Raw genomic sequence first — 113021 nt, 5'->3', positions numbered from 1 at the left:
CTTAAAATGAAGATTGGAAGAATGTATTAAAAATCATAGAACTAGAAAAGTTGACCCAACAATTCCACTTATCCTTAGGAAATCAGCGACTACCTTCATTTCTGACAATAGACAATCAGTTAAATAAACTATGATCGAATCTTTTATTCTATGAAATTATACTCAACCATTATGTTTTTTTTTAATTTTTATTGTCCTTTAAGTGAAAGTTTACAAATCAAGTCAGACTCTCATACAAAAATTTATATAAACCTTGCTATATATACTCCTTTTTTTTTATACTCCTAGTTGCTCTCCCCATCATGAGACAGCATACTTCTCTCCACCCTCTATTTTCATGTCCATTCAGCCAGCTTCTGACCCCCTCTGCCTTCTCATCTCCCCTCTAGACAGGAGCTGCACACATAGTCTCATGTGTCTACTTGACCCAAAAAAGCTCACTCCTCACTAGTATCATTTTCTATCCTGTAGTCCAGTCCAATCCCTGTCTTAAGAGTTGGCTTTGGGAATGGTTCCTGTCTTGGGCTAACAGAAGGTCTGGAGACCATGACCTCCAGGGTCCTTCTAGTCTCAGTTAGACCATTAAGTCTGGTCTTATGAGAATTTGAGGTCTGCGTCCCACTGCTCTCCTGCTCCCTCAGGGGTTCTCTGTTGTGTTCCCTGTCAGGGCAGTCATCGATTGTAGCCAGGCACCATCTAGTTCTTCTGATCTCAGGCTGATGTAGTCTCTGGTTTATGTGGTCCTTTCTGTCTGTTGGGCTCATAATTACCTTTGTCTTTGGTGTTCTTCATTTTCCTTTGCTCCAGGTGGGTTGAGACCAATCGATGCATTTTTTTTTTGTCTATAAATTTTCTGAAAAATCTCTTATTTTCTTTTTTTTTAAATAATTTTTATTGAGCTTTAAGTGAACGTTTACAAATCAAGTCAGTCTGTCACATATAAGCTTATATACACCTTACTCCATACTCCAACTTACTCTCCCCCTAATGAGTCAGCCCGCTCCCTCCTTCCAGTCTCTCCTTTCTTGACCCTTTTGCCAGTTTCTAACCCTCTCTACCCTCCCATCTCCCCTCCAGACAGGAGATGCCAATACAGTCTCAAGTGTCCACCTGATACAAGTAGCTCACTCTTCAGCATCTCTCTCCAGCCCATTGTCCAGTCCCTTCCATGTCTGATGAGTTGTCTTCGGGACTGGTTCCTGTCCTGGACCAACAGATGTTTTGGGGACCGTGACCGCCAGGATTCCTCTAGTCTCAGTCAGACCATTAAGTCTGGTCTTTTTATGAGAATTTGGGGTCTGCATCCCACTGATCTCCTGCTCCCTCAGGGATCCTCTGTTGTCCTCCCTGTCAGGGCAGTCATCAGTTGTGGCCAGGCACCATCTAGTTCTTCTGGTCTCAGGGTATTTCCAGCTTTTTAAGGAAGCATCAAATCTATTTCCAAAGTGGTTGTACCATTTTACATTCCCACCAACGGTGTATAAATGTTCCAGTCTCTCCACAACCTCTCCAACATTTATTATTTTGTGTTTTTTGAATTAATGCCGGCCTTGTTGGAGTGAGACGGAATCTCACTGTAGTTTTGATTTGCATTTCTATAATGGCTAATAATCGTGAGCATTTCCTCATGTATCTGTTAGCTACCTGAATGTCATCTTTAGTGAAGTGTCTGTTCATATCCTTTGCCCATTTTTTAATTGGGTTATTTGTCTTTTTGTAGTTGAGTTTTTGCAGTATCATGTAGATTTTAGAGATCAGACACTGATCGGAAATGTCATAGCTAAAAGTTTTTTCCCAATCTGTAGGTTATCTTTTTACTCTTTTGGCGAAGTCTTTGGATGAGCATAGGTGTTTGATTTTTAGGAGCTCCCAGCTATCTAGTGCATTGTTAGTAATGTTTTGTATACTGTTTATGCCATGTATTAGGGCTCCTAGCATTGTCCCTATTTTTTCTTCTATGATCTTTATCATTTTGGATTTTATATTTAGGTCTTTGATCCATTTTGAGTTAGTTTTTGTGCATGATGTGAGGTGTCGGTCTTGTTTCATTTTTTTTGCAGATGGATATCCAGTTATGCCAGCACCATTTGTTAAAGGAAACTGTCTTTTTCCCATTTAACTGAGTTTGGGCCTTTGTCAAATATCAGCTGCTCATGTGGATGGATTTATGTCTGGATTCTCAGTTGTGTTCCATTGGTCTATGTATCTGTAGTTGTACCAGGACGAGGCTGTTTTGACTACTGTGGGGTTATAATAGGTTCTAAAATCAGGTAGTATGACGCCTCCCACTTTGTCCTTTTTCAGTAATGCTTTAGTTATCCGGGGCCTCTTTCCCTTCCGTATGAAGTTGGTGATTTGTTTCTCCATCTCATTAAAAAATGTCTTTGGAATTTGGATCGGAATTGCGTTGTATCTATAGATCGTTTTTGGTAGAAGAGACATTCTTACAATGTTAAGTCTTCCTGTCCATGAGCAAGGTATGTTTTTCCATTTATGTAGGTCTCTTTTGGTTTCTTGCAGTAGTGTCTTGTAGTTTTCTTTGTATAAGTCTTTTACATCTCTGGTAAAATTTATTCCTAAGTATTTTATCTTCTTGGGGGCTACTGTAAATAGTATAGATTTGGTAATTTCCTCTTCGATGTTCTTTTTGTTGGTGCAGAGGAATCCAACTGATTTTTGTATTTTTACCTTGTATCCTGATATCTGCTGAACTTTTCTATTAGTTTCAGTAGTTTTCCTGAGGATTCTTTAGGGTTTTCTGTGTATAAGATCATGTCATCTGCAAATAGAGTACTTTTACTTCTTCCTTACCAATCTGGATGCCCTTTATTTCTTTCTCTAGCCTAATTGCTCTGGCTAGGACCTCCAGCACAATGTTGAATAAGAGCAGTGATAAAAGGCATTCTTGTCTGGTTCCCGATCTCAAGGGGAATGCTTTCTCACTCTCTCCATTTAGGATGATGTTGGCTGTTGGCTTTGTATAAATGCCCTTTATTATGTTGTCTCCGAGCCATCTATAAGTTATTGTATTAGTTTATTTTATGTTTGCTTACTGCATCCTAGCTTCTTGCTTTCTTTTGTTTTGATATGCCCTAATAGGCTGCTTGAGTGAGCTATCTTGATTATTTTTCCCTTTGAAGCTCTAACGTCCTGTCACCAGATGGCTAGAGCTGTTATCAGGTATATGAGCCTAGGAGTCCATTTACTTTTGTTGTGTGGATTCAGCTCAGGTGTCTAGGGAGTTGGTCCTTAAGAGTGTGGTACAGGCTCTGTCCTACAGTCTTAGAAGGGCAGGGGTGATTGGTGTAGGTACAGGTATCTGGTTGCAGCAGGGGGTCACGCTCTGAATAAGGCAGGGGTCTGACAACTGTCCCCCCAGTGTGAGGAAAGCACGCCCCCGTTCCCTAGAGCACACAGGTGGGTGGGTTCTGCAGATGAACCATGGGCACCCTGTGTTTTTGGTTGTAAGGACTGGGAGGTACCAGTTATCCTTGAACCCCTGTTGCGGGTGGCTAGGTGATATGGGTGGAGTCACCAGTCCATAGGCCCCTGATGTGGGTAGGTGAGGACTCTGTTTAATAGGCAAAGTGTTTAATAGGCAAAGATCAAACACCCACCTCTCCACTGCACAGCTGAAACAGTTGCAGTCTGCCAACAAGGGCCCATTCTCCTGAAATAGGCCTACACAGGTCCATGCAGTGGGGAAAGATATTCAAAGTCCATGTACCATTTATGCTTGGACAGGAGCCACTTCCGTCGTGAGCTCCCTAGCATAGTGGAGATGGCAGATTATCTTTTCCCCCAGTTGTGAATTTATTCCTTCTTCAAGGCTGGGAGAATGGCTCAGGGCACTCAGCAGCACCTCTGTCAAGCCCAGGGAGATCAACAGCCACTGAAGCTGGCTTGGGGGCTGGGGGTGCAGTAAAATACACGCAATACTTAGCTTTTGTGGAGAGCACCATTTTTCTCTGGTTCCAGACATATGAGTAGGCTGTGTGGCTGGCTGTCTCTCCCTGAAGAAACTGCATCTGGAACGCTATCGCCAGCCCTGCCATGGTAGCTCCAGGGAATGGTGCCTGAGCGTTTCCAGTGATTTAGGTCCGGCAACTCCTCACTGCTTCTGAAGCGTCTCTCCCTCCCCTTGCTGCTCAGTCCATTTTCTAACCTTGCCTTTGATGTTCAGGGCTCCTAGCTTGTCATAAATATAATCATTTCACTTGTTTTTTTGGTCTTTTTTGTAAGAGGGCTCACCGGAAGCCATCTTGGCCCCACCTCTGAACCATTATGTTTTCAAAGAATATTTAATGAGGTGTAAAAATGTTTATTATATGTTAAGTGGAAAAAAAGTATTCCAAAACTGTGAGAAATATGACCCTAATTTATAAAATATGTATTCCTATAATCATGTTTGCTTCTCCTCCTTTTGTCCTTCCTGCTGTAAAGAAGGCTGCTGCAGCTCCAGGCATCACATCCTCACACTGGTGACCCAAACAGAAAGGAAAGGGCAATGAGGGCTTTCTTTTGATACTTCAGTGTCTAGGTGACTTCCTCTTACATCTTGTTGATTAGAGCTGGGTCACGGAGCCACCATGAGTTGCAAGGGAAGCGGGGACAGTGAGTTTCCGGCAAAGAGGATCATGGTTAATCCCTTGGGGCTGACACACTGCACCATGAATGCGTTGGAATTCTGTAAGTAGGGAAAAAGGAGCCCTGGCTGTGCAGTGGTTAAGTGCTTGGCTAACCAAAAGGTCAGTAGTTCAAACCCACCAGCTGCTCCACAGCAGAAATGTGGCAGTCTGCTTCTGTAAAGATACGCAGCCTTGAAATCCCTACAGGGCAGTGCTACTCTGTCCTCTAGGTTGCTTTCAGTCAGAATCGACTTGACAGTACACAATAACAAAGTTGGAGCAAAGTAGGGAAGGGGGGAAATGGCTGTTGGGTAGATAATTGTGTTGCTATACTCAATTTACTGCAGCACATTGTTTGTTCCAGTAAAGCCACATTCCAAGAGGGTAGTGTTTGCGAACCTAAGTGACGATGTACCATATCAGTTGCAGTTGTACCTGCCTTTCTCTGGAAAAGGAAGCCATCATGTATGTGTCAGTGTTGAAGGTTAACTGTTTTAAGAAATAGCAGAAGTGTATCCATTTAATTCCTGTGATTAATGACCACTGTTTCTTTTTATATAAATAAGTGCAACCATGTACTGATTTGTGTTTCATCTTGTATTTAATGTATAGAACAACACCTCCTCCCTTATGTATCCTGAACTTGAAAAGATTGGGAAGAGAAGGAACCCTTCTGGGATGGGAGAATTTGTACCAGGCACTCTAGTTTTCTGGAAATGTAATTATCTGAAATGGTGAACTAAGTCAAGAGTGATTCTTAAAACCACACATTACAAGGTCCCTCTGTTATGTTATTTGAAGCCAGCTGGAACAACAGGCCTTGGCCTACACACCCTGTGTCTAATCATTAGGCAAGAGACCTTAGAAATGAAGTTCCTCTATTTCGTGTTGCCCGCCCCCCAAGATCCTTGGGGGCAATTAATGACTGATGACTGCCCTGACAGGGAACACAACAGAGAACCCCTGATGGAGCAGCAGAACAGTGGGATGCAGACCTCAAATTCTCATAAAAATACCAGACTTAACGGTCTGACTGAGACTAGAGGGACCCCAGAGGTCATGGTCCCCAGACCCTCTGTTAGCCCAAGATTGGAACCATTCCTGAAGCCAACTCTTCAAACAGGGATTGGACTGGACTATAAGACAGAAAATGATACTGGTGAGGAGTGAGCTTCTTAGCTCAAGTAGACACATGAGGCTATGTGGGCAGCTCCTGTCTGGAGGGGAGATGAGAAGGCAGATGTGGACAGGAGCTGGTTGAAGGGTGGAGAGGAGTGTGTCTCATTAGGGGGTGAGTAGCTAGGAGTACACAGCAAGGTGTGTGTAAGCTTTTGTATGAGAGACTGACTTGATTTGTAAACTTTCACTTAAAACCCAACCCACTGCTGTCGAGTCGATTCCAACTCATAGCGACCCTATAGAACAGAGTAGAACTGCCCCATAATTTCCAAAGAGCACTTGGAGGATTCGAACTGCCAACCTCTTGGTTAGCAGCCGTAGCACTTAACCACTACGTCACCAGGGTTTCCTTCACTTAAAGCACAGTAAATAAAAAAAAAAAAAAGAAAGAAAAATCGGAGCTGAATTATTGGAAGTGTGGGGTTTAAATTGTTTTTGCTAATAAACTGAATTTTGACAGCTCCATATGGAACTGCAGTTAGTTCTTTCCCCTGAGCCTTCCCTTTCCTCCCGGTTGGCAGGATCCTAAGGTTTATATTCTTCCAGTGAAGATGATAAAGCCCCCTTTTATATGATAAAGCAGTGAATGCTTCAATATGGCTTTTGTAGCCATAGTCTTGTGACTCCCACAAAATGAGGTGGGTGTAGGGCTATGGAAATAAGCTGCTTGTGGCCCACCAAGGGGGTTGGATAGCCTGCTAATAATGCAAATAAGGTGCATGGGACGGCTATGAAATAAACCTCCAACTTCCTATTCCAGTCATCCTGTTTTCATAGTTGACTCTCCTTTTGTTTTGTAGGTAGAAGTGATGGAGCACAGCTTCTATAGCTTGCATTCCAGGAACAGTCTTGAAAGGAGCAGAGTTAAAGGTGGGCAGATCTGAATGGGTATAAACTATTTCTCATTGAGCTGCCTGCTGGGTGGGCCTGGAGCCCTTGTGGATGTGGCTGAGCATGGCCTGATGGCACTGACACACTGAGTTTGTGCTGTGGCACCAGGATTCCAGGTTTGCCAGTTCTAGGAATCCTTTCCCTAGAAAACCCATGAGACCCAGGTGAGCTGGATGAATAACAGACTTCACTGTGACTGGAAATGATTTTCACTTGAAACTCAACAGCAGGTGCTTCACGCAGGCCCCTCAACGATCCTAAGTGGAATCTACATTCTTGGTGGCTACACCCAGTAGGATCTGGCCACTAATTAAATTGACATGATTCACTACCACTGAGTTTAATAAAGAATTTTGACTGTTGGAATAAACACTTGGGTTTATTGATAAGTAGGTTGGACTCCCTGTCCTTAAGTAAAAGAGCCATAGCTGGTTTGAGTATAATGTTTAATGTAAAATACAGTGGATTGACAGAGTTGGTGCAAAATTAAAAGTATCAGATCCTGTTCTTGTCAGTAAGTTAACAGCCTAGGCACTTGAACAAAAAATTGGCCCTGCTGTCCCGAGTGTTCCTGAATCCAAGTGTTCCTGATTCCCGAAGTGAATCAAGAGACTGGCCCCAGCCATCAAGGCTGGTGTCATTTTCGGGACAGGCTTGAGGAGAGTGGGGATAGAACTTGATACGGGACCTGGGTTGCTTTCCATTCATCACATGCAGTAGTCCAGGAAGCTCACGGTCTGCCCACCTTCCCATCCATGTTTACTCTACCTGCCTTCTCACAGTAGGGAAGGCGATCATCCAGTTAAACAAGAAAGAGATCTTTCCAAAAGCTGTATTTGGCATAAGCTGATGCCACTGCTAGTGCTGCCAGTGGCCAGGCACAGGTACAGAAGGCCCTGGGGAGTTGGGAGGAAAGGAGAACAATGTGCAGGCAGAGCAGGAAATAGCCAGCTCAGGTCCCTGCCCCAGAGCCCAGAAGGATAAAGGCCATGCAGTAAACGGTACTACATGGTCCTTGTCTTTGGTCAGGCAAAAGCCCTAGTATGGGCCTGGGAGGTGAGGGAGCTGATGGGGTGCAGCTCTGCCCTTGGGCCCTAGCTTTGGGCTCATTACTTTGAGGAAGTGATGCAGCAAGAGGCAAGGCAAAGAAGAGGCAGGGCAGAGTCAGGCTGGTAATCCCAGCTCCTAAGAAGTGCCCTTGTCCTTGTCATCCATGAGGTCATACCTGTGGAAACATGGAGAGAAGCCTCAGGTAGAAATATGACTCTTGTACTCTACTATAAATGAGACACCATCCAAGGACTTCTGTAGTTCATAGAAATCAATGCTGCTCACTTCAGATTGCATCCTTTTTTTCCCTTCCTGTAACTGAAATTTCTCCCACTCTATATCCAGACCCTTCCCACCCCATCCAGACACTCACCACTGGGCAGCACCCTGGGAAAGATCTATCTCAGCTAGGTCCAACTGCACCTGCATTAGAGTATGGCAAGGGCAAAGTGTTACTTTGATATCTCCAAAGAACATGTCCTAATATCATACACTTCTGGTCCCAAACCACTGAGAGGTGATAGGGTCCCCTCTAGAATATCACCTGGGATGCTTCCTCCCTAATAGAGACTACAGCCTTGGTACTGACAGCTTCTTACTCTCACCTTTGCCCTGCCCAGCCCTCTTACCTTCCCCAGCAGCTCACGCTCTCTTGACATAAAAGAGGAATTGGACTTCACAGAGACATCCAGCTTCCGCCTGAGGGTCTCATCCAGGGGCAGTTCCCACTCAAACCTGGGGAGGAGCTAGGTATTAGCAGCAAGGGGTTCCCCCAGCCTACCATCTCTCCACCTTAGTGCCCACTGACCGTTCATTGAATTCTGGATTCAGGGTCCTCTTCTTCTGCGAGGTCTTCCTCTTGGTGCCTCGGTTTTTGTCTGGCAGTAGCAACAGTGATACATAGGGATCAGGGGGGTCTCGCCCATTTTGTCGAAGGGCCCTGCAGCAGAAGGATGAAAGTGGATAAGGCAATCCAAGCGAAGGGTTGGAGGGCGCTGGGATGACAGGAGGGACGGTGTCTCACCGACAGCTATGGATGATGCTGACCAGCTTTCGTCCCTCACTGTAGTACCATACAGTCAGTTTCACCTGGCCCAGAGGCCCAGCAGGGGCCTCCAGGGGACTGTGGAGAGATGGAGAGAAGTCTGAAAGAAGGTAGAGCTGAGGGAAGCTGTAACTCATACTTCATATTCCTGGCTACATCCCATCTTTCTGTCTTAGCCCCTTACCTGTCACCATGTGTTAGGCGCTGCCGGAGCTCTGGGGCTGAGGAGGTGACGTGAGGGAGACCTCCCCAGAGCTCTGGCTCTTCACTCAGAGATGAGGAGCTATGGCTGTAGCTGTGGCTATGAACCTCCACTCCTGAGTGCTGCGACACCAGGATCTAGGTAGGCAAGAGAGCTGTGAGGTTGGCAGAGCTCTGTAAGGATACCACCCTCTGTTCCCACCCTCCTGGGAGGCCCATCAGCTGTGGAGGCCCTCCCTCTGCCTACCCACCACCTCTTGGCACTCACCCCTAGCTGTGCTCTCAGGAGCACCTGCCCTTGACCATTGTTGAGCGTAAACCAGCGATCCAAGCAGAGCTGGTCAGCCACAAGGAGCTCTGAGAGGGGCAGTGATAATGAGCCCAGTGTGCCAGCCCCCTCACCCCGAACCTGTGGAGCAACAATACTGTGATCAAGAGGTAAATGCAGTGACAAATTATTTAATCCTGGTGTTGAGGTCCACATGCTTGCATTGGATGGCTTTGGTGGGAGACTCCCCTTTGTGAAGGGCAGGGAAGCTATGGTAACAGTTGCTAATCCCACTTTCCTTCCTTTCTTAACCCAAGGAGATTGTAGTCATCTTTACTTCCTAATCTTTCTCAAATTATACAAGTAATACCTGCATGGGGTAGAGAAAAGAACAGTAAAAACAGAATTAAAGTAAAAGTAAATGTTTCCTTACAATGAGATTACATCTCACTCCAACAAGGCTGGCATTAATCCAAAGAACACAAAATAATAAATGTTGGAGAGGTTGTGGAGAGATTGGAACACTTCTACACTGCTGGTGGGAATGTTAAATGGTACAACGACTTTGGAAATCAATTTGGCACTTCCTTAAAAAAGCTAGAAATAGAACTACCATATGATCCAGCAATCTCACTCCTTGGAATATATCCTAGAGAAGTAAGAGCCGTCACACGAACAGATATATGCACAACCATGTTCATTGCATCACTGTTTACAATAGCAAAAAGATGGAAGCAACCCAGGTGCCCATCAATGGATGAATGGATAAATAAATTATGGTATATTCACACAATGGAATACTATGCAACAATTAAGAATGACGACGAATCTGTGAAACATGTCATAACATAGAAGAATCTGGAAGACATTATGCCGAGTGAAATTAGTCAGGTGCAAAAGGACAAATATTGTATGAGACCACTATTATAAGAACTCAAGAAATAGTTTAAACAGAGAAGAAAATATTCTTTGATGGTTACAAGAGTGGGCAGGGAGGGAGGGAGAGGGGTATTCACTAATTAGATGATAGACAAGAACTATTTTAGGTGACAAGAGAACACACAATACAGGAGAGGTCAGCACAACTGGACTAAACCAAAAGCTTAGAAGTTTCCTGAAACTGAATGCTTTAAAGGCCAGTGTACCAGGAGCAGGGGTTTGGGGATCATGGTTTCAGGAGACATCTAGGTCAAATGGCATAATAAAATCTATTAAGAAAACATTCTGCATCCCACTTTGGAGAGCGGGGCCTGGGGTCTTATACACTAGCAAGCAGCCATCTAAGATGCATCAACTGGTCTCAGCCCACATAGAGCAAGGGAGAATGAAGAAGACCAAATACACGAGGTAAGTATGAGCCCAAGAGTCAGAATGGGCTATATAAATCAGAGACTTCATCAGCCTGAGACCAGAAGAACTAGATGGTGTCTGGCTACAACTGATGACTGCCATGACAGGGAAAACAACAGAGAACCCCTGAGGGAGCAGGAGAGCAGTGGATGCAGACCTTAAATTCTCTTAAAAAGACCAGACTTAATGGTCTGACTCAGACTAGAAGAACCCCGGAGGTCATGGTCCCCAGACCTTCTGTAAGCCCAAGACAGGAACCATTCCCAAAGCCAACTCTTCAGATAGTGATTGGACTGGACTGTAAGACAGAAAATGATACTGGTGAGGAGTGAGCTTCTTGGATCAAGTAGACACATGAGACTACCTGTGCAGCTCCTGTCTGGAGGGGAGATGTGAAGGTTGAAGGGGACAGAAACTGGCTGAATGGACACGGAAACTCAGGGTGGAGAGGAGTGTGCTGTCTCACTAGGGATGAGCAACTAGGAGTATATATATTTAAAAAAATATATATATATATATATATAGCAAGGTTTATATAAGGTTTTGTATGAGAGACTGACTTGATTTGTAAACTTTCACTTAAAGCACAATAAAAGTTTAAAAAAAAAGTAAATGTTTCATGCCCATCCTACCCCCATTTCCATACTCCAAATGTGACTACTTTTAAGCCTCTATCCCCCCCCCCGCCCCATTTTGGCATATTCTAAATAATATGCCTATGTCTCTAGTTCTTTATTTACCAACTTTAGAGAGTATCTACTGATTCTCTGCTACGAAAGATGGGGAACTGAGCTCATTTATACCCCCTCTCTACCTCTGCTAGTGTTAATAATATTTTTAATTCTCTTGGTTTCTATTATAATTCATGTGGTGGATTCTCTACTTATTGTTCTATCAACTCCAGAAGGCATTTCTTGACCCCCCACTCCATAAGAAGAGGAAATCAGTACCGCTACATTACCTTCCACTTCTCCTCTCCTTCCCTCCCATACTTCTGCATTTTTTGCTCACCCTTCAGCGCACCAAAATGTAGCTTCTACTCCATTCATGCCACTGAAGTTGCTCCAATAATCAATGATTTCCTAGTTGCCAAAGTCAGTGAATAGTGTTCAGTCACCTTATTTTACCTTTTGGCAACATTTGGCCACCTCCTCTTTTTTGAAACACTCTTGGTTTCTGTCACCCACTTTTCCCTGATGAGTGTCCTTCCACTCTGGTTGCACTTCAGTCCCCTGAAAGGGCTTTCTTCCTCTGTCTGCCCTTTAATTGTTGGGGTACCACACATGTCCACCCTTTGTCTTCTTTTCACTCTATGCACGCCCTAAGAGACCTTGTTCACACCCATGACTACAATCACTACCTGTTGCATGCTCATGGTGCTCAAACAGGGAGATGGAAAAACACCATTATGGGCTATAGATCTATCTTGTGGATGTCTCCCCTTGGATGTCTCTTAGCGACAGCAAATTTAAAAAATCCTGTCTTCATGTATTCCCTGTGTTGGCAATGGCACCTTTTTCCATCTGGCCACCCATGCCAAAAATTGAGGAGTCATCTAGGCTGTTCCTTGTTCCTCCTCCCCCTCCATGTCAAAACAACAGCCAAATGCCATCAGGTTTTTGTCATTTCTTCCTTGGATTACTCTAATCATCTCTTAACTGATCTACCTGCCTCCAGTGTTGTCCTTCTTCAGTCCATTCTTTACCTTGCTATCAGCATGATCTTCCTAAAAGGCAAATCTGGATATGTCATCCCTCATTCCTTCAAATATGCCTCCTGTGCCTTTAGGATAAAATACAAAATTCTTAGCATAATATTCAAGAGCCCCTGTGATCTTGCTCCTGCTTACCTCTCTTATCTATAATAAACTTTCCCCTTCATTCTTCTCCATTCTTTTCTCAGCCTGGAGTTTTCTTGCCCTTCTTTTCTTGGTCACAGTCTGTTTACCCTTAAGCTCAGAAGTCATCTAAGAACGCCCTTCTTACTACCCCTACCTTTTCCCCTAGTCTGAGTTAGAACCTCTCCATTTTCTCCTACAGTGCTTTATACCTCAGCAGTTATCAGTCTGGAAGTATTCTCTGGTTGTTTTTCTCCCAAAAGAGAGTGTGAACCCCATAAAGATAAAAATAGATTTTTTGACCCAGATTCAAGATGGCAGCCTGGTCAGACATACCACACCATCCCTCTAAAGCAAAGACCCTAGAAACAAAGTTTAACAGGTACACATGACAACCATGGAACCCTGAGCATCAAATGAAAGGATATAGAATTACACCAAACACCGACTGGAAAAAGAAACTGAACGACAACAGAAAACGGGCAGAGATATGCAGCAGAGGTGCCCTGCCAGCTGGTCTGGCACAGTGGGGCCATTTTGAGACAAAGCCAGCAGCGACCCTGCAAAGACATACCCAGAGTGAAGCAAGGTGAGTAGGACATGAACTGGAGCTAAAGAGGGAAAGTATAAGAATGAGGATGAGAGCTTCAGGGATCCTGACATACACACAGCAGGGAGGAAATCAGGACCCATATAGAAGGCAGCTCTCTAGCAGTGGTACCTGAATGGTAGGGCAAGTGGTGAACACAGAATAGGGAAGCCCCCATTCCATTTTTTTTTCTCTTTCCCCTCCCTGGCCACCTGCCGAGCTGCTTTCCCCCTGGAGACAGCATCTGCACACCTCCCAGCCGCCCACCCTGTCACTCCCCCACCAGAGAGAGCACCTGCGGGTGATTCCTGTCCTGGTAGTCCACCCACTCTTTCCCCCCGCCCCCCGCTGGAGAGAGTGCCTGCACAACCACTTCACTCCCTGGCTGCCCGCCCTGCCCCCCCCCATTAGAGAGAGTGCCTGTACAGCCTTCTGCCACCCACCCCACCCCTCTACTGCCAGAGAGAGTGCCTGTGCAACCCTCGGCCACCAACTCTGACCCTCCCTTGCTGCACAGAGTGCCTGCATTATCCCTGGCTGCCCACCCATCCCTTCTCTGCTGGAGAGAGCACTTGCTCTGATATATCAAAACAAAATCATAAATAAATAAAATAACACCTTAATGCCTCAAAGACAGCAGACAATATCAAATCATATAAAGAAATAAGATGGCTCAACCAAGTGACCAAAATAAAGGGGCAGAAAACCTTCCTGAGGATGAAATGGTAATGGTACTGCCTGATAAGGAATTCAAAAGGCTTATATAGAAGGTCCTCAGAGAGATGGTGCTGGACCAGGCAGTGTTTCATTCTGTTGTACAAAGTGTCGCTATGAGTCGGAACTGACTTGACAGCACCTAACAACAACAACAGCAACAAAGAGATCAAAGAAAACACAGACAAAACCTTAGAAGAATTCAGGAAAACAAAACAAGAACAAAATGACAAACAAACAATTAGAAATTATGCAAAAACAGCAACTGGAAATCCAGATTAACAATAAAATATCAGAAATAGATAATTCAATCAAAGGACACAGAAGTAGAATTGAAAAATGGAAGAAAGAATTAGTGAGATAGAGGACAAATCCCTTGATAACAATTTGTCCAAAGAACAATCAGAAAAAAGAAAAAACCCTAAGAATTACGTGGGACACCATGAAGAGGAATAATTTATGTGTGATTGGAATCCCAGAGCAGGAGCAGACAATAAAAAAAGCACATAGAGAATTTTTGAAGATCTGCTGGAAGAAAGCTTCCCCAATATTATGAAAGATGAGAAGATTTCCATCTAAGAAGCTCGACGAACCCAATACAGATAGAACCCAAAAGAAAGTCACCAGGACATATCATCGTCAAGTCACCAAGTCCGAAGATAAAAAGAATTCTGACAGCAGCTCAAGAAAAGCGAAATATCATCTACAAAGGGACTCCAATAAGACCAAGCTCTGATTTCTCAGCAGAAACCATGCAGGCAAGAAGGCAATGGGATGACATAAACAAAACCTTGAAAGAAGAGACTTGCCCACCAAGAATCACATACCCTGCAAAACCGTTTCTCAAGTATGATGGTGAAATTAGGACATTCTCAGATAAACAAAAATTAAGGGAATTTGTAAAAACCAGATCATCCTTACAAGAAATATTAAAGGGAGTCCTTTGGATAGAGAACCAATGACATCAGACAACAACCTGGGAATAAGCCACACGACAGCACCACCAAGATGCCAAACCAGATGGAGAAATCTCAAAAGTAAAATAAAGCTACAGAACCGAAAACAGGGAACCAGATGTTAATCTGTAAGTGATGACAACTTCAAAACAAAAAGGGGGAATAAATGGTGTCATGGATTGAATTATGTCCCCCCGAAAATGTGTGTATCAATTTGACTGGGCCATGATTCCCAGTATTGTGTGGTTGTTCTCCATTTTGATTGTAGTTTTATGTTAAAGAGGATTAGGGTAGAATTGTAACTCCCTAACTGAGGCCACATCCCTGCTCCAATGTAAAGGGAATTTCCTGGGGTTTTTTTCTTTTATGACCTACACTACCTTTTATCTTACAAGAGATAAAAGGAAAGGGAAGCAGGCGGGGGGCGGGGACCTCATACCACCAAGAAAGCAGTGCCAGGAGCAGAGCCCATCCTTTGGACCCAGTGTCCCTGCTCAGAGGAGCTCCTAGTCCAGGGGAAGATTGATGAGAAGGCTGACAGAGAGAGAAAGCCTTCCCCTGGAGCTGATGCCCTGAATTTGGACTTCTAGGCTACTTTACTGTGAAGAAATAAATTTTTCTTTGTTAAAGCCATCCACTTGTGGTATTTCTGTTATAGCAGCACTAGATGACCAAGACAAATGGTGTAGACATAGGACTTCCATATGAAGAGGAAATCGTGGCAATATCAAGAGACAATAGGCTGTTTTAAACTTAGAAAAATAAAGGTAAACGTCAGAGCAACCACAAAGAAAGTTAATAAACCTACTCACCAAGGTAAAGAAGAAAACCATACTCAGTAAACACAAAATCAGCAATGAAGGAAAATTAAAAGAAAATATATAAACAAAAAGAACTCAGCACAGAAAATTAAGAGGAACAAAGAAAACGGCAACACCACCACAAAAAGCATAAGAAAATGACAGCAGTAAATTCATACCTATTGATAATCACAATGAGTGTAAATGGTTTAAATGCATTAGTCAAGACAGAGTGTGGCAGAATGGATTGAAAAAAGAAAGACTCATCAATATATTGCCTGTAAGAAACACACCTTAGACATAAAGACATAAATAGGTTAAAAATCAAAGGATTGAAAAAATATATATCACGCAAACAGTAACCAAAAAAGAGCAGGAGTGGCAATATTAATCTCAATAAAATAGGCTTTAAATCAAAATCTATCATAAGAGACAAGGAGGGGCATCATATAATGATTAAAGGGACAATCCACCAAGAAGATATAACCATAATAAATATCTACACACCAAAATACATATGACAAGAGCTCAAAAATACATAAAACACACTCTAACAACATTGAAAAGAGAAACTGACAGTTCCATAATAATAGTAGGAGACTTTAACACACCACTTTTGGTGAAGGACAGAACAAATAGAAAGAAACAAAACAATGATACAGAAGACCTAAACAACACAATTAACCAACTTGACCTCACAGACATATACAGAATATTCCACCGAACACCACATAGTATACATTCTTCTCCAATGTATATAGATCATTCTCCAGAATAGACCATATTTTAGGCCACAAAGGAAACCTCAATAAATTAAAAAACATCAAAATAATACAAAGCAAACCCTCTGACCACAATGCTATAAAACTAGAATCAATAACAGGAAGAAGAGGGAAAACAAATCAAATACTTGGAAACCGAAAAGCACCTTGCTGAAAAAACACTGGGTAATAGAAGACATTAAAAATGAAATTAAAAAACTTCTAGAATTAAATGAGAATGAAAAAACAACATACCAAAACTTATGGGTCACAGTAAAAGCAGTGCTTAGAGGTGAATTCATAGCAATAAATGCACAGATCGACAAAGAAGGGCCAAAATCAATAACTTAACCCTACAACCCAAACAAATAGAAAAAGAGCACCAAAAGAAGCCCACAGTCCCCAGAAAAAGGGAAATGACAAAGATTAGAGCAGAAACTACTGAAACAGAAAACAGTAGAAAGAATCAACAAGATTAGAAGTTGGTTCTCTCAGAGGATCAATAAAATAGACAAACCACTGGCCAAATTGACAAAGGAAAAGAATGAGAAGATGCAAATAACTAAAATAACAAATGAGATGGGCAACATTACAACAGAACCAACTAAGAAAGGATCATGACAGAATACTATGAAAAACTATACTCCAACAAACTTGAAAACCTAGAAGAAATGGACAAATTTCTAGAAACACACTACCTACATAAACTAACACAAACTGAAGTCGAAAATTTAACAAAAGAAGAAATTGAAGAGGTCATAAAAAAACTCCTAACCAAAAAAAAGCCCTGGCCCAGACAGCTTCCCTGGAGAATTCTATCAAACATTCAGAGAAGCATTGATACCAATCCTATCCAGAATATAGAAAAGCAAGGAATAATCCTGAATTCATTTTATGAACCCAGTATAACCCAGATACCGAAGCCAGACAAAGACATCACTAAAAAAGAAAATTATAGACCAATATCCCTCATGAATATAGACATAAAAGTTCTCAACAAAATCTTAGCTAACAGAATTCAACACCATATCAAAAAAATAATATACCATGACCAAGTGAGATTCATACCAAGTATGTAAGAATGGTTTAACATTAGAAAATCAATCAATGTAATTCACCACATAAATAAAACAAAGGAAAAGAATCACAGGATCATCTCAATCAATGCAGAAAAGGCATTTGATAAAGTCCAACATCCATTCTTGATAAAAACTCTCACCAAAATAGGAATAGAAGGAAAATTCCTAAACATAATTAAGGGCATCTACACATAACCAAATGGAGCCCTGGTAGCTCAGTGATTAAGAGCTAGGGCAAGCTACGGCTGCTAACCAAAAGGTTAGCAACTTGAATCCACCAGCTGCTCCTTAGAAACTCTATGAGGCAGTTCTACTCTGTCCTATAGGGTTGCTATGAGTTAGAATTGACTCGATGGCAACGGGTTTGGTTTTTTGATTATACATAACCAACGGCCAACATTATTCTCGATGAAGACAGACTGAAAACATGCCTCTTGAGAACAGGAACTAGACAACCCTTTGTCACCACTTTCCTTTTAATATTGTAGTGGAAGTCCTAGCTACAGCAATAAGGCAAGATAGAGAAATAAAAGAAATCCAGATTGATAAGAAAGAAGTAAAACTACCCCTATTTGCAGATGACACGATCCTATACATAGAAAATCCAAGAGAATCCACAAGAAAGCTACTGGAACTAATAAGAGTCAGTGAAGTGAAAGGGTATGAGATTAACATATAAAAATCAGTTGGATTCCTCTACACTAACCAAGAAAACCCCTAAAAGGAAATCAGGAAAATAATACCATTTACAATAGCTCCCCAAAAGATAAAATATTTGGGAATAAACCTAACTAGGGATGTAAAAGACTAATACAAAGAAAACTACAAAACACTACCCCAAGTACAAAACACAACCAAAAGAGACCTGCATAAATGGAAAAAACATGCCATGCTCATGGACAGGAAGACTTAACATTGTGAAAATGACAATACTACCCGAAGTGATCTACAGATATAATGCAATCCTGATTCAAATTGTAACAACAACCTTTAATGAGATGGAAAAACTAATAGCCAACTTTATATTGAAAGGAAAGAGGCCCTAGATAAGTAAAGCATTACTGCAGAACAAAGTAGGAGGTCTCACACTTCCCGGTTTTAGAACCTACTCTAGTAGTCCAAACAGCCTTGTACTGGTACAACAATAGATACATAAACCTATGGAACAGAATTGAGAACTCGGAAATAAAACCATCCATCTATGGACAGTTAATCTTTGATGTACAGTCGAAATCCATTAAATGGGGAAGAGATAGTCTCTTTAACAAATGGTACTGGCAAAGCTGGGTATCCATTTGCAGAAAAATGAGACAGGATCCATACCTCACACCATATACAAAAACTTACTCAGGATGGATCAAAGACTTAAATGTAAAACCAAAAACCATAAAGATCATAGAAAAAAAATAGGGGCAAACCTAGGAACCCTAATTTATGGCATAAATAGACTATTAAACATAACTTAAAAAGCACAAACAGCAGATTGGGACCTCCAAAAATCAAATACTTATGCTCATCAAAAGACTTTTCCAAAAGAGTAAAAAGAGAACCCACAGACTGAGAAAAAAAAAATTGGCTATGACATACCTGACAAGGGTCTAAACTCTAAAATGTATAGAAAACTCCAACAACTCAACAACAAAAGACAAACAAGCCAATTAAAAAATGGGCAAAGGACACGAACAGACATTTCACCAAAGAAGACATCCATTCAGGCAGCCAACAAATACATGAAGAGATGCTCACAATCATTAGCCATTAGAGAGATACAAATCAAAACTACAAAGAGATACAATCTCACGCTGGTAATAATGGCACTGATCAAAAAAACAGAAAACAACAAATGCTGGAGAGGCTATGGGGAGATTGGAACTTTCATACACTGCTGGTGGGAATGTAAAATGGTACAACCATTATGGAAAATGACATGGCGCTTCCTCAAAAAGCTGAAGAAATACTGTATGATCTAGCAATCCCGTTCCTAGGTATATATCCTAGAGAAATAAGAGCCATGACATGAATCCACATATGCACACCCATGCTCATTGCAGCATTATTAACAATAGAAAAAGATGGAAAAAGCCTAAGTGTCCATCAACGGATGAATGGATAAACAAATGGTGGTACATATAGACGTACATATGCAACGTTAAAGAATGATGACAAATCTGTGAAACATCTCACAACAGGGATGAACCTGGAGGATATGACGCTGAATGAAATAAGTCAGTCATAAAAGGACAAATATTGTATGAAACCACTATTACGAAAAATCAAGAAAAGGTTTCCACACAAACAGAAACATTCTTTGACGGTTACCAGGGATTGCGGAGGTGGGGAGCCACTAACTAAATAGTAGACAAGTACTAAGTCTGGTGAAGGGAGAGATAATACACAATATGAGGGAAGTCATCACAACATAATCAAGGTAAAGGAAGACACTGAAAGGTACATAAAAGGCAACAATGGTAAATATTAATACATATACAATCCTGCAACAACGGTAGTAACCAACAGCAATGTACGAGTGGATACATAGGTAGATATGTAAGATGAACAGGGGTGGAAGGGTATATGTGTATATATATGTGTACAAGCTGCAAATATACCCATGTGTGCAATAGTGTGCACAGGGGACACAGACATGAAAGCTTCTTAGCCAGAACCATATACCTCCCAGGACTGAAATACTGGGCTTGAAGGCTAGGGACCATAGTCTCAGGGGACATCTAGGTCAATTGGAATATCAAAATCCATACAGACACTGTTTTACATCCTACCTTGGTGAGCAGTGACTGGGATCTTAAAAGCTTACAACTCCTTTTAACTCAGTTTGAAGTCATTCCTGAGGTTCACCTTTCAGCCAAAGATTAGATAGGTCCATAAAACAAAATGAGACTAAATGGGCACACCAGCCCAGGGACAAGGATGAGAAGGCAGGAGGGGACAGGAAAGCTGGTAATGGGAAACCCAAGGTCGAGAAAGGGAGAGTGTTGACATGTTGTGGGGGGTGGCAACCAATGCTACAAAAAAATATGTTTATTAATTGTGTAATGAGAAACTAATTTGCTCTGTAAACCCTCATCTAAAATACAAAAAAAAAAAAGCTCCCAAGCAGCCATCTAAGATAAAATAATTGGCTTCTTCCTGTCCGAAGCAAAGAAGAGCGAAGAAAACTAAAGACTCAAGGAAACAATCCAAAGGACTAATGGACTAATGAGCCTGAGACCAGAAGAACTACATGGTGTCTGGCTACCACTGTCAACTTCTCTGACTGGGACCACTATAGTAGGTCACGGACAGAGTGGGAGAGAAATGTAGAACAAAATTCAAACTCATAAATATGACCAGACTTAGTGATCTGATAGAGACTGGTGGAACCCCCGAGACTATGGCCCTTAGACGCCCTTCAAACATGGAACTGAAACCACTCCCGAGATCACATTATAACCATACAATAGACAGGCCTGTAAAATGACTAACACCAGTGAGGAATGGACACCTCAGAGCAATCAACCATACGAGACCTACAGGGCAGCATTTGCCCAAAAGCAAAGTTCAGAAGGACGGTAGGGACAGGGAAGCTGAGTGAATGGACAAAGGGAACCCAGAGAAGAAGTGGGGAGAGTGCTAACACATTCAGAGGTCTGCAACCAATGTCACAGAACAAGCTGCGTATAAATTGTTGAATGGGTAACTAATTTGCTCTGTGAACTGTCACCTAAACAAGAAAATGTTAAAAAAAAAAAAAAAACTTACATCTAGAAAAAAGATTGGAAAGCATTTCCCTAAAGCTTGGCAGGGGTCATCCTTTGGTGATTATTGTAATTCACAACTTTATACTTCTGTATAGAAAAGTATAATCATCTAATGATGACTAACATATATTGGACACTTACCATGTGTCAGACATTGTTTTAAGCACTCGTATGAAAATCAAAATTTTCAAAACCAAACCCATTGCGAGTCAATTTCAACTCACAGTGACCCTATGGGACAGAGGGTTTCCAAGGCTATAAATCTTTACAGAAGCAGACTGCCACAGCTTTCTCCCAAGGAGCAGCTGGTGGGTTTGAACCGCTGACCTTTCCGCAAAAAGCCAATAGCTTAACCACTGTAACATATGAGGGAAGTACTAACGACTGATGCTTTACTTGTACGACAGAAGTACAAATGTTTAGCCCCCATTTTGCAGAGGAGGAAATCAAGGCTTAAAGGCATTAAATAGTCAATGTCTGGCGACATAGCAGTAGGCCTGGAATTTCAACACAGAAATGTCTGAATTAAAAGCCTCAAAATGAAAAAAAAAAAAAAAAAAAGAATACATCTATATAGATGTATACAGAAGTATAAAGTTGTGAATTACAATAATCACCAAAGGATGACCCCTGCCAAAAGAATACATCTTTTATATCTGAATGTCCAGTGCTTAGTTTAGTGCCTGGCCTAGGGTGGGAATCTGCTAAAGGCCTGCAGAATTAATTTATAGTACCTGCAACTCCAGGCTCTCAGCGTTTGGTTTCCTGATGAGAAAGGAGGCACTCTCATCCCAAACAGGTGCTGAAGTTTGGGAAACAGTCTGGTGGAGATGAAGGGTTATAATCAGCCGTTGATACTCTCACTTCTACTCCTCTTATCCCACCCATTCTAAGCCCTGCAGCATTTCCTAATACCTTGGTTTTATGAGAAACGTCTCCCACAGTGAGGGTGGCATAAGGGCTGGGAGGCTTGGTACCTTTCCGGAGCTAGAAAGAGAGTATTGTGTTAGTCTTAAATTTGGTGTTTATTAGGCAGATTTCCCCTCTCACAAATTACATCCACAGCCAGCGAACGTGCTTCCATTGTCACTTGACAGCCACCACCCTTGTGGCCTAGGACAGACAGTTCTTCCCACCCCAGCATCACCCTGGGGAAAGAGAGGGGCCATTTACTATTCCAAATGCATCAGGGGCATCCCCACCCGAAGAAGACAGGATGGGGCACGGGAAGCTGATCTCACCGGCAGGTCCTCAGCACGCTCCAGGTAGACAGACAACAGGGCTGCCGCCAGTTCTGCACTCTTATGAGTCTGGATCAGACTGTTCACCTGTAGCACCTGGGGGAGGGTATGGGGTGGCTGGGGAGGGGTAGCTGAGAACTGGGGCCTGCAGCTAGGCCTATGCCCTAAAAACTGATAGAAGAGCTCACCCTGACCACCATCCTCCAGTCTCCTTCCTTACCTCCTCCAACTCTGCAGCAGTGGGACGGGGGGTCAGACGCTCCAGGCGCAAGTGCAGGCGGCCAGATGGGACATCTTCCAGGGTCAGCCACTGTGGAAGTAGACAGGGTTAGGACTTGGGGGCTGTGGGGACAGAGGGACTATGAGAATGAGACTTGGGGTGAGATCAGGAGGGAGTGTCAGTTCCAATACCACGCTCACCTCATCAAGGAAGCCACTGTTTAGGACTGCAGTGAGACTCACTTTACACCTGTAGAGAAGAAAGATTAAGACAGATGTAGACGGTCTGAGCCAAGTCTCTGTCTCCCCTGGGCCACACTCCATGGCTTACAGAGGGCCCACCTGTCTGCCCATCTGAACTCCCACCCTCTCACCTGCCCAGAAAGTCATCCTTGTCCAGATCCTTGTCGAAGACCTCAATCTCTAGCTCTTGGCCTGGAATTGATGTGACAATCACCTAATGGGAGAACACAGAAAAAGGGAATTCCTTCTTTTCTTCCTTCAAATGACTGGACCCCCAATTGACTGGACTCTAGAGGTTTTTTGACCATTGAGCTATGAGAAAGAAAGGGGCATGACGAGTAGAAGTCCCAGCCACTCAATTCCAACCTCAAAAACCTCGTTCCAGCGGGGATTGAGATCCTCTCGAACAACACGGCTCCGGAAGCTTTGTCCTGCCAGCTTTAGTTTGACATAGGGATCTGACTTGCCCTTCACCAGTCCCCCCAAGAAACGGTCTTTGGCAATTAGGTCCTGGGCCTCTAATACATGGATCCGAAGCACTTTCTGCAAAAGGGACAGATGAGAGCACCAGATGGCTGTCAAAGGGAGAGAGACCCGTCAGAAACCAGTCCTGAAATAGACTTTGCACGGTTAGGGTTGGTAAACAGACCCTGATCCTTTCCAGGTATAGACTCACCTCGGTCCCAAAATGGCTGTCAGGAGTCGTGTGACAGGGTCGAGGTAGAGCATCCACACTGCTACCTGTCTGGGGGCTCTCATTGTCCAGGTCCCAGGCTCCAGGAGTCCCAGGCACAGTGGGGAAGCATACTTCTGATGAGTCCAAATACAGGATCTGGGAAGGTAGTGTGATTGCTGAATGAAGAAGTACAGAGAGCACCAGCAAGCAATGTGTATGGGGGCTTAGGGGCAAAGCAAGGATCTGGTAGGGAAACCAGGTCCCTGTCTTGGCTGGACACATCTCTAGAGGGTTCCCTCCACACCCACCCCCAACTCACACCCCACTTCATCCCCTAGTCAGGTCTACAAACATTTTTGCGTGCCTGATTCCACATATACTAACTCATTTAATCTTAGAGGGTTCGTCTTCCTTACTCTTAATACCCCTCAGCATTTCACCCATCTCCATACCCTCATAACCAGTTTCATGTAAAGCCTGGAGTTTGGGCCAGAGTTGCTGAGCTGGAACCACTGGTCCAGGGTAAGTTCAGGAGCAGTCAGCAGGCGAGACAGAGGCAGGGTCAGTGCCCCTAAAGTCAGAGCCCGGGAGTCATCCTTCACCTATAGGTACCAAAGGAAAAAATGTAGTGATTAGGAAAAAGAGGCAGACTGGGGAAATTACAACATGGCTGAAGCCATTCCTCTCTGGGCCAATCACAATTCCTTCACTCTACTTGGGTCCATCTTTTCATGGTCTTCTGCCCATGCCATGGCCCCTTCCACCTTTGCTCACTCTGTTCCCATTACCTGGAAAGTCTTCATTCTTCTCCCCTCTGAGGATTTAAATCCTACTTATCCTTCAGGGCCCAATTAAAATCCTGCTTCCTGGCCAAAACCAAAAACCAAACTTGTTGCCGTCTAGTCAATTCCAACTCATAGTAACCCTACAGGACACGGTAGAACTGCCCCATAGGGTTTCCAAGGAGCACCTGGTGGATTCAAACTGCCAACCTTTTGGTTAGCAGCCATAACTCTTAACCACTATGCCACCAGAGTTTCCATTCTTCTGGCAATCCATGGTATATTTAATATTATTCACCAACACCATAATTCAAAGACATCAATTCTTCTTCAGTTTCCTTATTCATTGCCAGCTTTCACATGCATATGAGGCAACTGAAAACACCATGGCTTGGGTTAGATGCACTTTAGCGACATCTTTGCTTTTCAGCACTCTAAAGAGATCTTTTGCAGCAGATTTGCCCAGTGCAATACAGCGTTTGATTTCTTCACTGCTGCTTCCGTGGGCATTGACTGTGGATCCAAGTAAAATGAAATCCTTGACAACTTCAATCTTTTCTCCATTTATCATGATGTTGCTTATTGGTCCAATTGTGAGGATTTTTGTTCTCTTTATGTTGAGGTGCAGTCTATACTGAAGGCTGTGGTCTTTGATCTTCATCAGTAAGAGCTTCAAGTCTTCCATGCTTACAGCAAGCAAGGTTATTATGTCATCTGTATATCACAGGTTGTTAATGAGTCTTCCACCAATCCTGATGTCATATTCTTCTTCAGTACAGCTTCTCGGATTATTTGCTCAGCGTACAGATTGAATAAGTATGGTGAAAAGATACAACCCTGATGCACATCTTTACTGATTTTAAACCACACAGTATCCCCTTGTTGTGTTCGAATGACTGTCTCTTGGTCTATGTACAGGTTCTGCATGAGCACAATTAAGTGTTCTGAAATTCCCAGTCTTCAGAGTGTTATCCACAACTTGTTCTGACCCACACAGTCTAACAGACACTCAATATGTTCTTTTGTTTGTTTGTTTCAACAATTTTACTGAGGCATAACTTACATACCGTAAAATTCACTTCTTTTAAGTGTACAATTATCACTTAAAAATTACTCTACAGATATAGGTGAGGAACAGTGAGGATATATTGGGAGGAAGTAAGAAGTCTAGGTAGATGAATTGAAAATAGGAACCAAAGGAGAAGACAGATAGAAGAAATCATGCAGATCTGGGAAGACAGAATAGGGTCTTTAGCGGAGGAAGGGGGCTGTATAGATGATTCTCTTACCTGCACATCGAGCTCCTGGCTTCGAGGGTCTTGCAGGAAGAACCGGAAAGCCTCTTCCCACACTGGGGAGTTGGTGTTATAGATAGCCTGGAGAGGTAGAGAATGAGATTAAGGACATATACCACAGTGCCATTCCCCGTAGAAAACTCTTGAATTTACAGGCATTCTGAAAGGGAGACTTCATCCAAGAACAGTCCTCCCCCTCAACACCCCCCACACACACATAACACCTCCCACAGTGATATGATGGCCCTCACCTTGCTCTCCTGGGTCACATCCTGAAGTGACAGTTGTACCATGGGGTTGGGCTCCTTGTTCCCCTTCTTCAGCTGTAGGGAATAGAATTCCGAGGTCATCATCTTGGGTGTTTTTGTTTTGGTGACAGGAGGTGGGGTCTCATCAGCTCCCCTCCTTAGGACCCTTGTGCTACAAGTTGCTGCTTATGGGGCAAAGCAGGCAGAGGCACTGGCAAAAGATGGTGTGGGAATGCTGTGGCTATGTCCAGGGCTCCCCCTTCACCCACCCTCAGGTGCAAACTCACAGGCAGATCCTGGGCCCGATCCAGATAGGCAACTAAGATGGCAGCTGATGGGGGCTCTGGTTGAGAGGAAACTCCCCGATTCCACTGTAGAACCTGGGGAAGTGGTGGTAGCAGTTAGACCTTGGTCCCCCCAGTCTCCTACACTTCCAGCCACCTATTTCCCCTCTGCCAGCTTCCTGTGTCGCATATTGGTTACCTGCTCCAGTTTTTCTGCATCTGCCAAAAGTGACAGCCATTCTAGCCTCAAGTGAACTTGGCCTTGTCCTCCTTGTAAAAGGAACCACTACAGGGAGAGATAGAAGAAAATAAAGTATACCAAAACCAAAAATCCATTGCCATCGAGTAGATTGCAACTCATAGTGACCCTATAGGTCAGAGTAGAACTGCCCCACAGAGTTTCCAAGGAGTACCTAGTGGATTTGAACTGCCAACGTTTTGGTTAGCAGCTGTAGCACTTAACCACTACGCCACCAGGGTAGTAGAGATCAAATACCTACCCAACCACTTCCCCACCAAAGTAGCAACTGTTGTCTGCCCAATGTGTGAGAACACTCCCCACCTTCTTCTTTTCCCCACTTACATCATCCAGTACTCTAGCCTGTAATACCTTCCCTACATCCAGCTTCGTTCTGGTGGGAGAGCGGGTAGTGAGAGGCAGAAAGGGAGAGAGTTGTAATTAGAAGCATGATATTAGCCTTCCACTCACCCATCCAGAAATAAATGACAGAACCCAGACCCCCTTCTCCCTACACTCAGGAAATATTTGCATGTGTGCATATAGGGAGGGAAAATGAAGGCAGAGGCTAGTTGGGAAAGAAAATGATACATGATTCCAAGGCCCAGGAAAGGATTATAATTCTCTACGGGACCTTGGTAGCATTTGGACTTTACAATCCTAACACAGGCAGAGTCTTACCTGCCCAGAAAGTCATCTTTGTCTGGATCCTTGTCAAACACCTCCACCTCTATCTCCTGCCCTGGGACCTCATGTACCATCACCTGGAGAACACAGAGGAATCAGGATCTCATGGGCTGCCACTGTGAGGATCATCCAATCTTGCGTCTTCTCTCTCAACCTCCAGGGCCTCCCCATCTCACACAGCCTCCCTCCTCAGCTCTCCCACCTCATAAGTCTCTCCCCATTGTGGATTGAGTTCCTCATTGATGACACGGCTGCAGAATGTCTGGGTCCCCACACGCACAAGCGCATAGGGGTCTGACTTGCCCTCAATGAGGCCCTTCACATATTTGTCCTTGGAGCCCAGCCCTCGAGCAGCCAGCAGGTGGATACGAACAATGCCCTGGGGGTAGGAATAAGATGGTGAGAAACTAAGGACCCAGCACTGTATTCCTGAGAAAGGGACCTAATGGGGAGAGGCCATACCATACCCTGGGCAGAGGGGAGCGCAACTGAGCCACATCATGGAGGTCAGGCACAAGGGGTACCAATAACCGGTTAGGCAACACGAGAAAGGCAGCGATGGAGTCCATGATCATGGTGTCAGAGAGTGAACTGAATGGGGGGATAAAAAAGGCGCTGAATGTGGCCCTGATGTCCAGTGTCTCCAAACTGCAACTCTGTTTCCCACAGCCAGCAGAGACCTCATGCTAAAGGGAATTCCCTTCTTGAAACTCCTCTTTTACTATTCTTCTGCCTTCAATCCCCACCTACTGTCCCTTCTTCATTGCCATCCCCAGCTTTTCCTCCTCTTTTTTGCCCCTACTGAGCAGTCCTCAGCCTTCTTCATTGTCTACCAAATGCAAGCCACCCCCTTCCCAAAGAAAAAAATCACAGTATAGAACATTCCAAGGGTATTTGTCTTATCTCCTTAACTAGGGGAGAGGCTGCTGGAAGACATAGCTACATCCTTCACTGCTTTGTATCCCTTAAACCACCAACCCAGAGCTGGAGCACTTAGCAGGTGCTCAATAAGTTCTTGATACCTGAGTCCTGGGATATCCAGCAGGTTGGTCATCCCTGTCCAGTTGATGTCTAGGGTCTGGAAGGATAGAGTAGTGGGGTCAAGACGGATCATATGCTGACATGATCATACCTACCCAATTGTTGCCAGACCTCTCAGCTTTCTTGTCAATATCTTTTTCATGGCTGGCTACCCTCATCCTTCCAATCCTCTCTGCTTTCCCTGCCTCCTCATTCCTCTGAATGTCTTCCCTTACCGGCCGCCGGATAAAGAACATTGACACAGCTCCCACGATAGGAAGGTCCCCAATAAGTGGCTCAAGGATCACCCGCAAGACACCGTGTAGCTGGAGCAAAAAGAGAAGATCAAGTCTTTCCCCAGAAAAGGCCCTCTGCCCCTCCCAGACTTTCCCAGCCTTGGTTTCTCAAACCTCCCACTTCCCCATATCCCATGAAACTTAGGGTAAAAGAAAAAAAAAAAGGGTAAAGGCTCCCTATAATGAGGTGCCCCTGACACCTGCCCCACCTGCATGCCCTTGACTCCTGCTTTGCAGAAATATTTCTTCACTTCCACATCAATCTGTATATCACCTACATAGCTGGGGATTAGTGAGGAAGATAATAAGGAGGGTTAGTACCAACCTAAAGTGGGGAATAGGGAAAATGAAGGAGCCAGGAGTGACCAGGACCCTGTTGGAGGGGAAATGGGAAGAGTGGGGAGTGGCATTACCTGATATTCAAATCCAGTAGGATCTGCTCTTTGCTCTGACCTGGGTGAACCTTGACTCCCAAGATGCGCAGTGGCTGGAGAGAGATGAAGTCTTGAGAGAAGGGAGAGGGGAAAGGGAGGAACATCTCAGCCCCTCTGGGCCACCCACCCCATCTCCCGCCTCTCATTACTTTCCCTTCTTCCCACACACATACCTTCTCACCCAGTTCCACTCTTGTAAATGTAAATGTTTGCAAATGGGGATTAGATCCCCGAATAGCTGGGGCCACAGTTTCAGCCAGAAGCTTCTCCAAATACTGGCCCAGAAAGGGCCAGACCTGGGCCACAATCTGAGAAGAAAGGGAGATGTTCATAGGAGAGCCCAGTCTTCCTCAGAAGGTAAGTCCCTTCATAATCCTCCCCACAAAACAGCGGGGTCTAGGCTGGGGCAAGAATTGGAGTATAGCAGGGTCTGGCAGGAGGAACCCACCTCTGTCCCCCCCTCATGAAAAACAAAAATCAGGACAATCAACTCTCTCACCTTGTTTAGCCACTCAGCCTTCTCCACATCTGGGAAGCTGACCTGGGGTGGAGAGGCAGAGACAGTGATGAGCACACCTCCCCCTCTGGTTTCTCACTGAGATGCCAGTCAGATGCCCAGAAGGGAGGAAACACATCAGCTTGGCAGGGCTTCCTCACACTCAGGGACTTGGGAGGAGGTGCTGGGATGTCCCCGGGTTTCATTTAATTCCTCCACAGGGCTTGGGAACCCTGAGGCCTCTTTTATAAGGAGAGCTGACAGGGTGCAGGCCACACAAAGTTGCTCTCAGGATAGTGGAATGACAGCTGCCAGGGCAGAGAGGGAGAGGGAGGAGGAGAAGGGGACATTTTTTCTGGAGGGGGAGGTCCTGTAAAATCAGATTTGAGGAGGGAATCCTGGGATTTTCCAGCCTTCCCTACTCCTCAGGACTGGAGCTTCTATACCAAGGAGGTGAAGAGAGAAATAGCTCTTGAGTCAGGGAGGGACCAGAACTATTCAGGCCCTAGTGGTGGGTGTTTCCCCTCCCCCCTTTTCCTTCTTTTTATCAGTGTGACTCCTTTAATGGGAAAGGAGGACACCTGTGCTTCCTATGGGGGGAGGGGGGAAGAAGGGGTAGTTGTTTTGGGAGGAATATTAGTTTCCATGATGAGGAGGAAGAACAGACAGTTACTGCCTGGCCCACAAGACCCCTAGGACCATTCCTCCCCCTTTCTCCTCCCCAGTCCAGGGCCTGGGAAGCATGGCTGTCCCTGCCTAGTGCCAACTTTGATTCCTCTCTTCTGTCCTCTCCGTAAGACTGGGGCCTCCGCTGGGAGGCGCCGAAGGGAGGGGCAGGGCGGGGCCGGATAACGGGCTCTGCCCCTGCAAGGCCAGGAGAAAGCTTCCGGCCCTTCACCGTAGGAGGGGAGGCGAGAAATGAGGGTCGTTGCCCCAGCCACTGCCTGGGGAAGGGTGGGGCCGGCGGGGGTGCAGTGTGGGCAGCGGGCACTGCAGCAGCCGCACTCCCGTCCTCGACAACCCCGCCCTTTGTCCGGCAGCCGCCTGCGCGGCGCTGCAGCCCGGCCTGAGGCCGCAAGGCGGCGAGGGCCCGAGGTTCCGTCAGGTGCAGGGCTCAGCAGGGCCGAGCTCCTGGGGCTGGGTCCCAGCGGGGATCGGAGAGAGTGGCAAGGGGAGAAGAACCTTATGGCCTTAAGTAGGTAAAAAGTCTCGAGGAGGATAGGAGAGGCGAGGGAACCCTCTGAGCGGCGACGGGAACCAGGATGCCCAGGAGCAGCAGCAGCGCGAGGGGCGCCAGAAGCAAGACGGGCGTCTGGATCGCTTGGCTACGAGGGCGCGACTCGGCTGAGGTGGGGTCCCCAGATGTTAGTACCGCTCTTGCCCAAGAGCGAAGTAAGGTAGAAGTCCTGATTCTGTGGAAGGCTGCGGATCTGGGCGTGCGGAAAGGCGGGGTTGGGGCTCAGAGAGCAGGCAGTTGGTCCCAAGACTGGCGCGTCCCAGTAGGCAGGCAGCAAGCGGGGCCCTCTCTCCCCAGATTGTGCTAACTTTGGGGACAGGGAGGGAGAACCCCGAAACCGAGAGGCTGGAAGTGGACTATGCTGCCCTGGGGGCTAGGGGCGGTGGCTCACCCAGGCAGGTAGCTCGCGATGGCTCATATAGAGTGTTTTCGCTGTGAGCCGCTCCTCGTCGTCCAGCAGCTGCCGCGCGGCCCGGAGACTCCGTTCTTTCTCGTCGCGGAGCCGGCGCCAGCCCAGGTAGAGGGCGAGGCCGAAGAGCACGAAACCCACGCTGAGTCCCATTGCCCCGGCCAGGTAGACCGGCACCAACACCAGCAACCGCCGCCCGAACGAAGTCAGCACCGCAAGGGCCTCGCCCGCTGCTCCTGGTCCGGCAGATTGGCCCCGAGAACCGGGGTCCGACTTTGTGTGAGCAGTGGGGGGCTGGTCAGTGGGGTCGGAAGGAGCAGAGGGCAGGTCCTCGGGGCTGGGGCCCTCTACAGGAGAGCGCTCCATGGTGCCACCTTAGGGAGGACCCGCTCGACCCAGAGCCTGGCGAGAGATTGCCTCGTCCCGCGGCCCGCTCCCCGCTGCAAACCGTGATCCCCAGGATGGGGGAAGGGCCTTCAAGCCACGCCCCCTCCTCTCCGGCGGTTCGGGTTGGTCCGCGCCCCCCTAGACCAAGGTGGAGTCAAAAGGTCGAAACTCCGCCCCTCCTGCTTGGGGAAGGGAAAGGACTTCAGAGAAACGGGGCCTCCTTGATTGGACTAGCGTGCCAAGATGGGCGGTCTGGACGGCGGGAAAAGGAGGAAAGGGCCTAAAGAACCACACTTGATTGGTGAAAAAGTGGGGGAGGCGTGGTACACCATTTAAAGAGCAGAGGCGGGACCAGCAGCTCCCCCCACGTGGGGTTGGAGTGCCTTTGTATGACGTCATGCAGAGCCGCGCAGCCAATTACTCGGTTTTAGAGGGAGCCGGAGATGCGAAGTTGGGGAGTTGTGGAGGATCAAGATTTCCTTTCACCCCATTTGGACGGTTTGGGAGGATTCGCTTCTGGGATTCCTATATGTTCATTTGTCAGCTTTCCCTAGTTTTCATACTCTAAGAACATTCTTTATCCTTCAGTTTTTTCCTGGCTGTCGGAAGAAAAGAGAATTACCCTATTTGGTATGAAAGCGTTCAATGACCGACTTGGCCTATCCGGTCCCCAGCCCCCTTGCTTTGTCTGTGTAGTGTAATGACAGACATTAGAAAAAATTGGATAACCAGAGAATTACAGAGTTGGGATGATCCAGCCTTTTTTCGGTGAGGGGAGAGCAGCAGAGGGGTGACTAGGAAGTGAAGCTTTCTTTTTGGAAATCTCCAAGAGTTAGCCATCTCTCTCTCTCCTGAGGAGGGCAGATTAAAATCAAATCGTCTTAAAAAAAAAGTCATCTCAAAAATGGGGGTTCAACTTCAGAAATGATTACATTTTCCAAGAATTTTCTGATCCTGAGTCAAAATCGACTCGATGGCAAAGGGTTCGGGATTTTTGGTTTGGAGGAACTGCGAGAACACTGAGAAGTCATGAGTAGTGAGATGATTCAGTTTCTCGTTTGCTTGCGTTGGAAGATTTGGAATATTATCAGGTATAGAACTAATGCAGTTCTACATTGCACCAAGTAGGTTCAGTAAAAGAAAAAGTGCAGGGTACATTGATGATGACTATTATTGTTAGTAACTGGCCTTAGAGGTGGGGTGTTTCTCCACCTAGAAAGTAGACTATTTGGAAGCAGAAGAGGTATGCGTTGGGCATAAGATAAACTTTTAATGCAGTATATGTGGTGTTTATTGCGTCATTCTGTCTGACGCAGCCGGGGACTAGGGTTGACTGTTGGGGAGAGACTAGATCTGCAGCTGATAAATGTTATCTGGCTCTGCAGGCATAGATTTCATCAGGCTGTGTTTCATCAAAACTGCTTAAAACTTGTCGCTGCCCAGTCTCTCTCCCTCAGTTCTCTCACTTCCTTTTTTTCTACCTCCTTGCAGCTGGCAGTATGTAGGCTATATTCCGTTTGCAGAACTGTGCAAGGAACAATTTTCTGCCTACCCATATCTTCCATATCCCCAGAGGTGAGCGGGTAGAAAACGGGCCCAAGGAACTTAAATATCATCTGCTTGCCAATTGATGAAGCAGAGCTGTACTAGAAAAAAAAAAAAAAATCCTTAGAGTGAAACCTCTATAAACTGGTGTTTTAGAGCAGAGAAGACAGGGGTGGGGAATTATATTCTTTTCCAAACTTTTCTTCCCCCTATCCAGATCATCAGACCGTCTTACTGAAGATAGTATATGTGGGATGAAAGCTCATCCCCAGGAAGGCATAGTCCTAGCTGGTGCCCAGGAGCCACAGGATCAACAGCTGCAATGCAGGCAGCAGCACAACAGGGTGGGTCCCTGCCCATTGGCAATCCTGTGCCCAGATGCCACCTGGTGGTGATAAATAGTAAGTGGGTGACAGGAAGGGATGGCCCTTTGTCAGAGGAAGTGTCTTAAAGGGAGGGGCCTAAGTGAGGAGTGACAGTACTGAAACTTCCTGGACATATAATCTGCATATATATGTAAAACTATAATTGCCTCCTAGGGGAGACAGAGGGTCAGATGTGGTATTCTAGTCCCAGCCCAGAAAGGGCAACAGAATTTGAGGAAATTTTTTCTGTTATTCCTTGTAAGTTACTACAAAGTAGTAGTCCCCTTGTTGGATATCTATTATTAGAACTTTCTTATGCCAAGTCTGGAGTCAGACTGCCTGAATAGAATCCTGGGCCCATCCCTCACTAGATGTGGAACCCTGGGTAGATTCCTCTAAGGCTGCTTTCTCATCTGCAAAATGCGTACAATAGTACCTGCTGTGTCTATGAGATATTGCCTGTAAAGTGCCTAGCACAATGCCTTGGCTTATATTAAGCACCCAATAAAAGTTAGCTGTTTGAACTCCCTGTTTATTTCCTGAGTAGGAACATAAAACCTTCTCATCCTTTCTTCCATAGGACAGTCTTTCAAATATTTGAAGACATCTATTGGGTCTCCCTTCAGTCCTCTCGGCAATTTTCTTCAGCTACCCCGCTGGTTTGTCGATGACCCTCTTAAAACCTTACATTTAGAAGGGAACACATCAGGAGTGTTTCCACTTAAAAAGAACAAAGTGGAACTGCCGTTTACAACTCACGACCAGAGTTCTACTACCCTTAGGGAGTTCCTAAAAGAGTGCCTAGAACATAGCAGGCTCTTAATAAGTACTGAAATACTAATGAGGACTAAGATTTTAAATTCTGCAGACAACTGGAAGTTCCAAGTTGTTCTCAAGTGAACTATTGCTAATGCAGACCTCTACACTGTTCCTCTGACAAGCTCAAAGTTTTGTTTATCCCTAAGCAATTTTTTTAAGCGGGAATGGGGGGGGGGATAGGGTGTCATGTTTTATAATCAATTGACAGACAATTTGAATATTATCTAGTACTTCCTTGTGTTACTGTTGTTAATGGGTTTTTGCATGTTTATCCAAGTTGGTTTCTTTTTGTTTGTTTGTTTGTTTAAATAAGACATAGCCCTTGGCCGTATCACTGAAGACTTCTCGAACATGAATGCACTAATCAACACTTGCTGGGTAAAATTGTTCTATTTCCACCAAGCTCTACTATTAACTGACCCATAATTTTTTCTTATCTGCAATGACTTAGCAGGTGAGAAAGGAAAGAACTCACTCTTGACATCTGGTGCCTCACATGCTAGGGTCTGAGGTTGTTAGGGGCTGATCTGACTCTCATGGCTAAGCAGTGGTGTTATGTGGGGCACAAATAATCTCAACACTAACATCAAACAAGGTCACTCAGTGACTGTGATGAAGTGAGAAAAAAAAAAGACCACTTCATAGTTTTAAGCACAGACAACAGGTCAGCGTGCAAACCACAAAATACCACATATCCCCTCTCCGAGCTAATGAGTGACAATTGCCTCTTTACCAGTTACAGCTTTAGCCTTGCTCTAGTCTAACCTCCTAGATAAAAGATACCCAATCATAGAATTATCCCAATCCAGAGTGAACCCCCCTCTTCCTTTAACCTTCCCAAAATTACTTAGCCAAAGTTGAAATCCTAAGTCCTCTTAGCATCCTCTTGCTGAGACACACCACTGTTCCCCATGGTGTGTGCTCTCCTCATTGCAATGAGCATTAAACCCAATTCTTTCAACTATAGGTGTATCCTGGTGGTCTTTAGCTGGAGCACATTAACACAGGACATATAACATCTAGTTTCCCACATCTACCTCTTCAGAAATACTTGGAAAAAATAGTTTGTCAGGACTTGACTGGAAGAAATTCATGTTGGTATCTATGATGACATTCTTCTCTAAATGCTCATAAACCATCTTCTTTAATGATCCAGAATTTTGCCAGAAAATCAACATTAAGCTTATCAATGTATCATTTCTATATGCACAAACATTTGACCACTTTTAGTCATCAGCCCCATTCTTTTTTTTTAAGTGACTGGCCTTGACCCAGGCTTCCAACCCCAGGTATAACCTAAGTGATCAACCAGCCAAGACAGCAAGAGGTAGCAGGAGGTATGGGGGAGCACGACGCAAGATCACTTTCTCGACCCCCAAATACACTGTTCCATTAGACTAGACACCTGAGTTGTTTCCCCTACATCAGCCATGAGCTGAGGAGGAACTGAGGTTTGGTTATCGAGGCCCCTGGCCTTTTGATCCTTAAGTGGATTAAAAACCTTCTCTGGTCCTCTGTGCAAGCAGAGGAAAGGGATGAACCCTGAGGTTTGTGTCCCCAGAACTCTCCTTTTCTCAGCACCTCCCAAGGCTTTTAAGGATTAAGGCATTGGCCACTGAGGAAAAGATAGGGTAGGAGAGACATTAACTCCCATCGACAACTCAAGAGAGGCAAGCATCACCTGCTCTGCTCTGTTTGCAAAACTGAAGAATTTATAATCTACATAACATCCCATTCCCATTACATGTACCCTCTTCAGTACCTGCCCCCCTAAGTGACCCTAGGAGCCCTGGTTACCAAGGCAACCTGGGAATGGCATATGCAGAGACTAGAAACAGATGGTGCTATTTTTAGACTAGACCAGGTGGCTGCAATGCTTTTACCCCACAAAGAGCCTTCCCCAAAGCCCCACTTGATCATGTTCTGGGTCTCTATCCTTCACTGGCCTCCATCCAACCTTACCCAAGCTATGTGAGGGTGGGGTCTCTATCCCATTTTAGCATGAGATTTACTTACTGCTCCCATCTCCCCACACAGAATATCTAAGCAAGTTTTCACTGCCTCCATTTGTTAAAAATAATTATTTTTTATTTCTTTGGAAAGTGGTAAGCCCTGTCCTATGGATTTCCAGCCCAAGCTAAGGTAATGAACACTTCCCTAGCCTTTGGGCTGGAGTACTATGGTCCCACCTTCCCAGGGGCCCAGGAGCAATTTCTGTATTGTCCAACTCAACTGGGCCCTATGTTGTCTGAAGGCTCCTATCAGGCCTTCTCTCCTGGCCACCCACTTCCCAATCTTCCCTGGCTTTCCCTCTGAGTAGGGTTTTTCTTTCTTCCAAAGCCAGTGCCGGAACCTGTGCTGTGCTGTGAAGAGAGGACAAGACCAGGGATGTCCTCAACTTCCCAACAGGGGACACACAGCCCCTCAGGCAGTCCTTCCTCTTTGCTGGCTTGAGTCTGCACTCCCATGCAAGCCCCTTCTGTGAGGCTTGAAGAAAGATGGACAAGAGGACCCTCATGAAAGGGAGGTGAGAAAAAACACACCAGCCCAACCCCTTCTCAGAAGCATATTCCTTGTAGTCTCTTGTCCAGTTCTTCAGTAAGCCCTTCAGACAGGGCCTAGGAGGGCTAGGTGAGTAGGTAAGTAAGAGCCCCTCGACCCTAGCCCTAGGAGGCTGTACCAGGGGAGTGTCCGGTTGCCCCATCAGTGTGGCATGGCTGTGATGCGCATGCTCTGGGAAGCGATAGGGTAAGTCACCATGGGGGTGGTGGTGTGGCTCATTGTGATTCCTGCCAAGGGTTGGGCCATTGATACAGCCACAGGGGCCACAGGGGCCACAGATACAGCCACAGGAGCCATGGAGACAGGTGGAGGTGCCATTCCCTGGGCGATTGTTTGAGCCAGAGCAGCTGACAGTGGCGTGATCTCTGGGTTCAAGTGTGGAGGTGGGGGTGGTGGAGCAGCAGGAGGTGCGGCATTTGTTGGGGGAGCAGCTGGAGCCCCAGCGGGGGCCACCAGTTCTTGCTGGGATACAGGGCGGGGCTGCAGAGCCTGGCTGCTAAGAGTAGTGTGAGTCTGAGCAATGCCATGGTTAAAAGTGGCAACAGTGCCCACAGTGGGGGCCAGAGTCTGCTCAGTGGCTGGTGCGGTGGAGCTCAGGGTCATGACCTTGGCCTGATTACGAAACTGGGCATTTTGTTCCAGCAGCACCTCGTTGGTGGCCAGCAGGTTGCTGACCTGCTTCTTTAGCTCCTCTACCCGCTTCCTGAGCATGGCATTCTCCTCCTCTAGTAGTCTGCACTCCACCCCTCGGGAGGGAGCCAAGCTGTAGTCATACGATTCAAAATGGGGGCCATCTGGAGGACAGCATCCACCTCGCCGACGCTTGGGGACTGGCTCATGGTCCTCAAAGCCCCTATCAGGGAGGTCATAGATATCATAGAGATCATGACGTCGTCCTGGCAGGACTGGGCCTGTTGAGCCCCCACCACCAGTTCCTCCTACACCCCGAGCATCAAACTCAAAATCTCGTTGCAGGTGACGGAACTTGCACTTAGCTCCTCTCTGGCAGTCCCCCTTGAGGAAGTCACGGCAAATAGGGACTTCTTCCTTGCCATTCGGTAGGTCAGCTGGTGAAAGGCCCAGGCCAGCTGCCACTTTCTGCCTCAGCCGAGGGGGAAGCTCTCCTGTCTTCTTATAACCATCCTCATCCTCTTTGGAGCCATGGATGAATCGGCAGTTTGGGCGGCTACACTCCTTGTTCTGGAAGTCATGGCAGAAGATGAACTCATTTTTGCTTACCCCCAAGTTGGACACCTCGCTCATGTCTGGATGGCGATAGCGACAACGTTTGCCTCGCTTGCACACATTCCTCAGGAAGTCTCTGCAGATGGCATCTGAGTTGGCCCCAACACTGCCTGCCCCCACCCCACTGGCTTCCTCGCTGCCACCGCCTCCAGGGCCTCCACTGCTGCTCCCTGTGCCGTTGGCATAGCTGTCCCGGTCAGGCATCCTGGTTCCCCCCAACTCAGGGCTTTCTTCCTTTTCTTGCCACCCTTGGTGACAGCTAGGAAAAAGGAAAGCTGTGTCAAACAGGAGTCCTCTAGAAAGGCTACCACTCTTGCAGGGCAGCCCAGCATGAGGCAGGCCAGAGGGGAAACTGCTTTGGAGATAGAGAATCTAAGGGAAGAGAATTCTTGTTTGGACTGGCTGTTTGTCAGACGTCCCTGCCCAGGCCCTTGTGCACCTAGTCTTGGTCAGAATGATTCACACTTGCCTGGCTAACGGAGAAGGGAGGCAATTGGGATGAAGCCACCTCATCTCAATGCTGACAGGCGGTCTGAGGAGGGGGAAGGGAGAGAATAGTGTTGAATTTTATCTCACTTCTGACCTGGCCTTATTAAAGTTGTAGAAGTGAAATTAAAACTACTGTGGGTATCTAAATAAGCTGTGAGGAGACAGGGAACAGTGGTCAAAATAGGCTGGTGAGCTATTAGGGATGACGGGGCACTGGTAACAAAACAACATCCCTTAACCCTTCTTCCATGGCCCCTGTGTCAGATCTCTAAAGCTCAAGAAATCCTGGGTGAAGACTGGTATGACCAGTTTGAGGGCAGTTCCTAAACTTATGTATTGTCTCCTCACCCAGCAACACTCTCAACCCATGAAGACAGCCTCCTTCCACTCCCCTTTAAAGGAAGGAGTGCTATAGCTACAATCTCTACTTCTAGGCCCCAGGACAGATCCACCTGTGAAACGGCCAAGGTGGGAGGAAGGAATTAATTCCACAGGAACAAGTGACCTTTCTTTCCCCATTCTACACCCTCTTCCTGCCCCCCTCCCTATGGGAAGATCCCACTGACATCAAACTACACCATTCCTCACCCCATAAAGACCTGCTTTATATACAGACTCTATAAAAGCTTTTTAAATCTCTTCTTTCTCTAGAGAGCTCAGGAATGTCAGTCCACTGACCCGGTTCTAACACAACCACCACCCTACCACCCCCAAGACTGTGAGACTCTGCTACCACGTGTCTGACCGCCTAAGCTTTTCCTAGGCAGTGTTCAGGCTCCCTCTGGTGTCCAAATAGGAAAACTTCATATTGTTTCCCCATGAGTATATAAGGCTTTCCTGATTTTTTGGGCCTTCGCTCTCCCCAGTTGCCTTGACTTTACCTTCAAATTCCCCTAAAATGAACTGATCAGACCAGAGGCCAGAATTACTAAATAATCTATAAAAGAAGACGAGTTCTTTACCTCCAAAAGGAAGTAACCCCAAAATAAAAGAAACAATCAAGAAAAGGGGTGGTAAAAGAGAAGATAAAACTTTTACTGAAAAGGAAATCACCAAGTGAAGAATAAATTATCATCTTTCCAAGCCTGACCCATGAAGCAAGTTCACCAGAAGCAGATAATCAGATAGGACATTCCTTCCCACCCAATTCTCCCAGGATTATTCAATACCTGAGGTAGCTCAGGTGAAGTCCGGAGCTCCTGTGGGTCTCCACCTCCACATCACTGCTGGGTTCTGAACAGGAAAAAAAAAAAGACACTTGGGTGGGAGAAGGGGTAAGAGTGGAGGACGGTGGTTTGTCACAAGAATAAGTCTGACAAAACGGCAAGAGCTCTGGACACTTCAAAATTTCCTTAGGGTTCAAACTGCACTTCTTCACCTGTCAAAGGGAGATGTCGCCAGCAAGAAGAATAAGCGACAGAACTAATTTGGAGAAGCTGGGACGATGGGATGGAAAACGAAGAATGAGGGATGTGCCCTGCAGGCCTCAAGATGGAGAATGTGGGGATCAAACCCCAGCCTAGAGTTGGGGTTAGGAACACCGAATTCGGAGCTGTAGAAGGGCAGTGACTGACAGTGCAGTGGATGGCAGATTAGATTTGGGGATGGTGATTATGACGCTTGGTAACATCCCAGAGTTTGCCCAAAAAAAAAAAAGTTCTACGAGTTTCCCCACAGCAAGTCTTCCAGCTTGGCAGGTTCCGTGAAGCGCCGCCGGCGCTCAGCCGTGGACCAGCTGGATAGGACACTACGGGAGCCCGAAATGGAGGGGGGGGGGCTCCAGGTGACATCAAGCTGAGGGGATGGGCAAGGTTGTGACGTCACGGAGCTGGCGTTTGCTCGCGAAGCGGGGTCACTCAGAAAAGAGGCTCGGCCTTGGGGTGTGAGAAAGAGACAGCTCGTTCCTGGGGGGCCATGTGCGGACCGCCCGAGACCAACCGCTGGGCCGGCCCGACTCCTCCCCTCCGGGCGCGGCCTCCACCTAACTCTCCCGCCTCCCTCACCTGCCGCCACCGCCGTAGTTGCTGCTGCCGCCTGCCGGTCCTCTAGCTTCGACAAAGAGCCGCCCACCCAATCATCCTTCCGCTTCCTGCGGAAGAAATGACGCTCTAGCCACCAGACCCGGAATTATACTCTATGGCGTGTTAAGTATTTGCGCGAGCCACAGGAAGTTCCCAGCAACCCCTGCGAGTCACCATGGCAACCCGATCAAAACAGCCCTGCATCTCCTCCACATACCGTTGCCCCGAAAAGAGGCGGCAAATTGGAATCGCCATTACTCCCAAACAACCCGGTAACCTATCCCCAGGCGTGTATTACACCCTTTGCCGAAAGGGCTTCTAAGTATTGGCTTTGGGGCCCGGGGCTGCAACCCACGAACAGGGCTCTGTAGCTGATGGAGTTTCTTCACATCTTCCATAGCACGGGTCACTAGTGACACGGCAAACAAAATGTGATAATCCCCAAAAGAACCGTAAAAAAAAAAAAATCACATATAACAGACAAGAAGATTTGGTTCTTCAGCCAAAACAGCAGAAGAGATGATTTATTGTGCACATGTTACACTCAGCCACAACTGAGAACAGAACTAGTCCAGACTGTCATAGGTCCAGGGCAAATATCAAAAGGGTCTGATTTAGTACAAGCAAGGTGGGCCCCTCGAAGGTGTTCGCAGCGATCAAATGGCGATGGAAATTCTAGATCCACTGAGATAAGTTCCAGACAGTAGCATGCAGTCAGCAACTTGTACCAGCGTCCCTGGCCTCCGACATTCCATATTCCTGCTGCTGTGGCTTCCGTGTGTGCACACGCTAGCGTTTACTTGGACCTCTGCCTCATCTTTCTTCTTTTGCGCTTCAGCCTGCAAGTAGATAATGAATACATTAACTCCTGCCTCCAAACCTATGGTCAGTTTCTCTCCCACTTATGTACATAAACAAAACAAAGAAAAAAACCACCCAAACCCGCCGGCGTCGAGTCGATTCCGACTCAAAGCGACCCTCTACTACACCGTAGAACTTCCCCGTAGTTTCCAAAGGGCGCTTGGTGGATTCTAACTGCTGACCTTTTGGTCATACAACACGTGAAATGGTAAAACGAAACAGCAATACGATTTTAGTTTTCACTTCCTGGCTCTAGCAAGTCAGTGCATTCAATTTTTTTACATTCCTAGACCGAATGCCACCCGCCCCCCAAGTTTTACCGAAGGCGTGCTCCCGTCCCGCTTCCAGTACTGACAACGCCTCAACATACCTGCGCATTCGCTTCTTCCTCCACTGCAACCGATCGTAACAGAGGCAGAGAATAAAACAAGAAATCAGTAGTTTCAGTAACAGGTTAGGTAGGGGTATCAAAAGCCCTTTCAGTCAGGTTCTTAAGTAAGAGGGCTTGGTCGCAGCAACTGCCATCAGTTTGGATCCCACGATGTAAACCCGCATCTCACCTGCAGTCTTCTACCCCTGCCATCTCTCCCCAACTCCTCTGCTTCCCACCAAACTATCCTTATCCCAGGAGCTCCTGGGCACTTTTCGAGAACCCAGCGATTTGGGTACCATGGCGGACTTCGCTAGTTTACCCCACTCGCCAATCCCTACCGACTCAGTTCACTGTTCAGGAATCGCTCACCTTGGCTCTCATGGTCCGGAGGTTTCTACGGGGAAAGAGAAAAAAGCTACAGTTAGTTTGCTGAGATGATGGTTACGTGCAGCCGCAAGATGTTAATGGATTCTATGCGGACTCCACACTGTAGAAACACCTACCTAACAAGATGGCGCTAAGGCCGAGAGAGAGCCCGAGTTCCGCCTACAGCTATTTTATGGAGCATCCAGTGTCGTCACTTCCGCCTCCCGCCCCCCCGGGGCGGGGCTGCCTGAGTGAAATAACAATCTCTCAAACAGCAGGTGGTCGAATTATTGAGCTGAAGCGTTGTAGACGCCGTTAGTTCTCTCGTTAAAGAGTATCTGGAATTCAAATTACCAAGCCCCCCTGCCCCACAATTTTCATTACGCCAACACTGCATTATATAAGGTGAGCGTCTCCCAGTATGGTATCAAGGGGTGCGGACAAGAGAGTGACCTCCGCCTCCTTTCTCATTGCCTTATGGGAGTTGCAGTTACCTGGCAAAACCCTCCATTTTATTCTGTATTGGTGCCTACTGTGTGTACAAAATTCATCATTTGCTTTACGGGTTTGCCTTGTTTTCTAAATTAAATTGCTGCAGGGAAGTTCAATATCGTTATTTCCGAAGGTGCTAGATGCCAGAACATTGAAGGATGGGAAATGGAGAGTGGGGAAAAGTCACTATTAAAAATCAACTTCCTAAAACTCCTAGAGAATAAAATAGCCAGCTATTAGGAGCTTTTTCCACAATGCCTGAGGCAGAATGTCATTAGCCATCCCAAACTAAACTGCCAGGAATTTGTTGAGAATAAGTAATTCCCCACCTAGGGATGAAGATAAAACCAACGTACAGAGGGGAACAAGCCAGATTAGCCAAGTCGTAGTGATTAAGAGGAAACCCTGGTGGTGTAGTGGTTAAGTGCTAGGCTCCTAACCAAAAGGTCAGCAGTTCGAATCTGCCAGGCAGTCCTTGGAGACTCTATGGGGCAGTTCTACTCTGTCCTATAGGGTCGCTGAGTCAGAACTGACTCGATGGCACTGGGCATGGGCAGTGATTAAGAGGTTGGCTGTTAAACAAAAGGGGTGGCAATTCGAATCCACCAGGCCCTTCTTGGAAACCCTATGGGGTCGCTATAAATCACAATCGACTTGAAGGCAACTGGTTTCTCCAGAGCAAGAATGACATCTGGTGTTAAGAATTTGCCAGGACCATGGTGTGGTTAGGTCAGAATCATCAGAGATTTGGTTTCAGGAAACTTGAATTACGAAGGATGAAAAAGAACTCAGCATAGATTTTACCTTGTTCAATGTTTAAAATACTGTAAAATCTTGTGCTATAATCCCTCCTCCTCCCTTTTGATGGTTTCCCTTTCGTATTTATAGAATAACATTTCACTTTTTTAACTCGGGGAAATTGAGTTTTTAAAAATTTACAGTCCTTGTTACAAGTGTTTAAGTAGTTCTAGTATTGTCACCATCAGAGTGTGACAAGGTTTTGAAAACATATATATTTAAGAAATTTATATATTAAGTCCATCAAAATTTCCACGGTTAATTGCCTACTAATCTGTTAAGATCTGAGGGGACCTGTGTCCAGTCTTGTTCATTGTAATACCTCCAAGTCACCAGTGCCTCACATGTAGTAAGGTATTCAAATCTAATGAACAAATATTCACTCAAGCTACCTGGCCCTGAAGCAGAGAGCAGTATAAAAAGGCTTGAAGACTATGAATTTCAACGCCTGATTACGGAACATTAAAAACTAAAGCATCCTTCCTGGGTTCCTAAATTAATACTTGTATAGTGTTTTTTTTTTCTTCTTCTTTACAATACACAACATAGTGTCCTAGTCCCAAAGTGTCAACAGCAAGTAGCACATTGCTACTTTAGAAAATTAAATCACCATCAAACTCCCATTTCCTATATGTAATTTACTATGCTGTAATTCAGAGAATCCAGGATTTGTGTCTTCCCCAACTCCAAATATTCTTTGACTAGGAGGTAGATTATGGCACTGTAGAAAAACAGTTCCAACTGATGTTCACTTACTCAACCGGTACTCCCCACCTCTGTTTAAATAAGAGCAACATACAAATGCACATCAATATGACCAAATCCAAATTTATTTTAACGCCATCTCATTCTCAAGGTGTTTAAAAACCTCATAAATTAGTGGGAGCCCTAGTTTCCTGGGGCAGCATGCCAGAGGTACTGAAATTCATCACCTTTCTCTCCAAACCCCCAGCAATTCATCCAATCCAAGTCCACAGCTTCAGAAAGCCAGGAGTTGTTTCTTCAGTCAGTCTGCTCCTCCAGTTCCTGGTCTTTCTTTCAAAGGGGAGAAGTCAAAATATCTCAGACAAGAAACAAAACCTCAGCTGAGCTTCCAGCTCTTGTTTGCGTAAGATGAAACAAGGGAAGATCCCACTGACTCCAAAGAAAAGGACATGGTTGAGATGGATTACTTCTTTACAGCTTTGTGAAAATGAAAAAAAAAAAAAAAAAAAAACCTGCAGAACAAAAATGACTAAAAAGATTTACAAGTGAGAATTCACTTGATAGACAAGAATCCCTTTGTAAATGCAGGCTCCGGCTCCTGAAAATGGGAGAGGCCTGACCAGACAACCTGGACAGTAAGAGGAATCTGCCACATGTGAATAAAAACAATCTGAAGAATAGCTCCTCTATTTTGAGGACAAAATACTTTGGGGGAGTGAGAAAGAGAGGAAAAAGCCCCAAAACAGATGAGAAAATGCTGACATTGGAGTGGCATAAAAAATTTCAGCTGAGTTTTTAGTGGTGGTGGCTAATTTAGCCTCCCTGTTCTGTTGTAGGGCCACAAACTTTGACCAAGCATAGTAGAAAAAGGCTAGAAAGAGGGGCTTGAAGACGATGGATTTTGACTCCTGATTTTATTACTCAATTTCTTTTTTCTATTTAAAGTAGTCTTCAGTGGCTGGGAAGCCTGGCCTCCCAAGACCAGAGTCAGTTGGAGCTGGTTGTTGTTGGAAAGGGATGGGTTGGGGGACTGGGATGGGGGCAGGGAGACCCCGCTCTGCTGGCGGTCCTGGATGGAGAAGACAAACTGCACTTCACAGAGCCTGGGGTGTGGTGGGAAGGGATGAGGCAGGAGCTGCAAGCTGGGGAGATGGGACCCACCTCAGTCCCCAGCTTCATTCTCTTCTAATGTTTCCCCGCTGGTGGCGTTCTCTGCAGTCTTGGAGGCCTATATTCAGGGAAAGGAGAAAGAGAAGACCTGTCAGTTCCCAACTACTTGAAGCAGTGTCTGGAGGACCAAGAACAAAAGTATCTTAATCATCTAGGTCAGGGCTGAGATGGGGGAAAAAAAGGATATACAGAAATATATACTCCACCCACCACCCAGAAAGATGGAATAAAGAGGGATCAGGTTCACCCTGCCAGGAAGGAAAGATCATAACACACCTTCTTTTTTTTCTTTTTCTGAGTTTTCCGGCTTGCAGAACTCTGGAGGAGGGCCTGGAAGATAGGAAGAAGAGGCAACAAATTGTAAGAAATGTGGAGGAAACACTAACACGAAGTGTTACTCCCAGTACTATAGCTCTTTTCAGAGCTTTGCTGACATCTCGCCCTCTCCCAGGACAGATGCCATGTGCTCCTCACTTTCCATCCCACACTAACCTTCAGCTCTGCATCCTGGACCTCCATCTCAGACTTGTAGAGGTCAGGCTCAAAGGGACCACTTGTTATCCGCATGGGACCATTAGGCATGAGTAGAACTGTAAATTTAAACTGGGCAACAAATTCACCTATGGGAAAAATGAAGAAGTGTTTTGACAAAATATTCCTTTTTCATACTTAGCTCTTTACCCTAAGTCATGGGGGTGGGGGTGGGGGCGGGGGGCTGGGTGAGTACCATGTAACCAGGAACTCTAAACTCTCTTTTTAGAACTCACCCTCCTTCTCATAGAGAACATTAAATGGTTGTAGTAGTTCATGTTTGGCACACTCCACCACACCCATCCGGGCCTTCTTCTCATCTTCAAATGCTCTGGGTAGGGGAAGAGGAATTCAGGTATCCTTAACTCCCCATCAAGTCTTACCATCTTACTCATGTTTTTAAATAGCTCCTAACCTCAGGCTTATGCTTAGGATTGCGTTCCTGCTTCAATTAGGTCGAAGGGGAGGGTGTTATGGATTGAACTGTGTCCCCCAAAAATATGTGCTATAAAATCCTAACCTCTGTGCCTGTGGTTGTAATTTAATTTGAGAATGGATTATCTTTGTTATGTTAATGAGACAGGATTAGTATAGGGTATATCTTGAGTCAATCTCTATTGTGACATAAAAGAGACTAAATGCAAACTGAGAAGAAAAGATGGGGCAAGAGAGATGCCAAGCTACATGAAGATCGCCTAGGAGCAAAAGCTCAAAGAGACAAGGACCTTCCTCCAGAACTGGCAGGGAGATAAAGCCTTCCCCTAGAGCCAGCACCCTGCATTCAGACTTCTAGCCTCCTAAACTGTGAGAAAATCAATTTGTTTGTTAAAGCCTTCCACTTGTGGTATTTCTCTTATAGCAACACTGGATAACTAAGACAGAGATGAAGAGAGCATGACTGTGTCTGTACTACAAGTCTAGGCAAAAGGGGAAAAAAGAGGAGGAAGTGGGAGAGGGAAAGGTGTTCCTGGGAGCATGGTCTGTGAGTCAGACTGGTTCCAAGTCCTCTCCTTGCTAAGTGCAGTACCTTAAAGTAAATGGCATGGCATCAAAACGTCTTTCCACCTCACTGAAGAAGGCACGTGAAGTTTTCATTTTCAGGCCATATTGTTTAGAGGGATCTCGTTTATAAATGGTGGTTCTCTGTCCTGCATCTTTGGCCTAAAAGAGTAAGTCAGGTCACATTCGGGCCTGTGTTCTTCAACACACCCTCAGTAAGCCCCCTTAGCTAGCTCAGGTAAACCTCACCTTGCCCTCTCCTGAGCTGACAAGAACGTCCACAGCATATACTTCATGTACTTCAAATTCAGCTTTTTCATGGTCCTTCCTAAAAGGAATAGTGGGAAGGGGAACCATTAAGAGCAATAAGTAGTTCCTAGGAGCATGGAATAGGTGGACAAGGTTAGGCTGAGAGCGTGGAAGAAAAAGTTGATCATATGATGAAAGGTGAGGTGGGGCTGGCACCTACTTCTGCTGGTCTGTGGGATTCTGAATAATGGTTTTCTCTCCATCGATGACATGCTGCTTCAATTGGTGTGACAACATACCTACAGACAGGATAAAGCCTGTGGCACCAGCCATCTGGAATCCCAAAAGGTTTCTAAATCCACCCACCTAAGTAGTTTGATGGGGCAGGCAATGAGAGAAAAGTGCCTGGCTTTGGGAACACAGGGCTCTGAGGTTTCTGGTCTAGACTGAGCTAGAGCCAAGATGGATCCTCAAGGGAGCAAAAGCCTCAATTCTGTTAAACCACTCATCCTTAGACCCTCAACCCTATTATCTGAGGTCTCACCTTCTATTGGAGTGCAATTAAATGAGTGGGCAACTTTGTTCCAGGCTTCTGTCACTTGTGTGTTCTAGAAGTACAAGATCAAATGAAAGGTGAGAAGTATCAGTCCCCTACCATAAGAATAAGAAACAAAGAGCTGAGAGTTCTAATATCCTCTGTCTAGTGTGATCATTCTCTTTGGTTTTTCATTTCATAGCCCTATATTCCTACAACCTAAAAAGTATATTACATTTGTATATAATTTTACAAAGCACTTTCACAAACCTGGTCTAATTAGACAATTCTGGAAGTGAACAGGGCAAATCTGTACCCCAATCTAGAAGATGAATAAACTGAGTCTTAGAAAGGTTAAACGATTTGCCCAGGGTTAAACAAGTATTAAGTGGAAGAACCTGCTCATAAACCCAGGTTTTCTGACTTCAAAACTAGAGTTTATTTTCATTATACCTGGTAGTATAACCTACTGAGAAAGGACAGCAAACTCCTATTTTTCCTTTCTCACTACTTTCAAACATGATCTCATCCTCACCTAAGCAAAGGTTCTTAGACAAAGAGAAAAGTGAATTTAACTAATCACAGGTAATACTTATTGAACAGTTATGTGCCAGATACTGTTCTAAGTACTTTATATCAAGTATCTTAATTGTCACAACCACCGTGTGAGAATAAGGCACAATTTTTTCCCCTCATTTTATAGGTGAGGAAATTTGAGCTCAAATTTATTTTTAAACAGTAAGAGGCAGTAAAGGAGCCCTGGTAGTGCAGTGGTTAAGAGCTAAGCTGCTAATCAAAAGATCAGCAGTTTCTGGCTGGTCCTTGGAAACGCTATTGGTCAGTTCTACTCTGTCCTATACAGTGGCTATAAGTTGGAATTGAATTGACAATGGGTTTGTTTTTTTTGGGGGAGAGGGGCAGTAATAGGGTGTGAACCCAGACAGTCTGATTTTATAGTTATATACAAGCCACTAAAACATCACCTTCCTGTGAAGACATATAATACTATATAAAATAATAAAAATGCAAAATTATGCATGCTTACTATAGCAGGCACTGTTCAAAATACTTTTTAACAGCTCCAGGAAGTAGATTATCATTATAAGGAAACTAAGACACAGAAAGGTTAAGTAAAAACTACGCAATTAAAAATAATGGGGAAAAGTACACAGATTAAAAGCATAGAATGAGGAACAAGACCGCACAGAACAGGAGAGAAAAGAAAGGACGATGGGTCTCTGGAAATTTGCATGCTAGAAATGTCTCCAGTGACAATCTGATATGCTTAATTGTATTAACTATGAGAACTTTATCATCCTAATATGTCCTAAGCACAGGGCTAACTTTTGGCCTATTTCTGGCACTGGTTTACCATTCTCTCTCCTATCCTTTTTATGATGTGACTGTTGTGTTATAAGCTTTTAAAATTAGTTTTGTATCTTTTGTTGTAGGCTACCTAACTAAAATTATTTTAAGAAAAGAAACATACAAAATAGAAAAGATCTCTATAGGCTGCATGAGGAAGGGACCACATATCCCCATATACTTGGCACAGTACTGCCAATGGCAGGTACTCCAAGTTAACTGCTGTTTAGTGTGAAGATCTTTAGCTCCTGCCTCTTTAAGAAATCTTATCCTAAGATGTAGCTATAAAAAGCAGTTTTTGTTTGTTTGTTTGTTTGTTTTAATGATAAGAGGGCTGTGGGGAAGTTGACAGTTCAATATTGAATGGCTGTAGGTGACTAATGCATCTTTGGCTCTATCAAGCTTTTGGAGTTGGACAAAATAGCTTACCTGGTTTCCAGGTTTGACCAGGCGTAGGGCAGCCTCAGCACAAAGGTGAGCAGCCTTAATGACATCTGCTTTCCGTCCTGTTACTGGGGTCCCCTGTAGGTAAGAGGAGGAAATGCAATTAGAGCATTCCAAAGCCCTTCAACTCAACTGATTATTCAGTTAATACCCGTGTGCCCATTTTGCAAGGCCAAAAGCAACCTTTCTCCTTTTGCTTCTCTAGAGACTCAAAACTTCTGTGATTGGGGTGGGTACCCTATACCCCCCTCCCCCCGTTGAACAGAAAGAGTTCAAGGCAGGCCACCTACCTCAGCTACATCAACCACAAAAGTGTGAGCCACATTAGCGATGAAGCCATCCACATGGACCCCAAGGTCTCTGCAAAGCAAGAGTAGAGTACAATGTTAGGAAATTATGAACTTAGGAACTGATACTACATAAATGCTTAGCAGGAAGACAAATGGTCTATATTGGTTTAAGCTTACATTTTTACCAAATCACCTTCCTTGAGAATATAGTCCTGGTCGCTCTTCAAAGGCGAGAAGTGACATACACAGTTATTTACTGAAATGCTGGTGGGAAAGGCAATACCTGTAATGAAAATTTCTATTAGCCTACTGCCCCACTGTCTTGGAGCCCTGTGGTCCCTCAGACAAATGGAAGGATTTTCAAGGTCTTGCTTAAGTTTGCAGTCAGTTTGGGCTCAGTAGAAAATTGCCTATGTCCCACCTGCCATTTGAAATTTCCAAATATCTCAACCAGAGCTGGGGTGGAGGTTGCATCATTAAAATGAAACAAAACATTCAAGACTGGATAAAGGAAATTAATAGAAATTGTTTTGTTTTTACCTTTCTTCATTTCTTTTTCTTTCTTGAAGATTTTCCCTGTCTCTTCCATAATCATGGCATCACCTTTTTCACACAGGCTTAGTACGGACACACCTGAGCTGGAAGCTTCCACCAAAGACCGAAGTACTCCTGGGGACAGAATCCTACCATGTCAACCTTGCATGTTACCACTCAAGAAATAACTAGAAGTTGGATTCAGGATTCCTAATACACCCTGGTGCCACTGCCTTGAGGCTGAAAGAGGGAGCAAATTTTACGTCTTGGAAAGTGTCTACCTATAATCTTTGAATTCTGCCTACCTTTTCTAAAAAAGGTCAACACTGCCTTCCCTCCTTTACATAATGTGACAACTGGGTATACACAATCTGTCTCCCTAGGCAAGGCCTTGGACTTCCTAAAGATGATACCTTTGGTGTGGTAGGACAGGAGTTTATGAACTTCAGGGGGCTCTGGCCAAGGTATCCAACATTCATGCTAAGCAGACTAGAAGAAATTTTATATGCGTCAGCAACAAGAAGGTAGACATAGAGCTGCTGACTCGAAGCTGATTCACTGTTAAATATTACCTTCTTCCCTTCTCAGACAGCCCAATTAGGTGTTAGTAATCTCAATTTATGCAGACTTATTTCCTCATAAACAAGCATATAAGGGCACTTAATCTAAGGTCCCTGGGCTTCAGCAGTCATAACTTACAACTTACAGTTTATAACTTACAGTTGATCTCAGAGGTATGTGACCCAAAAAGTTTCAAAACTGGAATCTGGACCATAAGAGCCTCAAAAGTTACAAACTTCTAGAAAGAACACTTTTTTCTGATCCAAACCATTACTATCAAAATTAAAAAGTACCAAAAATAAGGGTAATATACTAAATGTCCATTGTGTTATGAAACACTATAGTGTTCACTGGATGCCCTCTCTATGGACCATCCTAAACATCGGGTTAGATTTTTGAGATCTAAGTTTTATTAATCCTTTGAAAGTCTGGGGGAAAAAAAAAGCTATTTCAGCCAGAGGACCAAAAGCATCCTAAATACCTCCTCCCCAACTATCTGTCAGTCAAAACCACTTAAAAGCCTAAGGACAAGCAGCTTGTCTCCCTAACTGGCTTTTAAAATGGAAAGGTGAAATGGAGAGAAAATAGAAAGTGAGGCACTTGCCTAGAGTGGCAGGCAGCTACTCAGGAAGTCAGTACAGTCTTTATAACGATGAGTTCTAGCAATTCTGAAATCAGTCTACCCCATCCCCTTTCCAGTACTATTCACAAGCTTGCCTTTCTGGGATTGGAAGGGGGCACCTCAAAACACTCCCAGAGCTGTCAAATCCCTGAGAATAATCAAATGTTTAGGCTAACTAAGGCTATCTGCACAGATTGGAAGGGTAGGAAAACCAAAAACCAAACCCGTTGCTGTCAATTCCGACTCATAACGACCCTACTGGTCAGGGCATAACCGCCCCATAGGATTTCCAGGGAGCGGCTAGAGGATTTAAACTACCGACCTTTTGGCTAGCAGCCGAGCTCTTAACCACTGCGCCACTAGGGCTCTGGAAGGGTAGCAGTAATGAGTAACTTCAAGAAAGCCAAGTAAATGTCCAAAAGTTTTGTTACAAGCTCCAGGGGTGCCCTCCAACGGTCTCCTGAGCTGGCCCAAGGGTAGAAGGGGGCCCCCACCAGGAAAGGAGGTGAAGCAAAGAAGGAAAACTCTAGCAAAGCACGTGTGGAGAAGCTGGTGTCACGGGCCGTAGCAGAGTTAAAAACGGGAACCAGCGATCCGCACGGGGACGAGCAACACGTGCCAGCTCGAGTCCTGACGCCCAGAAGCCGCGACAAAACAGAGGGGCGCTTCCGTCGCCAACAGCTGGGCGCTTCCTTTCGGAGGTGGCCTCGCCAATGCCAGAATCAGAGGAAGCAGGGATCTGGACCGAGGCCCGCCTAGTCCCGGGACCTCTGTTTCCTAGAGGCCCGGAGGACCAAGAGGTGCGAGCCAAGAGGAGACGTGCCTTGTCTCATTACCAAAGGCCTAGGGACCGAGCCGGCTGAAGGCCCGGCTCTCCGCTCTTTCCCGCCGCTAGCCTGCACGTCCAGACTCCAACCCAGGCCTGGCCACTCAGATCCCAGGTGCAGCTCAGGGTCTTCCCACCATGCCGCTCCCCGTGGACCAGCGTGGGCCCCTCGGTAGCTCACTCAGCACGACCACGCCGCTCCAGCCACTCCGGGGCCAGCCGGCATCATCCCCCTTGCCTCGCCCCCTCAGCCTGGAACCCCAGACCCCTGAGGCCGCACTCACGGTTGGCGATGTCGCCCCCCATCTTATACTTGGTCACGACCAGGTCCTCAGCGATAGTTTGCTCCTGCTGCTCGTCCTCGCCCGACATCTTCCCACCACCACCGCAGCCTCGTTTCCCCTGAGCCGCCGCCTCTGCCTCCCTTCCCGGCCGCAGCCTCTGACCACAGACTCCTCGATCCGCGAGGAAAGCGCGAACGAAAGCGCGAGCAAGCAAGGGAGCGGGCGGGCAGCCGAGAACGAGAAGCTGCGAGCGCGCGGGCTGAGGCGCAGGGCACGATGGGACAACGAGTCTTTTTCACCGCCAGCTTCTGGCCGCCCTCGTGGACTCGCGAACTACAATTCCCAGACTGCTTCTCGCGCCCCTAAATCAGGCCCTGGGGCCTTGCCCTCCACGGGCCTCGCACGCTGAAGTCGCCGGGCACGCTGGGAAGGATCAGGCACCGGCGGGAAGGCGGAGCCGTTGGGGAGCGTGAGGGGAAGCATGGTCTCACACGGAAAAACCACATCTACCCGGAGCGCTGAGCGAGAGCCCGTAATAGAGGGGGGCGGGCTGAGTGGAAAGGGGCGGGGCTACGGCGGGGAACTAGGTTTTAAAGCAGAGGGGCAAGGTGGAGCCGAGGCGAATGGGCAGTGTCTACGCCAAGGGCTGGGAGGCGCGCCCGTCTCTGGAATTCTGGGGCGGGTAGTGGGACCGGCCTAGCAGGTCCAGTGCATTTACAGCCTCCCAGTCTGGAGGCTGGACTCTCACTGGAGTGAGATGGCATTATTGTTCCAATAGCTGATGGCTTTGATGGCATCTAAGGGAAGTGTTCAGAAAGAGATTTACGTGACCACATATTTTAAGAGAGAGTTCTGAAGCATCTGGAAGTGTCGGTATTCCGCCCCGCCCCTGACGGAGAGCACATCGCATAAAACCATCCACCAATAAGGCGTTTTCCAGCTTCTTCAAGCGTGTTTTTTTTTTTTTTAATTCCCAGCTAAGAGTTACCTTGTAGAGAGTCCTAGTAAAAATCTTAGGTGAAAAGGACTGTGCACTATGCTTGTCTTAAGGAAAAACAAGGAAAAGTATAGCTGGAGGAAAGCTACGTGGGACGGAAGCAGGGCTGTCAGAAGGCAAAGGCAGCAAGCCCCCGGTTGCTAGCCACTGCTGACCGGCAGAGAAAAAGGGTGGCCTCTTATCTAACACACTGAAGGTTTTCTTCATTTGACAGATAAGAAGCAGAAAAAAACTTTGGCATTTTTATTAAGACATGTATAAAAACAAAACAAAAAACTTCAGTGATAAAACAGACATTTCCCCCCAGTTTCCCATCCAAGGGGAGAGAGGTCTAGAGCTGGGTCCCTTTTCAATGTCAACTGGAGGTGTCTCACTACTGGCTGAGGATAGCTCCTAAAAATGGATCTGGAGGACCCTTGTAAATCCGTCTTTGGGTAAGGAGTGGAGATGATACACAGCGCTTGTGGGTTACGACTTTACACAAAAATGTCCAGTTATTTTTCCTTCTGGCCTCCTCCTCTACTTCCTGAGATGAGGAGTCTGGGTGTGGAAGGAGGCTGTGGTTGTTGGGTTCAGACTTGATTCAGTGCAAAAAACAAGAAAACAATGCCCCTTACAAGGGTGCTGACTTTTATCCATTTTCCTTAACCCCTGTAAGAGCATGCAATGCATTGTAATGCATGTAATGCCTGTAATGCCTGTAAGAGCACATGCATTGAAATCAGGAAGATTTTGAACCTGATCTGCCATCTAAGACATTTACATATTCTCTTTAAAGCTCAGTTTCCTTATTTGTAAAATGAGGATAATACCTACCTTACAGAATTGTAAGGATGAAGTGAGATGATGCAGGTAAAGTTTAGCATGATGATGCCTGACACGCAGTAAAATAGTAATCATTAATATTTACTCCTAATCTCTCTTTGCTCCACAAAATTTTAAGCTTCTCAGATTTTTCAGGGGATTAAGAGTCATAGGCTTAAAATTTTGCTTTCCCCTGCGTGGTTCCTCCCTTTCCTCTTCCTTAGAACAGTCTGGGAAACAAAGGCATAGTCAAGGGCCTAGTCCCAATAAATCAGAACCTGAAAGAAAAGGACATGGGGAGTAATCCTTCATGTCTCGGAGTCTGCCTGAGGAAGCTGGGGAATGAGTTTGGGAAAGCACACAAAATAGGGAAAACCTTTTCTGGGGTTGGGAAAGAGAAGAAAGTGCGCAGCTGGCTACATACCACAACAATTTAGTGTCAGTGTTTAAAAGCCTCCATAGGTTGAATGGAATTGTCTAGGACTGGGGAAATGGGGCTGAGACCTGTGAGGGAGAGGGAGTAGAAGAATGGGGGTACCCTCTAGAGGCACTAGCTGCCATCAAATGCTCCCTGAGTGCCTTGGGAAGCAGAGGTTATGTTCCCTGCGCATTGGTCTTGGGGAAAAGCCTGCTATGCCAGTAATCAGGGTTATCAAAGGCAGAGTCAGTGGCTTCTAAGCTCCGGAGCGTTTTGAGACGGGTATAATGGACATTGGGGGCATGGTATCCAGGCCCCCGAAAAGCTCTCATCTCTTCATACCCTTGCTCAGCTGCCGAACAGGCCCCCATGGATGCATAATCCCCCCCAGGATCTCCTCCACCACGTCGTCGGTTCATATACTCATAGTCTTCATCTGGAGTTGTGCCAGCAGTGGGCATAATAGGCACAGGGTGGAGGGGGCAACTCTGTGTGCTGCCAAGGGAGGCACTGAGGTCTGATCCCAAATCCATGTACTCATAACCCAGCTCCTCGAGGGAACTTGGCCTAGGAGGACGAGGTGGACTATGCTTTCTCCTCCGGTTCATGTATTCATACTCTTCATCTTCATCATCTTCTTCCGTACCCAGGACAGAACTGAGACCCACTGAAGAAAGGGTGCCTTCCCGGGAGGAGGGAGTACCTGGGGGTTGAGAAGACAGTGTGGGTATGTGGAGAATTTCAGGGTAACAGACAGTAGGGAGTGGGAGAAAGTTAGAAAAAACTAATCGGAAGGGATATGATCAGAGAAGACAAAAGGATTGAGAGGACCCTGGAGAAAAAGGATTAGAGGAACATTTGAGGAAAGCCCTAGGAAAAGTCAGGCACCTTTAAGGTGGGTATCTGGCATGACATAACCATTGATATCCTCTTCCTCTAGCCCTGGTGGGGAGAGTGGGGTGACAGGAGTAAGCAGGCTGTGGCGCTGGGAATGGTAGGCACTGTCCCCACAGGGCCGTGGGCTCCGGCTCCGGCTCCGGCTCCGGCTCCTACACATTGATGCCTTCTCCTGGAGCTCAGCCTCAGAGCCTGTCACATGGCCCTCCGATGACTCTGATGTCAGGTGTCGCCATGGCATTGGGTGCAGGGAGGCTGGACGGGGACACCGCTCACTACCCCCACCGACTGCAGATTCCTAAGGAGGAAAATAGAAAACAATACACAGGGACTTACCCAGAGATGAGGAAAAAGAAATATTTGTTTAGAAGGAGATCGGGTTGTTCAGTGTCTTCTTCTTTTGCAGGACACTGATTTAACTCAAAAGTTAATGTCTCCCACACTGACCCTGTCAGTTCTAGGACCCTCTGCCACCCAGCCTTTCATCCGCTCCTTACAGAGGCAGATCTTACCTGGCAAGCCTCCCCAAGATTACCCTGGTTCATGGGCATGTATCCAGATGATGGACTTAGAAGACTCTGGCTCTAGTAAAAAGTAGGAGACAGGTTAATATTAAGAGAGAAACCTACTCTTGTCATGGGGGTCTTTGAGTAGTTACTCGTGTTATCTGTGGGGTTTATGAGGGCTTAGAGGTACAGATGGGCATGTTATACAGTCTTGGGTAATTAGAAGTAGTCTTACTCCACGTGGCCGAGTGAGTGTTCCAACTGGCAGGCTGAGGGCTGAACCCAGTGTGGTTGCCAGGTTGTCCTCCTCTCCTTCCAAGTCCAGGTCCAGGTCTAGCTCTGGCTCTAGCTCTACTTCCTCCAGTTCCTTGTTTGTCAGAGCAGGGGGCTCTGCCCCAGGGGGGATTCCAGGCCCACTCTCTCTCTATTGGAACAGATATTGTTAAGGTGGATCCTGGTTCCAGCCAAGCCCCCTTTTCTCTAAATTTCCTTGACACCTCCTAGTCGCTTCTCACCTTTATGACCAGATACCTGGGTGGGTCACGGGCCATCCTGGTGAACTCATTGGCTAGTTCTTTAAAGGTGGGGCGAATGTTCTCATCAATCATCCAACCTGGGGGTAAGGTGTAGGAGGCAGAGCCATAAGCGGGGAATGGAGTGTGGAGAGAAGTCCAGTTGGAAAATATCTAGGTCACCAGGTAACTCACACTTGACCATGACCATGTAGACATCAATGGTGCAGATCTGGGGCTGTGCCAATCGCTCCCCCTTCTCCAGCAGATCTGGTACTTCAGCCAGTCTCAGCCCTGCATAGGGCTCTGCTCCGAAGGTCATCAGCTCCCAAACTGTCACACCTGGTAGAGGAAGCAATGAACTGGTCAATGGCAGATGGCAGACATGGTTATGAAGGTGAAGGGAAAGCAGAACCTGATCTGATAAAAGGATCTGAAAGGTTTAGAGATTCTAGGAGGGGATCTTAAAAGGCAACTAATGAATCTGAGCCAGCGATGGTATAGGGGGCATCCAGATGCACTGACCATAGCTCCAGACGTCACTCTGGTGCGTGTATTTCCCAAAGTGGATGCTCTCGAGGGCCATCCACTTAATTGGAGTCTGAGGGATTAAAGATAAAGGTGTGAACAGTTGATTTCCAGAGTTTTTTTTTTTTTAATCATTTCCACACCCTGAGGCGCTCTCCATCCTGTTGTTGCTCTCTGAACTAAAATTTCTGCTATCTCCAGGTTCCTCTCCTTGAATTTACTATGCAGCATCTGCTTGCCTCTGTTCCCTAGCTCCATGCTTCACCCCCCACCTTACCCAGCTACCTCACCTTGGCCTCACTGTGTAGTAGCTGTTTATCATCAGGGGGCAGCAGGTCAGCCACCCCAAAATCTGCCACCTGAACTTGACTGGGTGACTTGAGCAGCACGTTTCGGGCGGCCAGGTTCCTATGTACCATACCATGCTCCTCAAGGTAGTACATACCCTATAGGGGAAGGATATGTACTCAGGTTGGGGGAATTAGCCCTTGAGATCCAGAATCACCCCAAACCCTGAAGGCAACTTTCAGAATTTCAGCCTGCCCACCCCTCCCTACCTGTCCCTAGCCAGGCAATTCCCTCATAGAATTCTTCCAGGCTCCTCTCACCTTGGCAATTTGTACTCCCCAGTTAAGCAGCAGTTGTGGCCCCAGGGCCCCCCGGTGTTCTCTCACATAATCCAGCAGGGAACCCAGAGGCAAGTATTGTGTGACAAGCTGCAGCGATGACCCTGGGCACAGTCCCAGCAGCCGTACAATGTGGGCGTGGTCTAGGCTGCCAATGGCCCGCATATGCTAAGAGACATAAGAGGAATTATCCAGAGAACAAACAGGTTCACATACGTTCAAATATGTGCACACAACCTGTATTTACGTAGACCAAGATTCTCAGGTACATCAACATGGCTAACATATTATCTGCTAACACAGGATCATGCTTCTATGCAAATGTATCTAATTATGCTTATACACAAATGTCTCCAACTTTTACAACCCCCTCCTTACATCTGTCACAGCTTGAAAACTCTGCCGTTCACTCTTGTCCTCAATGACTTTTATGCAGACTGGAATCTTGATGGATTCACCCTCAGGGATCCACACACCCTGGAAAGTTTGGGGCAGGAGTCAGCCTAAAGTCATCCTCCCCAGGCCAGTCTTGTCCGTAAATCTTTTTCCCCTTTGCCTTAGATCCTTTCCCCACCTCCCAAGACTTCCTGTGAGCCACCACTCACTTTGTGCACAGTTCCAAAGACGCCTGAACCAAGCACTTTAAGCTTCCTCAGCTCTGTCTCTTTGAAGATTCTGGCCAAGACCTTGTTAGCCTTCTCTCTGGGATCCAGAGGCTCTAAACTCTGAGAAGCAGATGTGGAGGAGGTCATCAGGAAAGCCCACTCCCATGTTCCACTCCCTCCCTATCAGTGGTGCTGAGAGCAGCAGAGCCCAAAAGGTTGGGGTCAGGAAGAGTTTTTAGTCCTGGACAGCATCATAGGCATATCGAGGAATAAGAGACCCTGAAAATTGAGAAAATTGTTTGTGCCATTAGACAAGAATCAAGAGGGTTACGTTTTTCCTTTGATCAGAGGTTGGTAATAACATCACCTTGGGTATTTTAAGCAGTGCTCTATGTTTTTCAAAGCGCTTTCACATACATCATCTTCTTTCACTCTTACTGCCATCTTATAAGGGTGAATGTTATTTCCTTTGTATAGATCCATAAACTGAGGCATAGAGAAGGAAAGTAACTTTCTCCAAGTCATGTGACAAACTAATAGCAAAATCAGGACTGGAATAAATGTCTCCCATCTCTCTGGCCAATGTTCCTTCTATTAGGCCACACTATCTCCTTGAAGATAGGGATCAAATCTCCAGGGAATGAAAAGGCTCTTAAAGTGTGATGGCATAGGGTACCTTTCAAGATTGAGCTAAGTACTCACCTCACCCCGTTCCAAGTAGCGCCTCATGGCCCTTTTATTCTGGATCCGGCGCCCACGCCAATAGAGAAAACTACTGCCCAGGATCAGGAAAATCATAAGCGATCCTACTACCAATGCCAAAGCCATTGCCAGATGGGTTTTGCTATGGGATATAAAGAAGCCCAGCATTATCCCAGAGATATACTTTCCCTACAAATGTCATCTGTACCTATGTTGAAGGTATGGCGCAGATCTGGGGTAATAAGTCAACATTAATATACCTATATATCCTTGAGCCCCGAAGAGGTTAAGCTAGATTTGGACCCCCTTAGAATACAGCAAGTTAATTTTAGGAGGGGAAGGCCAAGATCCTGGATTCTTATCTTCCCCATCCAGTGCTGCTAGTGAACTGTGTATGGAAGACAGAATGAATACAGACCTACACTTCCTAGCAGTTAACTGCCCTCTCCCTAGATTCTCTCACAAATATCCCCAATTTTTTGAATCATCAAGGCCATCATACCTGATCGGCACCTGAGTTTGGTCTAAACAGTCTTGCAGGTCTGGTCCTTTACACCTGGAAAAGAAAGTCACACCCTTAATGGGAGCTCAAACAACAGAGGGTCAATTCCAACAGCCTTAATATACAAAAGCTTGTTCCAGACCCTATCATGCCATACCATCTCAGAGCCCAAAGCATATCCCAAGACATAGCCTATATCCCTACCTTGCCAGCCCTCCCTGAGCCCTCCCCTGAGCTGAGCTTACTCCAGGTTCCCAAAATTGTGGTGCAGTCTTGTGCTGTTAAGAGTTTCCCTTCAGTTAATCTTTTACAACACAGCTGGGCATGATTCTTAAATCAGTCCTTTTCCTCTTTCTGTTCACATCACCCTCTTCCTTTCCCTTCTTCTGTGCTCCTACCCCCCCACCCTTTGACCTCCTCATCATCTCATCACTGACCCTTGGGTGCAGTTCTCATGACAGGGTCGGCATTCATTCTGAACATCCGGATACTTGTAGATGGGACCCTTGGCACCTAGGACTCCATGGGGGCAGCTGCTCACACAGTGGGGCCCATCTCGAAAATGGGCACACTGAGCACAAGCATCAGAGCCCTGGGTGGAAAAGAGAAGGTCAGAAAGAATGGGGTCCCATGGTCAGTCCATACCTTCCAGCAAGGACCAACCCACTCACTGAGGATCTGTATCTATAAGCCCTAGCACTATTTGGCCTTCCTGTATTGGCCTTGGGATTTAGAGACTCTGGTGCTTCTACTGTACCAAGCCATTGCATGTGGCAGCGCCCTCCATGGGTTCGCATTCCGGGTGGCAGGAGAAACATTCAGCCTCATGGGCAAACTCACGAGGCTCCCTGTAGTGGGTAAATGGAGAGGGTCATTTTCAAGTCCTGACCTTTATGCCCCCAACCACAGGGTTTCCTACCTCATTCCCACCAAGGCATATGCAGCAAGTTGTCTAAAGACTTTCAGGTGTCACCCAAACAGCTCCATCCCAGGGCCCCAATCCCACCCCTTCTTGACTCTTTCTTCCCTCACTGTACCCATTCAGAAAGTTGCAGTGTGTCACGCAGACACCTCCTCGGCTGTAGTTTCGGCAGGATAAGCACTGACCAGGGCCTGGGCCCCAACATCCCCCAGAGGAGCACAGTGGGTCGCACACTTTGCCCTCCGCCACTGGAGAGGAAGGGGTAGATTAGGAGAGCAGACTGAGGACTCCTAAAAAGCCGTCTCTTGAATTCCTCCTCATCACTGCTTCTGAACCCCCAAAGCTTCAAATATCCTCCCTCTCCTTGTTCCACCTGCCACCCCTGCTCCCACTTCCAAGGCAGAATAGTCCTCACGCCCCTCTCTTCCCTGACTCCCTCTTCCCACTACCCATGGGCCCTTTCCCTCACCACAATCTCTGCGGGGCCGATTATGCTTGATGTCTAGTCTCTCTTCTGCAGGCCCTCGAAGCAGCTTGGTCCAGTTTAGAGAATGGTGATAGCAGAGCTGCCGATTGGCACTTATGTAGATACGCCCAGCACTAATTTCCCTCAGGGACCGGAGGCCCAGAGATGTGATATTCAAGTTCTTCATGATCAACAAGGAGAAGCCCCGGCTGAGAATAAGGAGACAGAATGAGAGGGGAGACTACAAAGGGAAAATTAACTATGCAGTGGATTCATTCTTATTCAATAAGTTTGTTCTGGGCTAGTAAGGTTCACTGAGAAGGAATTCCTTTTGCCTTTTACCTATCAAACTCTCAGACCCTCTGGGCCTGCTATATGAGACAGTGTCTTTTATTTCACTCAAACACACCTAAGAAACAGAGTTCATTGCATGGTGATGCTCCCGCCTCCACACCCCATACTCACTTGTAGAGGCTTCTGCCCTCAATGGTTGTCAGGTTGGAAAAGACACTGAAGTTGTGCATGTGGGGAGGCCAGGACTGGATGTTTAGGTAACCTGAGGAATTAGAAGAGGAGTATGAGCAGGAAGCCTTCTCCCCTTCCTCTTTCTCAGATTCTCTCTCCCCTGTTGCCTGGGGCATGATTTTCTCAAGTAGTTATGCCCTAATCTGTGTCAGTGATTCATCAGTTCCTCTCAGAAAGCCTAGCCTGTTCTGCTCACCGGTGATCTCCCGTACTGTCCGGAAGACACTGAGTTTCTCAGGGTCCAGGGCAGGTATCTTGTGCCAGGGGTCTCTGGGAAGAACAGTAAAAACAGGTGAACATGGTAGAGGTATACTCCAGTAGCAATGAGCACACCTAGTCTCAGAACTTGGTTTCTAAATATCATTCTCTGCTAAAAAGGCTCAGGGCTTCTTGGAGAAATGGCTGGGGCCTAGAACATCTTGTGCCAAAAAGTAACAAAGTGCTCAAAGAATGAAGGGTACAAACCCAAAGAGCCAGTTTCAAGGGGCTCCCACAGGCCAACTTGGAGACAATCGAACACCAAAATAAATAATTAGAAAGGATTAAAAAAAAAAGTTGCTGTCAAGTAGATTCTGAATCATTGAATAAAATAGGTATCCATCCATCCATCCAACCATCCATACGTATATGTATATATGACATACATACATAAATAAGGGGAGTCTCTTCCTAATACTAGAACGCCAACCAATAAATATAGAAGGAATAATCATAATAACTGATTCAAGCAAATATCTCCCCACAAGATACTTAGTAACTATAAGAGAAAAGTATTAACTTTATAATAGAGAAACCTGGCAGAACACCACCTTAACCACGTGACCAGTAATGGGCCAAATCAGTGGCATGTGCCTCCTTGATATGATGCACTAAGAATACAACATCTGTGGTATTGCTCTCAAAAAAGTATAACCTAATCATAGGGAAACATCAGACAAACCCAAACTGAGGAACATTTTACCTATTACCTGGCCTGTACTCATCAAAACTGTCAACCTCATGTAAGACCAATAAAAATTGAGAAACATTTCCAAATTTAAAAAAACAAACAAACCAAAGCCACTCCCAACTCATAGTGACCCTATAGGACAGAACAGAACTGCCCCATAGGGTTTCCAAGGCTGTAATCTTTACGGACGCAGACTGCCACATCTTTCTCCTGTGGAGTGGCTGGTGGGTTCGAACCACCAACCTTTTGGTCAGCAGCCGAACCACTGCACTACCAAGGCTCCTACTTCTGGATTAAAGGAAACTAATCCATTGCCTTCAGTCGATTCCAACTCATAGCGACCCCATAGGACAGATTAGAACTGCTCCATAGAGTTTCCAAGGAGCGCCTGATGGATTTGAACTGCCGACCTTTGGTTAGCAGCCACAGCTCTTAGCCACTATACCAACCAGGGTTTCCTAAAGGAGAGTAGACAATTTTATATAATCTATGATTCAGGATTTTTTTTTTACTATAAAGGATGTTAGTGGGACAATTGGTAAAATCTGAATACAGTTTATAGGTTAGATAACATTTTGTTTCATGTTAATTTTCTGATTTAAACAATTATACTATACGCAAGAAAATATTCTTGTTTTTAGGGAGTGCACACTGAAATGTAACAGGGGTAAGGTACATCATGTCTGGAAACTTACCCTCAGGCTATTCAGGAAAAAAATAGTTCTATAATATGTATATATTAATGTGTATATGTGAGGGTCCCTTGGTGGTACGAATGGTTTGCACTCCACTATGACCTAAAGCTTGGGGGTGGGAGAAAGGCCTGGTGTTCTGTTTCCATAAAGATCACAGACAAGAAAGCCCTATTCAGCAGTTCTACTCTGTAACACATGGGGTCACCATGAGTCAGAATCAACTCCCTGGTAACGGGTTTTGGTATGTGTATGTGTGTGTAAGGAGAGAGAGGGGAAAAGGAAGAAAGAGAAACAGGGAAAGAGGGAGGAGGGAGGGAAAGAAAGAGAGATGTTAATATATAATATTATTATTTGGAGAACCTGAGAGAAGAGGGAATCTTTATGTCATTCTTGCAAATTTAGCGTAGATCTAAAATTATGTCAAAATAAAAAGTTGAAAGAAAAAAACAACAGGTGGACATAATGTTTCACACACACACACACCTTTAAATGCTGTCCTACGGATTAGAAGCCCTGGTGGTGCAGTGGTTGACAGTTTAGCTGCTAATCAAAAGGTCAGCAGTTCTAATCCACCAGCCACTCCTTGGAAACCTTATGGGCAGTTCTACTTTGTCCTATAGGGTCACTAACAGTTGGAATCAACTCAACAGCAATGGGTTTTTGTTTTTGCTCTTTGTTGCTCCATGGAGCACAGCTTAGGAAAATAGCTGGAAGTCAGATGAGGTAAGATAGATGCCAAGACACATGGAGATCTCCAAGGAACCAGAAAGCGGAAGCTAAAGAGACAACGACCTTTCTCCAGATCTGGCAGAGACCGAAAGCCTTCCCCTAGAACAGGGGCTCTGAATTCGGACTTCTAGCCTCCTAAACAGTGAGAAAAATAAATTTTTGTTTGTTAAAGCCACCCACTTGTGGTATTTTTGTTATAGCAGCGCTAGATAACTAAAACAGAATAGCTGGGAGGCAGATAATGATCTAAATTTAAAAACAAACTTTTTAGAAAACTTTAAGAAAGAGGAAGGAGACCCTGTCCCTTTCATTGGATCCCCTAAGGTTATTCCTGAGGGGATTGAAGGCCTGGGTGGGAAGTTGAGTTAAGCACTGTTTCAAGGTCCTTTGCAACCTCTAAGATTTTTATGACTTCGATTCCTAATCAGCCCAGCATATGAATGGTTAAGCAATGCAGTGAACTGTGAGAGGGTGGATGGGTGGGGGAACAGGGAAGGAAGGCAGGATCTCTGATTTCTAACCCATTGAGGCCAGTGATGAGGAAGTCCAGGTTGCCTAGGATCTTGGTGCAGTTCACAAATCCATCGATGTTGCTCGAGTCCACAGTCTGGAAGCGGCTCCCAGAGCCCGTCCCCTCACAGGCTGCAAACAACAAAGGGGCTCAGGAGAGGTGGCCTGAGTAGCTTTGGAGGAAAAGATGTTCCTTTACTGACTTCCTCCTATCTCCTACTCACCTTTGGGACACAGCCCCCCACAAGGCTCGCACATCTTGAGCCCATTTTTATCTACCTCCATCTTGTCTGGAGGACAGGCCCTGACACAAGAAGCTTGATCCACCACGAAGTTATCTAGGGAAGAGAAGGACACAATCAGAGATGAGGAACACTGCCAACCAAACCCCTCTCCTGGGCCCTTGTTCCCTCCTGCTCCGTATTGGGTTTGCCCATATCCCCACCACCCTAGGTTCTTGGAATGGGACAGGATCTATGGGTCACTCATTGGGGGTGATTAGATGGCTATAACCACTTGCCTTCTAGGCCTCCACTACTTTCCACCCAACTTGACCCCATTGTACCCCTAAAATTCCAACTAAAATCCTGGATCCACTACAGTTGTTCTTTCCCCTCAGACACTTACGGGGACAGCTGGCCACACAAACTCCTCCATACTGATACTTGGTGTGGGGATTGGGTTCCAGCTGGAAAGTTAGCTTGTTGTAGACAAGTGGCTGTGGACACTGACGTACACAGGCTCCACTGTCATTGAAGTGTCGGCAGGCCTGGAACATGGGAGACTCATAAATGTTACATATGCACCCCTACTCCTCCCTGAAGCCCACATCCTCATTTCGGCCCCAGGCAGGTCCCAATACGTACAATGCAATCTGTGTCTTGAGGGCCTGAGCAGCCCCCTGCACACTCATCATGGCAGCACTGGTTGGGGTTTGGCCCAAAGCAGTGACCATTACATTGAGGGGCACAGATGGTCTTGGTCACTATGGAGGGAGAGAAAGCATAGCTGTCAGGGCTATTAGAACTGTATTCTAAGAGTCCTCCAGGCTCATCCTATGCCCAATGTTGACACAGGCTGGGGTAGGCAAGGATATGAAAGTGTATGTGTTTGAAGTTTCTAGGCAGAAAAGAACCCACATGTCTGGCAGTCTTCTGGTCCTGGACCCCAGCATCGTCCTTTGCAGACCTCATGACAGGGGGGACCTGGTTGAGAAAGAAAACAACACAAAAGGCTAAGAAAGTCTTGCTTGAATCAACAGGGTATGATGTCAACACACAGGCACCCCAGTCCCAGGAAGTGAAGATTCAGAGCACTGTCCCTCCTCACCCTTGGAGAGCAGGGCTGGGCTCAAGCGAACCTGTCAACAAGGGGTGGAGCCACGCCTCCACACCACCCACTGGGCAGCTGAAAGGGAGAGGCTGAGGCAAATGCCAACCTCGGCCCCAGTCCCAGCCCAGGAACTTGGTTCCTCCTTGGCAAACTGAACCCAGCAGAAATAAGTGTGTATGAATAGGCAGGAACAAACAGACTATGGTCAGGGGTAGGTAGGTTCCAAAGAGAAAGGACCATGTTGCAGTGAAAAGGGGAATGGATATGGAGTCCAAAGATCTGGCTTCTCCATTTCTACACAGACATTGTTTGCTCTTTTTCTTGACACACTGCTTCTGTGGTTTGGGTTTTAGGGGACTGACCTGGTCCCTCCTGGCAGGCTCCTTGGGTCTAGGGCCTGAGGTGTTTGTTCAATAGAGAAGAGGTGGGTTCAGATTAGAACACAGGGATGTAACGACGGCGGAAAAGGAGTCACTATGGTTTGGTGGGGGCAGAAGAGCAGTCTTAGTTATGGCCACTCACAGCTCTTGCCATTTTCCTTCACCACAATTTCAGCGTCCTGGTGCCTCACGATGTCCCTCCAGTCAATTGTGTCCATGTGACAAAGTTTCTCGTTCCTCTCAATATAAACACCCCCTGACAGAATTTCTGAGGTAGGGAAGAGAAATGACAGGGTTAAGGGCTATAGCAGACCTCCTCTTCCCTACCTTCCCACCAGTCCAAAAAGACACCTAAAACTCAGAAGTAAGGGAAATGGGGCAGACAGATACATCCAATTAAATCCACGCTGCAGAGAAGATTCCCATTATAGAGCAGAGGAGGAGCCAGGCTCAAAGAATTGCAGTCTCCTCAGACACCTGTCTAGATCCGGTTTGACCAGTGGGGGAGGGGAATAAGGAGAAAGATCTCTGACTCAAGCCTGCCTCCCCCCTACACGTACACAGAGAGAAAGAGAGAGAGCCCTGCCTGTGTATTTTCCAACTGACTGGGACATGGAAAAGTGGAAGATGGCCAGGTGATATTTAACTCCTATATCCCTCCAGCCTGTGGGGGCATGGGGACAGAGTAAAGGTAGAATTCCCAGGGAAGAGGGACATGGAGATACACTGTACTCGGAAGTTAGAGGAATAGGTGAACAGATCCAGCTCTAACTCCAGCCTCACAGGACATAGGACCCTCCCTCCAGAACAGATGCCCCCAACTTCCCACTGGGAGGCCCTCTATTGTTTAAGGGGTGGTAGACCAGAGTGGTCAAGGTGGTAGGCACCCTGGAGGGGGCACTTGGAGTGAGCTGTCTTGAGTCATCATCAAGGAGAGGGCTGAGGGGCAAGAGCATCATCAGGAACTGACCAGTGAGCTGAGTAAAGCGGAGCTGCCGCAGAGCATGGCTGGAGTTGGTGTTATAGTTCAACATGACGAAGATGGCAAACTTCCCATCATAGACCTGGGTGCCCCGTACCACTCGCAGGTTGGGCAGTGGCAGTGTAGAGAATTCATTCATGGCCACGAGGACATAACCTGTCACTTCTCGGATCCACTGTGATGCAGGAGATTGTGTCAATGAGATGGACAACAGGGCAAAAAGTCTTAATCCCATTCCCCTCCATAAGGCATTAAGGAATCCTTAGCTCCTCTAATTCTTTCTAATTCCTATTTTGGATAAGGGAGTGGACTATGTCACACTATTGAGAGTGAAAATAGGCAGCAGAAATGATTGGGGAATTCCAGTTTCCTACACTTTTCTTCCCAGGAGGGTCCTTGCTTAGTCACTTCCCCATCTCCCCAGGTGCCTCTTGGTCCTCAGCTGTCTGCATTAGTCCCTGCTTACCCTGCACAACCACAGACCACCACCCTGCCCCTGCCCCCTTCTCATTATGGCCAGCTCCTATGTATCCCCAGCTATGATGACAAGGCCACACGTCCCAGATTCCAGTTCTTGTCCCCATAAATACAGAAGATTACATAAATACAGAAGATTAGATCTTAGAAACTACTGCATCTTAGGAATGCTGAACTCCATCCAGCAGAGGATAGCCCTTAGGAAGGGAGCCAAGTGTCTGTGGGGAGAACAAAGAGGGACAGGTTGAGGGAGGTGGTTGGGCTCTCTAACCTGCAAGAATGAGAGATCTGCATTGTATCCTGTGAGCACAATCTCAAGGTTCCCCATCACCACCTCACACCTATTGTAGAGCTTGTACAGTGTCTGGTATTGGTTCTCGGCATCGCCAGTCACACTCAGGCCATTCAGAGTTCCGGGACATACTGTTCAAAGTAGAGATAAGAGTGGTGGAGGGCTGGACACCAGTTTTCAGCCCCAATCCGTATGTTCTGAGACCACCCTCTTGGTTGCCCTCTTCCAGTTACACTCAATAGGATCAGAAGGCAGTTGCCTCCAGCTCTTCCCTTAGGAATAGGCAAAACCAAACCAAACCCATTGCAGTTGAGTCAATTCTGACATATGGTGACCCCATGTGTTCCAAAGGAGAATAGCTCCCTAATCTTTATGGAAGTAGGTTGCCAGGTCTTTCTTCCTTGGCACTGCTGGGTAGGTTCCAGTCATCAAGTTTTAGGTTAGTAGTGGAGTGTAAACCATTTGTGCCACCCACAGATAGACAGCGAGGCCTATAGTGGACCAAGATCCTGAGCTTCCTCTCTTAGAATCTTCCCAGACAGGAAGGTGAAAAAGTTTTCCTTTTCCACCGGGGGCTCCTCTGTGCCTCCTTTGGGTATGACTTTGGGCACTAAGGGGTTAATCAAGGAGGATGTAGGATTTTTTTTCCCCCTAGAAAGTAGAAAAGGACAGAAATTTCTGTTACTCTCCTTCTCCTCCCCCCCCCCCCCCCCGCCATGGCACTTACTCTCTATCCCCATCCTGTCTCTCTCTAGGTCCCGGAATAAATATCTCTTTGGGGCAAGCACACAGCCCCTATTGTGTCTACTGAGGGTGGGATGGGGGCAGAGGGTGGGGGCAGTGCCTGGGGCCACAGTCTAGCCCACAATGAAGCGATTCTATCCAGGAGGAGGGGGCTGCCCCACCCTGTCCCCAGACTCCTCTTGCTCAGCAGCACCCCCTCGCCACCTTCAAGCCTTGGGTTCAGACAAGTGACCTCACTGGGGGGGGGTCTCTGGTGAGGGGTCAATGGGAGCTTTGTCTTTAAAGCTGGAAGATAAGGAGCTGGTTGCCTACCTCCCTCCCCTTCCTGAACAGCTCTGGCTTCCCTTCTCACTGCTTTCCCCTATCCTGACCCACTTCAACTCCCTCAGCATCACACTTTCCAGCCCTAAAGTATTTTTAGCAAATACACAGAAGCCTGGTGAGAAACAGCAGCAGGCTCCCCCAAGCTACCCACCCAATTTCACTGACAAAGGGGTTCATGAAAAGGCCTTCTCAACATGGCAATCCTCACCCACACTAGGGGAGAGTCTAGAATAGAGGTACGGGAGGCATGTCAGTCTCGGGGTTCCCTTTAACTTGTAAGTATGAAGGATATAGGGGCTCCAGGAAATGGTGGACCTTGAAACCTTGCTCCTGTCTCTTTCACCTGGCTCGGTGCAAGACTCTGTTGTGTGTGTGTTTGAGCGCATGTGCTCGTATGTAGATACCACCTGTTCCAACCACCCTTCCCTGAGGCAGTGTCAGCTTAGTGGGAGGCAGGAGTGGGAATGGAGGGAAAATGGTGAAGCCCCAGCCCCTCCTCTTAGATCTACCCAATTCTGACCTACTGACCTTGGAGGGGCTCCCCTTATCTATCACTCCTGGGGGGGGGGAGAGGTTAGGGGAGCAGTGGGGGGGGGGGGTAGATGTAGGCTCAGAAGAAGGGTAAACAGGCCAGGAACTCCCAAAGGAGCCTGGGTACTTCAGGGTCCTTGGGCTGAAAAGAGACTAGGAAGGTTAGTCATTTCAGCCCCACCCCAACCCCCTTCCTGGCAAGACACCCCCTCTTCCAAGTCAAGGCGCCAATCCTTGTCCCCAGATAAGGGAGGAGCCAAGATCTCTGCATACGGAAGTGGTGTGTGTATGTGTGCACGCACGCACATGTAGGCCCACACATACAAACATGTTTATAGCTCCCCTTCAATCTATATGAGTTCTGCCCTTGGGTTTTCTTATTGGGAAGTATTTCAGGTGTCCCATCCACCGCCAAGTGCGCATATGTGTGTGTGCAGACTCTGTGTCTATGCTTGGAAGGCTAGTTGTTAGAGTTCCATCTCCAGTTCCCTGCCACCCTGAGGGTAAAGTCCATATTACACAAACAGGGAGCAAAGGGCCTGGGCAGGGAGAGGGACGAACAACATCTCTGGGGAGAAGCCAGACAGCTTGAGGAGGGGGACAGGGAGAGAGGAATTTTACAAAAATCCCTAACTGTCCCACAGGGCCAGGGTGATAGGAAGGGTCAGTGTCACAAGCTCTCCTTTGGTAGAGTGAACTGGGTGTGGGGCAGAACAAGAACCTCAAGCCCCTCCTCAACCAAGGGCCTCCCCTCTAACATCCCCCACCCCCATCACAGCCATCATAGCTGGGACAAAGGGGCTATAGAACTGAGACAGGGCCGGATGCCCAGAGGCTGCAGAACCCAGATAAAGGGTAAAGAGACCCAACCATGCTTGCCTCCTGCCTCCCCCAGGGAAGGGGCCAGAATCTGGGACTCCTGGGTTACTGCTTGAAAATTCCAGGGGTCTGGATGGACCAGTGATAGTCACTTCGCTCCTCCCTCCCACTCCAATCCCCAGACCCCCCCCCCCCACCAGCTGGGAGTGTTCATATCTCAAGATCCCAGGGTCTAAATTTAGGCCCAGCAACTGTGGGGGAAGCACAGGTGTTTTCCCACTCCCACCCTGGGGAAGGGGCCCTGGCTGTGCCACACACTGCAAGCTGGTATCTGGGAACAGGAGAGGAGATCAACAGGACTCCTCCAGTTCTGGCACCCCTCAGGTGTCTGCGGTCCCAGAGACACCCCCAAAAAGAGATTAGGTGGCACTGGGGGGAAGGAATAGAGATGAGCAGTCTGGGACTCTTTTCTCCTGGAGTCAAATAAACGAAACTGGGTGAGGAGCTGGGCCTGGGAAGGGCTCTCCAGGGCAGAAGCCTCAGAAGGTGGAAGTAGGGCATTCTTGGCCTCAAGTTGGGGAGAGAAAAGACAAACGGAGAAATAGAGGCTGGAAGCCCTTGTCCCTACAAAGTTCCTGGCCTAGGGTCTAGTATATGGTAGATGCTCGATAAATACTAGTTGAATTGAACTGGGTCTTGCCAAAAAGAAGTTGGCCTCGTAGGGGACCAGCCAGCTTTATTATTTGGAGGGAAAGCGGGCAGCCAGGGTGGGCTGGGCCTCTCACCCTGCTGTCACCTGGACTTGGCCCTCTGGTTAATCTCAGACCTCCCCGGGGCAGGCCACTCACGGAAGAGGAGGTGCAGCTCCTGTTTTCCAACACCAGAGAACAACAACCACCATCACCTCCCCTCCCCACCCCCAATCCTCCCGTAGCTCCGCCCTGTCGGCAAAACAACGAAACTGGAGGTTGCTGAAACTGGGGGGTAGAGACTCCCCCTCCCCCCCGAAGATCTCTACCTCCAATCATCTCCTTACTCTTACGGAATGGAGGTTCCGGCTCCTCTCCCTGAGGGTCCCTCAGAAGTGTGAACTACTGTTTCGCCGTCAGTACCATCAGGGGAACGAATTAGAGGGTCGTTGGCGCGCTAGGGAGAAGGGGGCCCAGGAAGCCGGTCCCTGACCGGACCACGCCGAGAACCCAAGCCACCAAACCTGACCGTCCCCTCCCAGGTGATACCCGCGGAGTCGGGGTCAGAAGCCTCAGCCTCGCACTGTGCGAGACTCGGCGCCTCACACCCTCAGTGGCTCCGCGCACGGTTCGGATCCCGGTTCCGAGTTGGCCAGTGCTTCCCCGCCGCTTACCTGCCTGCGAGCTGCCCACCTCGGAGCCCCGGGCCAGGCTGAGAAGGAAGCCCAGCACCTGCAGAGCCCCGTTCGCCCTCATGACTCCAGCGGAGGGTGAGGGGAGCCCAGCCAAGTCCGGCCCGGGGGCCCCTGGACTAGGACATCGAGGCAGGAGCCACCTGACCCGCCAGCGAAGTGATAGTGGCGGCGGCGGCAGCAAATTACCACCCGAGCCGGAGCCGGAGTCCTGGCGGGTGGCAGAGGAGGGGTGTGTGTCTGTGAGAGGAGGGAGGGAGGGCGCGCAGGGGAGGGGGTGAGTCACGGCCGCGCCCCCTTTCGAGCCGGGCTGGAGGAGTTTGCTGGAGTCTCCGACTGATTGCCCGCCCCGAGCGCGCCCCACACCTCGGCAACTCCGGGACTCCCTCTTCTTCGCCAAGCAGACGAAGAAGGGGTCTCACTCTAACTTTCCTTCCGGAGCTGGGCTACGAAGGCGGAGGTCAAGATTCCAGAAGCCCCCCAAATCCCCGGAAAGGTAATGGGGGCGGGGAGAGAGCGCCAAAGCCCGGCCCCCTGAAAGCTGGCCTCGCCCACTAACCAAATCACTCATCTCCCCTAGCCGGTTGGATCACTTGAGGATTTTCTCTCTGGAGTGAATATTTCTCTCTGTGTGTTTTTGAGGGGGAGGGTGTTGTTTGCTTCACGCTTAGGCCACCTCAGTTTCCCCCGGCTCAAAACCCCACAACTCATCCCCCCTGCCCAGGAACCCGAGCCCAGAGGCCGCGTGAAATTGCACTGTCTCCGGCCGCTTCCTTCTCCAGACCCGGCGCCGGCTCGGCCTCTCCCGGGGATTTGGTTGGGGGGCGGGGGTGGTTTCCAGCCTGGGAACAGACCCCAGAGCCCGCTTTCCAGTTCCACCCTGGGAGGGGCTCCCGCACCTGTCGCCGTCCCCTCTGCTGCCCCCCACGGCCGCCTGGGAGAACAGCTGGCGCCCCTTCCACACTGGAGTCTGTGACCTCGCCGACGGGGCGGCCGTAGCTCTCGCCGGTCGGCTGGGGACCCATATGGGCACACCTCGCCACAGGCGCTCACACCCTCCGGCGCCTCCCAAGCCCGGGCTCGCACTGGAAAGAAGGAAGGGGCAATAGAGACTGCGTCCGTGAATGGCATGGATCCCTGGCACCTCTCGCACCAACTCCCGGATCCAGACCAGAGGCGGTCGGGTGCACCGAGGGTGGCTGCCCAAGGCTGGGCCAGGCCCCTCGACGCACCCAACTGGCGCCCCCTGGTGCCCACCAGCCCCACACGGCGTAGATTTCAGTCCCAGAGATTGGCATTCCGGGTCTTAAACGGAGAGTCGATTTTATTTTCCCCAAAGCTTCAGGCTTGAATAATCAAGAACAATTGTATCTTGATGAAGAAAAATGTCGCCCCTCACCCCAGGCCAAGACAACGGGCTAAAACTTCTCAGACTTTCTCTGTCCACTTCTAGGGCGCTGGCCTCGCCCAGACCACTCACGTGACGGTGGTACTGTAATTGCGACAGCACAAGCCTTTGACATATACAAACATATACCACTTAATTTGTAAAACATTTCCTCAAACTCAGTACCTTAATGAATGTTTCACTTAACAGAAAAACTATACAAACTAGGTGACATTTGTTCCCTTTTTTCACAGAATGGAAAACGGAAGTTCTAGAAACTCGTGATTTATCTAGAAGAATCAGGACGAGGGACTCAGGTTTTTGACTAGGATTTCTTATGCAATACTGAGATTCAAACTCCCATCAGATAACTGAGCTAACATCACTTAGGAATTTCCATCCCTACTTACTCTCCCCCAGATTAGAGGACCTTCTATCGCTCACCACCTCAACCTAGGTTTCAGGGCCCTGGCTGGAAATTCTTCTCATTTTTGGAATATTTCGGACACTCTTAGTTGAAATGTTACCCTAATTTGCAAATCATATATTCAGTAAATTTCAATCAGTTCCTATTGTTGGCTTAATAATATGATTTTTGTTTTAACACACTTCAGACTGGTCTTTCTCGCTCTTTCTCTCTCTCTCTCTCTCTTACCCTAGTGTCCTGGGATTAGGTCAGACACGCTGGAAGGACTCTATGCTTCTTCATGGTCTGTCGGACTCAGCCGCTCAGAGCCCGGCCTACACAAATCAGCTCTGTACTGCAGCCCCTGCTGGCTCATGGCCCCTGTGGGTTCTGTAATTCTCTATAAAGGCTCACAAAATCCACAGAGACTATGACTTGTACTTACATATACTTTATCATAACCTGAAGGAATGCAAACATAGAGACACATTAGGCAGGGTCTGAGAGAGGTCCCAGCATGAGGCTTCCATTGTCCCCAAGGACATGCAGCACCCTCTCCCCTGCGTGGATGTTCTCACCAATTCTGGAATCCCCAAAGAGAGTTCCAAGGTTTAGAGTCCCCTAGTCACTTTTTTTTTTTTTTTTTTAGTCACTGGGACCTCAATGAATGTGCATGTATCAAATTGGAATATGCATTATTGAGGCCTCAGTGCATCATTTTTATCAGTTCAGTCAATGAGTGCGTCACGCCCCTCTCTTCCTCAGGTCTCTTGCCAGGTTGGGGCCTGGGTAGTCCCCTACTTTACACTTGTTTAAATGTGGCTGGGCTGTTTTAGAAAGACAAAGAGTACCTTAATTGCTCAGGCTATTTTTGAAAACCAGAAACAAAAGGCCAAACAGAGTTCCTTGTCCTACATTCTACTGAACAATTGGGCTGGACTCTTTAAACGTGCCAATGTCATAAAAAAAAAAAGTCAAGAGAATCATTTCACGTCAAAGAAGATCAAAAACACAGAACCAAATGCAATGAATGATCCCTGATTGATCCTAGATTTAAAAATAACAACAATAAACCCAGCTAATTGCATATGGACTGTCAGGCAATATTATTGCCTCAGTGTAGGAGGCTTGTCAGAATTGACCATGTCTTTTACTTTTCCAGTGAAGCTCAAGTGCACATGTTCCTCCACCATGTAAAGACCCAAGGGTGATAAAACGGGAGGAGAGTTGGAAGAGAGGTCTAGATGGAGCAAAAATGGGAATTCTTATTGAGGTAAGGATGCAATCTGAATGGGGAGGGTAGAAATGGTGAGTGATTTACATACTTTTCACAGTGGGGAGCTGAGTAGCACTGACCCACTGGAATAAAAATAGGCTCCTCATATAACACATAAACTAGGCCCACCTACTCACTCGCTCACACCGAACTGCTGAGCCTGGGATCACTGGGCTTGAGTAATGACTTACGATTGGGTCTCTGGTGAGACTCCCTGAAGGAGGGTCCGCTGAAGTCAGTCTGTAGAGGGGGCCACCTAGTCTGAAATGCTGTAGTCAGCAAATCAGTTCAGGAAGTGATGAGGTCTTCCCCCCATATCAGGCCATGATCTCCTTAGCCAGTCAATTCCTGGATAGACTTTTAGATGTATGACTGATGGGTTTCTTTCTCCAGCTGACTTCTAGAAACCTTCGGATCCCACCATGCAATGCATAGTTCCCTGGAAAGGCCCCCTATCAGGGCGCTGTTGTTGTGTGCCATTGAGTGGATTTTGACTGATAGCAACCCTATATGATGGAGTAGAACTGCCCTATAGGGTTTCCTAGGCTGAAATCTACCAGAGCAGATGGCCAGGTCTTTTTTCCCATGGAGACACCTGTGGGTTCGAATCACTGACCTTTTGGTTAGCAGCTGAGTGCTTAACCACTTCGCCACCAGGGCTCCTTGACAGGGTGCTGTTGTTGTTAACGTGCTGTCGAGTCGGTTCTGACTCATAGCGAGCGACCCTATGCACAACAGAACTAAACACTGCCCGGTCCTGAGCCATCCTCACACTCGTTGTTATGCTTGAGCTCATTGTTGCAGCCACTGTGTCAATCCACCTCGCTGAGGTTCTCCCCCTTTTCCGCTGACCCTGTACTCGCCAAGCATGATGTCCTTCTCTGAGACTGATCCCTCCTGACAACATGTCCAAAGTATGTAAGACGCAGACTCGCCATTGTTGCTTCTAAGGAGCATTCTGGTTGTACTTCTTCCAAGACAGATTTGTTCCTTCTTTTGGAAGTCCATGGTATAGTCAATATTCTTCACCAACACCACAATTCAAAGGCCTCAATTCTTCTTCAGTCTTCCTTATTCATTGTCCAGCTTTCACATGCATATGAGGCGATTGAAAGCAACATGGCTTGGATCAGGTGCACTTTAGTCCTCAAGGTGATATCTTTGCTTTTCAATGCTTTAAAGAGGTCTTTTGCAGCAGGTTTGCCCAATGCAATGCACCTTTTGATTTCTTGACTGTCGCTTCATGGGTGTTGATTGTGGATACAAGTAAAATGAAATTCTTGACAACTTCAGTCTTTCTTCCGTTTATCATGATGTTGCTTATTGGTCCAGTTGTGAGGATTTTTGTTTTCTTTATTTAAGGTGTAATCCATACTGAAGGCTATGATCTTTGATCTTCATCAATAAGTGCTTCAAGTCCTCTTTACTTTCAGCAAGCAAAACTGAATCATCTACATAACGTAGGTTGTAAATGAGTCTTCCTCCAATCCTGATGCCCTGTTCTTCTTCATATAGTCCAGCTTCTCCGATTATTTGTTCAGCATACAGATTGAATAGGTATGGTGAAAGAATACAACCCTGGCGTACACCTTTCCTGACTTTAAACCAATCAGTATCCCCTTGTTCTGTCTGAAAAACTGCCTCTTGATCTATGTACAGGTTACTCGTGAGCACAATTAAGTGTTCTGGAATTTCCATTCTTTGCAATGTTATTCATAATTTGTTATGATCCACACAGTCCAATGCCTTTGCATAATCAATAAAACACAGATAAACATCTTTTTGATATTCTCTGTTTTTAGCCAGGATCCATTTGACATCAGCAATGATAACATTTGTTCCACATCCTCTTCTGAATCTAGCTTGAATTTCTGGCAGTTCCCTGTTATACTGCTGCAGCTGCTCTTGAATGATCTTCAGCAAAATTTTACTTGTGTGTGATATTAATGATATTGTTCGATAAGTTCCGCATTTGGTTGGATCACCTTCCCCGGGAATAGGCATAAATATGGATCTCTTCCAGTTGGTTGGCCAGGTAGCTGTTTTCCAAATTTCTTGGCATAGATGAGTGAGCACTTCCAGCACTGCATCCATTTGTTGAAACATCTCAATTGGTATTCTGTCAATTCCTGGAGCCTTGTTTTTCACCAGTGCGTTCAGTGCAGCTTGGACTTCTTCCTTCCGTACCGTCAGTTCCTGATAATATGCTACCTCCTGAAATGGCTGAACATTGACCAATTCTTTTTGGTATAGTGACTCTCCCACATTTTTAGACCTTTCTCCAAGATTTTCTCTGCCTTGGCCCACAGACTTCACAGTGGATGGCAATCTTTTTTTTTTTAATAATTTTTATTGTGCTTTAAGAGAAAGTTTACAAATCAAGTCAGTCTCTCACACAAAACCCCATATACACCTTGCTACACACTCCCAATTACTCTCCACCTAATGAGACAGCCTGCTCTCTCCCTCCACTCTCTCTTTTCGTGTCCTTTTCACCAGCTTCTAACCCCCTCCACCATCTTATCTCCCCTCCAGGCAGGAGATGCCAACATAGTTTCAAGTGTCCACCTGGTCCAAGAAGCTCACTCCTCACCAGCATCCCTCTCCAACCCACTGTCCAGTCCAATCCACGTCTGAAGAGTTGACTTTGGGAATGGTTCCTGTCCTGGGGCAGCAGAAGGTCTGGGGGCCATGACCACCGGGGTCCTTCCAGCCTCAGTCAGACCATTAAGTCTGGTCTTATGAGAATTTGGGGTCTGCATCCCACTGCTCTCCTGCTCCCTCAGGGGTTCTCTGTTGTGTTCCCTGTCAAGGCGGTCATCGGTTGTAGCCGGGCACCATCTAGTCCTTCTGGTCTCAGGATGATGTAGTCGCTGGTTCATGTGGCCCTTTCTGTCTCTTGGGCTTGTAATTACCTTGTGTCCTTGGTGTTCTTCATTCTCCTTTGATCCAGGTGGGTTGAGACCAATTGATGCATCTTAGATGGCTGCTTGCTAGCGTTTGAGACCCCAAACACCACTCTTCAAAGTGGGATGCAGAATGTTTTCTTAATAGATTTTATTATGCCAGTTGACTTAGATGTCCCCTGAAACCATGGTCCCCAGACCCCTGCCCCTGCTACGCTGGCCTTCGAAGCATTCAGTTTATTCAGGAAACTTCTTTGCTTTTGGTTTAGTCCAATTGGTGAATGGCAATCTTTTCATTTCCCTTGATGACAAAGGATCTAACAGTGTATCTAGCTTTGGAGAACACCAGAGTCTGTCCTGTGAGCTACACCAACACCTTGGCTGCCAGGTCGGTCTGTCTTCCACACAGATGTTGAGGCAAAGCTTATGGAGTTCCTGCATAGGATTCTGTTTTTCATCTTGATCCTATGCCACGATGGAGAACATGAAGATGGCACCCGGAATTTTCTTTAATGATTATAAACAGACATGAACTTTAACAAAAGCTTTTTCTGTATTTCTTTGGATAATATGAGTTTTCTCTTTTAGTCTATTCATGTGATAAATCACATTTTTAGGATTTGTTATTGAATCATTCTTGCATTTCTGAGATAAATTCTACTTGATAATTATTTTTTAACATACTGTTTGAGTCAGTTAACTAGTATTTTATTTAGGATATTTGTATATATGCGCATAAGTGAGATGGACTAATAACATCCATTTCATGTATTTGCATTAGGCAGTTTTAGAATCAGGATTATTACATTGTCATAAAATGAATTTAGGTAGCTTTCACTCTTTTTCTATTTTTTGAAAAATTTGTACAAAACAGTAATTAACTGTTCTTGAATGTCAGTAGAACGTATCTGTAAATTCATATGGGTCTAAGAGTTTTGGGAAGAAAAGTCTTTGATTAACATTGTAATTTCTTTAATGCTTGTCGCTATGTTCAAGTTTTCTATTTTCTTTTGACCAATTTTGGTGTTTATATTTTTTTCAGAAATTTGTCTGTATCATCTAGATTTATAAATTTATTAATTTATGATTACTAATCATACTCTTTTATTATTAAAAAAAACTCTGAAGTGTCTGTAGTAATTTTCATTCTGTATCTTGTTTATTTGTATCTTTTTTTTTTTTTCTTTCCCCCTTGATCAGTCTACCCAGAGTTCTCTTTCTGTTTCCTCTCAGGTTCATTGATTATATTTTTCCCTTTATTTTTATTTCTTCTCCATATATCTAATAGATAGAGCTTGTTAACTATATTCTTCAGATAGCCTGTATCTCTGCTTATTGTTTGTCTGCCTGACCCACCAGTGTCTGAGAGAGTATGTTAAAATTTCTAGTTCTAATAGCTGATGCATTGTGGAGTTGAATGCTTTGTTCATTAGTTTTAGAACTTTTTTGTTTTCTTTAAATTCATTTAACACTTTAAATCTCTATGTAAAGCTTTTGTTGCATCCTAGAAATTTTGACAACTTTCATTTATTTTGAAATATTTCATATTTTCTATTATTTCTTTAACTCAAAGTTTATTTATTAGCGTATATTTGTTTCCAAACAAAAATGAGGTTTTAAAAAGCTATCATTTAATTATTAATTTCTTATGTTATCACATTACAGTCATAGAACATAAACCCAGTCATAGAACATAGGCTGTATAATATTGATTCTTAAAATGTATTAACTCTTCCTTTGTAACTTTATACATAGTCATTTTTTATAAATGTTTGATATGTGCTAGAAAAAAGTATATTGTCTGTTCACTAGGTGTAGAACTCTTTCTGTTTTATTGCACTTTAGGTGAAAGTTTATAGTTCAAGTTAATTTCTCATTCAAAAATTTATACACATATTGTTTTGTAACATTGGCTGCAATCCCAACAAAGTGACAGCATGCTCCCCTTTTCACCCTGGGATCCCTGTGTCCATTAGTCCAGTTCTGTCCTTCCTGCCTCCTCTTCTTGCTTTTGGACAGGAGTTGTCCATTTGGTCTCATATATATGATTGAACTAAGAAGCACATTCCTCATGTGTGTTATTTTTATTTTATAGGCCTGTCTAATCTTTGTCTGAAAAGTGGGCTTTGGGAATGGTTTCACTTCTGAGTTAGCAGTGTCGGAGGGCCATAGCCTTGGGGGTTCCTCCAATCTCTGTCAGACCAATGAGTCTGGTCCTTGTTCGTGAATTTGAATTTCTTCTACATTTTTCTCCAGTTCTATCCAGGGGTCTTTGTTGTGATCCCTGTCAGAGCAATTGGTGGAGGTAGCCAGTCACCATCTAGTTGGGCTCAGGCTGGTGGAGTCTCTGGTTAATGTGGCCCTTTAGTCCTTGGGGGTAATATTTTCCTTGTGTCTTTGAATTTCTTCATTCTCCTTTGCTACAGGCAAAATGGGATCAATCGTGGTATCTTAGATGGCCAATCGCAAGCTTTTAAGACCCCAGACACTACTCAACCAAGTGGGATGTAGAACATTTTCTTTATGAAGTATGTTATGGCAATTGACCTAGATGTCCCCTGAGATTATGGTTCCCCAGCCCTAGCCCCTCAAAGTATTTGGATGTGTCTGGGAGACTTCTGTGCTTTTGATTTGGTCCAGTTGTGCTGACTTCTCCTATATTGTGTGTAGTCTTTCTCTGGACCAAAGTTGACACTTTTCTACTATATAGTTAGTAATTTTCATTCCCCTTCCCTGTCCACTCTCATAACCATCAAAGAATGTTATTTTCTGTGTGTAAACTTTTCTTGAGTTCTTATAATAGTGGTCTCATACAATATTTGTCCTTTTGTGACTGACTTATTTCGCTCAGTATAATGCCTTCCAGATTCATCCATGTTGTGAGATGTTTTGTGGATTCATCACTGTTCTTTATTGTTGTGTAGTATTCCATTGTGTGTATGTACCATTATTTGTTTATCCATTTTTCTGTTGATGGGCACCTAGGTTTTTCTATCTTTTTGCTGTTGTGAACAATGCTGCAATGAACATGGGTGTGCATATGTCTATTTGTGTGACGGATCTTATTTCTGTAGGAGTGGGACTGCTGAATTGTATGGTATTTCTACTTATAGCTTTTTAAGGAAGCCCGGTATCATTTTCCAAAGTGGTTGTACCATTTTACATTCCCACTAGGAGTGCATAAGTGTTCCAATCTCCCTGTAACGTCGCCAACATTTGTTATTTTCTCTTTTTTGGATTAGTGCCGGTATTGTTGTGGTGTAGATGTAGTACTTTTCACGCATAGATTAAGCTTGTTAATTATTCAGATCTTCTATATCTCTGCTTATTTTTTGTCTGCTTGATTCATTGGTTTCTAAGAGAGATGGGTAGATATTTCCAGTTTCAATGGTTGGTTTATTTTTTCTTTCCTAAATTTGTCAATTGTTTTTTAATTGTAAAACGGGAAGAATAATAGTACTTTCTTATAGGGTTGTAATGAAGGCTATGAGTTAATACGTGTAAAGCCCATGTAGAGCGTGCCTGGCACATAGAGGGCTCTCAATAAAGTTAGCTTTGCTGTTTATACATGCCCTGGTGGCACAGTGGTTAAGAGCTCAGCTGCTAACCAAAAGGTCAGCAGTTCGAAGCCACCAGTTGCTCCTTGGTAACGCTATGAGGCACTTCTATTCTGTCCTGTAGGGTTGCTATGAGTCAGAATCGACTCAACAGCAGTGAATTTTTTTTTTTTTTTAATATTGCCAAGTGCATTTATGATGGTTATATTTTCTTATTTATTTTACCATTATATAGCACTTTCCACTTTGTCCCATATTTTTTTGCCCTTAATTTTGTCACACATTAAAATCCCATTTACTTTTTGTTTATTTTTGCCTGGTAAAACTTTTTCCTTGGTTACAGATTGAGTTCCCAGGGAAGCAGATTCTAAGGTGGAGATTAGAGTGCAAGTTTATCTTTAGTGAGTACTCTTGGGATCAAAATTTGTAGGAGGAAGGGAAGGAAGCAAGACTGAACAGAAGAAGAAGATGGGCTTCAGAGCAGTCACAAGGCTTCAGCTAATCCTGAAGAAAGCTCTAAAGTAAGGTTAATGTCCCACCCTTTGGAGACCAAGTGTCTTACCAAGGCATCTGACATACTTGCCACTTCTTGCTCAACCTGTTCAGTTTATATGATGTTATCAACATAGAAGACCAATATTATGACGTTCTGAGGGATGCCCAGGTGGCCCAAGTCTCTTCATATTATTTTATGACAGAAAGTAGAAGAGTTAACGTGGCCCTTGGGCAAGACTGTAAGTATCGTTGTTTTTACCAAGTGAATGTGAACTATTTCTGATCCTCCTTTCCCACAGGGGTGGAAAAGAATGCATTTGCAACATCAATGGCTACATACCACGTACTTATTTTTGCTGTTGTATGCCCTCAAAGCCTTCTAGTAGATTCTGACTCAAAGTGACCCTATAGGACAGAATAGAACTGCCCCATAGGGTTTCCTAGGCCTGTAAGCTTTACAGGACCAGATCACCAGGTCTTTTCTTCAGTGGAGCTGCTAGTGAATTTGAACGGACCTATGCTTAGTAGCCCAGTGCTTAACAATTGCACCACCAGGGCTCCTTCCATGTGCTTGAGGCCCTGTTAATTTGCTCTATGATACTACATATGGCAAAGCAGCTGCAATTGGGATTACTACCTGGTTGAGTTTGCAGGAGTTCACTGTCATAGGCCAGCATCTGTCTCATTTTCGCAGGGACTAGACTTATGAATTAAACAAAGATATGTTGGAAACTACCTGTTTTATATCTGTACTGTCTATTATGGTAGCTACTAACCACATGCGAGGACCCTGTTAGCACAATGGTTAAGCACTCAGCTGTTAACCAAAAGGTTGGTGGTTTGAACCCACTGAGTGGCTCCAGGGAAGAAAAACCAGGCAATCAGCTTTGATAAACAATACAGCCAAGAAAACCCTATGGAGCAGTTCTACTTCATCACATAGGGTCACTATGAGTCAAAAATAGACTTTTCAGCACCTAACAACAACAGCCACTGTGGGTATTTAAATTAAAATTAAATAAAATTTATAGATGATGGTTGCACATGATTAGTGTAATTGATATCACTGAATTGTACACCTGAAAAGTGTTTAATTGGCAATGGTGTTACCTATGTATTTTTATAACAATGTTAAAATAAAAAATCCTGTTCCTCAATACCAGTAGCCATACTTCAAGTGCTCAGTAGCTATATGTGGCTAGAAGCAACCATACTGGAAAGAGCATATACCACCACCCAAAAATAAAACACATACCCATTAAGCAGTTCCTTCCCATTCCTCCCTGCCCCAAGTGCCTATGGTTGTTGTTGTTAGGTGCCATTGAGTGGATTCCGACTCATAGTGATCCTATGTACAGCAGAACGAAACACTGCCCGGTCCTGTGCCATTCTCACAATCGTTGTTATGCTTGAGGCCATTGTTGCAGCCACTGTGTCAATCCATCTCATTGAGGGTCTTCCTCTTTTTGCTGACCCCCTACTTTACGAAGCGTGATGTCCTTCTCCAGGGACTGATCCCTTCTGATAACATGTCCAAGGTAAGTGAGATGTATTCTTACCATCCTTGCTTCTAAGGAGCATTCTGGTTGTACTTCTTCCAAGATAGATTTGTTCGTTGTTTTAGCAGTCCATGGTATATTCAGTATTCTTTGCCAGCACCACAATTCAATGCGTCAATTCTTCTTTGGTCTTCCTTATTCATTGTCCAGCTTTCACATTCATATGAGGCGTTGAAAACAACATGGCTTGGGTCAGGCACATCTTAGTTTTCAAGGTGATATCTTTGCTTTTCAATGCTTTAAAGAGGTCTTTTGCAGCAGATTTGCCCAATGCAATGTGTCTTTTGATTTCTTGACTGTTGCTTCCATGGGCGTTAATTGTGGATCCAAGTAAAATGAAAAACAAAAGGAAAGAACATGCTCAGCATTTCTCAAGATGAAAGGGCTGAAGAAAAAATTCAAACTTCCACTTGAAATTTTGGAGAATTCTACAGGGAGAATACTGAACAATGCAGAAAGCATCAAAAGAAGGTGGAAGGAATACACAGTCACTGTACCAAAAAGAACTGGTCGATGTTCAACCATTTCAGGAAGTAGCATATCTGATTATCATGATGTTGCTTATTGGTCCAGATGTGAGAATTTTTGTTTTCTTTATGTTGAGGTGCAGTCTTCAACATAAAGATCAAAGGCTGTGCTCTTTGATCTTTATCAATAAGTGTTTTCTGGAAGCAAGCAAGATTGTGTCATCAGTATATCACAGGTTGATAATGAGTCTTTCTCCAGTACTGATGCTTCATTCTTCTTCATATAGTCCAGCTTCTCAGATTATTTGCTCAGCATACAGATTGAATACATATGGTGAAAGGATACAACCCGGATGCACACCTTTCCTGACTTTAAATCACAGTATCCCCTTGTTCTGTTCGAACAACTGCCTCTGCATGTGTAGGTTCCTCATGGACACAATTCAGTGTTCCGGAATTCCCGTTCTTTCCAATGTTATCCATAATTTGTTATAATCCACACAATCCAATACCTTTGCATAGTCAATAAAACACAAATAAACATCTTTCTGGTATTCTCTGCTTTCAGCCAGGATACATCTGACATCAGCAATGACATCCCTTGTTCCACGTCCTCTTCTGAATCTGGCTTGAATTTCTGGCAGTTCCCTGTTGATATACTGCTGCAGCTGCTTTTGAATGATCTTCAGCAAAATTTTACTTGTGTATGACATTAATAATATTGTTGGAAATTTGCATGTTCTGTTGAATCGCCTTTCTTTGGAATAGGCACAAATATGAATCTCTTCCGGTCAGTTGGCCAGGTAGCTGTCTCCCAAATTTCTTGGCACAGACGAGTAAGCATCTCCAGTGCTGCATCTGTTTGTTGAAACATTTCAATTGGTGTTCCATCAATCCCTGGAGCTTTGTTTTTAAGCCAATGTCTTCAGTGTAGCTTGGACTTCTTCCTTCAGTACCATTGACTCTTGATCATATGCTACTTCCTAAAATGGTTGAACATCGACCAGTTCTTTCTGGTACAGTGACTGTGTATTCCTTTCCACTTTCTTTTGATGCTTCCTGCATCGTTCAATATTTTCCCTGTAGAATTCTTCAAAATTTCAGTGGAGGTTTGAATTTTTTCTTTAGTTCTTTCATCTTGAGAAATGCTGAGCATGTTCTTCCCTTTTGTTTTTCTAACTCCAGGTCTTTGCGCCTGTCATTATAATACTTTGTCTTCTCAAGTCGCTCTTTGAAATCTTCTGTTCAGTTCTTTTACTTTATCATTTCTTCCATTCTCTTTAGCTACACTATGTTCCAGAGCAAATTTCAGAGTCTCTTCTGACATCCATTTTGGTCTTTTCTTTCTTTTTAATTACCTTTTGCTTCCATGTATGATGTCCTTGTTGTCATCCCACAACTCATCTGGATTTCGGTCATTAGTGTTCAATGGGACAAATCTATTCTGGAAATGGTCTCTAAATTCAGAAGTGATATACCTAAGACCATATTTTGGCCCTCCTGGACTTGTCTTAATTTTCTTCACCTTCAACTTGAACTGGCACATGAGCTACTGATGGTTTGTTCCACAGTCGGCCTCTAGCCTTGTTCCTACTGATGATATTGAGCTTCTCCATTGTCTCTTTACACAGACGTAGTTGATTTGATTCCTGTGTATTCCATCCAGAGAGGTTCACATGTATAGTCGCCATTTATATCATTGAAAAAAAGTATTTGCAATGAAGAAGTCGTTGATCTTGCAAAATTCTATCATGTGATCTCCGACGTCATTTCTATCACCAAGGCTATACTTTCCAACTACTGATCCTTCCTCTTTGTTTCCAGCTTTTACATTCCAATCACCAGTAATTACCAATGCATCTTGATTGCATGTTTGACCAGTTTCAGACTGCAGAATTTGGTAAAAATCTTCAATTTCTTCATCTTTGGCTTTGGTGGATGGTGTGTAAATTTGAATAACAGTCCTATGAACTGGCCTTCTTTGTGAAGAAAAAAAATTTTTTTTTTTTTATAGGCATATGGATATTATCCTATCACTGACAGCATTGTACTTCAGAATAAATCTTGAAATGTTCTTTTTGATGATGAATTCGATGCCATTCCTCTTCAATTTGTCATTCTCGGCACAGTAGACCATATGATCAACTGATTCAAAATGGCAAATACCAGTCCATTTCAACTCACTAATGCCTGAGATACCAATCTTTATGCATTCCATTTCATTTTTGACTCATGCTTTGTATATTCCATGTTCCAATTACTAATGGATGTTTACAGCTGTTTCTTATTTTAAATCGTGCCTCATCAGCAAATGAAAGTCCTAAAACCTTTATTCTTCCACGTCATTAAGGTTGACTCTACTTTGAGGAGACAGCTCTTTCCCAGTTGTATTTTGAGTGTCTTCCAACTTGAGGCACTCATCTTCCGGCACTATATCAAACAATGTTCTGCTGCTATCCATAAAATTTTCACTGGCCAATTTTTTCTGAAGTAGGCTACCAGGTCTTCTTCCTAGGCTGTCTTAGTCTGGGAGCTCTGCTGAAATCTGTCCACCATGGGTGACCCTGCTGGTATTTGAAATGCCAGCGGCATAGCTTCCAGCATCACAGCAACGCACAAGCCAGCACAGTTCAACAAACTGACAGGCTTGTGGTGGCTATGTTTTATTAACTATATAAAAGCATTCGACTGTGTTTTATTGGCTATGCAAAGGCATTGGCCTGTGTAGATCATAACAAATTATTGTGAAGAATGGGAATTCCACAACAAATTAATTGTTCTCATGAAGAACCTGTACATTGACCAAAAGGCAGTTGTTTGAACTGAACAATGGGATACTGTGTGGTTTAAAGTCAGGAAAAGTGGGTGTCAGGGTTGCATCCTTTCACCATACTTATTCAATCTGTATGCTGAACAAATAATCTGAGAAGCTGGTCTATATGAAGAAGAATGGGCATCAAGGTTGGAGGAAGACCCATTAACAACCTGCGATATGCAGATGATACAACCTTACTTGTTGAAAGTGAAGAGGACTTGAAGCACTTACTGATGAAGATCAAAGAGCACAGCCTTCAGTATGGATTGTACCTCAACATAAAGAATACAAAAGTCTTCACAACTAGACCAATAAGCAACATCATGATAAACGGAGAAAGGATTGATGTTGTCAAAGATTTCATTTTACTTAGATCCACAATCAATGCCTGTGGAAGCAGCAGTCAAGAAATAAAAAGACATATTTCATTAGTTAAATCTGCTGAAGAAGACCTCTTTAAAGTCTGAAAAAGAAAAGATGTCACTTTGAGGGCCAAGGTGTGCCTGAACCAATCCATTGTATTTTCAGTTGCCTCATATGTATGTGAAAGCTGGACAATGAACAAGGAAGACTGAAGAAAAATTGACCTTTGAACTACGGTGTTGGCGAAGGATACTGAATATATTATGGACTGCCAGAAGAACAAAAAAATCTGCCTTGGAAGAAGTACAGCCAGAATGCTCATTGGAAGCAAGGATATGGAGACTTTGTCTCATGTACTTTGTACGTGTTATCAGGAGGGACTAGTCCCTGGAGAAGAACTTCATGCTTGATAAAGTAGAGGGTCAGTGATAAAGGGGAAGCGTCTCTATGAGATGGATTGACACAGTGGCTGCAACAATGGGCTCAAGCTCAACAACTATTGTGAGGATGGTGCAGGATTGGGCAGTGTTTCATTCTGTTGTATGTGGGGTTGTTACGAGTTGGAACCAAGTCCATGGAACCTAACAACAACAACATTTTTGACGTCCATCCATGTCATAGCATGTGTCAGTACTTCATTCCTTTTTATGGCTGAATAATATTCCATTGTAAATATATATATATATCAAAAAACCAAACCCGGTGCCGTCGAGTCGATTCCGACTCATAGCGACCCTATAGGACAGAGTAGAACTGACCTATACAGTTTCCAAGGAGCACCTGGCGGATTCAAACTGCTGACCCTTTGGTTAACAGCCATAGCACTTAACCACTATGACACCAGAGTTTATATATATCACAATTTCAGTCGATGGATATTTGGGTTGTTTATACCTTTTGGCTATTGTGAATAGTGTTGCCATGGACTATGGACATTTGTGTACAAGTATTTGTTTGAATACTTGCTTCAATTCTTTTGGGTATATACCTAGGAGCAGAATTGCTGGGTCATATAGTGATTATATGTTTAACTGCGTCTGAGCCATTTTACATTCCCACTAACAATATACAAGTGTTCCAAAGGGTTCCAATTTTCCCGCACCACCTTGCCCCTTTTATAGTAGCCTTGAAGTCCTCGAACATGGCAAAAGGGACTTTACAAATGTGATTAAATTAAGGATTGTGAGATAGGGAGATCATCCTTGATTATCCAGATCTGGGTGGGCCAATGTAACCACAGTAGTCCTTATAAGAGGAAGTCAGGGATGTCAGAAGGAGTCCTGGTGGCACAGCTGCTAACCAAAAGGTGGATGGTTTGAACCCATCAGCCACTCTGAGGGAGAAGGATGTGGCAGTCTGCTTCAGTAAAGATTTAGAGCCTTCCAAGCCCTATGGGGCAGCTGTACTCTGCCCCATATAGAGTCACTATGAGTTGCGATCTACTTGATGGCAGTAGGTTTGGTTTTAGTGTGTAGAAGTGTCAGAGAGTTAAATTTGACAATATGACACTGTTGGCTTTGAAGATGGAGGAAGAAGCCACAAGCCAAGGAATGCAGGCAGCCTCTGGAAGATGGACAAGGCAAAGAAATAGATTCTACCCTAGAGCCTCTGGAAGGAATACGGCTAACACCTTGATTTTAGTCCACTGAGACTGATTTTGGACATAATTGTAAGATAGTAAATTTGTACTGTGTTAAGCTACTAAGCTTGTGGTGATTTGTTATAGCAGCAATAGGAAACTAATACAACGGTCCACCACCAGAGGCCTCCTTTCATTCATTCATTCAGTGCCAGGCACTGTTCTAAACACTGAGGACACAGCAGTAAAGAGACAAGGTTCTGCTCTCAAAAAGCTTACTTGCTGGGGAGGGCAGTCAACTCAGGAAATAACTTTAGTAGTAAGTGGCTTGAAGAAAACAAAACAAGGTACTGGGAGAGTGATCACTGCTGTGAGTGGGGACTGAGGAGGGGCTACTTTAGACAGAGTGGTTAGAGGGGATTTCTCTGAGGCAATGACATTTGCACCAAGCCTTGAATGATGAGAACGAGGCAATTGTGTGTTGTTCTGAGGGATGAGCAACCAGCAAGGGCAGAGGCCCTGAGAGACAGTGAGTTTAGAGTGTCTGAGGAGCTGAAATGAGGCCAAAGCAAGAAAACTAAATCCACTGCCATCGAGTTGATTCCAATTCACAGTGACCCTATAGGACAGGGTAGAACTGCCCCATACGGTTTCCAAGACTGTAAATTTTTACGGGAGCAGAGTGCCACATCTTTCTCCCATAGAGCGGCTGGTGGGTTCGAACTGCTGACTTTTCAGTTAGTAGGCTAGTGCTTAACCGCAGTGCCACCAGGGCTTCGAAAGTAAGCCACTGTAGCTGAAACAGAATAATGGGAGGACAGTGGGGGAGGAGGTCAGACAGGAAGGGAGGAGCCACAGCATGCAGAGGCTTGTATACCACAGTAAGGAGTTTGGATTTTATTTTAATTGCAGAGGAGGGCATTTGGAAGAATTTAAGTTGGGGGGGCGGTAACAGGGTTACATTTACTTTTTAAAATAATCTCGTTCCTATGTGGTGAATGGACTGAAGGGGTTAAAAGTAAGAGCAAGAGGAACAGTTCTGAGGCTACTGCTGTCATCTAGGTGAGAGGCATAGGTGGCTTGGGCCAGTGACCAAAACCAAAATCCGTTGCCTCCAAGTCCATTCTGACTCATGGTGATGCCATGTGTTACAGAGTAGAACTGCTCCAGAGGGTCTTCTTGGCTGTAATTTTAATGCAAGCAGATTGTCAGGCCTTTTTTCCATAGTACTGTTGGGTGGGTTCGAACTGACGGCCTTTAGGTTAGCAGTTGTCTTAGTTATCTAGTGCTGCTATAACAGAAATACCACAAGTGGATGGCTTTAACAAACAGAAATTTATTTTCTCATAATCTAGTAGGACAGAGGTCCAAATTCAGGGCATCGGCTCCAGGGGAAGGCTTTCTCCCTCTCTGTTGGCTCTGGAGGAAGGTCCTTCTCATCAATCTTCCCCTGGACTAGGAGCTTCTTCTTGCAGGAACCCCAGGTTCAAAGGACACGCTCTGCTCCTGGCGCTGCTTTCTTGGTGGTATGAGGTCTCCAATGCTCTGTGCAGGCCACACCCCAGGGAAACTCCCTTTACATTAAATCAGGGATGTGATCTGAGAAAGGGTGTTACATCCCACCCTAATCCTCTCCAACATAATCTTGCCTCATTAACCACAGGCAGAGATTAGAATTTACAACACATAGGAAAATTACAATCACAAAATGGAGGACAACCATACAATACTGGGAATCATGGCCTAACCAAGTTGACACATATTTTGGGGGGACACAATTCAATCCATGACAGCAGTCAAGCGCAAATTGCCACCTAGGTACCTGTAAAGTGCCTAATATATATAGTAATAATAATAAAAAACAAACCAGCTGTCTTTGAGTTGATACCATTTCATGGTGAGCACTTGTGTTACAGAGTAGAACTGTGCTCTGTAGGGTTTTCAAGTCTAAGACCTATTAAGAGCAGATCACCAGGCCTTTCTTTCAAATTGCCTCTGGGTGGCTTTGAACCACCAATCTTTTGGTTAGTAGTTGGGTGCTTAAACATTTGTGCCATCCAGAGACTCCTAAACCACACCCATTGCTGTCAAGTAGATTCCAACTCAAAGCAATCCTATAGAAGAGAGTAGAACTGCCCAATAGAGTTTTCAAGGCTATAAATCTTTACGGAAGCAGACTGCCACATCTTTCTCCAGTGGAGCAACTGGTGGGTTCAAACCTTTAACCTTTTGGTTAGCAGTTGAATGCTTAATGACTGCACCACCATGGCTCCTCAGGGACTCCTAGATAGTAATAATAGTTAACATTTATTGTGCACTTACTATGTGCCAGCTGCTATAATAAGCGCCTTATACATACTACCTCATCTATTCTTCACACCAATGAGCAATGTACCCATATTTTACACTGGGTCATAAAAATTTTGGCTAATATAAAACAGCCAGAAAATCTTAGTCAGGATTTAAACCTAGGCAGTCTCCACATCAGAGCTTATACCTTCAGTGATTCAGCTAGTTTCCTAACCCTGGAGTGTTTGTGTAGTTCAAATCTGAGTGCGCTCTCAAAATCTGAGTTTTTCTCATCTACCCTGAGACCAAAAGAACTAGATGGTGCCCAGCTACCACCAGTGACCATTCTGATCAGGGCCACAATAGACAGACCTGGATAGAACGGGAGAAAAACGTTGAACAGAACTCAAATTCTTAAAAAGTTCAGATTTAGTGGAGCAGTTCAAACTAGAGAACCCCCTGAGACTATCACCCTGAGATACTCTTTTTTTTTTTTTTTTTTTTTTAATTCTTTAGTGTGCATTAGGTGAAAGCTTACATAGCACATTAGTTTCCCATTCAATGGTTTGTACACAAAGTGTTCCCTGACTTGGTTCCATTTCCCGAAATGTGCCTGCCTTCCCCCTATTTCCATCCTAGGTTCCCTGTTTCCTTTCATCCTGAATTGATACTTCTTCCTGCCTTCTTATCTTTGCTTTTGATCTAGTATAATAGATTTCTCTAAAGAATACGTTCCTCTGGGGTGTTGTTTACTTTATGTCTATGGTTTGGCTGATGAGTGGTATATAGTAATGGCTTCAGTTCCAGCTCAGAAAGGTGTCTTAGGGCCACAGTTTCGGGGGTTCCTCCAGTCTCTATCAGACCAGTAAGTCTGGTCTTTTTTATCAATTTGTTTTTTTCTCTACAGTTTTTGTCCGTGACCCTCTGTTGTGATCCCCGTAAGAGTGGTTGGTAGTAGTAGCTGGGCCCTATTTAGTTCTTCTGGTCTCGGGGTTGTGTAGGCTGTGGTCATGTGCTCCATTAGTCCTTTGGACTAAGTGCTCCTTTGGGTCTTTGGTTTTCTTAATTCTGTTTGGCTCCAGATGGTAAAAGACCAAAAGCTGTATCTTAGATGGCCTCTTGAAAGCTTTTAAGACCCCAAATGCTACTCACCAAAGTAGGATTCAGAACTTTGTCTTTATAAACTATGTTGTGCCAATTGATGTAGCTATTCCCCAAGTCTATGATCCTTCACTTTTGAGCCTCGACATGTTTGGTTATGTCTAAGAAGTTGCCCTGACTATGGCCCTGTGTGTGCTCCAGTGTCTATACTGTTATATAGCTATCACTTACAGCTATGTATGTAGAAATATCCACCACCAGACCTATATCTTCAGATGGGTGTGTTTCCTTATACTCTCTCACACCTCTTGCCATATCTATCTAGCTATCTATCCATTCGTAAATTAGTGTTTGTTAATACTGTTGTTGCAGGATTGTCTATGCTATAGTAATTACCATTGTTGCCCTGTTCTTGCGTTCCTTTCAGTGTCCTCCCATGCCTTGGTCATGTTTTGCTGACTTCCTCCATATTGTCTATTGCCTTTCCCTTCACCAAAATTAACATGTGTCTTCCATCTACTTGATAATTTTCCTTCCCTCCCTCCTATCCCTGGTAACAAAGAAAGCTTCCCCCCCACCCCCATTGTGTGTATAAACCTTTTCTTGTTTCTTTATAATAGTGGTCTTTTACAATATTTGACTTTTTGTGATTGACTGATTTCACACAGCATAATGTACTTCAAATTCATCTGTGTCCTGAGGTGTCTTGCAGATTCGTCATTACTCCTTATCATTGAGTAGTATTCCATTGTGTGTATGTACCACAGTTTGTTGATCCATTCATCTGTTGATGGGGATTTAAGTTGCTTCCATCTTTTTGATAATGTGACCAATGTTGCAGTGAACATGGGTGTGTATATGTCTATTCGTGTCACAGCTCTTATTTCTTTAGGGTATACACCTAGGAGTGGAATTGTTGGGTCATATGGTATTTCTATTTCTACCTTTTTCAGGAAGCTCCATACCATTTTCCAAAGCGGTTGTATCATTTTATGTTCCCTACAGCAGTGTATAAGACTTTCAATCTCTCCACAACCTCTCCAACATTTGTTAGTTTGTTTTTGATTAGTGTCAATAATACTGGGGTGAGATGCTATCTCATCGTAGTTTGACTTTGCATCTCTCTAATGGCTAATGACTGCAAGCATTTCTGGATGCTTCTTTGGTGAAATGCCTGTTCATATCCTTTGCCCATTTTTTAATTGGGTTGTTTGTCTTTTTGTTGTTGAGGTGTTGAAGTTTTCTACAGATTTTAGAGATTAGACCCTTGTCAGATATGTCATAGCCAAAAAATTTTCCCATCTGTAGGTTCTCTTTTTACTCTTTTGGAGAAGCCTTTTGATGAGCATAAGTGTTTAATTTTTAGGAGGTTCAAGTTATCTAGTTCATCTTCTGATATTTGTGCATTTTTAGTTATGTTTGGTATTCTATTTATATCATATATTAGGGCCCCTAGAGTTGTCCTTATTTTTTCTCCCATGATTCTTATAGTTTTAGGTTTTATAATTAGGTCTCTGATCAATTTTGAGAGAGTTTTTGTGTATGGTATGAGGTATGGCTCCTATTTCATTTATTTACAGGTAGACATCCAGTTTTGCCAGTACCATTTATTAAAGAGACTGTCTTTTGGCTCTTTGTCAAAGATCACCTGCCTATAGGTGGATGGATTTATGTCTGGGTTCTCAACTCTGTTCCACTGGTCTATATGTCTGTCATAGTACAAGTACCAGGCTGTTTTGACTACCATGGCTGTATAGTAGTCTGCCAGATCTGGTAGTGTGAGGCCTCCTACTTTGTTCTTCTTTTTCAGTGATGCTTTACTTATCTGGGGCCTCTTTCCTTTCAATTTAAAGTTGGTGATTAGTTTTTCCATCTCCTTAAAGAATGCTGTTGGAATTTGGATTGGGATTGCATTATATCTGTAGATAGCTTTGGGTAGTATCGACATTTTCACAATGTTGAGTCTTCCTATCCATAAGCATGGTATATTTTTCCATTTACATAGGTCTATTTTGATTTCTTGCAGTAGTGTTTTGTAGTTTTCTTTGTAAAGGTCTTTTACATCCTTGGTTAGATTTATTCCTAAGTATTCTATCTTGTGGGGGGGCTATTGTAAATGATATTAGTTTCCTGATTAACTTTTAGAAGTTCTCTTTGTTGGTGTAGAGGAATCCAACTGATTTTCATATGTTTATCTTATATCCTGCCAGTTTGCTGTATCTTTCTGTTAGTTCCAGTTGCTTTCTTGTGGCATCTTTGGGGTTTTCTACATATAGGATCATATTATCTGTGAATAAGGAAAGTTTTACTTCTTCCTTACCAATTTGGATGCCCTATATTTCTTTTTCTTGCCATTTGCTTTAGCTAGGACTTCCAGAACAATGTTGAATGAGAGTGGTGATAAAGGGCATCCTTGTCTGTCCTGAGATACTCTTTAAACCTTGAACCAAAACTACCCCCTGAGATCACCTTTTAGCAAAATAACAGATTGGCACACAAAATACTTTTATTATCTGTGAGTACGGTGCTCCATTAAAAGCCACCTGTATGAGACCAAAAGGTCATCTATTACTCTAAAGCAAAGATGAGAAGATAAGGGGACAGGGAAACTACAGTACTGGAAACAAAATAACCAGAATGCAACTGAAGAGAATGTTGACACATTGAAAAAAACTAATTGATAAATTGAATTTCAATAAAGTTAAGAACTTCTGCTTTTCGAAAAATTCCATTAAGGGAATGACAATATAAGCCACAAACTGGAAGAAAAAACATGGAAATCATATTCTGATAAATGACTTGTATCCAGAATATATAAAGAACTCTCAGAACTCAGTAACATAAAACAAATAGCCTGATTTAAAAAGCACGGGCAAATTAGAGAAATGCAAATTAAAACTACGATGAGATTCCATCTCACTCCAACAAGGCTGGCATTAATCCAAAAAACACAAAACAATAAATGTTGGAGAGGCTGCGGAGAAATTGGAACTCTTATACACTGCTGGTGGGAATGTAAAATGGTACAACCACTTTGGAAATCTATCTGGCGTTATCTTAAACAGTTAGAAATAGAACTACCATACAACCCAGAAATCTCACTCCTCGGAATATACCCTAGAGAAACAAGAGCCTTCACACAAACAGATATATGCACACCCATGTTTATTGCAGCTCTGTTTACAATAGCAAAAAGCTGGAAGCAACCAAGGTGTCCATCAACGGATGAATGGGTAAATAAATTGTGGTATATTCACACAACGGAATGCTACGCATCGATAAAGAACAGTGACGAATCTGTGAAACATTTCATAACATGGAGGAACCTGGAAGGCATTATGCTGAGCGAAATGAGTCAGAGGCAAAAGGACAAATAAGACCACTATTATAAGATCTTGAGAAATAGTAAAAACTGAGAAGAACACATACTTTTGTGGTTACGAGAGGGGGAGGGAGGGAGGGAGGGAGGTAGGGAGGGAGGGAGAGGGTTTTTTATTGATTAATTAGTAGATAAGAACTGCTTTAGGTGAAGGGAAAGACAACACTCAATACATGGAAGGTCAGCTCAATTGGACTGGACCAAAAGCAAAGAAGTTTCCGGGATAAAATGAATGCTTCAAAGGTCAGTGGAGCAAGGGCGGGGGTTTGGGGACCATGGTTTAAGGGGACTTCTAAGTCAATTGGCAAAATAATTCTATTATGAAAACATTCTGCATCCCACTTTGAAATGTGGCGTCTGGGGTCTTAAATGCTAACAAGCGGCCATCTAAGATGCATCAATTGGTCTCAACCCACCTGGATCAAAGGAGAATGAAGAACACCAAGGTCACACGACAACTAAGAACCCAAGAGACAGAAAGGGCCACATGAACTAGAGACCTACATCATCCTGAGACCAGAAGAACTAGATGGTGCCTGGCCACAATCGATGACTGCTCTGACAGGGAGCACAACAGAGAACCCCTGAGGGAGCAGGAGATCAGTGGGATGCAGACCCCAAATTCTCATAAAAAGACCATACTTAATGGTCTGACTGAGACTAGAGAAATCCCGGCGGCCAGGGTCCCCAGACCTTCTGTTGGCACAGGACGGGAACCATCCCCGAAGACAAGTCATCAGACATGAAAGGAACTGGACAGTGGGTGGGAGAGAGTTGCTGATGAAGAGTGAGCTAATTATATCAGGTGGACACTTGAGATTGTGTTGGCATCTCATGTCTGGAGGGGGGATGGGAGGATAGAGAGAGTGGGAAGCTGGCAAAAATGTCACGAAAGGAGAGACTGGAAGGGCTGACTCAATAGGGGGAGAGCAAGTGGGAGTACGGAGTAAGATGTATGTAAACTTATATGTGACAGACTGACTTGATTTGTAAACGTTCACTTGAAGCTCAATAAAAGTTAAAAAAAAAAAAAAGGGCAATTAAAAAAAAAAAAAAGCACGGGCAAAAGATTTGAACAGATTTGACAGTTCACCAAAAAAAAGATACAGTTGACAAATAAGCACATGAAAAGATGCTCAACATCATTAATCATTAAGGAAATGCAAATTAAAACCAAATGAGATGCTACCACTCACCTATTAAAATGGCTAAAATTAAAAAGACAAGCGTTGGAGAAAATGTGGAGAAACTGGAACTCTTATACACTGCTGGTGGGAATGTAAAATGGTGCAGCCACTTTGGCAAACAACTTAGCAGATTTTTCTAAGGTTAAATATATGTCTACCACATGACCTACTCAGCCCTTGCACTCCTAGGTGTTTACACTATGGTTGCTGTCACCCAGTACAGTAACTCGTAGTGTCACCCCCCCATGGACCTCCTCCCATACCAGACCATACAGCATCCTTCGTAATGTTTTTTGTACTAATGTTACTCATAAATCATAATTCCCATATATCACTGAATGTAATGGCAATACTAGTGACGTAAACAACTAGCAAAATTAAAATTATACTTTAAATTTCAATATCATATGCACAGCCTAAATGTACTTACATTTACATAGTTTCATGTAGCTAAAGTGAAAATTTGGTAAGAAAACAACAGAATTAAAAGCAAAAACGTTTAAGAACTACATGAAAATTATGATCATTTTTTTCAGGTTTTTAAAAAATTTTTATTGTGCTTTAAGTGAAAGTTTACAAACCAAGTCAGTCTCTCATACAAAAACTTATATACACCTTGCTGTATACTCCTAGTTGCTCTCCGTCTAATGAGACAGCACAGTCCCTCTCTCTACTGTCTATTTTCGTATCCGTTCGGCCAGCTTCTGACTCCCTCTACCCTCTCATCTCCTCTCCAGACAGAAGCTGCCCACATAGTCTCATGTGTCTACTTGATCCAAGAAGCTCTCTCCTCACCATTATCATTTTCTTATAGTCCAGTCCAATCCCTGTCTGAAGAGTTGGCTTTGGGAATGGTTCCTGTCCTGGGCTAATAGAAGGTCTGGGGACCATGACCTCCAGGGTCCTTCTAGTCTCAGTCACACCATTAAGTCTGGTCCTTTTGTGAGAATTTGAGGTCTGCATCCCACTGCTCTCCTGCTCCCTCAGGGGTTCTCTGTTGTGTTCCCTCTCAGGGCAGTCATCGGTTGTAGCCGGGCACCATCTAGTTCTTCTGGTCTCAGGCTGATGGAGTCTCTGGTTTCTGTGGCCCTTTCTGTCTCTTGGGCTCATAATTACCTTGTGTCTTTGGTGTTCTTCATTCACCTTTGCTCCAGGTGGGTTGAGACCAATTGATGCATCTTAGATGGCCGCTTGTTAGCATTTAAGACCCCAGACGCCACTCTCCAAAATAGGATGCAGAATGTTATCTTAATAGATTGTATTATGCCAATTGACTTAGATGTCCCCTGAAACCATGGTCCCCAAACCCCTGCCCCTGCTATGCTGGCCTTCGAAGCATTCAGTTTATTTCAGGAAACTTCTTTGCTTTTGGTTTAGTCCAGTTGTGCTGACCTCTCCTGTATTGTGTGTTGTCTTTCCGTTCACCTAAAATAGTTCTTATATACTAATTAGTGAAAACTTCTTTCCCTCCCTCTGTCCCTCCCACCCTCCCTCCCTCCATCTCCAATCTCATAACCATCAAAAAATATTTTCTTCTCTTTTTAAACTATTTTTTGAGTTCTTGTAATAGCGGTCTGCTACAATATTTGTCCTTTTGCAACTGACTAATTTCACTCAGAATAATGCCTTCCAGATTCATCCATGTTATGAAATGTTTCATGGATTCATCTTTGTTCTTTTTAGATGCATAGTATTCTATCGTGTGAATATACCATAATTTATCCATTCTTCTGTTGATGGGCACCTTGGTTGCTTCCACATTTTTGCTATTGTAAACAATGCTGCAATGAAGATGGGTGTGCATATATCTGTTCATGTAAAGGCTCTTATTTCTCTAGGATATATACCAAGGAGGGGGATTGCTGGATTGTATGGTAGTTCTATTTCTAGCTTTTTAAGGAAGCACCAAATCAATTTCCAAAGTGGTTGTACCATTTTACATTCTCATCAACAGTGTATAAGTGTTCCAGTCTCTGAACAACCTCTCCAACATTTATTATTTTGTGTTTTTTGGATTAATGCAAGCCTTGTTGGAGTGAGATGGAATCTCATTGTAGTTTTGATTGGCATTTCTCTACTCACTAATGATTGTGAGCATTTCCTCATGGATCTGTTCACTACTTGAATGTCTTCTTTAGTGAAGTGCCTGTTCATATCCTTTGCCCATTTTTTAATTGGGTTATTTTTCTTTTTGTAGTATCATGTAGATTTTAGAGATCAGACGCTGATCAGAAATGTCATAGCTAAAAACTTGGAAATTATGTTCATTTTAACATTAAACTTTACCGTTACAAGAGATACATTAATGAGTTAGGTTTATATAACCAATCCCAAATAATGTAGAAGTTGTAAACAAATGCATGTAGAAATATATTCATAAATGAAATAATACCACAGAAATAAACAGGAAAAAATACACAATCATTTTAGTACTTAGTGAACATCTTGACTAAATCTGAACTTTCCTTTCCTAGCCTTCAAATCTTTGAACCCATGAATGACTTCATTGAAATCAATGCCCTTCACCAACTCACTTTTTAATATGTCACTATTTTTTTAAACTTTAATTCAAACTTAAACCCTGAAAATTTCATTAAAGTCAGATATATATTTGCAAGACAGTGACGTTTTTAAAGGAAATTTTTAAAAAGACTAAAAATTTTAAAAAACCTGAATTTAAGATTAAAGTTATATTTCTAAAAATGTATGAAGAAACAGCATTTTACCCACTTCATGTTTTAAACTGCCAATTTCTCTATTTAGTTACCAAAGAGTTATACAATCAATAATTGTTATACCTATTAGGAGTCCTGGTGGTACAGTGGTTAAGCACTTGGCTGCTAACTGAAAGGTCCGTGGTTCGAACCGACCAGCTGCTCTGTGGGAGAAAGATGTAGCAGTCTGCTTTCATAAGGATTACAGCCTTAGAAACCATATGGGGCAGTTCTACCATGTCCTATAGGGTCGCTATGAGTTGGAATCGACTGGATGGCAATGGGTTTGGTTTGGTTTGGTTTTTGGTTTATACATGTGTTTATCAATTTTAATCGTAGAATAATACGTGACAAATACAGTTGTAAATTGCTTAAATGCAATATTTCTTAAGATTATATGAATATGAACAACAAAATTGTTTTGTGAAATCTTTCTACATTGAATTACAACATTATTAGTTACAACAATATTGGTAACTGATTGGAAGCCTTTTTTTATTGTTCACCTTCTTTACCTTTAATTACTACTTTGTTCTCAAAAAAGTTATTTATATAGGTTCACGAATACTAATTACCACAATATTGTAGCTAAAACCAGAAAATTTGACAAAATCAGCAACTATATAAACACCACCAGCAAGGAAAACAACAGTGCTTGTAGTGCTTGCAGAGGAAGCCAGTGCTTCGAAGCATACTTGTAATTGGGTAATACTGACATCTCGGAATGGAGCGCATTAGAAGATTCAAAAACAAATTAGCAGGGTTTTAGCCTTGTAGGTATATTGATACATGTAAGCTGGGCTTACGGAAAAAAAAAAAATTGTTGTTATCACTACAGGGATATTTTTATTAAAAATAGTAAACTTCTGCTGAGACACTGCATAAAAATTTTATAGACAGTCATTTTGGTGTCACTCCCTCTGAGAGTGTCACCCGGTGCAGTCTGCACCCACCGCACCCCCTAGTGATGCCACTGGGTATTTACCCACGAGAAATAAAAAGATTGTCCACACAAAGACTTAGTACGCAAATGTTCATTGCAGCTTTATTGCACCTGGGAACAACTCAAATGTCCATCAACAGGGGAATGGATAAACAAACTGTGATACATTCATACAATGGAATCCTGTTGAGCAATAAAAACAAACCAATTATTGATACATGAAACAACATGGATGAATCTCAAAATAATCATGCTGAGTAAAAAAAAGCGAAGACAAAAAAGCATATTCTGTAAGACTCCATTTATATAAAATTCTAGAAAATGCAAACTAATCGATACTGACAGAAAACAGGTCAGTGGTTGCCTTGGGACAGAGCTGGGAGGTGCAGGATGGGGAGATTACAATGGAGCAAGAGGAAACATTTGGGGTGATCTGTATGTTCAAATCTGCCAGGCGCTCCTTGAAAGCTCTATGGGGCAGTTCTACTCTGTCCTATAGGGTCGCCATGAGTTGGAATCGACTCACGGCAGTGGGTTTGGTTTTGGTTTGGTATATGTTCACTGGTTTTGTCATCTGCATAATACGGGTTATTAATGAGTCTTCCTCCAATCCTGATGCCCTGTTCTTCATATAGTCCAGCTTCATAAGTATGGTAAAGAATACAGCCCTGATGCATACCTTTCCTGACTTTAAACGGGTTACACAGTATCCCCTTGCTCTGTTCGAATGACTGCCTCTTGATCTGTGTCAAGGTTCCTCATGAGCACAATTTGTGTTCTGGAATTCCCATTCTTTGCAATGCTATCCACATAGTCCAGTGCCTTTGCATAGTCAATAAAACACAGGTAAACATCTTTCTGGTATTCTCTGCTTTCAGCCAGGATCCATCTGACATCAGCGATGATATCCCTGGTTCCACATGCTCTTCTGAATCCAGCTTGAATTTCTGTCAGGTTCCTATCAATACACTGCTTCAGCCGCTTTTGAATGATCAACAAAATTTTACTCGTGTGATAATAATGATATTGTTCCATAATCTCCATATCCAGTTTAGAAGCAAGCATGGTGAGATTACGTCTCACATACTTTGGTCATGTTGTCAGGAAGGACCAGTCCCTGGAGAAGTACATCATGCTTGGTAAAGTAGAGGGTCAGCGAAAGAAAGGAAGACCCTCAACGAGATGGATTGACACAGTGGCTGCAACAGTGGGCTCAAGCATAACAGCAATTGAGAGGATGGCGCAGGACCAGGCAGTGTTTCATTCTGTTGTTCGCTATGAGTCAGAACCGACTCAACAACACCTAACAACATATGTTCATTATCTTGGGTGTGATGGTTGTTTCGTGGAGATGTATACTTCCGAAAATCAGCCAGCGATAACCCTATGGATCACAATGGTTCAATCTGCAACTGATCATGAGAATGGCAAAGGACTGGGCAGTGTTTCATTCTGCTGTGCACAGGGACTCGCCATGAGTCAGGGCTGACTCAGTGGCAGCTAACAACAACAAATACACCCACACATACGCAAATATATGTGTCATGTCAAAACATTTCAATTTGTACACTTTAAATATCTACAATTTAATGTATATCAATTATTCTCAATAAAGCTGCAAAAAAAAATTGAGCTTTTAAGACATGTGAAGTTAGGACGGGGTTAAAAATAATGTTTGCACTACCTCCTAGTTTCTATGCAGAGTCCCTTGGATATATTATTTCATTTAGTTCTCAAAACAGCCCTGTGAAGTGTAACTATTACCTTTTTTGGATGAAGAGGGTAACTTGTCCCTTAGCAAAAGTTTCAAACTCAGGTCTGGGATAACTCAACTGCTGCACTCTACTGCCAACTATGGTCACCCTGGGTACTGACATCCATGAGGCATGGCCTGCCCCTGACATCTTGACATCTGAGGAACTCACCTAACTTCATTCAGGTACCTGGATCAGGGTAGGCCATGCAGCGCTTTATACTGGAAAGAAGAATGTGTCCTCGGAACTTCTCTTTGGGGTTTGGGGAGATGAGAAGGAGACTGTATTCTACCTCCCTTTTCCAATTTCTCTCCTCCTCTCCTGCTGTCCCACATCCCATCCCAGTGCTCTTGGGCCTCTCTCGTCTTGTTGCCAAGATATTCCCATTATTCAGAAATGATGAGTGCAGCACTGACCCGAGACAACACAGCAGAGAGGAAAGTACCCCTGGGGAGAAGCTGTGAAGTCTGGGTCCCTGGACCTGCAGGCAGGTGAGCTGGGACAGTGCCCAGGTTCCAGGCCCCACTTCACACTCGGCTTGTGAAGAGTGCTGTCCATCAGGACTCACTGCATCCTAACCCTTGTCCCTGTTCATGTAGTGACCACACAGGAACTCAGGACTTTAGGTCAGCCTTTATCCCCCAGACACTAATTCCCATGCAGCCCTTCCTGACCCCGTTTCACACTCTTCCTCATCTGAAACTCTTTCAGAACCCTCTGTGAAATACTCTAAACATGTAATACTTTAAATATTTTATACTTATATAGTGTGCTTGTATATATATTTATACAGGGAACTACTCATAAGGGTTTGCCTCTTGGGTAAAAACAAAAAAAAACCCACTGCCATCAAGTCAATTCAGACTCATAGCGACCCTCTAGGACAGAGTAGGACTGCCCGATAAGAGTTTCCAAGGAGCACCCGGCAGATTTGAACTGCCGACCTCTTGGTTAGCAGCCATAACACTTAACCACTATGCCACCAGGGTTTCTGCCTCTTGGGTAGCTGGGGGAATATTGAGTTATTTTCACTGTGTATACTTTTGCACCTTTTAAGTTTTATATCTTTTGTATTATAAGTAATTGGGGAGAAGAACCAGCCACTACACCTTCTGAAATTGTCCTTCTTGCTCTAGACCCTTAGTCCCTTAGCCACCCTTATGATTTTTTTCAATCACTTCCATTTTGGCTTTCCTTTTCTCTCAATTGATCTTGTATTCCTCCATCCATTTCAACCATGACTGAGATAGCACCATGATTCCCATATTCATATTCCCAAATTAGAGCAAACCTATCATGTATTTTCTTCTTTCTTCAGAACAATTTCTTAATATTTTCCAAAATATGGTCTACAGTCCAATTGCATCAGAATCACTTGGGATGCTTATTAAACTGCAAGTTCCTGGGTCCTACCTGAAAACACTTTGAATCATGCTTTTTGGAGGGTTGGCTTAGGATTCGGCACTTGATCCAAATGGCAGAGGTGATTCTTATTCACAAAAAGACTATTTCATTCATCTCTGAATTTTTCATAGGCCAAGAATATTCATCCCCCAATGTTGAGCACCTGCTGTGTAGCAGGCAACATCACTGACCATCTAGATACTGTACCTGAGCTTTCGAGCTTTTACAGATCAGGAGATGTTTCCCAGGAAAGTTTGCTGGATGATTTTAGAGGATAGGTGACAATTCATTTTTTCTTAATTTAAAAGTTATGTAGCTTTTCATTGAATTGTAAATGTGGAAGTTGTGCTGGAAAATGTTCTGGTGCATATATTTTCACCACAATAAAATAGAAAAAACAAAAAAAGTTATATGGCTTTTTTTTTTAACATTACTTTCTAATTGTGGCAAGAGTTACTAGTTTTCCATTTAGAACACTGACATGATTTCCTTTTTATAATAAATATATGTAAAAAGTGAGTCAGTTAAAAATGACAGAATAGATCAAAGATTGTATAGAAGAATCCTGATCAAAAGGGGAAAAACACAGAACACAATTTCAAATTCTCATGGACTCTAGACTTTCTGGAGCCATGGCGGTTAAATGAATCCCTGAAATAATTGCCCTGAGATAATCTTTAAACCTTAAACCAAAAATATCCCCTGAAGTCTTCTTAAAACAAAACAATAGTTTAGCTTAACTAGTAAAAAAATGTCTGCCTTAAGTATTATGCCTTTTAAGAGCTATCTATATGGGATCAAACTGACAACAGCAACTTGAAAGATTGGATAGGAACCTTACGGGGCATTGAGTTTATGTTAATAGGGGAGCATCAACTCAGAAAAGGAGGGTGAAAATCGTTGTACAACTCAAAGAACGCAGTCAATGTCACTGAATTGTACATGTAGAAATGGTTGAATTGGTGTAACTTTGCTGTATGTATTCTCAACAGCAACAATAAAATAAAAATAAATAACTATTGTGATTTTGTTCTGACAAAGGCTATGTACGACATGAATGAACCCTGAAAACATTATGCCAAGTAAAATTAGACCCAAAAGGAAAATATTGCATAATCCTACTTATATGAAATATCTAGAATATGCAAATACAAAGAGACAAAGGTTTATTAGTGGTTACCAAGGGCTAGGAGGGATGGAGAGTTATTGCTTGAGGGGCACTGAGTCTCTGTTGCGGGTGGTAAGAAACTTTTGTAAATGGATAGTAGTTAGTGATGGTGGCACAACATGGTGAATGTGATCAACGTCACTGTATTGTATACTTACAAATGGTTAAAATGGCAAAAGATTTGTTATATATATTTTATCACAATAAATTTGGGGAAAAAACAAGACAGAATAGATATGGCAGAAATACCAAAGGTGATACACAAATGTCTGAACTTTGGGAAACAGTCATCTAGCATTTCAGAGGTAGCTGTGGTATAAGAAACAGTATAGCTAACATTTATCATGAACTGACGAGATCAATGTCAGAGTATGTCACTACTCTGTTTGAAACTATCCAATGGATTACCATCACATTTTCATTTTATTTTTTAACAGATTTATTGAGATATATTTCACATTCCATACAATTCACCCATGTAAAGGTATGATTCAATGGTTTTTATTATATTCAGAGTTGTGCAACCATCCCCACAATCAATTTTAGAACATGTTCACTATCCCTAAAAGAAATCCCCTGTCACTATTTCCCCCCAGCCTCTCCAGCTCTAAACAAAAAAACAAACCCACTGCCATCAAGTCGATTCTGACTCATAACCACTAATCTACCTTCTGTCTATAGACTTTCCAATTCTGGACATTTCATATAAATGAAATCATGCAATACGTAGTCTTGTGCCTGGCTTCTTTCACTTAGCGTAATGTTTTTAAGGCTCATCCATGTTGTAGCAAGTATAAGTACTTCCTTCCTTTTTTATAGCTGAATAATATTCCATTGTATACATAAACCACAATTTATCAGTCTCATCCATCAGTTCCTCGTACTGTGGTTGGCTTGTGTGTTGCTGTGATGCTGGAAGCTATGCCACCAGTATTTCAAAACCAGCAGGGTCACCCGTGGTGGACAAGTTCCAGCAGAGCTCCCAGATTAACCCAGACTGGGAAGAAGGACCTGGCCATCTACTTCTGAAAAATTGGCCAGGAAAACTTTACGGATAGCAGTGGAACATTGTCTGATGTACTGCCGGAAGATGAACCCTTCAGGTTGGAAGGCATTCAAAATACAACTGGGGAAGAACTGCCTCCTAAAAGTAGAGTCCACCTTAATGACATGGGTGGAGTAAAACTTTCAGGACCTTCATTTCTCACGTGGCACGACTTAAAAAGAGAAGAAACAGCTGTAAACATCCATTAGTAATCTGAACATGTAATGTATGAAGTATGAATCAAGGAAAATTGCAAATACGTCAAAAATGAAATGGAATGCATAAAGATTGATATCTTGGGCGTTAGTGAGTTGAAATGGATTGGTGTTGAAATTGAAGAGGAATGGCGTCAAATTCATTGTCAAAAAGAACATTTCAAGATCTATCCTGAAGTACATTGTCAGTGATAATAACCACACATCTACAAGAAAAGACCAGTTAATATGACTATTATAAAAATTCACACACCAACCGCTAAGGCCAAAGATGAAGAAACTGGAGATTTTCACCAACTTCTGCAGTCTGAAATTGATCAAACATGCAATCAAGATGCATTGATAATTACTGGTGATTGGAATGTGAAAGTTGGAAACAAAGATGACGACTCAGTAGTTGGGAAATATGGCTTTGGTGATAGAAACAATGCCTGAGATCACATGGTAGAATTTTGCAAGACCAACGATTTATTCACTGCAAATACGTTTCTTCAACAATGTAAATGGTGTCATGTATTGAATTATGTCCCCCCAAAAATGTATCAGTTTGGCTGGGCCATGATTCCCCATATTGTGTGATTTTCCTGTATGTTGTAAATCCTGCCTCTATGATGTTAATGAGAGGGGATGGCAGTAGTTGTGTTAGTGAGGGAGGACTCAAATCTACAAGATTGGATTGTGTCTTGAGGCAATCTCTTGAGATATAAAAGAGAGAAGTGAGCAGAGAGACAGGTCTACCACTAAGAAAGCAGTGCCGGAGCAGCCATCTAAGATGCATCATTTGATCTCAACCCAGCTGGATCAAAGGAGAATGCAGAACACCAAGGACACAAGGTAATTACAAGTCCAAGAGACAGAAAGGGCCACATGAACCAGCGACTACATCATCCTGAGACCAGAAGAACTAGATGGTGCCCGGCTACAACCAATGACTGCCCTGACAGGGAACACAACAGAGAACCCCTGAGGGAGCAGGAGAGCAGTGGGATGCAGACCCCAAATTCTCATAAGACCAGACTTAATGGTCTGACTGAGACTAGAAGGACCCCAGTGGTCATGGCCCCCAGACCTTCTGTCGGCCCAGGACAGGAACCATTCCTGAAGCCAACTCTTCAGACATGGATTGGACTGGACAATGGGTTGGAGAGGGATGCTGGTGAGAAGTGAGCTTCTTGGATCAGATGGACACTTGAAACTATGTTGGCATCTCCTGCCTGGAGGGGAGATGAGAGGGTGGAGGGGGTTAGAAGCAGGCGAAATGGACACGAAAACAGAGAGTGGAGGAAGAGAGCGGGCTGTCTCTTTGGGAGGAGAGTAATTGGGAGTGTGTAGCAAGGTGTATATGGGTTTTCGTGTGAGAGACTGACTTGATTTGTAAACTTTTACTTGAAGCACAATAAAAATTAAAAAAAAAAAAAAAAGAAAAGAAAGCAGTGCTGGGAGCAGAGCAGACCCAGGGTCCCTGCACAGAGAAGCTCCTAGTCTGTTGGAAGATTAATGAGAAGGCTGACACAGAGAGAAAGCCTTCCCCCTGGAGATGATGTCCTGAATTTTGACTTTTAGCCTACTTCATTCTGAGGAAATAAATTTCTCTTTGTTAAAGCCATCCACCTGTGGTATTTCTGTTATAGCAGCACTAGATAACTAACGGCAACTATAGACATGGTCCTTGCTGGATGAAATACAGAATGAGATCGGCTACATCTGTGTAGACATGATGGAGAAGCTCAGTATCATCAGTCAGAACAGGGCCAGGGGGCCGACTGCAGAACAGACCATCAATTGCTCATATCAAGTTCAAGTTGAAACTGAAGAAAATTAAAACAAGTCCACGAGAGCCAAAATATGACATTGAGTATATCCCACCTGAATTTAGAGACCATCTCAAGAATAGATTTGATGCATCGAACACTAATAACTGGAGACCAGAAGAGTTGTGCGATCACATCAAAAACATCATACATGAAGAAAGCAGGTCATTAAAAAGACAGAAAAGTAATAAAAGACCAAAATGGATGTCAGAAGAGTCTCTGAAACTTACCTGTAAACGTGGAGTAGCTAAAGTGAAAGGAAGAGATGATGAAGTAAAAGAACTAACCAGAAGACTTCACAGAGTGGCTCAAGAAGACAAAGTATTATAGTGAAATGTGCAAAGACCTGGAGCTACAAAAGCAAAAGGGAAGAACACACTCAAGCATTTCTCAAAATGAAAGAAAAAAAGAAAAAAAAAATTTTTTTCTTTAAACTGATGAAAAAACTCAAGCCTCGACTTGCAATGCTAAAGAATTCTATGGGCTAAACATTGACGCAGGAAGTATAAAAAGTAGATGGAAGGAATACAGTCACTATACCAAAAAGAACTGGTCAACATTCAACCATTGCAGGAGGTAGCATATGATCAAGGACCAATGGTACTGAAGGAAGAACTCCAAGCTGCACTGAAGGCACTGGTGAAAAACAAGACTCCAGGAATGGATGGAATACCAACGGAAATGTTTTAACAAACGAGTGCAATGCAGTAAGCGCTCATTCATCTATGCCAAGTAATTTGGAAGACAGCTACCTGGCCAACTGAATGGAAGAGATTCATATTTGTACCCATTCGAAAGAAAGGTGATCCAACAGAATGGGGAAATTATCGAATAATATTAATATCACACACAAGTGAAATTATGAAGATAATTCAAAAATTGTTGCAGCAGTACAACAGTAGGCAACTGCCAGAAATTCAAGCTGGATTCAAAAGAGGACGTGGAATGAGGGGTATCACTGCTGATGTCAGATGGATCTTGGCTGAAAGCAGAGAATACCAGAAGGATGTTTACCTGTGTTTTATTGACTATGCAAAGGCATTCGACTGTGTGGGTCCTAACAAATTATGAATAACGTTGTGAAGAATGGGAATTCCAGAACACTTAATTGTGCTCATGCAAACCTGTACATAGACCAAGAGGCAGCCATTTGAATAGAAGAAGGGGATACTGTGTGGTTTAAAATCAGGAAAGCTGTGCGTCAGGGTTGTATCTTTTAACCATACTTACTCAATCTGTATGCTGAACAAATAATCCGAGAAGCTAGACTACATGAAAAAGAATGAGGCATCAGGGTTGAAGGAACACTGACAACCTGCGTTATGCAGATGACACAACCTTGCTTACTGAAAGTGAAGAGGACTTGAAGCACTTACTGAAGATCAAAGACTACAGCCTTCAGTACGGACTGCACCTCAACATAAAGAAAAAAAAAATTTTCGCAAGTGGACCAATAAGCAACATCATGCTAGAACATCATGATAAATGGAGATAATATTGAAGTTGTCAAGGATTTCATTTTACTTGGATCCATAATCTATGCCCATGGAAGCAGCAGTCAAGAAATCAAACTATGTATTGCATTGGGCAAATATGCTGCAAAAGGCCTCTTTAAAGCATTAAAAAGCAAAGATGTCATTTTGAGGACTAAGGTGTACCTGACCCAACCCACGGTATTTTCAATTGCCTCATATGCATGCAAAAGCTGGACAATGAATAAAGAAGATTGAAGAACTGATACATTTGAATTATGATGTTGAGAAAAATATCAAATATGCCATGGACTGCCAGAAGAACAAATCTGTCTAAAAATACAGCCAGAATCCTCATTAGAAATGAGGATAATGAGACTTTGTCTCCCTTACCTTGGATGAGTTATTCAGAGGGACCAGTCCCTGAAGGAGGACATCGTACTTGGTAGGTCAGTGAAAGTGAGGGAGAAAGAGGAAAAGAGAGATGAACTGACACGGTGACTGTAACAACGGGCTCAAACATAGCGAGGATTTCGAGGATGGTACAGGACCACGCAGTGTTTTGTTCTGTTGTGCATGATGTCGATACGAGTTGGAGCTGATTTCATGGCACCTAACAATAGGAAACCCTGATGGGGTAGTGGTTAAATGCTACAGCTGCTAACCAAAAGGTCGACAGTTTGAATCTACCAGGCACTCCTTGGAAACTCCCAAGCTCTATTCTGTCCTATAGGGTTGCTATTGACTCAATGGCAGTGGGTTTTTTTTTTTTTTTTTTTTGGTTCAACGACACACCTATTGAGAATAAACCTGTTGCCTTTGAATTGATTCTGACTCATAGCAACCGTATAGGACACAGCAGAACTACCCATAGGCTTTCCAAGGCAGGGTGGGTGGATGCGAACTGCCAGACCTTTTGGTTACTAGCTGAATGTTTAACCACTGTGCCACCAGGGCTCCTCTGCTGTGAACAGTGCTGCTATAAACATTCGTTTACAAGATTCTGTGTGCACAAAGGTTTTCGGTTCTCTTGGGAGTAAAATGGCCGTGTCATATGTTAAGTGTTTAACTTTTGAGGAGCTTAATACGATTTTACCTTCCCACCAGCACTGTAAGGATTCCAGTTTCTCCACATCGTCAACACTTACTATCCTTATTATAGACAGCCTAGCGATGGATTAGTGTGTGTGTGCTATCTCATTTTTTACCATCAGACTTCATGTTAAGTTCCAAGTCTTTCCCAGGGCCTACAAGGGTGCATGTGATCTAGACTTGTTATTGTCTTTGTCTACTATAGATCCACAATCTCTTACCTGCAACTGAAAAATCAATGACTCTAAAAACCAAGATTTTTGTGATCCACCTTGTTGCAAAACCCGACATGAAGTCATGTGAAGTTATTGTCTTTTTTCTGCCACTTACCATGACTTTATTAACATTTTGAGATCTTGGTTAAAGTTTACACAGCAAATTAGATTCCCATTTAATAATTCCTATGCTTACTATTCAGAATCCTGGTGGCGTAGTGGTGAAGCGCTACAGCTAACCAAATTTCCCATCTGCCAGGCGCTCCTTGGAAACTCTATGGGACAGTTCTGCTGTCCTACAGGGTCGCCGAGTCAGAGTCGACTCCAAGGCACTGGGTTTGGCTACACATACCATTCAGTCACTTGGTTACATTTTCCACATTGTGTCAACATTCTCATTATTTCCCTTCCGGTTGTTCTGTTTCCATTATTCTTGCTTCCCTGGCCCTCTGCCCTCCTCCTCATCTTTGAAATATTGACCATTAGGTCTCAAATAGATGATTTAATAAAAGCAGCAGTATTATGGGTGATAGTTTATGAGCCAATATGTTATTTAGTGGAGAGGTGACCTCCAGGAGTCCTTTTAGTTCAAAGTTTAAAAGGGTATCTCAGGGGTTCCACAGTTCTCTGCCGGTCCAGGAAGTTTGGCCTTTAAAGATTTTGAGTTTTGTTCTACAATTCTGTCCCATTCTATCCAAGACCATCTATTGTGGTCCCGGTCAGAATGATCAGTAGTGGCAGCCAGGCACCGTCTAGTTCTGGTCTCTGGATAGGTAAGGCTGTGGTTCCTGTAGGCAATTGGCCCTGTAGACTGGTTTCAACACAACTGTTCTTGTATTTCGCTGCAGTTAACATTTTTGATCCTGGGTACTGCTCTAGATTCCTTTGAAGATGTTACATATTAAACAGTATAAACAAATAAGACCTCACCAATTTCACATAAGGAATCAGACCAGAACCACTTGCCCCTCTAGCTCACAATTTAGGCACTGTCTTGCTCTCTCCGTAACATGCCAAGTGTCTCAGGGTATTTGCACTTGCTATTTCCTCTGCCTGGAAAGCTTTTCCTATTTATGCAAACGGCTTGTTCCTTCACTTTTTGAGTTTCATATCAAATATCAACCTTATCAAGAGACCATCATATATAAAATGATATCCCTTCCTCACTCCAGGTCGCCCCCTCATACTGCCGTCCACTAAAACATAAGCTCAAAGGTCTCTGGTCACTGCTACGTCCTCAGCACCTAGAACACTACGTGTAACACAGTAGGTGTTCGATAATTTTTTGAGTAAATTGTTTTGAACAGTAAATCACTTAAACCTCACCAAAATACTTTGAAATATAAATGACCACCTAAACACTAGAAAATTGAAGCCAGATAGGTTGGGTAATGAGTCAGTATCAATTCAAAGGCCACACAGGTAAAGTGGCAGAGCTGAGACTAAATCCCTGAGAGGCCATGAACAACTTCTTTCTGATGGGTCAGGTTTTAGAGGTAGGTAGAAGTAAAATCAAAGTGCAGGTTTTGGGGAGGAGGGAAAGGGAGGCCCAGGACTTCAATATATTATAGTTCTTTTCTATGAATTCTGGCTACCACATTGACTTAAAACCCAATCTTACAGGAAGCCATTGGAGCAATGGATTAAAGAGCTCAGAAGTCTCTACCTGGTTTGAATCTTTTCACATATTTGAGTCTGGAAAATCTATCAGAAGCCTTTAGGTGAGGCTAACTACAATAACCGTTTTCCCTAATAATGGATGTGGTTGGAGAGGGTTTTCACCAAATCCTAAGGCCTTCACTATGACCAACTACTAGATCCTCAGCTCACAAAAGGTCAGAAAAGGCTGCTGGTTATTATTCAAACATCTGGAGAACTTCAAGCTGCCTCATGGGTCACTTCTGACAGCATTATGAGTGGCTTTTTTTGGAAGTGATAACATGAATAGCAGGTTAACTTTCCCTGGATGCCCATCTAATAAAGACAGACATGGTTTGAGTTGTCCACCACTAGAATTGGCTTGGGGGATGGGATGGGGCTATTCTAGGGCCTGAATGTCTCTGATGTTACAAAATGGCAATTAGTTTGAGAAAAAACAGCTAAGCCAATTCTTGAAGGCTCTTCAAAGTACAAATCCCGGGAGATAGCATTGACTAGCCTACTTTGCATTTCAAATGCATAAACCAGTTTCCCAACTCACGGAAGAGGCAGGTAAGACCTGAAAAAAGGATACATTGACTATAGGCATTCTAAGAGAAATTTCACAACAATTATACACCCATAGCCCTGATTTACTATTTGAACCTGGCTTTACTTTAACCTTATGGTGGATGTTCTACCATCTCTGAGCCAAAATCAACTTGGGTTTCGTTCACTGAACAAGCTGGGATTGGAACCATCAGTTTAGCATCCCCTTTTTATCTTGGCTTTGATTTGCCCCACCCAATGTTTATTCCTGGTGTGAAAAGGCCACTACAGTGTAGAGGAACCAAAGAGCCCAAACACAGCTCTGTTTTGTGGGCCTTCCCCAAAGGACTTAAAACATTCTTGCCTACAGTTCTCTGGTAAATCCAGAATTTGCCACAGCTGTTTCAACATATTCATTGGTATACTAAGTATGGTTGGGCAAGCTGGGGCCTATAGTTCTCATCTGGGTTTTTTTTCTTCCTAGTAGAAGCCGAGGGAGTTCTCAATATCAGAACCACCCCCGCATGCTATAAAATATTCCACCCCTTCCCTTCCATCATATTCCTTTAAATGTAGACACTTAACAAAATGTTTCCTAACACATTATGTATTTTAATCAAAACCTCCAAGCTACTGGTTTAGCCCAATTTCCAGGCAAAGCCAGCCCCTATTAATCCATTCCCAAATATTTTAGATAAACACGTTAACTATACATCCCTAGTTGATGACTT

General features: G+C 44.5%; 4 protein-coding genes and 2 long non-coding RNA genes across 7 annotated transcripts; 1 reads left to right on the top strand and 5 right to left on the bottom strand.

The window, feature by feature from the left end:
• Nucleotides 1–7080: 7080 nt before the first annotated feature.
• On the bottom strand, nt 7081–31380 carry ESYT1 (extended synaptotagmin 1). The gene is made up of 31 exons (XM_049883533.1): nt 30894–31380; nt 29269–29310; nt 28943–29077; nt 28749–28822; nt 28545–28617; nt 28276–28365; nt 28042–28097; nt 27487–27610; nt 27222–27398; nt 27014–27096; nt 26678–26726; nt 26294–26380; nt 26098–26190; nt 25814–25885; nt 25557–25643; nt 23938–24087; nt 23486–23641; nt 23176–23352; nt 22941–23023; nt 22768–22816; nt 22568–22657; nt 22348–22443; nt 22022–22093; nt 21841–21927; nt 9263–9403; nt 8978–9132; nt 8773–8871; nt 8557–8688; nt 8378–8483; nt 8122–8171; nt 7081–7923 (listed from the first exon to the last, which is right to left on the bottom strand). Exons 1-31 carry the CDS (start codon nt 31275–31277, stop codon nt 7884–7886), a joined length of 3309 nt encoding a protein of 1102 aa, XP_049739490.1. The 5' UTR covers nt 31278–31380; the 3' UTR covers nt 7081–7883.
• A 3635-nt stretch (nt 31381–35015) lies between these two features.
• ZC3H10 (zinc finger CCCH-type containing 10) lies at nt 35016–40404 on the bottom strand. Its single transcript, XM_049883534.1, has 3 exons — nt 40327–40404; nt 39493–39556; nt 35016–38093 (listed from the first exon to the last, which is right to left on the bottom strand). Exon 3 carries the CDS (start codon nt 38036–38038, stop codon nt 36731–36733), a length of 1308 nt encoding a protein of 435 aa, XP_049739491.1. The 5' UTR covers nt 38039–38093; nt 39493–39556; nt 40327–40404; the 3' UTR covers nt 35016–36730.
• Nucleotides 40405–40833: 429 nt separating this feature from the next.
• LOC126075653 (uncharacterized) lies at nt 40834–42034 on the bottom strand. Its single transcript, XR_007517226.1, has 3 exons — nt 41948–42034; nt 41576–41598; nt 40834–41183 (listed from the first exon to the last, which is right to left on the bottom strand). It is a non-coding gene; the product is annotated as an uncharacterized LOC126075653 (long non-coding RNA).
• A 2008-nt stretch (nt 42035–44042) lies between these two features.
• PA2G4 (proliferation-associated 2G4) lies at nt 44043–52814 on the bottom strand. The gene is made up of 13 exons (XM_049883532.1): nt 52350–52814; nt 50063–50191; nt 49700–49805; nt 49523–49592; nt 49218–49310; nt 47433–47496; nt 47109–47187; nt 46889–46967; nt 46668–46801; nt 45877–45971; nt 45602–45729; nt 45386–45439; nt 44043–45167 (listed from the first exon to the last, which is right to left on the bottom strand). The coding sequence occupies exons 1-13, from the start codon at nt 52435–52437 to the stop codon at nt 45102–45104; spliced, it is 1185 nt and encodes a 394-aa protein (XP_049739489.1). The 5' UTR covers nt 52438–52814; the 3' UTR covers nt 44043–45101.
• A 746-nt stretch (nt 52815–53560) lies between these two features.
• On the bottom strand, nt 53561–71932 carry ERBB3 (erb-b2 receptor tyrosine kinase 3). Of its 2 annotated transcripts, XM_049883529.1 has the most exons (28): nt 71487–71932; nt 67685–67836; nt 66925–67111; nt 66097–66222; nt 65382–65447; nt 65109–65227; nt 64870–65011; nt 64467–64580; nt 64254–64374; nt 61556–61629; nt 61300–61390; nt 60838–61043; nt 60484–60616; nt 60204–60294; nt 59884–60038; nt 59447–59500; nt 58945–59086; nt 58243–58362; nt 58016–58114; nt 57620–57805; nt 57302–57457; nt 57009–57084; nt 56679–56825; nt 56487–56584; nt 56207–56395; nt 55978–56049; nt 55457–55763; nt 53561–55271 (listed from the first exon to the last, which is right to left on the bottom strand). In XM_049883529.1, exons 1-28 carry the CDS (start codon nt 71566–71568, stop codon nt 54745–54747), a joined length of 4032 nt encoding a protein of 1343 aa, XP_049739486.1. In that variant the 5' UTR covers nt 71569–71932; the 3' UTR covers nt 53561–54744. The 2 variants fall into 2 exon arrangements, with proteins under 2 accessions (XP_049739486.1, XP_049739487.1); XM_049883530.1 differs by lacking the exon at nt 67685–67836 and having other exon boundaries at nt 71487–71578.
• LOC126075650 (uncharacterized) lies at nt 71747–103419 on the top strand. The gene is made up of 3 exons (XR_007517225.1): nt 71747–72000; nt 74460–74570; nt 100806–103419. It is a non-coding gene; the product is annotated as an uncharacterized LOC126075650 (long non-coding RNA).
• The last annotated feature ends 9602 nt before the right edge of the window (nt 103420–113021 follow it).

The sequence above is a fragment of the Elephas maximus genome, chromosome 4 (genome assembly GCF_024166365.1).
Source record: "Elephas maximus indicus isolate mEleMax1 chromosome 4, mEleMax1 primary haplotype, whole genome shotgun sequence".
Taxonomy (NCBI): Eukaryota; Metazoa; Chordata; class Mammalia; order Proboscidea; family Elephantidae; genus Elephas; species Elephas maximus.
Note: the sequence above shows the minus strand (reverse complement) of the source record. Positions and strands in the feature narration are given on the sequence as shown.

What these genes read in the sequence shown, in the direction of transcription:
- ZC3H10 (XM_049883534.1), bottom strand. Translation starts at nt 38,038, where the DNA reads ATGCCTGACCGGGACAGCTATGCCAACGGCACAGGGAGCAGCAGTGGA.
- ESYT1 (XM_049883533.1), bottom strand. Translation starts at nt 31,277, where the DNA reads ATGGAGCGCTCTCCTGTAGAGGGCCCCAGCCCCGAGGACCTGCCCTCT. An exon ending in CTACTGGATTTGAATATCAG is followed by an intron (nt 28,618 to 28,748) that starts GTAATGCCACTC and finishes ACTAATCCCCAG; the next exon opens with CTATGTAGGTGATATACAGA. An exon ending in TCCCAGGGTGCTGCCCAGTG is followed by an intron (nt 7,924 to 8,121) that starts GTGAGTGTCTGG and finishes ATGTTTCCACAG; the next exon opens with GTATGACCTCATGGATGACA.
- ERBB3 (XM_049883529.1), bottom strand. Translation starts at nt 71,568, where the DNA reads ATGAGGGCGAACGGGGCTCTGCAGGTGCTGGGCTTCCTTCTCAGCCTG. An exon ending in TCGGCCCCGCAGAGATTGTG is followed by an intron (nt 60,617 to 60,837) that starts GTGAGGGAAAGG and finishes CTTCCTCTCCAG; the next exon opens with TGGCGGAGGGCAAAGTGTGC. An exon ending in CATGAGAACTGCACCCAAGG is followed by an intron (nt 59,501 to 59,883) that starts GTCAGTGATGAG and finishes TTTCTTTTCCAG; the next exon opens with GTGTAAAGGACCAGACCTGC.
- PA2G4 (XM_049883532.1), bottom strand. Translation starts at nt 52,437, where the DNA reads ATGTCGGGCGAGGACGAGCAGCAGGAGCAAACTATCGCTGAGGACCTG. An exon ending in GCCATGCCATTTACTTTAAG is followed by an intron (nt 45,972 to 46,667) that starts GTACTGCACTTA and finishes TCCCCTACCCAG; the next exon opens with AGCATTTGAAGATGAGAAGA. An exon ending in TCCAGGATGCAGAGCTGAAG is followed by an intron (nt 45,440 to 45,601) that starts GTTAGTGTGGGA and finishes CCTATCTTCCAG; the next exon opens with GCCCTCCTCCAGAGTTCTGC.